This window comes from Anolis sagrei, chromosome 4 (genome assembly GCF_037176765.1).
Source record: "Anolis sagrei isolate rAnoSag1 chromosome 4, rAnoSag1.mat, whole genome shotgun sequence".
Taxonomy (NCBI): Eukaryota; Metazoa; Chordata; class Lepidosauria; order Squamata; family Dactyloidae; genus Anolis; species Anolis sagrei.
The window spans coordinates 183,682,160-183,799,424 of NC_090024.1; the positions used below are offsets into that span (position 1 = coordinate 183,682,160).

Genomic DNA, 117,265 nt, shown 5'->3' on the forward strand with positions numbered 1-117,265 from the left:
CAGAAAGCGTTACGGCTTTAAGATGCACCACGGACAATGATCATGACCAAATAGTCATCCTCTGACTTAGCCAGGGCCTTGGCTGTAGTATCCAGGAACTGCTGAGAAAAATCACAAGGTGGGAAAGCATGCAAGACCCCGCTGTTTTCTTTGTCTTTGTTGCCTCCTACTGGGAGGCTTATCACTCCAGCTGCCTGTTTTTGTTTGAGATAGGACACCAGGTTTCTGAGTGGTCGCTGTGTGGAGGTGGTGTTAGCATCACCAGCCCCAGATGAGGCACGGTTGTCTGTGGTTCCAGGCACAGCCAGAAGAATAGCATATCCATTAGGCCCTGCCACTTTGATGCGACGAGTAACTTCATCCAATTTAGGCTGGTCCAGACGGAGTCGCTGGGTGATTTTTAGCTGGGCCACTTTGCCACCAGTTGCTCCTTCTACCAGGAGACTGCTGGCCACACTCAGATCTCCTTGAAGTAGGTGCATGTTAGACGGGAAGTTGCTGTTCTTCAACAAAAGCATTCCTTGCCAAGCCAGGCAGAGTTTGGGGGATGACCCAGACTTTGAGCCTCCATCCTGCTGTTGCTGCTTTTGAGGGGGAGGTTTCAAGCGTGATCCTCCGCCACTGCTCCCTTCAGAGACATGTTCATCTTTTTTAGCTGGGCTCTTGCACTCTTGAGCCGCAGCTACTGCGAGGGTGCGATGTTTTCGTTCCCTTTCTACCGAACTCTTGTGCTCACGCTTCTCATTTTGGCCTCTCTCCAAGCTACCCCTACGTGACTCTCTGATGGGTGAATGGCGATCCAGCAGGAGCAAACGGGAAGATGACCGTTCTGCATCACTCCCATAGCGGTCTCTGCCTATGCCAGGCTCAGGACTACGATCTTGTGGAGAAGCTGCAGTAGGGCAATGCCGTTTGCGGGAAGAAGATGACCGTTCGCTATCAGGCGAACGGTCCAAATGCCGTCCCCCATCCTCCACCAGTCTTCGCTTCCTGGGTGGGTCCCTGCTGCCACCGCCTAACTCCCTTTCCCCGCGAGTTCTCTCTAGAGACCAACCGTCTCGCCTGCGTTCCAGGCTCTCAAGTGCATCATAGACAGTTGCTCTGTTGCCCCGGTCTCGAACTGGAGGTGGGGGAGGAACCCACTCTGTTTCAGGATATAAATCTCTGTCACGGTCATACAGCAGTGGTGGGGTCCTATCCCGTGCACCTCGGAGTGGATCAGGTGGTGCACCACGATGCGCCCCAAAGGCAGATGTCTCTGCTACCAACTCATAATGGCCAGGGGGCGGAAGCGGCAAGGGCTGCAAATAGGGCTGCTGATAGTGATGCTCTGTGTCAGCAAAGTCCACCCTCAAACGGCGGTCCGGTCCACCCAAGGGGAAGCCACGCATGTGAGTACAAGCAGCCTGGGCAGCATCCAAACTCTCATACTGGATGTAGGCCCAGGAATCCCCTTTCCGATAGTCAATGGTGCGGATAGTACCAAAACGGTCAAATTCCCTGGCAAGGGCGGCTAGCGGCACCCAAGGCCCCAGCCCACCGACCCAGAGCCGCGTGGTGGGGGTGGCCTTGCCATAGCCAATTTTGATAGGATTACACAGCAGCACTTTGCCTGACATGGCGAGCTTAGCCCGATGGGCCATATCCAAATTTTCAAACTTGAGAAAGCCATAAGTACTCGTCTGTCCTCGGGACGGCCGCTTGATATCCACCTCCGTGATCACCCCAAAGCGATCAAAAGCCCTCTGGAGGTCCGACTCGGTCACCGAGATGTCCAGGTTGCCCAGGAAGAGTGTGCGGTTGGCCCGCTGGTCGTCTTCGGGGCTGATCTCCTCCTCGCTGGCCGTCCCTGTGCCGCCCACTCCGCGGAAGGCAGCCGCCGCAGCCACTCCAGCCACACGCTCCAGGCTGTAGGCGGGTCGGACCCGGTCGTAGAAGCCCCCATAGTCCCGCTCCCTCTCCAGCTCACGGGGCAGTGGCGGGGGAGGCAGGCGGCCCAGGGCCAGCTGCTGCAGCCGGAAGTCCCTGTAGCCCAGGCCGGCCCCTCCGCCGGCGGGAGAGAGGGCCCTCTGAGCGGCAGCCGGAGGGTGCCTGAGGGCGGCGGGAGCGGCGCCCGCTACGCCCACGCCCGCGGCTCCGTAAGGGGAGTCCTTATCTAGGATGGCTGGGGAGCGGCTGCTCCTTCGCCGCCCGCTTGCCCCGCTGCCCACATAGACGGCCTCAATCTTCAGGGGCCTGTCATAGAGGACCAGGCGGCCTCGGGCGTGCTTGGCGGCGCGGGCGTCCTCCGGGCGGCGGAAGTTGACGAAGGCCACCCTCTCGTCGGCAGCGCCTGTCCCGGGCGGGAGGCGGCTGATCTTGACACTCACATCCCCGAAGCGCTTGAACTCGTGGAAGAGCCCGTCCTCGATGGCCTCGTCGCTCAGCGCGTTGCCCAGCTCACTGATCTTGAGCGTCTTGTACTCACTGCCGCCGCCGGAGTCTGAAGGGGGCGCCCGGGAATCCCCTCCTCCTCCTCCGCCTCCTCCTCCGCCTCGGCTGCTGCTGCCCCGCGAGGACGACGACGACTCCGCGTTCTTGCTGCTGCTGTTGCTGTAGCCATGTCGGCCGCCGCCGCTCCCCGTCACCGCCTCGTACTCGCGGCTGCTGGCCCGGCTGGCCTTCTCCAAGTGGAGGCCCCGGCGGCTGCTGCTGCTGCTGCTCCCGCCCTCTCCAGAGCCACCGCCCGCCGACTTCCCGCCGCCGTTGCTCGGCTTCTTACTGCTCCGCTCGCCTCGCACGGAGGAGGAGGAGTCGTCGCCGCCACCGCCGCCGCTGCTGCTCCCTCCGCCCCGGGAGCGCTTGGCCTTGGCCGGGGAACGCTCCTTGCCCTTCATGGCGGCGGGCGCCAGCGAGAGGGAAGCGCGCGCCCAGTACCGCGCCTCACGCAGCCCCCGCCGCCATCTTGGAATCTCCTGCAGGCTCGGAACCCCGCCCATGCGGGCGCCATTGGGCCCTCTCCGCTCGCCTCGGCATCCTCATTGCACGAAGCGCCTGTCAATCTAAAGCGAGGCGGTGGTGGTGGTGGGGGGAGGAAGCACCAGGCGGTGCGATGCTCCGGAAGCGGAAAGCCCGCCTTTTCCTGTATCGGCCTTCCTTTTGTCGCTCGGAAAAGTTGGGTTGAGAGGAACGCTAACTCCGCCATCCCATAGACCCATTGCCTGGGTAACTAAATCCGTTTCTCCATTTGGGTTGGACAAGAGTGCTGTCAATCTTTCCTTATTTCTCTCACAGCCGTATCCGTAGCGTTCATTGGCTATTGGGTTTTGGTTTTTTAAAATTCCAGGGAGGGGTGGGAGGCTGAGGAGCTCGCGCAAGCAGCTTTAATTTGATTGGATGGTGGCCATGCCTATCGCAACCGTCCCAACGGGTGACTGGGATTGGGGTGCCGTGAGCTGATTGGACGGTGAGGTAATCTGGCGGAGGCTGAGGCGAGGCCTGCTTCCTTGGCCTTCTCCGGGGCACGAGAGGAGCGCGGCCTCGATTGACGTCACGCTGCTCTTCCAGGGGAGTTGAGGAAAGGGCCTTGGCGCGGGCGGACTGGGCGGCTGGCGGGAAGGGCCACAGCAGGCATTTGCAAAGCTGGGCCCTCCAAGTGTTTTGGACTTCAACTCCCAGAATTCCTGACAGCCTCAGGCCCCTTCCTTTTCCCCCTTCCGCTTAAGCGGCTGAGGGGGAAAAGGAAAGGACCTGAGGCTGTCAGGAATTCTGGGAGTTGAAGTCCAAAACACCTGGAGGGCCCAGCTTTGCCCATGCCTATGTTCCAGCCTCAGCCACACACCAGCATGAATCTATGAACCATATAAGGGTTCCTGAAGCCAAACCTTGGTTGCTCTCATTTTATAGCTGAGACACCATTTTACTACACCATTACACGAAATGGAGCTTGCCCACCCACAGATTTTGTTACCCCCGAGGGTCCTCGGCCCACGTCCCAGCAGACGCCAATGGGTTCACTGTTCTGGGAACAAGATTGGGCCTCGTGGCACCCAACAGCACCATTGTTAATACAGGAACTCAACTTTCCAATGACACTATTGCATCAACCGCTTCCAAGCTGGTCCCAGGAGGCCTCTGGAAAAAATTCACCACTATGCAACAGCATTTTTGTTCCTCTGTTATCAATGTTGTTTCCTAATTGGTCCTATCATAAAAACATGGTAAAGGTTTATTAACCTGCAAAAACTTTGTTTTTGTGGGACTTCGTGCAGCACATGTTGCAACAGTTTTTCAATTAATACCCCATAGGGCCCTTCCACAAAGCTCTATATTCCAGAATATCAAAGCAGAAAATCCCACAATATCTGCTTTGAACTGGCTTATCTCAGAGCTCTTCCACACAGCCCTATATCCCAGAATATCAAGGCAGAAAAGCCCACAATATCTGCGTTGCACTGGCTTGTCTGAAGGCTCTTCCACACAGCCCTATATCCCAGAATATCAAGGCAGAAAATCCCACAATATCTGCTTTGAACTGGCTTATCTGAGGGCCCTTCCACACAACCCTATATCCCAGAATATCAAGGCAGAAAAGCCCTCAGTATCTGCCTTGATCGGGTTATCTGAGTCCACACTCACATAATGTGGGATTTTCTGCCTTGATATTCTGGGATATAGGGCTGTGTGGAAGGGTCCATAGAGACTCAACAAATTCAACATAGTTTGTGGCAGCCACAGAAATGGAGTTTCTGGAGTATAACAACTACTTTCAAAGGAAGCACCACACAATTATACAGGAAACAACACTTTCAAAACAGTAATGATTCTCCCCTTATCTTATTATTGCATAGTGAGACTTGGATCTCGACATTATCATACACACAAATCTTTATTATGGTCATAGGCCAGCATGAGGAGAGGGTTACAGTCTCATAAAAGCATTGTACATCAAAATCTAAAAGTCTAGAAAACAGGTATGTTGAAGGCTGCAGCACAAAATTATCTAGAATAATAATAATAATATGATGATGATGATGATGGTGATAATAATAATAAATCTTTATATCCTGCTTTTCTCCCTCATGGGACCCAAAGCAACTTACAACATATTAAAATCATGTAAACAACAATCCAAATACACCAATGATAAGTATAAAATATTATAAAATAAAGAGTTTAAAACAACAATAATATGCATTCACATTCTTGTGGCATGTCATTATATTGCAGTTTGTTCCTGTCCATAAACATGGTGTTTCTTATTATTCCAGCTTAGTTTCCTAAACAAAAGGGGAAGGGTCTAGCATGGGATGGAGAGAGAGGAAAATTGATGGGAGGGGCCTAGGAACATTCAGGGCACAAGTCTAGGGGAGGAGGGCACTAATTTATATTTTAGTTAGCAGATGGTTAGATTGCTAACTTTTGGAGCCAGTCATTATATAGCAGATTTTAATTGCTGCTGCACAGAACTTTGCAACATTATGGGTTATAACTGAATTGGTATCTGAAAGCAGCAGGGTGGTGTAGAATTGTCTCCACAAGTATTACGAACATGTTGTGGAGGTAGGTAAATCTGTTGATTTATGAACAATTATGGGAATAATTTTGTGGACCTTAACAGCAGCCTATGCCACGGTGCAACATAGAAATATGTTGCATAAAATCTACCATATTACCTGGAACTTTGATTTCACAAAAACGATCCAGATCCTTCTAGAAAACTGCAGCGTCTTTGTGGAATTTCAAGGCAGGAAAAGTAGATGGGGGAGGCAAAAGAATGGTTCACTCCAAGGCAGCATTCTTGCACCAACCTTGTTTAACATCTTTACTAACGATCAGCCATAGCCACCACTTTCAAAGAGCTTTATATATGCTGATGACCTTGGCATAACAACACAAGCAAAAAAACTGAAACAGTCAGAAACCAACTTACTAATGCCTTGAAAGATCTCTCCAGCTATTATAATGATAAACACCTGGAGCCTAACTTTGCCAAGACACAATTGTGTGCTTTCCACCTACAGAACCACGAAGCTAGCAGGAAATTGAAAGTTACGCGGGAAGACCAAGAGGTCAAACACCGTTTCCATCCTAAATATCTTGGCATCATCTTAGATTGAACACTAACATTTAGGAAACACTACATGAACACCAAGCACAAAGCAGCCCCACACAATAACATCGTGTGGAAACTTACTGGCAGTGCATGGGGAACAGACCCAAAATTAATAAGAACATCAGTTCCGGCCTTGTCTTACTCAACTGAGTATGCCTGCCCTGCTTGCATAAGTCTGTTTATGTGAAGCAGATGAACATAGCACAGAATGAAACATGCAGAATAATCACAGGATGTCTCAAACCTACACTTGTTGATAAACTCTACAAGCTAGCTGGCATTGCCCCCCCTCCCCACTCAATGTGCAACGGGAAGTTGCTGCTAACTGTGAGAGAAATAAGGTTGAACACTTAAAGCCACCCACTGCATGGCTATCAGCCTCCTCCCAGTAGACTCAAATCAAGGAAAAGCTTCATAGGAACCACAACTCCTCTGTCACCCGCTACTAAGGAGGCTGTACAGGTCCTGAACCGGTGCTTGGCTGCTGTGACGGTCTGAATGAGAGCAAACAAATTGAAATTGAATCCAGACAAGACAGAGGTATTCCTGGTCAGCCGCAAGGCCGAACAGGGCATAGGGTTACAGCCTGTGTTGGATGTGGTTACACTCCCCCTGAAGATGCAGGTTCGCAGCTTGGGTGTGATCCTGGATTTATTGCTGAGCCTGGAACCTCAGGTTTCGGCAGTGACCAAGGGAGCATTTGCACAGTTAAAACTTGTGCGCCAGCTGCGCCCGTGCCGTGGGCAGTCTGACTTGGCCACGGTAGTCCATGCTCTGGTTACATCCTGTATAGACTACTGCAATGCTGTCTACATGGGGTTGCCTTTGAAGACGGTCCAGAAGTTTCAATGAGTCCAACAAACAGCAGCCAGATTGCTTACAGGAGCGGCGCTCAGGGAGTGTGATGGCACACCAGGAAGATCTAATGAGAAACCTAAATGTGTCTGGCTATTTCCCCAGTGACCATCGGTATGCCCTAATTACTATAATTCCCCCAAAATAAAACTCTATAGACAAGATTAAGTTAACCAAATTGAGTTTACTGAATAATTAAGGTGAATAACAACAATGAACAAAGGTGAGAATTGATTATGATAATATAACTCTGAGGTAACAAATTACTATTTTGTGAGGTAAATATAACTATGGCAAGTATATTCTGATCTATAATCTATAAAGCAAATATAACTATTAACTATAGGGGAATGTATAACTATAGACTATAGCATGTACAACTATGAACTCTGGGTTTGTATAACTATAAACTATCTGTAATCTATAAACTTTGGCATATGTGTATTATCTATGAAATATATAAAATCTATAAACTATAAGGCAAATATGTGTTATTAACTTTAAGGCAAATACTATCTATTCTATGGCAAACTATCTATGAACTCTCTATCTATAGGGCAAGTACGTGATTAGGATGGCCTGTTCAAATTGCTAGGCCAGACCAGACACTATCTGGCAACTGTCTATTAGCTATGACCAACAAAGAATGGGAAACGAAGTTCTATAACCAGCCCATTTTGGCTCTGAGTCAGAATGGGCTGCACCAACCGAACTCGGCCTCTAGGGGGAACCTAAGCTCTCCCCTAAACTTGGTAAAATGGAACAGTCCAACTGAGAAATAAACAGGCCGAGACATCACAGGGAGCATACAACTCCCTTGTTGCGCCAGCTCCACTGGCTGCTGGTTTGCCACCGGGCCCAATTCAAAGTGCTGGTTTTGGCCTATAAAGCCATAAACGGTTCTGGTCCAACTTACCTGTCCAAACGTGTCTCCCCTTATGAATCATTGAGGACTCTTAAGATTGTCTGGAGATGCCCTGCTCCCGGTCCCAAGTACGTTTGGCGGGGATGAGAGACAGGGCCTTCTCAGTGGTGGCCCCTTGGCTATGGGACATCCTCCCTAGGGAGATTAGATCTGCTCCCTCCCTCAACATTTTGGAGGCAAGTTAAAACATGGCTGTTCGAGCTAGCGTTTACAAATGCAGAGTAGCTAATATAGGAAATCAAACGATTTGACAATAGAACTGGACAATGCTTGATAATAATGAGACGCTAATGATGTTGTTTTTATTGCTTTTGTGGTGTTTTATATTGTTCAATGTTTTAATCTGCATTATGTTTTTATATGTACTGATTTGTTGGAAACCGCCTTGAGTCGCCGATTGGCTGAGAAAGGTGGTATACAAATACAGTAAATAATAAATAAATAAATGTTCCCCTAGCAAGAGCATCCGTCTGGGCAACTAAACCAGGAAATCCCAACTGAAGGGTCCCCCATAAGGGTCTGCCTCCAGGACTAACCAAGAATGGACGACTTGGAAGTCCCTGAACAGACTGAGAAGGGGTTGGGTGGATCAAAAGACAACCTGGCAAAATGGAACTACCTAAAAGAATCCACTTTGTGCGACTGTGGAACAGAACAAACAACTTGGTATTTGTATGCTTGTCCACAGTGCCCTGCTTCATGTACAGAGGAATAATTGTTTAAAGCTACAGACAATGTGATTGCTATTGCCAGGTTTTGATCAAAAATTATTTAGCTGCTTGTGTTCCTTCTATTTTTATCAGTTTTATACTTATTTATGCAATGATTTTGACACAAAATAAACATGTCTGAAATTGTGAGTTCATTTCTTTGTGGGCATCACACCAAGAAAGTCCTTGATTTTTGGAGGATGGCAGCGATGTGTCGGAAGCAACTGAACGAATAAACACAGCAAAAAAGTGCTCTAAAGGATGGAGAAGGGAAGGGGGTTCTGTTCTTTTCTCAATTTCTGTGTGAGCCATCAGATATACCTTTACATCTCAGCAGTGTGTTTTCAACTCTCCCTGATTGAATAGGTGTTACACATTATGCCTTTGCTACCTATATCATCCCCTTCTCTCTTAGCTAGATTGTGAGACAGATCAGTGAAATTAGAGAGCATTTTACATGTTCATGTTGCCATTAACCAGCAGAGGGCAGAAATTGGATGGGAATTTCTCCATTGCCTCTCTAAATGTGCTATTCCATTTGCTGTCACTTCCAGGACAGTAGACGATGATGGCAATAACAACCCCTAGAATTTGAAAGGTAAAATCTATCTCACTTCTCTAGAGCAATTCACTCTAATGGTGCCAGGCGTTGCTATGCTCTTCAGTGAAATGGCAGTTGACAGTTTTCCTATTCCTTAGAGCACCTGGGATGTAGGTCACATATAATCCATGAGTTTAACAAACAATCAATTCATATTTATTTTAGATTATACTGGACTCTGATTCTCAGTGTCCTAACATTGTGGTAGTATACTGCTGGTGCTAAAACTGTATGCTGCTTGGAGCATTAAAAAATTGCCTTTGGTCCTCGCGTCCCCCAGGGCGGTTTTTGAGTTCCCTCCTTCCTACTGCCTCTCTGATTTTCTCTACATTATAATAGTAAAGTTTTGCAGTTACTTATATTTGAATTGAAAATGTTTTGACACTCTCACAGAGTTTTACTAGAGAAACATTCATTTTTTCCCAAAAATTCCTGAAAGATTTTTTTTCGTGTCAGGAGCAACTTGAGAAACTGCAAGTTGCTTCTGGTGTGAGAGAATTGGCCATCTGAATGGATGTTGCCCAGGAGATGCACAGATATTCTGATGTTTTACCATCTTTATGGGAGATTTCTCTCATGTCCCAGCATGGGGAGCTGGAACTGACAGAGGGAGCTCATCTGTGCTCTCCCTGGATTTGAACCTCCGACCTGTCGGTCTTCAGTCCCGCTTCAGTCTTCAGTTTAACCCATTGTGCCACAAGGGGGGGCTCCTGTTCCTGAAAGGTGACGTCAGAGTTAACAGTACCATTTGGCTGGGCTTAGGCAAGCAATGCCCCATTCTAGTCTTGTTAGCAAAGCTTTGGCAGCTTGCATAATATATTTTCATCTTTGAAGTTGTTCAGACAAAAGATATTGTTGCTTGTAAATTGTGGATTCTGTTGCATTTTGTTGCACGGCCAACACAGCTATCCCTATATAAACATGCTGAATGTATATAGCCTATATTGCTGGAAAGCAGAGTGATTTATTCCTCCTTATGCAAATTTTCCATGGTTGAGGATACTTTTTCTTCAGTGTGGTCCTATATTACTTTGGCTTTATGGCCATCCTTTTCTATTCAGAGCAATGCTGTGTTCCTGAACATTGACAGCATGGAAGTGTGCAAAGTGATAGTGTGAAAACTCTTATTAAAGGCTTCCTTTCTAGCATTGCACTGACTTTCTGTCCCAACAAAGGCAAAAAAAAAAAAAACAGCTTCGAAGACCTTCCAAGTTTCAGTAACATAAGTAAAACAGAAGATCTGCCCAACTCTTGAAGATCTGCCCAATTCTTTTTGACATAGGAGGGATGTACCCACATTCATTTTACCCAAACTAGTTGCTGTTCTCGGTTTTTTGAAATAATGAACATAGCAATTTCTTAACTATGATGAATCTGTGCTGAAAGTGGGAAGGGAATGTATTATCCACACAATAAACAGCAGGCAGCACAAGACTGTGCCATTTTTTTCTTGTTCTTTGGCAGTGTCAAATCTAGTGCCACAAGCAATAAGCCTCCATGTTATAGAGGCACATGCCACAGGCATTAAATTAATTGAGGTTGCTAGGAAACAGACTTGTAACTAGCTTTGAGAGTATCCCTTCATCTCTATCTAAGTGATGTCATTACTAACATGTTTTTGATCATCTTAACACAAGGGTTTTGGAAGCTTTGCAAAGCCAGGGGGAGGTATACACCATTTCTCTCTCTTAATTAGTCTGTGTCCGGTCTTGTTTTCATGCACCTCCTGGCTCTCCCAGGTTCCATGTCAGCTCTCCTGCTGCTAAATAATACTTACTTGAGACAACCTGCCTCTTTCAGCTACTGTCTTGAGCTGACAACAAATCAGGGGCAATAGTATAACTGTCTGTGCATTTCCAATCCAAATTTGGATTTCCCAAGTCAGTGTTGAGGAATAAAGACTGCATTATATAGTAGTGCCTTCATATGCACTTTCTTATGGAAGAAATGAGGAACATATTGTTCTGTGGTGCTCCAGACCTCCCTGAGACATTGTTTGGTGCCAAACACTGACACACGTTACTGTTATAAAATAAGCTTTAGCAATGATAAATGATACAGCAGATGGTATATGGCAGAGAAGCACTGTAGTCCAGCATCCCCTCAAAGCCAGTGACAGAATGGGGCCCCTAAACAGCTAAATCTACCCAGACTATATCTAGTTGCCAATCCAGTTCCTCCTGGGTGGGTTGTTGTTGTTCATTCGTTCAGTTGTCTCCGACTCTTCGTGACCTCATGGACCAGCCCACGCCAGAGCTCCCTGTCGGCCGTTACCACCCTCAGCTCCTTCAAGGTCAGTCCAGTCACTTCAAGGATGCCATCCATCCATCTTGCCCTTGGTCGGCCCCTCTTCCTTTTGCCTTCCACTTTCCCCAGCATAATTGTCTTCTCTAGGCTTTCCTGTCTCCTCATGATGTGGCCAAAGTACTTCAACTTTGTCTCTAGTATCTTTCCCTCCAGTGAGCAGCCGGGCTTTATTTCCTGGAGGATGGACTGGTTGGATCTTCTCGCAGTCCAAGGCACTCTCAGCACTTTCCTCCAACACCACAGCTCAAAAGCATCGATCTTCCTTCGCTCAGCCTTCCCTAAGGTCCAGCTCTCACATCCGTAGGTGACTACAGGGAATACCATGGCTTTGACTAGGCGGATCTTTGTTGCCAGTCTGATGTCTCTACTCTTTACTATTTTATCGAGACTGGACATTGCTCTCCTCCCAAGAAGTAAGCGTCTTCTGATTTCCTGGCTACAGTCTGCATCTGCAGTAATCTTTGCACCTAGAAATACAAAGTCTGTCACGGCCTCCACGGTTTCTCCCTCTATTTTCCAGTTGTCTATCATTCTTATTGCCATAATCTTGGTTTTTTTGACATTTAGCTGCAACCCGGCTTTTGCGCTTTCTTCTTTCACCTTGATTAGAAGGCTCCTCAGCTCCTCCTCGCTTTCGGCCATCAGAGTGGTGTCATCTGCATATCTGAGGTTGTTAATGTTTCTTCCAGCAATTTTCACCCCAGCTTTGCATTCATCCAGCCCCGCACATCGCATGATGTGTTCTGCATAGACGTTAAAAAGGTTGGGTGAGAGGATGCAGCCTTGCCGTATGCCTTTCCCAATCTTGAACCAGTCTGTTGTTCCATGGTCAGTTCTGACTGTTGCTACTTGGTCCTTATACAGATTCCTCAGGAGAGAGACAAGGTGGCTTGGGATGCCCATCCCACCAAGAACTTGCCACAATTTATTATGATCCACACAGTCAAAGGCTTTAGAATAGTCAATGAAGCAGAAGTAGATGTTTTTCTGAAACTCCCTGCCTTTCTCCATTATCCAACGGATATTGGCAATCTGGTCTCTTGTTCCTCTGCCTTTTCTAAACCCAGCTTGAACATCTGGCAACTCTCGCTCCATGTATTGCTGGAGTCTTCCTTGCAGGATCTTGAGCATTACCTTACTGGCATGAGAAATAAGGGCCACTGTACGGAAGTTTGAGCAGTCTTTCGCATTTCCCTTTTTTGGTATGGGGATATAAGTTGATTTTTTCCAGTCTGATGGCCATTCTTGTGTTTTCCATATTTGCTGGCAAATGGCATGCATCACCTTGACAGCATCATCTTTTAAGATTTTAAACAGTTCAGCTGGGATCCCGTCGTCTCCTGCTGCCTTGTTGTTAGCAATGCTTCTTAAGGCCCATTCAACCTCACTCCTCAGGATGTCTGGTTCTAATTCATTCACCACACCGTTAAAACTATCCTCAATATTATTATCCTTTCTATACAGATCTTCTGTATAGTCTCGCCACCTTCTCTTGATCTCTTCAGCTTCTGTTAGGTCCCTGCCATCTTTGTTTCTTATCATACCAATTTTTGCCTGGGTGGGTTAGGGTTACCAAATATCCCTTATTTGAGGGCCTGGAAGCTTGACCCTTATAGGGATGCAGATGTTTCTTATTATAAGCGATGCTTCCTATTTGGAGCCTGGAAAGCTTTTCTTTCTGTAGACTGAATGAGATGCCAAAAATGTCCTATATTTTTGGGTGTGGTCCCACCATAAAAACAGAAAGGTATGCATTATGTAAATTATGAATGTAGACAGTATTTTAATTTTACATAAAACGCATGTCTAAGTTAATCCAAATCAATACTTTCATTTGGAATTTAGGGAAAACAAACGTATTAATAGCTGTTTCTTGATTGTCAACCCAGTCTATCTTGAATTTAACTGTTTTGAAAAACTAGTAATACGAGCTGACGTATAACACACATATACACTTGTTGGGTTTATCGAAGATAGACTCAAAGAGATTGCAAAAGCAAACAAATCAATTGGAACAAGTTTGACCCATCATCTCCACACATAACTGTGAGAGTTGTGCAAGCAGGCTACTAATAGAGGAAAAGTCAGAAGGTAACTTTTGCTCAATTAAACCCCAATGCATATTGTCCATGTGATAATGTGGATGCTTCACCAGTGCTGCTGGAAGAGATTGACCAAATCCAAGGAGGAGAGTAAATGGAGAGAGATTAAGAATGGCTTCAATTCAGGGAGAAGGATTGGCCTTGCTTTTTAAAAACCACCAGAGTTTACCATCTGCCTAAGGCTGTATTCACACTGCAGAATTATAGCAATTTAACATCACATTAACTGCCATGGCACAATGCTATGGACTTTTTGGACTTGGGATGTTGTAAGATATATACCTTTCTCTGCCAGAGAGTTCTGGTGCCACAACAGTCTAGCTATCCCAGCATTCTATAGGAAAGAGCAATGGCACTTAACGTAGTATCAAAGTGTTATAACTATGCAGTGTTCCAGTAGTTTTGTATGAACACTTGTGTAAAATAAACGAGTAAGTTTCTACAATGTTACAGAAGATTCTCATATTTTTTATGCTACAATTTAACATGACTGGGTTTCTTAAAAATGTGTTTGTTGTATGCACACATGTCCTCCTCCAGAAGAGAAATAACACTATCTCCCACTTGGATATTTTAGCTTTCTGCTAAGAAAACAACTGCCAAGTTCCTGTTAGCATATACATTCAAGACTGATGGAGCTGAAATGCCACCAGCATCCCCAATCTGAGTTGCTAAAATGTGAAGAAGAAAACAGCAGGTATCCAAGAGTTGTTTGTCAGAATATATATGGTAACCAGTGTATGTTCTCTACAGGACTAGGAAAGCAAGCCCTGCTAAGTCCTGATTATGGTGTACAGAGAGGAAGCAGGGCAATATTTTAAGCAGCTGAGGGGAGGTAGTAAGGGTGGTAAACAGAGAGTGGGAAGATAGCAGGAAAGGAAAGGAAACTATTTTTGGAAGCAGGAAAAAGACTTACGTGTAAGGCTCCAGATCTGGTTTTGCATCTTCTCACCTCATCAGCAGAATGACTGTCATGACAAGATTTTGAAATATAGTGCTTAAGGGTCAGTTCACACATGCATGTTGATTATTTGGTCTCTCATCGCCTGCTCAGGATGACACTCAACTTGCAGCAGAAAGAGACTTATGTTGAAAAAGATTTTAGATGAAGCATGCTAAAAGTTCTGTTTTTGTTGTTTGGCTTGGCTCTTTCAACTTCCAGGTTATTACTTGATATTCCAGACCACAAGTGAAGAAAAGTCCAAGATGATCTCTATGGTGCAGATATGTCTCTACCAGATGTTTGTGCATAGATGTTCATGAATGCTTTCTGCTAAAAATGACCTTCAGTTTGGGACTGTTGGCAACTAACAGTTTGTCTTAACACGATTAGCCTTCTATTTCTACAAAGTTCCTTAACATCAGTAGTTTTAAGTTGCTTCTGGTCAGCGCAGAGCACTTTGACCTCCATCTTTGAAGCCAAGAAAGAACAGTGGGTAAAGCTGATAAAAGAAGTCAAAATGGGCAGGAGCAGCCAGAAGGCGTGGAGGCTGCCAAGACGGTCGAGCAATGATCCTTCACAAAGTAATAACCATGTCAACATAAAGGCAGATCAAATAGCGCATCAACTTCAAAAGAATGGGAAACCCAACCTTGCCACCAAAGTAGGAAGGAAACCAATAGTTGGACAACCAGATAATGAGAACAACCTTCATGAACCTTTTACATCTACTGAATTGGACATGGTTCTCACTAAATGTAAAAATGACAAAGCAGCTGGCCTGGATGATCTACAGATGAAACTAATTAAGAACTTTGGGCCAAAAGTATGATGTGGCTGCTGAAGCTGATGAACAACTGCATTGCATCCTGTCAGATCCCCAAAATCTTGAGGAAAGCAAGAGTCATAGCCATTTTGAAACCAGGCAAAGACCACAATGATCCAAAAACGTTTAGACCAATCTCCTTGGTGTGCCATCTTTACAAAGTTCCAGAGAGACTTATTTTGCAAAGAATTATGGAAAAAATAGACCCATGCATGATTCCACAGCAGGAAAGGCAGGAAAGGCAGGAAAGGCAAAAGCTGCACATCACAAGTGTTGAACTTGACTCAGCACATAAAAGATTATTTTGAAAGGCAGCAGATTACAGGAGCTGTCTTCATAGACCTGTCAGCAGCTTATGACACTAAATCATTGCCTTCTCCAGATTTTTTTTAAAAAATAATATTACAAAGGGCTACCACCTCACCTGCTTCATAGGCAATCTGCTACAAATCAGGAGTTTTTTTGTTGAATTCCAGGGCCAGAGAAACAGATGACTAAAAAAGAAAAACTATCTGCCTCAAGGGACCATGCTCTCTCCAACAATGTTGAACATTTACACAAATCATCAGCCACTGCCAGAAGGTATAGAGAGTTTCATATATACTGATGATCATGCCATCACTGCCCAAGCAAGGAGATTTGAAATAGTTGAACAGAAGCTCTCCGAAGCTTCTGCTAATAAGAGACATAAATGAATCCCAAAACAAATCTAGACTGAACCCGTCCTAGAAGCAAATATAAACAAATTGAGATGGTCACACTTTGGCCATATCATAAAAAGATGCTACTTACTAGAAAAGAGAATAATATTTGGTAAAATACAAAGCAGTAAGAAAAAAAAGGAAAGCTGCATCCCAGATGGATAGACTGAAACATGGATGCCACATCCCTGAGTCTGTAAGACTTGTTAATGACAGAGTGACTAGGGCTGGATCATTGTAGTTCAGCCAGCTGATGACGATGAGGGGTTTGAGGGTGCAGGGCCTGACGGTTCTGTGGGTGCCCAGACAGAGGGGGTTTTGGAGCAAGATAGTTCCCCAGTTGGGAGAATGGGAGAATGGATGGGGGTTTCGGAGTGAGATGTTGTTTCTGAGTGTGGGAATGAAACTGCTTTGAAAACCAACAGGCAGGGAGTGGAGGATAACGTTAGCTCATCCAAAGAAGCAGCTGGCTTACACAGAGATACCAGGCTGCTCCTGAGGGGGAGGAAATTCAGGTGCAAACAAAGCCATGGGAAGGAGAGGCAGAAGCAGGCCTCTCAAGGTCAAAGGAATACAAACATGTTTTGCAGCCCTTAAATGAGAGAGAAAGCTGTTAAGATTTTTAGACCAAGCAACGTTGGTACTGGAGTGAGAAACTCCTGCCTTGTTCCTGGTGCATGCTTTAAGCTCAAGGCCCAAGATTGAGTCAAGTTTTGCTTCCTGTTTTATGGATTTACCTATTGATTCATGCTCTTGTTTTGTTCTTGGTTTTCTGGATTAATGTTCATGTTTTAACTCTTGTTTTTGGATTTACATATTGCCTATGGGACTTGCTTTCTATATTAACACTGGGATAACATGAAAGGCACTGCAAAATACTTCAACCAGAGAAGTCTGTCGTAGCAGAGCAGTTGATGAACCAACCTGAACACAGTATATTATCTGAGAACACAGAAATGCTGGACCAATCTAACAACTACCATGTCCGACTACACAGATAAAGCCATTGAAATCCACAAGCATGTGGACAATTTCAACAGAAAGTAAGAAACCATGAAAACAAACAAAATCTTGCTACCAGTAGTTTAAAAAACCAGGACAGCAAATAAAGATGAACACTCAATAACAGGGGAATTCCAGGCAAGAAACAATCAGGGCCAGCTAATCGCCTCCTAACAAAGGATTCCCGCAGGCAGTAAGAATCCAGATCTTGAAATCTTGAAACTGCTAGGCCATTAAATGCTAATCAAGATGGCCAAATGCTACATCCACACCGGTTTCAAACAGACAGGAGTTCTTTCTCCCACCTTGGACATTCCACAGATATATAAACCCCATTTTCCTAGTTTCCAACAGACCTCACAACCTCTGAAGATGCCTGCCTTAGATGCAGGTGAAACATCAGAAGAGAATGCTTCTAGAACATGGCCATGCAGCCTGGAAAACTCACAACAACCCAGTGATTCCGGCCATGAAAGCCTTCGACAATACGTTCTAGATAACACTTTGTGCTTTGTGGATTGGGGTATGGTCTAAGAAAGCGCATGCCAAATGCAATGTGTTTTAAAGAAACAACAGCACTTGTTGCTGTTGTTTCTTTAAAACACATTGCATTTGGCATGCGCTTTCTTGTTGCTGTTGTTGTTGTTTTACTACAATGGACTAGTGTGGCTGCCCTCCTTGAAAACAAGTTATCCCTGCTGTTTTGTTTTTGTTTAGACTATAAAAAGAATCCTACTGGTATCTGTACCTGCAGCTATCTCTCTGGGAAATGGCTATTCATTCGAACTTGGTGTTTCTCCTTCACGCAGTACCCCTGAAAACAAATTTCCAAAAATCAGATAAATGCTATGGGGGGTTTATTCCCCGACCCACGCAAAAAAAAAAGGACTGTAGTCTGCCGTGTTATCAAGAAACAATTTTCATGCATGAGCTATTCATACTTGTGTCCTGCCACACAGGAATTATTTGCAGCAGCTGTCTTATGTCTGGCTGTATCCTGCTGTATGAATTAGCACTAACCTTGCCTCATTTGTGAGCTTTGTCAAGGTCACTGTGCCAAGATAGCTCTGGCTGCCACAGATTAAACCAGATCTAATGCAAGAAATGCAATCAAGAGCTTTGATCCAGATATGATTCCCCGTGCCCTTGAGACAGCAATTTCTGCATTCTTCTGTCCACCCAGTAACCTAGGTTATTAATAGATGCACATTTGCTAAATAACAACAAAAACTAAATATAGTTTCTATAAGGACAGAATTAACTCAGTTACCTTTCACTGCAAATGTTCTTTGGGTCTCATTACCTAATATTATAGTTATTACTTATGATATCCACCCAAAGAAAAGAATGTCTTTAATTGGGGTTTTAAAGTTGTTTGGGGAATGTTCTGCATCTTTTTCTTGTTCTTTTTTCTTTACCTTTATAACTTCATTCCCATACATGGTTTGATACTGCTCTCCTTTCCTCAAAAATGAAGCACAGAATGTATGAACAGGAGCAGCCATGGTTCCAAATGTGTCTTTAGAAGTTTTTCTTGTTCTCTTCTTGATTTTCACCCCCCTTTCTAATGGGAAATGTTTCAAAGCCATTTTGTTACTCAACATTTTTAATGATGTGTGCTTTGTCACCTCTGCTTAGAAGTAAAGGCTTTTAATGTCTCAGCTCCATTTTATTACACAGTGGGTATCTAAGGTAAGCGTTCCTCATTCTTCCAAAATAAAAAAAAAGCTAAATTTAGCTCACAGCAGAGATAGATTGAACAACAGGACAGGAAATGGCAAAGAGGAAATACAGAATAGTGTAACGATTTCACTGTCTGTAACCATCAGAAAATAGAACTTAACTCCACTCCTGCCAGTATCTTTTGTTCCAAGTGAAGTTATTTATTAATTTTCATATAATAGCCACTCTTGAAATATATTTCCATTATGCTCTAACCAAAATTCAGTTATGAACTTGGTTCTTCTGATTGAGTTGGATTATTTGTATCCATCCATTTTTTCTAAATGCATGCTGGAAAATACCTTGTTGTTGACCAATCGGACAATACACATATTCATAATATGATACTCTTTGCACTATGGTAGTACTGATTTTATTATGGCACTATAATCATTAAAGGTAAAGGTTTCCCCTGACATTAAATCTAGTCATGTCCAACGCTGGAGGGTGGCGCTCATCTCCATTTTTAAGCCGAAGAGCCAGCGTTGTCCATAGACACCTCCAAGGTCATGTGGCCGGCATGGTTGCATGGAGCACCATTAACTTCCTGCAGAAGCAGTACCTATTGATCTACTCACATTTGCATGTTTTCAAACTGCTAGGTTGGCAGAAGCTGGGGCTAATAGCGGGAGCTCACCCAGCTCTCCAGATTCGAATTGCCGACCTTTCGGTCAGCAAGTTCAGCAGCTCAGTGGTTTAAATCCACTGCGCCACCAGAGGGCCTCTCAGTAATCATTAGACAGATGTATATTTCTTTTTCATTGAAGGTATGTTAACTTCATCACCTCGTGAAAGCAACAGAAAAATACAGAATTTGATTGGCGGCAATAATTTCTGCATTTAATGATCCACAGTGAGTTTCTAGTCCATGTAGTTGCCAGCTTACTGTGAACATGTAGGCAAAGTGTAATTCGGAAGGCTTCCTGGTGCTCAAAAGTGAAGTTTTAGAAGTCTCTATATAAGCAAATGTATACAGTTTTGCATGATTATGCAGAGTACTGAATTGGTGCAGAATGAGAGTGACATGAATACTTCTAAAGAAAGTTTTTTTAGTAGATTGCTATATGGCCTTAATGCTTTTTTGTTTTTATTTTCAAGCTAAAGTCCTAAGAATGAAAGTAAGAAGGTACTGAGTCATTCAGTTCACCTGCAATTGCACCCATTGAAAGTGCGTCTAAACGAAAAGAATATTCAAGCAAGAGTTAAACAAGGGGTTATCTCTATATAATGGAGAAGGTATGCTTTTCACAACAGAAAAGAAAAGAAACCCTCAATGTCAATGCTGCTTTTTTTGTCACTAAACAGGAAAGCTAAATCCACAAATCAGCAGCATTTATATAACGTAAGAGTCAAGGACATGCATGGGAAATAATTTCAGAATTTTTGAATGTTTATTTTTCTAACAAACAGACATTATCTATATGAGAGCCATATAGGAATGGACATGGCTCCATTTATCTGAGTGGCAAAAAAGAAACAGAATATGAAAACCTGTTTATTATGTTACTAGTGTGCATTTGGCATTTGCAGATACTAGCTACAGCAAGAGGTCTTAACCTAGCATCCACGGATGCGTTCCAGGGCAATCTGTGAAGTGATCACAAAAATGTTTTTCTCCTTCAGAAAATTCTTGCAGTGAATTTTAATGTGAAAAAGATAGTCTTCCCCAGTGTTCGTTCTATTTTTTTTCCTTTCCAGAGTAACCTCTGAAGGAAAGCAATGTCTAATGCAATAAAATTAATTGTATGCAAAATATTGTACATGACTGTTGATGTGCATTTTTCTGGAGAAGGATCTGTAGATTTCATCAGATTTGCAAAGAGGTGTGTGACTCAAAAAGATTAAAAACAAGTATGGTATTTCATTTTGTAGGGGGGGGGGGGTTGGGTGTGTGTCAGGAGCGACTTGAGACTATAAGTCGCTTCTAGTGTGAGAGAATTGGCTATCTGCAAGGACATTGCCCAGTGGATGCCCGGATGTTTTGCCATCCTGTGGGAAGCTTCTCTCAATTTCCTGAATGAGAAGCATGAGTTGACATACGGGAGCTTACCCCGCTCCCTGGATTCGAACTGCTGACCTTTCGGTCAGAAGTCCGGCCGGGACAAGAGTTTAATCCATTGCACCATTGGGGGCTCCTATTTTATAGGTGATCAACATTGTGAACCTCAGCACCACAATCTACACTTCCAAAATAATAACCCCAGTCCTGTCAGATGTATTGCTAGAAAGGAACTGTCTTTGCTGCCTTAAAGAAGCAGAGAATGAATGCTGACGTCTCTCTCCTGATTATGTGATTCCTACTATATTTGTGTATCCACAAAAAGCAACTGAGAAATTCTGTCAAAACACTGAGGGGAATGTTAAAGCCCTCGGATGGCTTTTTGTGCAAAAGCTTTAATTAGTTTTTCTAAACACATTCTCACTTGTTATATGTGTCTTTCAAACCACCGTCTCATGGTCAATTCCAGATTACCTGTATCAAAGAGGTCACGCAATGAAAGATTTTCTTCAGAAGAAAGAACAAAAAAAAATTCCAGATATTAGTAGGGGAAACTTATTCGCTGCATGTGGGCATGAGGTGCAGAAAAAAATATTGAATAGTTTAGGGGCCAGGATATCTGCAGTATAATGTAATTTGACACTGCATTGTATATTTATCATATCAGAAGTAAAACGAGGGTACAGTTGTAAATGCTAACCCAGAACTAGGAACTGTGCAGACTACTAAGTGCTGTTGAAATGTCGTTCCTATCATCCCTTAATATCAGGTATGTTGGCGGGGGACATGAGAGAAGCATCCCCGCAGGATTGCAACACATCCGGGTATCCCCTGGGAAACGTCTTTGTAGAAGTGACCAGAAGTGACTTGCAGCATGCACTGCATTGTATGGTCTATGTAGACTCGTATAATGCAGTTCAATGCAATTAAATTCCATTATATGAGTCTACACTGACCATGTAATGCAGTTTCAAACTGTATTATACAATAGTGTAGCTAAGGCCTGGGAAAGAAATATACCTTATTTTTACTCCTAAATAATCTTTGACAAGCCACAAATTGATCTGGAAGTTTTCAGGTGATGATATTTCATCTAAAACAAATGTATAAATAATAAAAAAAGCATATGGACCATAGCAGTCAGGCACAATAGAATGTCTTTAGCATCTCTTCTGCAGATAAGGCTGCAAAAGAGCCCTGTTGTAAAATAGCTTTTAGTCAGTATGTACAATACTGAACTAGATGTGCCTGAGGTCTAACTTGATGCACAGTAGTTACAAGATGGTTTCTAAAAAGAACCAATGCAAGCACTTTGGGGATTTTTAACATCACAGAAATCAAAAGATCTATTGGAAATGGAACATATCACTACAGAAATGAATATATCTTGTATTGTTGAAGGCTTTCATGGCTGGAATCACTAGGTTCTTGTGGGTATTTTTGGTCTATATGGCCATGTTCTAGAGGCATTTCCTCCTGACATTTCACCTGCATCTATGGCAAGCATCCTCAGAGGTAGTGAGGTCTGTTGGAATTAGGAAAATGGGTTTATATATCTGTGCAATGACTGGGGTGGGGCAACAAACTCTTCTCTGCTGGAGCTGGGTGTGAATGTTTCAACTGACCACCTTCATTAGCATTTGAAGGCCTGGCTGAGCCTGGGGGAATCTTTTGTTGAGAGGTGTTAAGATGTGCCTGGTTGTTTCCTCTCTGTTGTTTTGCTGTTGTAATTTTAGAGTTTTTTTAATACTGCTAGCCAGATTTTGTTCATTTTCAAGGTCTCCTCCTTTCTGTTGAAATTGCCCACATGCTTGTGGATTTCAATGGCTTCTCTGTGTAGTCTGACATGGTGGTTGTTGGAGTGGTCCAGCATGTCTGTGTTCTCAAATAATATGCTGTGTCCAGGCTGGTTCATCAGGTGCTCTGCTATGGCTGACGTCTCTGGTTGAAGTAGTCTGCAGTGCCTTTCATGTTCCTTGATTCGTGTTTGGGTGCTGCGTTTGGTGGTCCCTATGCAAATTACAGGAAAGAAAATTCCACCTGAACATTAGCAAGAACTTCCTGACTATAAGAGCTGTGCAGCGGAATTATCTGCCTCAGAGTGTGGTGGAAGCTTCTTCCTTGGAAGCTTTTAAACACAATGGATGGCCATCTATTGGAAGTGCTTTGATTGTGCTTTTTCTGCATGGCAACAGGTTGGACTGGATAGCCTATGTAGTCTCTTCCAACTATGTGATTCTATGATTTGTGATTCTATGATTTCACTTACAAAGGAATGTAAGAGCATGAATTAGTGTGCTGAACTTAAAATCAATTAAAAACATTAAACATAAGACATACATAAAATTTAAACACTCAGACAAAGCACAAAATCATCCTAGTATAAATATTAAAATGATCCATACTTGCCTTGAACCTGCTGCAAGCTATGCAGTCTTTAATTCATCACAACTGTTAATCCATTGCAAGAACTGCAAGTTACTCCAGAGTCTCCAGGAAACTCCAGAATGACCCCTGGATTTTGTGGGCAGTGGGGTCAGACTGGATCTGGAGCAATCCACACATCAAAAGGACACCACTGTTTTGCTGTCCAGAAGCAGCTCCCTAACAATGTTGCTTCTGGTGATCACAAGGGTCACCAGATGCAACCACACCAAATGTGATGTTGCCAGAACGACTGGCGGGGAGCTGCTTCTGGACAGTGATGGTAGTAGCAGTAGCTCCCAGGAGAACATGGAACTGGGGCCAATGTGCTCTCAACTTGACTGTGTGATTGCTAAACAACTTCATGGTGCTTCCACAGTGGTACATGTGGACTTGCCATGGTGTATCCAAGGGCAGCTCTGAAGCAGACTACTCTATATTATTTCACCTGATATAGACACATCTTCTGTCTTTCCTTTTCTAGAGACCAGGAAGTGGGGGGGGGGGGGGGGGTCATGTCATCACAGAAGTCAACCAATCAATGTGACACCTAGCTGGTTTGATTGAACATCTTAAGATTCAATTTTTTCTTTGCTGAATTGGACAGAATGCATTGACAACAACATGCTGAGTGTACTTCCAGAAAGCAATTACTTCTTTTTAATGTACAATATGTAACCACAGTTAAAATGGCAAATTAATTCAAGAGGTAACTTCAAGATGATATAAGCACAAAGGACATATAATAGAGAGTTAAACAAGGGGTTATCTCTATATAACAGAGAAGGTATGCTGTTCACACAAAAAAGAAAAAGAAAATAAAACCTCAATGTCAATGTTGCTTTTTTGTCACTAAACAGAAAAGCTAATACCATAAATCAGCAGCATTTATATAAAGAAAGTGCGGGACATACAGTTCATGATAACAATCTAGCACAAAGAATATTTTTTTCATATTTAAATGACAACTTAGAGTCAAATCATTTGAAACATTTGGACTGAAGCTTAGAATCACTGGCAGTTACTTTAAAAATACCTTGCAGATAGGCTGGGAAAAGGTAAAGCTAATTCCTATGTGTTGAAATAGGGGGGGGGGGGGGGGAATTACAGCAGAAGAAATTATAGGCCACTCACTTCAGCTCCAACATTTAACCATATACCAAAATGCTACAATTTTGCTCAGAAGTAATCTAGATGTACCATAGCATTACTAATAGCAAAAACAGATTTCTTTAAATATTGAAAGTTATTTTCAGGTAGCATTAAAATAGATGGGATTTGATAAACGGTGACAATAATCTTGTTACTCTAGAACTGGGTTGGAAATGGGGTCCAAATGTGGTTTTGCATCTGACACCTAGAATTATCTCCCCCAAATTTTGATTTAAACAATAACTCCCAATGCTATTTTTGGCCAAAAAAAAAAAAGAGTATCCAAAAGAGTAATAATTCTGATCCTAAATAATATTTCAGTTTCAACCCATCCTAAAACAGCCAGAAAAAAACTGGCTGTGGCCCATGCAAAAGTAAAAAAGACAACAAAATAGCCCTTTAATCCTTCATACATGCCCATGCCTGCCTTAGTGAGCCAAAGGTGACTCTCCAGAATTGTGAATTCTTACATTTTGTCAATCTTGCAAAACACACACAATTGTTAGGCACAATGGCAGTTGTTGTTCTGAGGTAGTTGAATGGCCTTAACAGTCCCACTTTAAGAAAGATCTGAAAGCGACATGTAACAAATGTATGCGTTTATGTGTGTGCCTGAAATTATAACCAAACATACAGCAGATGACAAGTAGATGTAAATAGCCTTGGAGGGTTAGAGCTGTACAGAAAACTGAACATGGAATACAGCAAAGATAGATAGTGCTATTTTAGAAGGCAACAAGAGAAATGTTGTGTACATGACAAAGAAGGACTTTCTGGTTAAATACTGGCCACCAAATAAAACTAATGGTGATTGAGGAACAGGTCATTAGCTATTGTATTTTATGTTTGGCTTCAAACCAGAAAAGAACATTCACCATTGGTACCTATATACTTTTTTCTGTGAATCCTTTCCACTTTCCTTACTGGCCTTATTCTAGTCTTACTGGCTTCTTATACAGTACTAGCTGTACCCCGGCCACGCATTGCTGTGGCCCTCAGAAAACAGGGGAATTCCAGACATGAAACAATCTGAGCTAGGCAACACCTCTCTAAAAAGGTTTCCTGCAGGCAGGAAGAAGCCAGGCTTTTTTAAGCTGCAAGGTTTTTCAAAGATAATAAAGATGAGCAATTGCAACATTATACCTGGCTCAAGTTGAAAAGAGTTCTTTTTCCCACCCTGGACCTTTCACATATCTTTAAAGAGAAGCCTTTCACAGGATAGTAAAGTATATATGTGTATGTGTGTTTCCCTTCCTTCCTTCCTTCCTTCCTTCCTTCCTTCCTTCCTTCCTTCCCTCCCTCCCTCCCTCCCTCCCTCCTTCCTTTCTTCATTCATTCCTCCTTCTCTTTCTTTCCTTCCCTCCATCCCTTCCCTCCTTCCTTTAGTGCCATTAAAGGAAAGAAGGGAAGGAAGGATGGAAGGTTGGAGGGAATGTGGGAAAAAAGGAAAGGAAGGAGAAGGAAGGAAGCTTGGAAAGGAAGGATGGAAGGGAGGGAGGGAAGGAAGGAGGGAAAGGTAGGAAGGAAAGTAGGGAGGAAAGAAAGGAGGGAAGGAAAGGGAAGGAGGGAAAGGTGGAGGGGAGGGAGGTAAGGAAAGAAGTAATGGAAGGAGAAGGATGGGAAGAAAGGGAGGAAGGGAAGGGGGAAAGAGAGAAACGGAAAGGAAGGAGGGAACAATGCCTGTGTAACATCTTTCTGCTTCTCGCAGAGTTTTCTGGGAATTGTAGTCTGAAAAAATATATGCACAAACAATATCTATAGCTATCTTTATATGTCTACTATGTACATATCTAGATAAGTACACACTTACTTACTTAGGCGATCCCTCGTTGGATGAGTAAGATGGTCTTCCATTATGGATTTCCTTGTGGGTCCGTATGTGGCTGTGGAGCCCTATTCTTGATCTGCATCTTCTTCCGCAGTGAGGGCATTGGTTTCCAGGTGGAAGGCGGTCCCGGTCGGGGTTGGCTTGACGTGCTTTCCTCCTGGCACGTTTCTCTCTTTCACCCTCCACTCGTGCCTCCTCAAATTCTGCAGCACTGCTGGTCACAGCTGTCCTCCAGCTGGAGCGCTCAAGGGCCAGGGCTTCCCAGTTCTCAGTGTCTATGCCAGAGTTTTTAAGGTTGGCTTTGAGCCCATCTTTAAATCTCTTTTCCTGCCCACCAACATTCTGTTTTCCGTTCTTAAGTTCGGAGAAGAGCAACTGCTTTGGGAGACGGTGGTCAGGCATCCGGACAACGTGGCCGGCCCAGCGGAGTTGATGTTGGAGGACCATCGCTTCAATGCTGGTGGTCTTTGCTTCTTCCAGCACACTGACGTTTGTCCGCTTGTCTTCCCAGGAGATTTGCAGGATTTTCCGGAGGCAGCGCTGATGGAAACGTTCCAGGAGCTGCATGTGACGTCTGTAGACAGTCCATGTCTCACAGGCATATAGCAGGGTTGGGAGGACAATAGCTTTATAGACAAGCACCTTGGTCTCCCTACGGATGTCCCGATCCTCAAACACTCTCTGCTTCATTCTGGAAAATGCTGCACTTGCAGAGCTCAGGCGGTGTTGTATTTCAGCGTCGATGTTGACTTTGGTGGAGAGGTGGCTGCCAAGGTAGCGGAAATGGTCCACATTTTCTAATGTTACGCCATTAAGCTGTATTACTGGCATTGGAGAGGGATGGGCTGGTGACTGCTGGAACAGCACCTTGGTTTTCTCAATGTTCAGTGACAGGCCGAGCTTCTCGTATGCTTCTGCGAAGGTGTTTAGAGTGGCTTGTAGATCTTCTTCTGAATGCACACAGACGACATTGTCATCAGCATACTGGAGTTCTATAACAGCTGTTGTTGTAACCTTGGTTTTGGCTTTCAGTCTGCTGAGGTTGAATAGCTTGCCATCTGTCCGATAGATTATTTCCACTCCGGTGGGAAGCTTCCCATCAACAAGGTGAAGTATCATAGCGATGAAGATGGAGAATAAAGTTGGGGCAATAACACATCCCTGTTTGACACCGGATTCCACTTTAAATGGGTCACTTTGGGAGCCATTGCTGTCCAAGACTGTTGCCATCATGTCATCATGGAGGAGCCGCAGGATGTTCACAAATTTGTTTGGGCACCCGATTTTGTGGAGGATGGTCCAGAGAGCGCTGTGATTCACTGTGTTGAATGCCTTTGCAAGGTCGATGAATGCCATGTACAGAGGTTGGTTTTGTTCCCTGCATTTTTCTTGGAGCTGTCGTGCAGTGAAGATCATGTCCACTGTTCCTCTGGAGGGGCGGAAGCTATTCTGAGATTCTGGGAGGGTGTCTTCTGAGAGGGGCAAAAGGCGGTTTGCAAGGATTCTTGCGAGGATTTTCCCAGCGGAGGTTAGAAGGGAGATACCTCGATAGTTTCCGCAGTCTGTTCTTTCCCCTTTTTTGAAGAGGGTGATGATGGTGGCGTCCTTGAAATCTGCTGGGATTTTCTCGGTCACCCACACTTTTTCTATGAGCTGGTGGAGTTGGTGTGTCAGTTCAGGTCCTCCCTCTTTAAAGATTTCAGCAGGGATCCCATCTGGTCCACTGGCTTTGTTATTCTTCTGTTGGCTGATGGCATTGCTGACTTCTTCCAAACTAGGCAGTGCTGCAAGCTCATCCCTGGTTTGTTGTTGTGGGATTTGTGAGAGGACCTCTTCGGCCACATTGGAGCTGCGGTTCAGGAGGCTTTGGTAGTGTTCTTTCCAACGTAGTGCAATTGAGTTTTGGTCCTTCAGGAGTTTGGTTCCATCTGATGAGCGTAGAGGCTGTATGCCATGGTTTCTTGGTCCGTAGATGACCTTTGTGGCTTTGAAAAATCCCTGAGCATTATGGGTATCTGCCAGGTGTTGGATTTCTTCGGCCTTCTTTGTCCACCAGATGTTCTTGAGTTCTCTTGTCCTTCTTTGGACCTCAGCTTTTGCACTGGCATAGAGCTTTTTCTTAGCAGCACAGTTGATGTCTCTCTGCCATGCTTGGAAGGCTTTCCTTTTCTTGTCAATTAGCTGTTGGATCTCGATGTCATTTTCATCAAACCAGTCTTGATGTTTCTTGGCTTGGTATCCAATAGTTTCTTCGCAGGCTTGGATGATGGAGGTCTTCAGTTTGTTCCAATGTTCCTCAACATTTTCGGGGTGTACTGTGGGTAGATGGTCCTTGAGTGCTGTTTGGAGATGGGCTCGTCTGGAGGGCTCCTGAAGGGCTTGGGTGTTCATTTTGCGCCTTGCCTTCCTTCCTTGGAGTCTGCGCTTGGGAGCGATCTAGATAGCCATCGAGGATCGAATTAGCCTGTGGTCAGTCCAGCAGTCGTCAGCACCTGTCATGGCTCTTGTGAGGAGCACGTCACGGCGGTCTCTGGCGCGTGTGATTACATAGTCTAAGAGGTGCCAATGCTTTGACCGGGGGTGCTTCCATGATGTCTTGAACTTGTTTTTCTGGCGGAAGAGCGTGTTGGTGATGACAAGGTTGTGCTCCGCACATTTGGTGAGAAGCAGGATGCCATTTGAGTTGCTGTTTCCAACCCCGTCTTTTCCTATGGTACCTGGCCGCAGGTCGAAGTCTCGCCCGACTCTTGCATTGAAGTCCCCCAGGAGGATGATTTTGTCCTCCTTAGGTATCCCCGATAGGACGGTGTCCAGCTGACAGTAGAATTTCTCCTTGATGTCTTCGTCAGCATCTAGTGTTGGTGCATAGGCACTTATGATGGTTGCCCGTTGGTTTTTGGCAAGATCGATTCAGACGGTTGAGAGTCGTTCGTTGATGCCAGTGGGTGCTTCGGACAGATGTTTCATCAGATCATTTCTGATGGCGAAGCCAACTCCGTGCATTCTTTGGTCTTTTTCGGGCAGTCCCTTCCAGAAGAAGGTGTAGCCTCCTTTTTCTTCCTTCAGCTGTCCCTCTCCTGCTCTCCGGGTATCCTGAAGGGCTGCTATGTTGATGTTGAAGCGTCCCAGCTCCCTTGCAATGATGGCAGTTCTGCGTTCGGGGCATTCACTGCCACTGTTGTCCATCAGAGTCCGTACGTTCCACATACCGAAGTTCATTTTCCTTTTTTGGCCGCAGGTTGGTGACCCCACTGGACGCGGCAGTCCAGTCAGGGATAAGTGAGGCAGACTATGTTTAGGGCACCTTTTCTAGGCCCCTCCCCATGTGGGGTGAGCAGAGTGGGTCCTCAAAAGGGCTGCTCAGTCGCGGATACAGCTGCCGAACTACTCAAGTGCCTCGGACCTTGAGGTACAACGACTGAGTCCGTACCCACCGCCCATGTGCCAGTCTGTGACTAGGGGCTTCCAGATTTCACAGTCCTGCCCCTGTCGCCACTCGCTGGTCGCCATGGGGCTTTGGTTGGTTTGTTTTTATTTTCTTCTTTGGAAGACGCCTGTGCGTGGGTTTTTTTAATGTGTGGAGGTCAGTGCACAACTGATCAACACACAGACTTCACAGAGTAAGGTTCCACTGGTGATGTAGTTTAACACAATGACCGTGGCTCCTCAGTCTGTTGCAGCCTTCTTCCGCCTTCGCAGCCGTTGTAACATGTACCATGTTATCCTCCGCCTGCTCCACCGTTGAGGTCTTTGGTTCTTCGGACTGTGCTTGGTCTGGAACTTCCCCCGCAGCCACTCCTGGGAGTGCATAACTCCAGTTGTTGTGCCTACAGGTTCATCGGAATGTGCAAGCCCCCTCACCACGACAAGGTGACAGTCCATCGAGGGGGATAAGTACACAGAGACTATACTATCTGTATGGGCCCTCCTTTCATAGTTTCCTCACACATACAAAGGAGATACACTATATCTATCTATCTATTAGGCTTGAGCAAGTTCATTCGGAAGCTTCTAAAATCATAATTAATTCGGATTAAATTCACTTTTGAATCAATTTTGAGCCATGCAGGAATAGTGGGAGGAGCAATTCCGAATTGAAACCACTTACCCATTGTTCGGAATAATTTTCGGATGTCTCCCACAGTTATTTTGATTTTAAGACCATTAAGCAATTTTGGCAAAGCCTAACAAAAGGTTTTAAAATCTCGTGGTTTCCCTTCCTTCCCTGGCGGCGAGCTGTGATGCAGAGGGACGAGGTGGGCATGTATAAAGAAGTCAGAGTGTATTATTATAACTACAGAATACAAATCCCACCTGCTGTACCACTTTAAAGAATCATGGCCTGATATCTCAAAATAAATCTCTCTGCTGGACACCAATATGATTCTGGCATGGAGCGTTTAGATGATTGTTGAGGTAACGTGTATATTCTGATAGAGTTGCTGCCATCACCCAAGGTAATTTGGGAATAAATATGTTGTTCCTGAGGTAAATCCCTTCCTGCCCACCAGCTCTCTCTTTGGCTCCCTGAAAAGACTGAGATGTAAAGATGTTAAAAACCACTGGAATTATTCTCACAAAATGAGTCACTTCTGAGGCTGCTTAAAAGTTGAACTAGAGAAATGCTTATTAATATATTTGAACAAACAACTATCTTCTTAAACGAGGCACACAAGCTTGAGTGGTTACAGAGGCACACTATTCTTAATGGTTACTTAAATTAGGTTTCCTAACTTAGCTATGAGCAAGACTCCTCACTCTACCCTGACACAGTAGCAGTGAGTTCCCTAGACAAACCTAACCCGGTTGTCCCCAGAGCAAATAGCTTCACTCTAGACAGAGTTCTCTAACAGCTAAACTACTCTGACCCCAGAGAGCAAACCACTTGTGTAACAAATCTGACACAAGTACCCAGGTGTCTACTTTGACCCTCCTGGCCAAATAAATGTAGAATCGCCTGTCCCAAATGCCCTCTGACAGTAAAAAACTTTGCCCACCAAAAACTCGCCTCTCTACTCTGTTCCCAAAAATCCACCCTTTCCCTTCAAAGCCAAAAATCAATCTCCCCCTTTCTTACAAGCTGACAGTTTCCCCTCCTCAGGGCTAAACTCCTCCCATCTGCCTTAACCAATCCAGAGAGAGCTCCAGCTCCTCCCCTCTTCTACTCTTACACTCCCAAGATGTCTGCCTCCCTCGCTTACCTTCTCAAAATGGAGGCCTGCTTACTGACATCTCAGGCTCTTACTTCGACCTACGAGGTAAGAATCATCACAGCGTGGCTAAGCACAGCTCTTCTTGAAGGCCATGCCCCCAGTGGCCTTCAGGAAGAGCTGTGCTTAGCCACGCCCACCTCGTCCCTCTGCATTACAGCTCACCGCCAGGGAAGGAAGGGAAACCATGAGATTTTAAAACTGTCAGTTTTTAAATCTCGCAGTTTCCCTTTCTTCCCTAGCGGCAAGCTGCGATGCAGAGGGACGGGGTGGGCGTGGCTAAGCACAGCTCTTCTTGAAGGCCACGCCCCCAGTGGCCTTCAAGAAGAGCTGTACTTAGCCATACCCACCCTGTCCCTCTGCATCATAGCTCGCCACCAGGGAAGGAAGGAAAACCACGAGATTTTAAAACCGTTTGTTAGGCTTTGCCAAAATTGCTTAATGGTTCTGGAGGGAGGGAGGGGCACCTTCAATTAACGAAGCAAACAAAGTGATTTGGATTTCCTGATATTTCCGATCTTTTTTTCATTAAAATTTCGGAAATCATTTCAAAATCGAATCGCCAGCACCCCCTACATCCAAAACGAGTTTTGAACCTTTTTTTTTGGATCACCCAAGCCTACTATCTATCTAATCTATCTATCTACCTACCTACCTATCTACCTACCTATCTACCTATCTATCTCTCTATCTATACACACACACAAACACTTTGTCTATATCTATCTTTATGTCTCTCTCTGTGTGTGTCTCTCTCTATATATAAACATTCATTCTCTCCCTCCTCAAGACACTCCCTTACAGGAGCAGTACAGCCCACCTCCTTTCACCGCAGGCGGTCGGGCCCGACTGAGGAGAAACAACAACCACGCAGGCATGCTCTATCTCTCCGGTACGCCTGTGAGGTCCTCTGGGCAATGTAGTTGATTCCGATCCCGGTGGGTCTCTCTGTGATTATTCTTCACCAATGTGTTTTTCTTCCTGCATGCTGGCGGGGGGGGGGGGGGGGAGGCATTTACACATGTGCTGTAAGTGATTTTTGGTTTTGTGGGTTTAAGTTATTTCTGCTGAATTTTATAAAGATTTTTTTAATTGAAAGACATAGATTGGATTAGTATGTGTTTTGTGGCCAAATCTGGTGACATTTGGTCCAGTGGTTTTGTTGTTTACTTTGTCCTACAAATGAACAGAGCATTTATATATTTATATATATACTTCAATGAGAGGTCACATTCCTACCACATAGGGTTTTTTTTAAAAAAAATTATTTTACTGAAACTTTCTTTTGACTTTTTGAAAATAAAAAGAAAAAATTATTTATGTTAACTTTATTTGTACACACAATGGGGTTCCTAGATCTCAGGGCTTAGTGTCCAGTTTTCATGAGTTATCTCCAGGTGAAAGTCAAGACTGCAATTTCTCCCCTTTGTGGTGGCATAGGTCCAAGTGAGAGGAAAGGACTGTGTGCAAATCTCAATCTCAGCTAAGAGATAACAACTTTTTGTACAATTTCCAAAAATTAATTGATTTTATGTTGCAACTTGGAAATAACCATTAGCATGTATGTATATTTACTTCATTTCATCCTTATGTTCAACATCCAACTTTCTAGTTAGACACAGCTTGGTTGGATTGAATGTTCCTTGTCCTGTGTCTCCAAGTGACCCTTCAATTCACCTTGATCTGGAAACAGCATCTGTCGCAAAGATTTCTGTCTTAATTTTCATATAGAAAAATGTTTTCTGTGCATGTGTGTGTGTGTTTGAATGACAAGCTATGAGCAACTACATTTAGTACTTCATGCATGATGCTTAATGACATTACCACAGCAGCCCAGATCTCAGATCTTGGCCCAGAAACCTTAGGACTCGAGACAATCCTTAATTAGAAACGCTAACTAATGTTGTTTTTTAAAAACAAACAAAAAAAAACCAGTTTTCCCATTGGGATCCTCAATTCATGAATCCTAATTCTAGTTTTCCAAATGAAGTTTATTAAACATGTCTGCTTTGTGGAGATGAACAGATGACATTCTCTAAGCCGCTTCGGCTTCTGTTGGGCCATCTTTCTACCTGTGTAGCCGCTTTCTGACAGGAAGTTCTGTTGCCCTGGAGCTAGATCTCCATGGTAACACTTGCTTTTCAGGCACTCAATGGAAAATGCTGGTATGGAGAGACCAGAATACTGATTCAGTCCAAGTATCTGTAACACAGGGTGAATTTTAATACCCCTTTGCTACCCTATTGGCTAAAAATACACATCGATTTCTCCTTGAACTTTGGTAAGCACCTTAGTGTGTCTCCGCTTGTCCTGTAGCTTCAGCTGAGACTCAGAATTTCTATGAATGAATTGCAATTAAGCTGAAGAAATGTTCCATCCAAACCAACATGATTAAGTCCTTGCCATTGCTCATTTAGAAACAAGGTAGTCTCCTCCACCAGAAGCAAATGGAGCAGGAATATCCCTTCCCAGAGATTGGGAAAGATAGCTGTCATTATACATTTTTATTGGAAGGGCAAGGGAAGAGATATTTGTTAGATGGTTTGCCTCTGATCATGATGTTGAAACAACTTGGATGTCTTATCATGCGAAGCACATCACATGACACGGGATAGCAAAATGCCTTTGGTAACCTTAAAGTGATGTCCTGTACTCTCTCTCTCTGTGTGTGTTTCAGAGTTGCTATGTCTCCAGGCACCAGCTGAAGTCTCAGAGAATGGTGATGCTTTCCCACCTCTTCATCCATGGAGAAAAATCTTGAGGAGAGCAGTACTGAAGGAGGAGTATATTTGAGTTTAAAATATATTATTATTATTATTATATGTATTTATACCCCGCATTACCTCCACCAAAAGGGACTCAAAGCAGCTTAACATAAAAGCATCAGCATAGCCATTTAAAATATACAAATATACGAACATTAAAACAGGAATAAATATAAATAGTATTTTTAAATCCCAGTTAAAAATCATTAGAACAAATTCAAAGTTAAAGAGCACAGCATCTCCTGAATTGATCTTAAATACCAACAACCCTGAAGTGGCGTTAAAACGTTGGTAGTGGCACCCATTTCTACCCTTTCCCAACCAGTGCCAGAACTCTCTAGCTTAACATGAACATATTCATATGGGTGTTGCCATTGTGCAGTTTTAGTGTATCAGAAAGTCAGGAGAGAAAGGAATGAGGAGAGACATGCTTGGTATATGTACTTGGGCCTATCAACCCATTTGGAACAAAGAGTATCGCCACCCATGAGGCTTCGTGCTGCAGGGAGCTTAGCAGTAGCTTTGCAAGGCCTAGAAAAATAATACTCCCAAGAACTGTTGGAGAATCTTGCTGAAGTGTAGGGTCTGGAGAAAGAACCCATGGGTGTTGAAGCTAATGGCAATGTATGATATGAAACATACACAAAATACCAAATGCTGCAGTTGCTGAATATGTTTTGTAGCTTGCTTGGTAAAAAATGCTTTCTCCTTGCTTCAGTGTGCCATATTGCTTGGTTGACCAGGTTTTACCAAAGTTCTGTGACCACTTACCTGTATTGTCCTCATCCTCATCCTGTTTCTATAGACAGCTGGTCCAAAAGTGGTTGTGGTCTATTTCCCAAACTTTGCGAGCCCCATCTCTGTGGCATCACAAGGATCCACCCCTATGGCATCATAAGAATCTTCTCTCTCATCTCAAGTTTTAGCTCTAAAATCCTAGAGAATAAGATGTGATGAGCTAGCAACCCATGTGTGAATTTCATATATATTGCTTATATATAAATGGGCCAAGATTATCTTCTATGTTCCAATAGAGTGCAAGTGGAGTACAAGAGATGTCAAGTAGTTAACTCAATCCAGATCAGTCACAGGTTATCCAACATGATAAAGGTGAAACAAAAGGATGCTTGTCAGTGGGTCCAGATATTGGGATGCAAGTTGTTATAACAAGTCAGTAGTCCAGATATAAAAAACCAACAAGAAGGAAAGCAGAATCATTAACCATAGCCAGCCAAAGGTTGTGAAATTGGAGAGTACTGCCAGTCACCAGAAAAAGAAGGTTGAAATCAAGAACCAGGGAGTGGCTGGTTGATTTATAGATTGTGATCTCAAGGCAACAAGTGTCTAATTAGTACAGTGTTGCTTACTTAATAACCGTTTGGATCCACAAAATCTTTCTTTGTTTCTTGATTAATTATTCTAATAGGTCATCAGCATTGGCAACCTCTCTGCCTCAGCCACGATCTTTCAGACTCTGAAACCGGGCATTCTGCCTCTTCCTCTCCATCTGAATCTTCTGAATTTTGATTCCAGCTATGACAAGATGGATAAAATGTATCCCTAAGGGCTGCTGTTAGACCTAGAGCCATTTTTGTGATCCCCAACAGAATCCAGGGCACCAATGTTTTTGTCAAATTGCTCCCTATCCCCCATTAGCATTGAGAACAGAAATCAAGGGGGTACATTAGGCTTACAGTCCCCCAAGGTCAAAGGGAATTTTCCCCCAATTCCTGACAGTTGTCCATACTTGCTATTTACTTTTAGCATAATATAAATATGGTTACATTGAGTCCCACAGTTACACAACTGATTGTACAAGAACTTGAACTCATGTAAATAACTGTATAATAGTTAATTAATTTATCACCTACCAGATCACAGATCTGTGTTTGTGTGCTCATGTAATGACCAGCTGTACTAAAGATTGCACCCACAAAACCTCTACCGATGTTATCCCACCTTAACTTCCCATTTTCTTACTGTCTTTAGATGCTGGTGTCACGATGCCAGGGCTCTGCCTTATTCAGATAGAGATGAACCAAATAAATACCCAGTTCGTGTTAAACAATTTAATTAAAACAGCACTTAATTTCTGGCTGTTTTAATAGTCCAAAATATAAAACATAAAGAGCACTCAGCCACAGAATATAAAACTAAAACATCAAACACTGTTGCAGGTTCAAGATAACTCTTTAGTCAAAAGGTCCAGTCCAGTGGTCAAATGCCGAGTGTTCAACAAACAAAGTCCAGGGATCAAGAGTCTATACCGTAGTCAAAAGCCAGTCCAAAGATTCAAGGTTCCAGGATTCCAAAGGTTCAGGAGACAGGACAGGACACCGAAAATCCACAAACCTGGGGGAAAACCAGCAGCATCTACCACCAAAATAAGACAAATAATTTTCTCCCGAAGATCTGTTCCAAGGCTCGCTCCTTATATCCAGAAACACCCAGCTGCAACCTATCTCTTACTCAACCCTTTATAACTAATACTTACATTAACCCTTCCATCACTGACCACCATCAACTGCAGAACATAATACATGACAGCTGACAAAACAGAGTCCCACATAGGCCATCCCACGATGCACAGCCACTTTCAGTGGATGCCCATGAGAATCCATCTTGCCAGCATGCAAAGATGGTAAGAAAAGAATTTTCAGGAGTCGGGTGTTCCCCAACTCCTGATTGAAAAAGGTGGTGAGAAGTGGAGGAAAATGGGAAGGCTGGTCATCCCTGAAGATGGACCTTGCCAAAGTCAGACAGATCCCCACTCTTCAAGACACTTTCTCCCACTTTCTTCTGCTTCCCCCCCCCCCCCCCATTTCCCTCCCGCCTGTGGGAATATCATCCTAGGAAAGTGCAGCAAGTTGCTACAAGTATCTCTGTGAGAGTTGAGATTATTATGATTATGATGAACCTGCTTTTCTCTCAGGACTGAAACTCAAAGCAGCCATAGTTTTGAGGGAGAAATGGGAAGAATGTTAAACAATGCATTTCCCATTTTTGTAATATTTATATGAAACTAGCTGAGGTACCTGGCAATACCAGGTTAGCTATTTGATAATTTGTAACACTGTCTATTTGAAAAAGTGATTGTATTTGGATTTTATTAATGGCCCAATTAAGAAAATGCATAAGGATGTGGGTGGACTACAATTCAAATCATGCCCAGTTAATCCCTCTTAAACTTTACCGGTACTTAAAGTTGGTCATGTTGGGTAAGTGTGCCAAGTTTGCTTCAGATCTATCATCAGTGGGGTTTAGAGTGCTCTCTCTAGCTGCAGTCTACTCACCCCCCCCCCCCCCCGCCCCAGAATGTTGGTCATGGGGGGGGGGGGGGTGGAATAGATTTCTGTGCACCGCGTTTGGGCCAGATCTCTCTTCGGTGGAGTTGACAGTGCTCTAGATGCAGGGTGAACTACAATTCCCACATGCTAGGCCAGTCCCCCCAAACGGTATGTTCTGTTGTTTATGTTGGATTTGTGTGCCATGATTGGTCCAGATCTGGCATCGATGGGGATCACAGGGCTCTCTGGATACGGGGTGACCTACAACTTCCATCCTGTTGGGTCAGTATTCACACCAGTATTCAATGTTTGTCATGTTGGGTGTATGTGCCAAATTTGGTCAAGAACCATTGTCAGGTGGGTACACAGTGCTCTGTAGATATGGGAAAATAACTTCCAACCCCTACGGTCAATCCATTCCAAACGCAGGCCATATTCAAAGTTGGTGATATTGGCTCAGTGTGCTAAGTTTGGTCCAGATCCATTGTTGGTTGGGTTCACTGTGCTCTCTAGATGCGGATGAACTACAATTCCCAAACATCAAGGTTAATTTCCCCCAGCCCCCGAACCCAGCACATAGTCAAAGTTGGCTATATTGGGTCAGTGTGCCAAATTTGGTTGATATTCATCATCATTTCAATTTGCAGTGCTCTCTGGGTATAGGTGAACTACAACTCCCAAAATTCAAGGTCAGTACTCCCCCAAACCTCACCCATATTCAAAGTTTGTCATGTTGGGTATCAGTGCCAAGTTTGATCCAGATTCATCACCAGTTTGTGCACAATGCTCTCTGGATGTAGGTGAACTACAACCCCCAAGCTCTAAGGTCAATCCCCTCCAAACCCCACCAGTATTAAAAGTTGGGCATGTTGGGTATGCATGCCAAGTTTTGTCCAGATCAATCATTGGTTGAATTCAAAATACTCTCTGGATAGGGGTGAACTATTTATTTATTTATAACATTTATATGCTGCCCTTCTCACCCCAAAAGGGACTCAGAGCAGCTTGCAAGTTATATATACATACAATATATTATATTATTAGCATAGCAGAATATTCGTATTATATAGTACTATATTGTACTATAGCACTATACTATAATATTATTAGTTACATTACATGTAATATAAAATATATAATTATTATATTGCATAATATAAGTCCCAATATTGTATAACTATAAGTCCCAAATTTTAGGATCAATTCCCCCCATAACCCTCCAGTATTTTCGGTTGGTCACATGAGGTCTGTGTGCCAAATTTGGTCCATGTCCATTCTCGGTGGGAGTCACAGTGCTCTCTGGAAGTTGGAGCTGTCTTGGAAATCTATCATGGGGTGATCCTGGAAGCAGTACATTGAGTACAGAGTGAAAAGATTATGAAATGTCAAGACCTTCAAATTGTGGTTTCAGTAGTGATAGACACTCTAGAAGTAGTTCCAAATGGACTGTCAAAACATCACAATCAACCATAGATAGGATTTTAAAAGCCATTTTACAAAAAAGTGAAACTGCTTGAAATGTGCAACATTATCTGACAGCACCTCACCCCTTCCTAGATGCTTTTTTTCATGGAAGGCCCAGAACTCCATCATTAATGCCTAGTATACAGCAAAACTGATGATAATAAGCGGATGTTCCTGGTCACAGTTCCAGCCAACTCGTTCGTGCGCACCTTTGTGCACTTCCATTCAATTTCCCCTTCCATTCTTTTTTGTTCCCTTACTCCCAAAACAATCAGTGCTCTGTGGCATCTAGGGACATTCGGTTGTCACAGGGCTGTTTGGGGAGGGGGGAGGGAATATCAAGCTCTGGGATTTTGTTCAAAAGACAATTTTTGTCTGCTTTTGTATCCTTCTAATTTTGCAACCCCAAACCTATTGACTTCTCCCATTTCGTGCTTAAACATTAGAAGCAGAAGGAATGGTCATGGGGGACATATTCCTGAACTTATTTCAGTTAACCCTACTGAAATGAACAACTTCGACACAAAGTAACTAAAGAGTCACCTTACTCTGGTTTCTCTTTAGATCACATACATTTTCCACCTTTTGCTAAAGAGTCACCTTAGAGGACTTGGAAAATTCCCCAGAGATATCCTCTCTAGAAATTTGCTAGGTCCCCCAAGGTGTTTCTATCACAACTTTCAGAGGAATCATACCATATAATTGGCTGGAGGACTTCGAAAATCCATAGAGAGGGCATGTTTTGACAGAGATGGACAAATGAAACCATGAGTACTTGTCCCATTGATACAGGGGTCATCAATATATATATAAATGCTCTATTTGTTTTAAGTGACATCTTAACTCAAAATCCGCTGAACAAATTGCCGCCAAATTTGGCCACAAGACACATAGTAACCCAAGGAGTGGCCATCACTCAAATAATTGTTTTTGTCATTTGGGAGTTGTAATTGCTGGGATTTATAGTTAACTTACAATCAAAGAGCATTCTGCACTCCACCAATGATGGAATTGAACCAAACTTGGCACACAGGACTCCGATGACCAACAGAAAACATTAGCAGGGTTTGGTGAGCATTGACCTTGAGTTTTGTAGTTGCAGTTCACCTACATCCAGAGAGCAATGTGGACTCAAACAATGAAGGATCTAGATAAAACTCGGCATGAATACTCCATATGCCCAAATATGAACACAGATGGAGTTGCAGGGAAATAGACCTTGACATTTGGGATATATATAAAAATGCTCTATTCGTATTGAGTGACATCATAACTCAAAATCCGCTGAACAAATTGCCGCCAAATTTGGCCAGATGACACCAAGTAACCCAAGGAGTGACCATCACTCAAAAATTGTTTTTGTCATTTGGGAGTTGTAGTTACTGGGATTTATCGTTCACCCACAATCAGAGCATTCTGAACCCCACCAATTATAGAATTGGATCAAATTTCCCACACAGAACCCCCATGATCAACAGAAAATACTGTATTTTCTGAGGGTCTTTGGCAACTCTTCTGACACACCCCAGGAGTCCCAACCCCCAGTTTGAGAAATGCTGCTTTAAGGCCATCCAGTCCAACTCCCTTCACCAGGGCAAGAAAACATAATCAAAGGCCTTCTGACAAAGAGCCATATAGCCATAGATATAGATAGATATATCTGATTCACACAGACATATATGTATATGACAGATATAGCATCATAGATTTGAAAGGGACCCCTAAAGAAGGACAATTATACATTGCCTGTTCCAGAGTAGGCAAACCAGACAATCTCTAAATCAACACTGACAAAGAAACAAGAAATACTGTTTACCCTCAAGCATAAAGAAATTACATATATTAGAAACTAACATTTTCTAATTACTTTATTTTCCAGATCACCAGACTGGGCCACAGCAATGCGTGGCAGGGAATGGCTAGTACAATATATAAATTCCAAAGCATTTTCAGTGGTGTGTCATATTTGAGAAATGTTTTTCTTCACAAGGTAACTACTTGTGGGTGAGCTAAACAGAATGAACTGAAATGCCATTTTCAATAAGATTTAATTTGTTCCATTGAAGGCTTTGGGATTTTCTTTGCCCCAGCTGGCCCAGTTTCACTGGAGGGCAGCCAGTCATAATATCTCCAACCACATCACATTGCTTCAAGTTGCAATTGGTTCAGTCTCTGGCCTTGTTTCCCGTTTCCATCTTCATGTGCCAAGGCACAGCAGAGATGTACGGAACAAAGAAGTGTCTTTTTTACTTCTCCTTTTATGGATGCCTGAAAGGCAGGAGAGGCAGTGACCTTTGAAGAAGAAGCAGTGTTGAAACGTGAACAACAATTTTTTGCGGTCAGTTTCACATTTCTGAAAACAATGTCCTCATTTCACGAATGTCACCAGTGCTTGTTTGTGTCTTTTTAAAACATAAAATTGGTTTTGGCCTGTGATATCTTACATCATGTTGTGATGCAAGAGCATGACTTCTGACCCTTTCACATGACATTAGCATTATGATTGCATTTTAACTGCCCAGGTTTTATCCTATGGAATCTTGCAATTCACAGTCTAAATCTGGCCCGCGGGCAAACCCAGGCCTGTGGGCCAGATGCATCCCCTTGGGCTCTTTTCTCAAGCCCTCCTCTCTCACACTATCCTATCCTTCCTTCCTTCTCTCTTCCCTTCTTCCTTCCTTCCCTTCCCTCTCTCTTTCTCGCTCCCTCCTTCCTTCCCTTCCACCCTTTTCTCAGTCCTTCCCTCTTTCCTCCCTCCTTTCCTCTCTCTTTCTCCCTTCCTTCCTTCCTTCCGTCCATCTCTCTTTCCCTCCATCCTTCCTCTTTCCCTTCCGTTCCCTCCATCCATTCCCTTCCACACATTCTTCCATCCATTCTTCTCTTCCTTCTCTTTTGCCTTCCTCTTTTCCTCCTTGGGGATGTTTAGCTGGGAGAATACATGGTTGAGAGGGAACATGAGAACCAAGTTTCAAGATTTCAAAGGGTGTTCCATTGAGGAGGATGTGGAAAATTGACTTTCTGCTGTTCTAGAGACCAGGGCACAAGGTAGCAATAGTTTCAGATGGCAGGGAAAGAGATTCAACTGAAAAGATTAGGAAGACCTTCCTGGAGAGTGCCACAGGCTGCGCTGGAGTGTGGTGGAGTCTCCTTCTCTGGAGGCTTTTCCGCAGAGGCTGTCTATGAAGTCAATACGTACTTTAGGAGGGTCTCCCCAGTAAGAGAGACCCCTAGGACCGCACCAAAGAGGGTCCGCGACCTTGGTGAGCCATCAGAGAAGCCTGATTCCAGCAATTTCATTAATATTAAAAATTGAAATGAGACTCTTCCAAGGCGAAGACGTGGCACCGAGGTTTAATGAGCGATTCAGCTGAAGCGGATGCAATTGCAGTGATATCTCACATGCAAGCATACCAATACAAAGTTTGGAAGCATTTTTATAGCAAAAACATGTACAGAGATTTCAAAATTCCCGCCCTCCCTTCCCCGCCCGGCTTGATGGTGATTGGCTGGTGGCTGAGCAGCTGGGAGGAGGCTTGGCGGCCCGCCCCCGGCCGGGGCCAATCACAAGGCTTCCCCGCTTCGAGGGAACCTATCAGAATGCTTTCCCCGCTTAGGGGAATTGACGAATCAGGGAAGAGGAGGCAGGACGATCAGGGACAATGGAGAGAAATAGGATTATGACATTCTTGGAACCTACATGTCCCTGCGTACGGGAAATCGGCCAGCTGGGGGATTGAGCTATTGTCTTGGTAATGAGAAGTAGATTGATTTAAGAAGAGTTTTCCTGTCCCTGATCTGATAAGATGTGTTTGTGATGTGTCTTGGGTGAGGCAAAAACGGAGCTGGGCAGAAGACCCCCTGTGGGCAGTCTGGCCCGTATTGTTTCTATTAATCAAAACTTGACCGGAGGAGATGCCTATCAATCAGCCTAACTCTGAAAATCAGTAGGAACTTCCTTTGCTATTGTCCATGCAAGAGTTTGTGTAATGTTTGTTTTTGTGAGGGCAACAGCCCTCTCGGGCAGCTGGTTGCTTCTTGGTCATCGCTCTAAGGTTGGGTAAGGGGCCAAGAGTCGGGCAAAGAGTAAAGGATAATTCATAAAAAGATATACATACATTCAAATCATAAACATTTCATAGTAATAAACCCCATCCTTGTCCCACATTCCAAGTACAATTAATAAAAGATTTAATTTCTTTTGGAAGCTTTGAGTCCAGTGTTTTAAAAGGAGTCTTTGAAGGAGGTTCTTGGGGGAAATTGTATAGAGAGTCCATGATCTTTGGGAAGGCTGGCAGATGAGACCCCAGTAGTGCTGCAGTCGATTCAATCTTCGGTCCTTCGGGAACTAGAATCTCCTCCCAAGGTCCAGGGTCCCCTGACCAGGCTCTTCCCCGAGGTCCCATGGGGGAACCGCATCAAGTCCCCGGGTCCAGAGCTTGGCAGAGGCAAGGGGCAGCGAGGAGCAATGAAGCAGCAGCAATGGAACCGGCACATTTGACAATCAGCTGTTTTGTAATAAAATATATTCTCAAAACTTAAGAGGTTATTTCCCAAGCGTAGGGGTCCAAAATAAGAAAAGCGAGATGGCAAATAAGGTTAGAATTTAGTACAGAAAAATAAGACATTAAAATGGGGCCGATCTGCCATTTTGTTGATACGGAGATCTGAAAGGAAAAACTCCGTATCTGCGGTTTCAAGCGGCGCGGATCCGGCATCCCTGGACGTGGGGAAAACCACCTCCCTCCCGGCTCACCCACGCCGCTCCAGCCCTCTGTATGGTCCTCAATTTGGAAAGTTTGCCCATGACTGGTCTAAATACTTTTCTGCCAGAGAGTTCTCTTCCTAAGCTACAAGCTCCAGGAATCTATAGGACGTTGCCATGGCAGTTAAAGTGAAACCATAGTGTCATAATCATAGTGTGAAAGGATCCTTTGTGTCCATATAATGACTTTCCAGGCCTATGCATTCAAAAACTGTGTCATAAGAGTTATTTGTGTGACTTTCTAGAAGATTATCCTGCCAGCAAGTCTCTAGATGTTGGAAATGTTACTGTGTCAATTAGATGAGTGATCGTTTAGAGAGAAAGCTGGATTTTGGTCTAACTGATAAGCAGCTGGGGCAAATTGCACCTTTTAGGCAAATGCTATTATATTTTTCATTAAATGCATATAGTTTGCAATAGGTATGCAAAATTATTTTGAGGGGGAACTGGTAACCCAGGTTAAGTGTGGAGACAGTTTTGGAAAGGAATATGAAAGGCGTTGAATTTTGCCATAATTGTGGCAAACCATAACCACTTTGAGACCCCCACTGTGATGAGAAAAGCAGTATACAAGTGAAATAAATAAATAATAAATAAATAAGACGTGGGAGAAGTGTTGTCATAAGGGTTTCAATCTGTGAACAAAAGTGGGGTCTAAATAAAATACAGTAAATTAAAACAGACGCAAGCTCTGAAATACTTTAAAGGGGAAGGGAAAGCAAAGCACACCACAAAGTTCCTCATGCCTCTTGCTCATCTTTCCCCTGAGGGGTGGGGCAGGGTTTCATGGTGGGCAACATAGAAACCTGGGAGTCTAGCAGGGTAGATTCTGACAATTCTGACTATGTATTGTCGAAGGCTTTCATGGCTGGAATCACTAGATTCTTGTAGTTTTTTTCGGGCTATAGGGCCATGTTCTAGAGGCATTTCTCCTGACGTTTCGCCTACATCTATGGCAAGCATCCTCAGAGGTAGTGAGGTATTTGCATGTTAAGTGTACTCAAAGCATTACCAAGGCAGTTCCTTATTCTGATAACAGCTTGCTATATAAAACATAACTCAGACACTACCAAAATTTTATAATGTATTTAATTTTTTATTAAACAAAATAAAGAAACCAGACAGACAAACAACCTAAAAGTCATTGGTAAAAGGCAAGATATAGTCAGTGTGCTTTGAAGTTTTAGGTCAAGAGATCTGTTTGAACGATGTCAAAATGGGGCTGTCAGCACTAACCAGAGGTATTCCACAAGTTAGGTGCCACAACAGAGAACGCCCTTTCATTTATCTCTGAGTAATATTATTTTTAAAAGTGGAATGCCAGATAAATCCCTCTCTGGAATATTTCAGAGCTTGGGAAACAGTGAGACATTCTAGTTTTTAGAAAACTAGAAAACTTATAGTGTTTAGAAAACTAGAAAACTTATAGTGTTTAGAAAAAAGTTAAAATACATAGCATAGCACACAAGCATTCGAAGAATAAATGACTATGGACTTCAACACGGTTTGGATATGGATTTTGAACAAGGATCTTGGACAAACGGAACTATGCACTTTAGATGTTTTAATCTGTTTACTGTTCATTGACTAATTATTAATCGTTTCAATGGGGATAAGTTATTGTTTTTTATCGGTATTGAACTGTACCAGAGTTGTAAGCCACCTTGACTCCCCTGAGAGGGAGAAAGGCAGGTATAAATGAAGTAAACAAATACATAAATAAATAGGTATCTGCTGAGATTGGGTTCTATGTTCCCCTGTGAATATCAGTATCCATGGATGCTCAAGTCCCATTATATAATGGTATAATAAATGATGCCCCTTATATACAATGGTAAAATCAATGGTAAAATCATAGTACATAAAGGGCATTATTAAAACATATTTTCAAGTCATGGGTGGTTGAATTTGTGGACACAGAACCCATGGTTATGGAGGGCTGGTGAGCAGACAAATAAACCTACAGGAACTATTGCTTCAAGCTGCTCCAGGAGCCTTGAGATGACAGCTCCAGATGGCACTGCTGATGTGTGGGGTTTAAGAGGTGGGACTTAAACATATGGAATTGGAAGTCTTCACAGCTAGAACCAGTCCATTGACTAGATATTTATTGTTGTTATTCTAGTATTCCCACCCTGTACTCAATAAAGGAAACCCAGAGCAAGGATATCTTCAACAGAAATCTGTCCTCCTTCTGCTTGCAGTCTTCAATACTTCAGCTCTCTCCCCCACCCACAAGTAGTTGGTTCGACAGCAGGACTGCTCCTCCCATGAAAACATTCTTCTAATGTTCTGCCGAGATCTATCTTCCTAGAATTAAAAACCCATAGTTCTAGATTTTTTTTTATCTAAAACAGCAGAAGACAACTTATTGCCTTCTTTGTGACAGCCTTTCAGAAATTTACAGAGTTCTGCCATGGCCATGGTCTTCTTCAGACTAAAATACAGTCAACAGGACTCTATAGTTAACTTATGATGGAATACCTAGAGTTTTCTAGAAAGTACGTCTTAATTAAATCTGTGAATAATCAAATCTGCAAAAGTGAAATCCACAAATGTGGAGGGCTGACTGTAAATTGAAACTTCACTAAGTTCCCTCATGCCCCCCAATGAAATGCCTTAGTTGCTTAGATTTCGACTTACATTCTTCTGGGGTTTTTTTGCCACACTTTTGTGATTAGTCGAAAAAAATGTTTCTTCCATTTTGATTATAAAAAGATTTATTTCTGGGCTGGTTCTGAAAAGAAGTAAGAATGCAAACTTGACATCTGCTTGCTTTTGGCTGTTAGATGGCAATTCTGGCTTTTTCCATACATAAAAGAGTTTGTCTCATCAGCTTTGTTGAGTACCCCACCCCCTGAAACTTCACAGGACTTTTATTTACTAAAATGCTCTCATTATATTCAACAACTACTCAGAAGTTCAAACAACAACCACCCAGGCATCCTGTGATGGCAGATTCTATTTTGGAATCTGCGAATTCATTCTGTGCTTTATTCCTTCCCTCTCTGATTTTTTTTTTATCTGTTTGTTTCAATGCTTCTCTCACTACCTTTTATCTCCTCTCCTCTTCTGGGCCCTCTTTCCTTTTAGGTAGCTCCTTTCTCCTCCCAATCTCCTTCTCATCTGGAAGGTCTCTGTGAAATCAAAACACTCTAACTAGGGCATTTGTATCACTTGTGCCCTGTTCCCTCATCTCTCTTTCTTCTTTGTAAACGAATCAGGCCTTCTGTCTGCTTAGCAGGTCTCCGCTCTCTCCTTTCCACAATTATTTGGGAGAGATCTGTTCCAGAAAACAACGAGCTAAGCAATTTCAGGGAGGCATTTTTTTTCTTCCTAAGAGTTTATGGCACATGCTGGAGGGAAGATTCAACCATTTTCAGCTTTAAAAGAAAACATTCACTTGTAAACAGCCTTTCTCCCAATCTCCCTCTCCCTCACATTGGGGTCCATCCAGACAGTACCTTTATTGCAGTATCTACCATAATAAAGGAAGGGCTGTCCAGACAACGTTCACTACAAACCAGGAAAACCCTTCTGCTTTCTGGAAAACCCTGGTTTGTAACAAATTAATTAGCTAATGGGTTTATTCCGGACCTTCTTGGAAGGCACAGGATAAGCCCACCATTTCCAGTCTGGACTGCAGAATACTGCACTCTAGATAGTATTCCCACAGTTTACCGGGCTAAAAAAGCCCAGTAAACTGTGGGAATACCCATCCTCTCCCATGAAACCACCAGACCCCTTAGAAAAGTAATGAAAACTTACCTGGCCTCCATTACAGGCTTTGGCCAGCTCTCCTGGCATGTAGAAATGACATGCCAGGATGGGGCGGGGGAGGAGGGAGGAAAACTGCATACTCTATGTGCAACCTAGCCATAAATATTTTTAAGTTTTACACTCTCTGCAATAGTAGAAATTCAGGGGCTGGAGGAAATTTTAATTTGTGGGGCAAATTCTTATATGGAGGAGCATTGCTGTCATTTCCCCTGCACATCCCAAAGTTACACTCTTGCCAGCCTCACAAAGGAGGAATTTTTTTAATAAAAACCATTTAAATCCACAGCCAGCACAAGGCTTCCTAGCATTGGACTGAAACATTTATATGGAGGGAAATTTCACTTCAAAAAGAGACAGAGAGAGAGGTGAGCCCTTCCTGCCTCTGTCAATCACATCTGACAAAGAGAGAAGTATAAGGAGGATTCTGATGACAACTCCAAGGTAGTCTATATGGAAATATTGTTTAGTGCACAAAATGATACTGCTGAGTTGTGTAATCTTTACAGAGAATATTAAATGCCCTTCCCTGATAGCTTTTTCTTTGGTAATGATATTGCAAAAGTGTGTTTCCTTTGCAAAAATCTCATATTATTTATTTATTTATTTATCTATCTATTTAAAACATTTATATTCTGCCCTTCTCATCCCGAAGGGGATTCGGGGCAGAGCACAACATATAGACGGCAACTATTCAATGCCAGAACATAAAACAAACTATAAACATACATATACAGTAAAATCAGTTATCTTCACGTTGAAATCAACTGTTTAAAAACGTCTCAAATCATCCATATCAAATCTGGTCGGAAGGGTAAATTTTCCTATTGTTTCCTTATTACACTGTCCCAAAGATTTGGTCCCACAGTTAAGTTTTTACCTTTTCTGAAGGACAGGAGGAAGGGAGCAGATCTAATCTGACGCAACATGGGAGTTGTGTGCTTCCTGTATGCCACCCTAATTATTAACCTGGCTGCCTCTCGTTGGACTATTTGAAACCTCAGAACAAAGTCTTCAAAGGCAACCCCAAATAGAGCACGTTGTAATAGTCTATCCTAGATGTAATGTGAGCGTGGACCACCATGGCCAAGTCTGACTTCCCAAGATACTGGCGCACAAGTTTTAATTATGCAAAAGCCTCCCTAGCCACCACCAAAACCTGAGGTTCCAGGCTCAGCTATGAATCCAGGAGGACTCCCAAGCTGCAAACCTGTGCCTTCAAGGAGAGTGTAACCCCATCCAGGATATGCTCTAGCGCTATACCCTGTTCGGCCTTATGAATGACAAGCAGGACTTCTGTCTTGCTTGGATTCAACTTCAATGTGCTCGCCCTCATAGGTCATTTGGGCATTGTTATGGATTTTAAACTGTTTTATATGCTATAGTTTTTACTTTATTGTTTTATGCATTGTCTTGACATGTTGCGCCATACGTAAGCTGCCCTGATTTCCTTTGGGGAGATGGATGCGGCGTATAAAAATAAAGTTATTATTATTTGATTATAGAAAATGAATTTATACTAGCAGATGTGTTTTTATCAAAATTATTTATTAACTGTGGGGTCAAGCTCTGATAGAACCCTGAGAAACATTTTCCAAGCCATGAGCAAAAATAGTTAAAAGAAAACCCAAGGGGTAATGGGTAGAAAGGAAGGAGGAAGTCATGAGGAACCTAATATGTGTTTAATAATCTGAAACAGTAAAAAGAGTCTGCTAACAGCCTCAGGAGTTTTCTTACAAAAGTACTGTTATTTTTTTCCATATTAGGAGTGATTTGAGAAATTGCAAGTCACTTCTGGTGTGAGAGAATTGGCAGTCTGCAAGGACATTGCCCAGGGGATTCCGGGATGTTTTGATGTTTTACCATCCTTGCAGGAGGCTTCTCTCATGTCCCTGCATGGGGAACTGGAGCTGACAGAGGGAGCTCATCTGCACTCTCCCCAGATTTGAACCTCCGACCTGTTGGTCTTCAGTCCTGCTGGCACAAGGGTTTAACGCATTACGCCATTGGGGGCTCCTAGTACTGCTATTATGGAACAGAGTGTATTTTAAAATTCAGGTTAACAACCAGTTTCCCACTGCATGGGTAAAACAATACATAAACTTGATCTTCACTATGTTCTTTCAGTTGCTGTCTTGAGGTCACTGGTTCAAATCCTTGGGTGTCAAGATGTTCTTTTTCTTTTACTGTTGATAAACAACAGGCTGAATTCTTATTCACATCTGAATCAGCCATATAGATTAGATAAATCTTTCGGTTTGCCTGGCTAGAGAAGTGGCAAGAATGGTTACAATACTTTTATTGGCAGGTATACTTTACTGCCAGGTGTATTTACTGCCATGTAGGGAAAGGCTGTTTGTGGGATTTTCTGTTCTAGGAACTAATATTCGCCTCTGAGCACTATGCATCTGAATAATGTCACACACTGCTTTGACCCAGATCATCACAAGCAGCATTCTGGAAAACAAGTTCTGCAGTGCAATATTATTAGTGCCCAAGCTATGCAGTCAATGTCATTATGTGGACCCAGCGGTGCAGCTTTCAGGCGAATCCAACTTCCAAATGGCTTTCTCCCATCTCAGTGAGAATGATATAGTTTCTTTCTATGCCTCAGAGAGAGAGAGAGAGAGATTTTATCTGTAATTGATGCTTGGCCATCGGCCACAAAGCCTAGATTGCTCAGGATTTGATGTTGTTTTTCTTCAGAGTTTAATTGAGGACCTTGACTTCAGATGGGCAGTGCTGGTGTCAGCAGCCAAAGTAGGCAGCCATCCAAAGCCTATTTGGACTCTAGGGTGAGAGGTGGAGGAAGGAGAGGGGTGCAGCAAAGACGGGTTTTAGCTCACCACTGGTGTGGCTGAAGAGGGACCACAAGTTCAGTTCTGCTCTCTCGACAGCAGGGGTTCTAAACTTTGTTTGTTTGTTTGTTTGTTTGTTTGTTTGTTTGTTTGTTTGTTCCATAGCTCCCTTTGCCAGTCAGGTGAACACAATGGAATATAGCTGCAAATCATTTTATGTACTCAATGTTAGCATGTCTTTAATTTCAGAATATGCTTTTTTTTTTTTTTGAGATATGCAACAAATGCAACAACTGTAATATTCTATGCAATGAATACTATTGTAACTGATTGCATATCTACATAAGTGAAAGAAATGCTAGATTTTAGTTAGAGGTCAGAGAAAATAAAAACAAGTTGGTTTTTTTTTTTCAGTTCAAGCTCACAGACCCCCTGGAATCTTTCTGCGGACCCTTTGTTAAGAACTATTGCTCCACAGCAGTGGTTCTCAACCTGGGGTCACCAGATGTTTTTGGCCTTCAACTCCCAGAAATCCTAACAGCTGGTAAACCGGTTGGGATTTCTGGGAGTTGTAGGCCAAAAAGATCTGGGGACCCCAAGTTGAGAACCACTGCTCTACAGTGTTTCATCTTCCTGTTGAAACCAAGGGAAGCAAAGGCTGCTGAAGCAGGAAATCTGGAATGTCAGAATGAAATCCCACTCAAATTGACATTGGCATGAGATGAAAAATGGTATCTCACATTATATACTAAAGCTTATGTGTCTGGCAAGTCAATCTGTAACCTACCTGTGTTTTAGACAAGCCCCTACATTACAGCATGACAGGAAAGAGTTAAAAACTTGTTTTTTTCCGGCAGGCCTTTGATAATGTTTAGACAGTAACCAGAACTGATTGCCAATCACTTAGCAATCTACATTCTATGTGCATTAAGCTGGGCTTCTACATTGATTGCATGGCTCTTTTAACTCATTCTATTTTAATAGAGGTTTGTTATCCAATGTATGTGCCAAGTTTTTGTAATGAATTATTGTTTTCATATGTTGATGCATTTTATTTTATGTATTATGTATTTTATGTATGGGACCTTTGTGTGCGATTTTGTAAGCTGCCCCAAGTCCCTATGGGAGATGGTGGTGGGGTATAAAAAAAGTATTATTATTATTATTATTATTATTATTATTATTATTATTATTTTCTCTGGGTGCATAAGAGTCTAGAGGGATGAAATTTTCTGCATGGATCAGACCTCACCTGAAATACGGTGCCCACTTTAAGGCACCCACTATTCCTGTTGGTAAAGGTTGTTTGACTGGAATATGCAGCCCCAGAGTATCGTGGAGTCCTTCTCTGAGTGGCCATCTGTCAGAAGGACTTTCAATGTGTTCAGGGGGTTAGACTGCATGGTCCTTGGGGTGTCTTCCAACACAATTTATTATTATTTATTATTTATTATTTGCATTTATTTACCGCCACTCTCAGCCCGAAGGCGACTCGTGGCGGTGTACAAAACACAGAACATAAAGACAACAATTACAATAAATTCAGGGTCATAACACACATCTAACTAACACACAGCTAATTAAGCTAAAAATCCGCTTCGTCTTGTTTGGGTCACAGTCAGTCTCGTAGTCATAGTCCATTCCAGTGGTCGTTCCAAAGCATAGCACTTAATTGAAGGCCTTTTCAAAGAGCCAGGTTTTCAGGCCCTTGCGGAAGGCCAGGAGGGAAGGCGCCTGTCAATGATTCTATTGTTCTCTGTATATGCCTTAAAGCTGTCTGTTAACTCATCCATTTCACCGAGTTTTTCTTTGGCAAGAAATACTTTGACATACATATACCAAAGAGGGAGCAGCAGTAGCTTCTTTGGTCAGTGAGGCAGTGGGTTTCAGTCCAATCTTTAAAGGACCTGGCCATCATGCCAAACTTTATTCTCAAAATACATTTAGTATCTTTGATATTTCTTTTCAAAGTTCAGACTAACATCCAAAAAAAGATTTCTCAGTTCACTGATATGAAGATGGCCAGCCAGCACTGAACTGAATCAATACAGGAAACAGAAGAACTGCTGTGGAATTCGCTACCTGGAGTTTGTATTTAATTACTGCATAGTAAACAGTGAGGAAGCAGGAAGTTTAAGAAGCAGTGCTCTCTAGTGGTTGATTCCATTTGGTTGACTATACTCTGGCTGGCCTTACTGAAGTCAATCCACTGGGAAGCACTACTTTTAATGTATCTGTATGTGGCTGAAGTCACAAAGAAGTAATACACAAACACAAAGAAGTAATCATGTTACATTACAACCAAGGCACAGGATGCCATCTCAAATGGGCTACCAGTTTGGCATGCAGTCTGAACATGGTAACTTTGTGAGATATGGCTACAATTAGCCGTACCATTTAAACATACAGGTAGCAATGTATCTTGGTCAGTTTTGTTGTTTTTCTTTTCACTTCTAATGAAGAGGTATAATCTATCTTTTGCCTGAAATGATCAAACAGACGACTGCATTCCTTTATTATTATTCTCCTTTTTTACTTTGATGGGAAATTGTGCTTAATATTTAGGAAAGTTTAAAAACAAAACCTTTCACTGTCACAAAATAAAAGAAAATATTTTGTATATTATTATATATTTTTTGTTTTTGATTAAATTTCTATTATCATCTGCAAGGTTTTACTTCACATTCTTATTCTATGAGCATTTGCGGTATTTCATATTTTATAGTCTCCCAGATGCATAGAATAACAATAATGCTATAGTCGTGTTGTTGTTTGGGTATTGGAGTATGACTTTGGAGACCAAATTTCCATTCCTAATTCAGCCATGGAAACTTATTGAGTGACCTTGGGTGGGTTACACACTCTCAGCCTGAGAAAATCTGATTAGTTGGCCTATAATAAGACAATAACAAAAAAAGCCTTCCTTACCATGTTGCAATTTAGATATTTTAAGTTACAGCTCCCAATATAGAGAAGCAGAGGGTTTTTTTAAAAAGTCTACTAAACATGGGCACCATTGTTTATGTACCCAAAGGTCTCTGCCCAGTCATAAGAGGCAGATTTGAGCAAGCTTGGTGGTGTACAGATTTTTAAAAAATGGAGAAAAATCCTATGAGGACCAAAGAAGCTCAGAGGTCATGGGGTGCTGTCTGGTAGGAGCAGGGAAGAGGAGAAATGCGAAGAAAGAGGAAAGACAAAAGTGCATTGGAGCAGGAATAGAATGGAGCATTGTGGAGGAGGGCATGTTTAATTGACTGAAAACAGGAATAATCCAAAGAGCAAAAGTTTATTCCTGATCTTTTTACTTAATACTTACTTTTTCCCCAAATCCAAACTTTGTTTTTACAATTGTCTAATGTTTATGTCAAGTGGGACAGAGAGGACAGCTCCAGTAATGGCAGAACTTCTTAATACAGTACTTCTAATTTTTGCTGTATTTTACTCTGCTGTTCCCCAGTTGTTGTTGTAGATATGCAAGGGACTGACCCAGCTTCCAGTTTCACAATATTATAGCATGAGCAAAGCACAGAAGCATCACTGGGAGTAGCTCCCAAACATGAAAGCTACCCAACTGGCAGCTATATTCAGCCATCCTTGTGCCTTGCATATGTGTTGTACTACAACCCCTGAACCCATATACAGCATAACTTGCGCTCCTGGAGATAGTGGGGCTTAGTTCATTATATCTGCAAGATGCTGGGCTGAGGGGAGTTTAGAGCTGACCTAACCCACAGCCCTTGTTGGGCTTGTATTGTGGGCTCAGCTTGACTGTTGTGTTTATACGAGGAAAACCCAGGTTCAGATTCTTGTGTGAAAAATAGATTTATTATATCATTCAGCAAAACATAGTCTCATTTATTTCACCAAGTTGTCATGAGGTTACAATACCCACTTGCAGTTTGACAAATCCCATGCTGGATGTTATTTCGGAAAGAGCCAGTATGAGGTGATGTTCATGTGTGCCCATCAGACTGTCAGGAAGTTAAGATGGGAAGCATGTGAAAATAACTTAATGGATGCCTAGACATCTGCAGGATAAGACCAAGGGAGATTTACCTGCACAATGTAAAGGGCTATATCATAAAGCCAAAGTATATATCATGTCACGGCAATCCAATGGAATATGAATCTAGCTGTTTGATTACTTGAAGCATCCCATTGACCAAAACAAAAAAGCAATATCAGGAATATCAAGAAACTGGATCTCAGTTCCTAAAATCTCTTTATTAAGAGTAGAGTTTGACAAGAGAAAGCATGTGTACAGCGTAGAGGTTAACAGCACCCAATACTTTCTGTATTAACAGCACTGAGTGGGCAGTGGAGTGAAACAAAATTACTTCTTCAGTCTAATGTTTCATTCAATATACCTCCAAGCTACTTCACCAGGAAGCAAAGACCTTTCCTCTCGATATCTCATGAGTTCAAATTTCCACACAATCCCATGAATCTCATTTCTAAAAAGAGAATGTTATGCTGAAAAGGCTTGAAGTAGACAGAGGGGGCTTTTAAATACTGAAGCATTGAAGTATCTAAAATTAGCAATGTCCATCTATAACAAAGTCCAGGAACTAGAGTGGAGCAGCAGCTATGTTAGCCAATAAGCCAGTTAACACAGTAAAAGAGGAGAGGCTGTTGATGGGACAGTTCTGGTGTTGTACAAGATAAGAGCTGATGACACTGGCAATGTGAAGTCACCTTGTGTTGTCTCAGACCTGTTTTTATACACTGAATACATAGCAAGCAGGATTACAGCAAGTAGACAGGTCCTCCCACATTACATTCTCCCCTGTTTACATTTCTAACAGGAAAACTGCTTGAGGCAATCCCAGCTTCTTGGGAAATCAATGCGAATTCAACAGTCCTGCAAAAATAAGGATTTTCATAGTCTTTCCTAATTAAAAAAAATCCAAAAAAGGCAAAAAGGCAAAAAATATAAATAAAACCCCAAACAAATAAAATGACAGAAAACCAGTTTTCCAACAATTCATCTTTTACATTTGTCTTTCTTGTGTTGAAAATTGGCCCCAAATTTGGTAAGTCAGAAAAACAATTTCTTCCTGCTTTTCGGAGTTAAGAGACCTGGCACTGAAAGACAATCAAATACTTTTTTTGGTTTCCCATTGATTCCTAGACATGAATGGCTTTTAAAAAAATACAAGAAAGAAGAAAAATGAGAGCTGTGTGCTGCATAATCCAGAAGTGCTTCAAAGGGAAGAACGGTGATGATTCATTCGGCCTTCTAAAGGCTGGAGGAACTGGCCAGACAGCACATATGGCAGCTTGGCTGAGTCAGAGGGAGAAGACAAAGTCACAGTAGATATGGACAGCACCATGCCTGACCCACCACAAAGTGGATTAGAGTCACCCACCCCACACATGCCCCATATATCAGAAACCCCCACCACCCCACAGTATCATCTTTTAGGTTGGAGCAGAACCATCAGCCTCAAGAAAATCCTTGTTATACAGTAGCATCTGTGCATAAAATCACAGCCTGTTCTCCTTCCTACTTTTCAAACCACATGTGAGTGTTTCTCTAGAGCATGTCTATTTCTGGCAAACTCGCTAATTCTGTACTGAATGACTACTTTTTTAAACACTGTTTCAGGAAAGATTTAACAGACTGGCAGTTAAATCAGACTATTTACTGCTTGTGCATTTTATACATACGAAACCTTTGCTTAATAAAATCTGGAAGAAGGGGTTGACTGTCTTTACTAACATCGCTAGTGCTGTAGGCCTTAGGAAGTAATAACAATCAATAACAATACTTTTATTACACCTTGCTTTTTGCAGTTAGGTGAGCGCACTGAGAATCTTGCACTTAGTCTGTACAGAAATATATACACACCTGAAGTAATACATCCCTAGTGTCAGCCATCTCGAATCTAATTGAAACTAATCATATGGGCATCTCCAGCAAGCAATAATCTCTGGGTTGAGTGTCATTAAGAACAGAGAAACATCACCCTGGTAGACCACTGCTGAAAGTAGATTTCTTTACCTATTTTCTTTTGCCTGAATATTACTTTCCTACCGGATCCACAGCTCTAGTTTGATTTATCCCTTCCACTAACAGTATCCATAGTTAGACTGGCTAACCAGTTGTTATTGGACAGCAAATCTTGACACCTATTGATTTTGCTGACTAAGGATGATGGGAGTTGCAGTCCAATAACATCTATATGCTCATTGCTCACTCACTCATCAATGCTGATTTAGGATGAGGAATCTAGACTATAGCCCAGAGCATGAATGGCATGGAAAGACACCCACCAGTTACAATCACTTATCTGTCAATAGCCACAGTCTTCATAATTCTCATAGTACTGATTTAACAGGCTTCAGGTGGTATATATATGTATGTGTATGTGCACAAACATGCATGCAAATACCACCCACATGAAATTAAAATTACTACCCATATTAACTCATGACCTGGCTGGTTAACAGAGATAGATTATGAAGCAAAAGAACACCAACAGAAGGCGGTGATCATATTCTCTTATAGTCATGCTTTGGCAGGAATTTCAGCTTATTATTATGTTTGGATTCTTTCCCATAACTGTGTTTTGAAATGTAAATTTTAAAGCAATTTTGATATTTAAAAATCATCTGAATAAGCCATATGGGAATGTTTTACTTTTGAAGGATAAACGACATGCAGTTGAATCTTGTCCAGACCACTTTTTCTTTTGAGACAAACATTTTCCATAACATTTTTTCTTGTCACAAGCTAGGAACTGGATCTTTAAAGCATTTGAATCACACAGCTCTTACAGGTCGTTTAAAACATTGGGATCACTCTGAGTAAATGTGGCCCATTCAGTGACTGAAATATTATTCCAACTAATGAGAATGTAATTTGGGCAAAGGGAAATTACTGTCAGATTTTTCTCAATTTACAGATGAAGGTACTTAAGTGCGGAGATGGGGCAACACAGCTTTTATTGCATCCGGTCAATAATTAAACACCAATATTTTGATTTTTCATCCACAGTTTTAATTGCCAGAACAGTCTTTAGATGGAAGCAGAAGGAATCCACTAATGGCTATTCCCTTGACCTTGCTAATGAATTAAGAAGAGACACTGCTTTTGGTGCAATTATGACCCCTTTTCCCATGGAAGGATGCATCTTTAACTGCTAGCTAACAAAAAATCCAGCAAGTGCTGCTCCCCCTAATACTGCAACATCATACTGGGCAAAGATAGATTTGTGGAATTTCTGCCTGTCACCCCTTTGCTGGAAGTCATGATGATTTAGTCAGGAGAAAAATGGCAAGCGCAGTGTGTCAGGACTGAATGCTAATGATGTGCTTTCAACATTCATTGCATAGTATCCCCTCTGCTTTGCAATATGGCCAAGTGCTAATCAGGGCTGATTCACACACGTATATGTCAACGCTGCATCACCTGATGACTAGTTACTCTGATTTGTTTCTGCCGTTGTGAACTGCCTTAGCTGGAAACCACTGAGATTAATATGACAGTAAGTAATACATATGCCATTGTTTGGTCTGCAGTGGCTGATTCATACTTCTGGACACCACATGTTGCATAGTCATCAAGAGACCAACAGGTATTCCATGTCTGTGAACTTATCTTAAACTTGGGTCTCTCCTGGAAAAGAAGCATCTTAAGCAACCCCAATATCTTTTATTTATTTATTTTTTTACAAAACTCATGCTGACACTAAAAGGTGAATTCTCCTTCTCTACAGGAATCCTGGAAGCTAGCAAAACTCTCTCTCAGTATGATTATAAATCCTTCAGCTCTCATGATATGAAATTCTTAATTGGCACTGGATCCACACAAAGGCTATATCCCTTTTCCTGCTCCAGTTTGACCCTCTTAATGTCATACCCATTTTAATCTGAACTCAAATTGGTCTAGGAAGCCCCCCCCCCCATGAGAATATCACCCCAATACAAAAACAGTTCTACAAAAACAGTCCACATGTTCACTGTATCAGATTATTTTAGGTCACACTACTGCAGTAGCAATGCGATTTCTCTGTGCCTGCATGCATGCAAATATAAATGGACCTTTGCTATCTAGTGGGCTATGGTTCCAAGAATCCCCGTGGATACCAAAATCTGTGGATGCTCAAATTCCATCATATATAATGGCATAGTAAAATGGCATTCCTTATATAAAATGGCAAAATCAAGGTTTGCTCTTTGGAAATATTTTTGGGTGAATGTCTATACATGGGTGATTGAATGTGTGTATACAAAATATGTACATACATACTATTATCAGCCAATATCAACCACCCACGTGCATTCCCATTGGATGAAATGTAACACACTGTTTCCTTCACTTTTCTCTCTCTCCATGTCAAAAGAATTAAATGCCTCCTCATTTACTTAGGACTACATTTAGAGTTTTCTTACTGACTCACTCACTTGGTTGGGAGAGGAAAAGGCATTGCATGAGGGAAAATGAAGAGAGAGGGTGGAGGAGATGGTGGTGACAGTTGTATAAACCAGACATGGGCAAACTTTGGGCCTCCAAGTGTTTTGGACTTAAACTCCCACAATTCCTAACAGCCTACTGGCTGTCAGGAATTGTGGGAGTTGCAGTCCAAAAACACCTGGAGGGACAAAGTTTGCCCATGCCTGGTATAAGCCCAGTCCCTACACAGAGGCCATGACATTTCCCAATCCCTACATACTGGACAGCAGCCACTTTGATTGTGGAGAGGTCAATTCCCCTGACAATTGGGAAGTGGCTGGCTGATGATCCCACCCCTCAATGTGAGAGCTCTCCAGCATGAGGGAGGATTGTAACAGTGTGTTGCACCAGAAATCACTCATGGGAAACATAGGGGCATCGGCCGGTTCCTTCCCAAGCAATAGGGAAACAAACACCAGTTGATTGCAGCAGTTGATTCCCAGTATGTGAGGACTGAGGCAGGGGATTGGACAACAGTGCATCCCCATCTGTAAATTTCTTACAGGATTCTAGCCAATATTACTTGTAACCATTTTTCCAATCTTCAAGACATCACAACAGTAAACACTTAGCATCTGGCATACAGGTGCTCCAAAATAAATTAGAAGAGTGCTGAAGGGAACATATAGAACAGTGGTTCCCAACCTTTTTTTGACCAGGGACCAGGAACTACTTTGACCAGGGACCCCTTGACCAGGGACCTCTTTGACCAGGGATCACACTCCAACATTAATACCAAAAGGTTTACGAATCAGTTTTTGGTCAACTTAGATTTGGGTTGGTTATTTTGGGTGCTGATTCAGAGAATTGCATTGGATAGACCACATCAACTCTAGTTTCTGATACAGAAGATATGCCATCCAATAGTCACCATCTGCTTGCCCACAGAAAACCATATTGAATAAACCTCGGCGCTATAAGAGGGCGTTGTGAGACCAATCACTCTCATTGCCACGGTATGGTAACGGTGAGGTCGCGGACTATATTTTAGTTCTTGCGGACCACTAGTGGTCCACGGATAACAGGTTAGGAACCACTGATAAAGAACAACCATGTATTTGGAAACCAATGAAATTTTCAAACACATGCACATGTGGCAAAATAGATCCTCATGCAATTTTTACATGTACTAGTATCCTTATGACATCTTTAGTCCATTTCATTATATCCTTTTTTTCAAAAGACAACAACAGTGAAACTGGGGCAATATGGAATGAGAATGGCAGGCAATAGAAACATATTGAAATCAGACTGGATTTAAAAGCTTCACAGAAAATATTAGCAGAGAGAGCTACTATAGCCGCTTCTATTCAAAACAGGATAAAGTAAACATGGAAGGTGCCTTTATATTGGCTGTTATTCAATGGAGTCTGCTATTACTTGACTCTTGGTATATCTTGTATTATGACATTGGCAGAGTTAAACTCTAGGATTTCCCACATCACTGAACTATAGCCCTTACCAGAAGGAAGGAAGTTGGGTGGGGTGGGGGGATTAAATGACATAGGGCCTAAACGCAGGAGTTAATTCCAGTACTACGGGACAATTCCAAACAAGTGTACAAAGTAATGCAGCCTTAAAAGGTCATGTAGTTCAGCTTTGTGGCAAGCCTGACTTCTGTTGCAGTTTCCATCATGGTGTCTATTAATTTCTTGCATTTCTAAGAGGGTTAACACTAGACCATGAAGTGTGTGTATATATTTGACTTCCACAGACTAATCTTTTTGACATCTTTTGGGAGTCGTAATTCTTGCTTAAAGAGAGTGGGCTGTATGAATATTTGAGATTTACCGTTCTTTGCCTCTGTAAAAGCACCCAGGAGGTCAATGTTTGGTAGAGAAAGTCTTTTTCTTTATGCTAAGGCTGTAACTAATCCAACTGTTCTCTCGCTTCATTACAATAAGCAAAATGTTACTGGTGTTTTTAGTCTGACAAAAGGTACAAAGAAGGCTTGCTGGCAAGGCAGAAAAACCATGAGCACAAATGATTTCTGAGAAGTTCAATTATTGCTATGACATTTAAACATCTTGGCTTACTAAGACTTTTGGTCTCTCCATTTTCTCCAATCTCCTTGGACTCCACTGAGAAAATAAAGATGTTCTCAAAAATGGAATAATAGTAATGTATGTTGCTTATGCCTTGCTTCCTTTGACCAAAAATCTCATCATAGCCTTAAATCTGAAGGCCACATTTCACATGTAAAATGGGCAATATTTTGTTTCTATGTTGCATCTTTTGGCCAAGGATCTCTGTACAAATTTAAATAAAAAGGCTGCATTGCACATTTAGTATAAAAATTACTTTATTTGTGCACTGTTTCTTTTGGCAAAGAATCCCATCACAATCCTAACTAGAAAGGCTGTACTTCACATTTGCAAAAACATTAGACTAATTCATGAAATATTAATTTACCAGTGGATGTCTATCATGTCAGGGGAAATGAAGCTTCCACAATTAGAAACAATGCACCTCTGATTTCTAAGTGTTGGTAGAGAAATGGCAGTGTGCTTTTGATGAGCTAGAAATACTGTTGGAAATGAAACGGTGTACTGGAACAAGTGAGTTTCTGTACTTTCATTCTGTTTTGCTGTGGGTCATTAGTAGAAAGGATGTAAGTATGCAAGGCAACAGACACAGATGCAGTGCTGATCCTCCACTTAAGGACTAGGGAGCTTCGGGCATTGTTTAACTTCAATTTCCATCAATCCTATGCAATGGGCAGGGATTGTGGGGATCAACACCAAGAGAGCTACAGGCTCAATTCTCCAGGTTTAGGGGGGAAATCCCTGGATCTTCTCTAGATATGGTAAAATATAAGGGTCTTTTAAAAAACAAAACAAAAACAAACCACAATTGTTATCTTTCAGCAGTCTCTTAAATACCGATGTATTTCCAGTCAGAATCTCTCTACTATCATAATTAATGTCACCAGGGGCAAGACTACATTTCATATTCTTAAAAAAATAACAATGGGTGCATCTACATTGTAGAATTCAAGCAGTTTGACACCAATAGGAGTTGTGGCTTGATGAGGCACCAACACTCTTTTGCAGAGAAGACTAAAGACTCTGCAAAAATACAACTCCTGTGATTCCAAAACATTGGGACATGGCAGTTAAAGTGGTGTTAAATCGCATTAATTCTAGTGTTGAAGGCACTCTGTGTTGCAAAAAGATGACATTATTCTACATTTTAGGAAGGGAGCAAAAGCTGTCATTAATCTGTTGCCAAGTAGACGCGAAAAGGAACACCTTTGACCTGCAGTCCATATATTTGTTTCCACTTCTGTAAATGAAGAACCTAGAATTATGCAGTGTGTCATGTTCTGTGTATGCTGCTTCTTGATTTTTCTGCAAAGGACATTTTGGGTTGGCAAACATGGAAAGCAACAGATCCGCTCCAGGTGTATGGAAAGGTATTGCACTATTACCCTACACATGAAGGCAATATACGGTAAATCAAAAAGGATAATAATTCATTTCATAGGAAAGGTCACTGTCCATTCTCTTATAGGGAAAGATAATGTTTTAGTCTTTTCCCCACTCTGAATCCATACATGTCACATACTAAATTTCTCCTCTGCTTAGCCCTGCTTTTGATTTGTTTGGAAGTTTTCTGTTTTATGTAAGAATAATTCTGAAGCAAAAGCAACACAGATACATATTAGCTGCTACAGATGGAATGCCTTGCTTGTTAAGGGCTGACATGGTTCTCTCAGGTCTGCTCCTCTGGGAATCAAACTTGCCGTCTGACACATTTACAGTTTATTGGTTGCAGGCCGATGCAACTTGTTCCCAAGGTTGGGCCAGGTGAAGATCAGCAGTTGCACAGAGAAGGATATGACAGTTCCCCTGAGACCAGATCCAATCCAGCTAAATTGAGGGAGCAAAATGTCATGCCCACCCAACAGCCTCCATGAGGCTTTGAAGTAGCGGATTCTGTGTCGTATGCTAAAGTAATACTCTTTGCCAGCCTTCCTGGCAATTTTAGGACACTTTTTCAAATGAAAAAAGCTCCTGTGTCTTTATTCTGTTCCTTTTTTACATAATTGTTCTCTTTTTTTAATTGGGCAACCCTGCAACTAAGAGAACACAATGGTCAATTTCGCTTCCACAATGGCAAGAGAATGATCAAGGGAACTATACTTGCACGTACCACTCTCTCTGTGGCTAACTTATATGTTGCTACAACTAAGCTTCTCAAATCAACCTGCTTATTCAAGCAAGTAATTTTTCCCATGCCAGAAAAACCCTTCCAGACTACATCTGACAAAAGCATGGGAGATCTATCTGAAAAACACAGAAGCAATCTATGGTGAAGTCACAGAAAACTGAGACACGTGAAAAGGTGTAACACAGTGAAGTGTCATGTAAACATTAAGTCTAGGGTACACCTGTATATGTCTTTTTTATTGTTTCTCCTGCCACAACAATCAAGGAATTGCCATTTCACTGTGATATTTCCCCTACAGCTGTTCAGTGGCTTGAGAAGATCAGAAAGGCATTTGGTTGTATCCCTAAACCCAGTTGAAAACTATTACTTCATCTTTTTGTGTGTGTATGTAAGGAGCGACTTGATAAACTGCAAGTCGCTTCTGGTTTAAGAGGATTGGCTGTCTGAAAGGACATTGCCCAGGGGATGCCCCGATATTTTGATGTGTTACCATCCTTGTGGGAGGCTTCTCTCATGTCCCCGCATGGGGAACTGGAGCTGACAGAGCTCGCTCAACCTGCTCTCCTTGGATTCGAACCGCTGACCTATCAGTCAGCAGTCCTGATGGCACAAGGGTTTAGCCCACTGTGCCACCAGAAGCTCTTACTTCATCTGCTGAAACTTCTGGAAGAACCTAGCAAATATTGGCAGATTAGGTTTCTACTTTGTATCAGATGGCATTTTTTAAATACCTCCTCCTTCATCAGCCATGACATCGACTGGATCTACACTGCCAAATAATGCAATTTTAATGGCATTATATGATCAGTGTGTAGAACCTATATAATGCAGTACAGTTCAAACTGCATTATATGCCAGTGTAGATCCAACCTGAGTGAGGAGTAGAGACCATATAGCAGTCCATAGTGAGTTCTGGGGGAAGCATGAGTAAGAAGCCAAAGCCACGTAGAAGACATGGTATTTGTAGTGACTCTTGCATGTTCCTTTTTTGGTTTTTTGCTGGTCCTCCTACTTCACTGTAGACCAGCCATGTAGCCTTACTGCTTATGGCACTACTGCAGTCTAGAAACAGCATACGCAAAGAAGCAAAGAGAAGGCAGAAGCTATAGCTGCTTCCTACTTAATCCGCAGATTCAATGGCAAGCACTAATTGGATCATTTTCTGGCAGTGACAACCCGACAAACCCAATTCTTGATCATGTACAGTGCCTTCTGCATTGATATCATGAGTATATTTATTTGGGCATAGATTTCTGTGGAAATTACTTCAAATAAACAAGCCAAAGATTACAGTCTTGACCTACAGGTAAAAGCAGGGAATAGGAGATGGAGGCTTTAACTCTGAGGTTCTGCCCCTTTTCATTTATTCTCCTAACATTGAAAATGTCCTCACAATAGATAACTTTGGAAAGGTACAGCAAATGTATGGACATAACTGATGTACCCTACATTTGACATGCTTTGGAAGAAAAGGGGAGGCAGTGAGCCCACTGATTCCTCAATGGTATGGGGACCTTCTGCTAAGCATCCGGTGTCTTTTCCCCGAATTGTGATTTTGTTCTCGCAGCAGCAGGACTATTAGTCATGCTTTATATACCCAGTTGCGTAATGTCAAGTCTAAAAATTGCATAGCAGAGCTACATGTCAGTTGTAATAAGAACTGCCTCAAACAATATTATCCTTGCTGATTAGCAATACTCAGTCCACTGAGGATTTTCCATGTCAAATAGCAACAGGCTTGTCCATGGCTTAAGCCTGAATCAGATCCAGTTCCTTATTGCCTTAATGCCTCAGTGTAAACACACAGCAGAGTCCATTCAGGTCTGTTTAGTCCAATCATTGCTTCCAACCCTACTTCAGTATTCCACCTGGTCATCCAGGGCCAAAGTCTTGTTTAGTAAGAGAAATAATTGTTTAGTAAGAGAAATATTTTATACAACAATCCTGTTGTATAAAATCAGAGGCATCTATTTATAAAGTATGGTAGTTACAGTGATGAAGCAGAGAGCTCATAGGAGTAATTTGATTTAACTTCCTGCTATCCAAAGAGCACAGCTGTCTAATCTCGTAGTAATGAATAAACTGGTTGCAGCCAAGTTAAACTCATGTACTACAGATAGTTATAGACACTATATTTTACTCTTGGCCACCTGTGAGAAACTAGAAGCCTGACTTCAAATAGGAAAAAAACAAACAGTAGCTCTACAAGAGCCTTAAGAGCTATCACGGAATAGCTTCTTCCCAGGTCTAAACAACAATTGGCCACCAAACTAGACAGAGATAACAATTAAACTGTTTGCCTTCATAAATTTCTTTTCTTTTCTTTTCTTTTTTTTTGCTGTCCTGCTTGCTTAGGATTGCAACTGCTACCAGTTTGATTTATTTCATATCAAAAGCATTGCATAAATTAGTATAAAACTGATAAAAATAGAAGGCACGCAGGCGGCTAAATATCTTTTGACCAAAAATGGGCAACAGCAATGGCATTGTCTGTAGCCTCCAACAATTCCTCCTCTGTACATGAGGCAGGGCACAATGGACAAGCATACAGATGTGGAATTGTCTGTTCTGCTCCACAGTCACACAAGGTTTGGGATTCTTTTAGGTAGTGCCATTTTGCCAGGTTGTCTTTTGATCTGCCCACTCCACTTCTGAGTCTATTCAGAGACTTCCAAATTGCCCATTCTTGGTTAGCCCCTGGAGGAAGACCCTTGCAGGGGGCCATCCAGTTGGGATTTCCTGGTTTAGCTGCCCAGAGGGATACCCTTGCTGTTGCTGGGGGGATGCCAAGAGGAGTGGTAGTTCTCATAAAGTTTTCTTTGATTTGAGTCTGCTAGGAGGAGGCTTGTAGCCATGTAGTGGATGGCTTTCACAGTGTTCAACCTTATTTCTCTCACACTTAGCAGCAACTTCCCCTCGCACATCAGGGGGGCAATGCCAGCTAGCTTGTAGAGTTTATCAACAGGTGTAGGTTTAAGCAACTGGTAGCCATGGAAGCTGAGATCATCAACACCAATACAATGATGGATTTGTTCTGAGTTTTAGTTTGAACTCTGAAGAAACTACACAAGAACCCATTTTTGGGAATAGGATCAAGCGACCAAGATAGCTTCTTTAACATTCACGATGCATCCACACTGCAGAATTATAGCAATTTGACACCATGTTAATTGCCATTAGTCAGTGGTATAGAATTCAGAGAACTCTGATGCAACAACAAATGACTAATCCTAGGTTTACATAGGATTCAGGTGTGGCAATTAAAGTGGCATCAGACTGCAATAATTCAACAGTGTTGATGGGAGATCAGAGTAAAATACAAAGCAGAATGACCTCACATCTAATTCCAGACATCAGTCTCCAGTACTTGTAAGGCCATAATACATGGGTGAAGATAGGGCTTAGTTGTACTACAGCTCCTAAAATTCCTACTGGCTGGAGGATTCTCAGAGTGATGGTCCAAATATTTTTTCCAGGCTTGGGTGGGAGTTGTCAGCAGGAGTACTTTAGCATAATTTAGCTGGAAATTCCGTTTCTTACCTCTATTGAAATTTAGAATGGGAAGTCCTCAGGGAGAGGGGCCTGTTTTATTGTTCATGCTGTGTTACAATATTCTACATACACAGGTAGCATTGTATAAAAACAAAAAGTTCCTCCACCATGAACACCTCAAAGATATGAAATAAACAAGCCCTTATATAAAAATCTATCTCCTCAGTTTGCTTAAAACTTGTTTTTCAAACTACAGGAAAGCTAGGTAGGAAAGTGGGTGCATATATGAACAGGAAAGAGGTTGAAAGAATGTGTGTGTGCATGTACATACTAATGCCTGGCTCCTTTCTGATTACTATCATTGCAAATAAGAGCTTCAAAATCTCTCATTAAATAGTATTAATGACCTGCTGGCTTTTAATATCCTACTCTACAGTATAATATCGTATAATATCTTCATACTGTATAGTAGCTTCTATGCAGCAGCTTTCTGAGCTATAACCCAAAGCTGATATCCAAGCAACCACTTCTTGGTTTTAATGCCCCCTTGCTTCCAATAACAGCTAAGAGGTAACAGCAAAAGAAGCTTGTAGGAGAGATCAGAAGCCAACAGAGACCACATTAGTTTACAAGACGAAGCTATCCATATCTGGACCATACCATGATTTAAGGTATTGCTTCATCTCCTGGCAGCAGCTTGCTTTTCCATACTGTCACACTGGCACAGGTCTATATTTTTGAAGTGCTATACAAATAGCTTTCAAAAAAAGCCAAGTTTCCATTTCTTTCGGGAACTGTCTTCTTTAACAGGCAGGGAAGAGAAGATCTAGGACACTCCAACCCTTGTTTTATTTCTTCTTACAGGGTTTTTTTTTTTTTGGATAAAGGTCCACTGGGCCTTCATGCAAGGGTATCTACTTTCCATATACAGTAGAGTCTCGTTTATCCAACATAAATGGGCTGGCAGAATGTTGGATAAGCAAAAATGTTGGCTAATGAGGAGGGATTAAGGAAAAGCCTATTAAATGTCACATTACAATATGATTTTACAAATTAAGCACCAAAACATCATGCTTTACAACAAATCCACAGAAAAAGCAGTTCAATACATAGTAAAGTTATGTAGTAATTACTGTATTTATGAATTTAGCACCAAAACATTGCAATATATTGAAACAGTTGTGGACCCGGGTGGGAGGCTGACTGTATTGGATAATGCAGAACGTTGGATGAGCGAAGGTTGGATAAGCGAGACTCTACTGTATTGAGTAATGCCCAAACCCACAACAAGTTCTAAAATTACACCCATCAATTGCACCAATTAACCCACAGCAGAGAGGATTATATAATAATAATAATAATAATAATAATAATAATAATAATAATAATGACATGATATGAGGATTTAAAGATCGAACTGCAAAGACTCTGGCACAAGCCAGTCAAGGTGGTCCCAGTGGTGATCGGCACACTGAGTGCATTGCATAAAGACCTTGGCCTGCACTTAAACACAATAGGCGCTGATAAAATTACCATCTGCCAGCTGCAAAAGGCCACCTTACTGGGATCTGCATGCATTATTTGGCGATACATCACAAAGTCCTAAACACTTGGGAAGTGTCTGACATGTGATCCAATGCAACAGCCAGCAGAGTGATCTTGTCTGCTGTGGACTCATGTTGTTGTGTTTCTAATAATAATAATAATAATAATAATGATAATAATAATAATAATAATAATAATAATTCCAACATACCATGGCAAACATTCAATGCCTCCTTAAAGCAAACAAGTGGCAACATCATAACCCCAGAAAAGTCCCACATATTAAAACAACATTAGAACCTAACAATCAATTCCAGATTGCTGCATACAAGTGAAAGTTCAAGCAGTATGCTTTTTTAAAAAATCAGCCTAAATAGATCTCTTTAACAACACCAAAGCTAGGAAGGCTGCCTGACACAGCAGGAAGTTACATTTTTGATTACCTCTCCCAGAATCCCCAAGCAGTCTAGTCACTAGAAAGGCACAGAAGGATCAATGAAGTAGAGAGCTTATATAAATATAATCAGGTGATGCAGAATGCAAAACAACTAAAGTCATGTAAACATCAAATCAAGCAATGATGCAACTTCAGCTTTTTTCCTTCATTGTTTTGCAAGCTTATATACAGAGGTGATGACCCCTTTTTGGTCCACTGGATCAACGGGCCATTCCTTATACTGTCAACAGATGGACGTTTGGCAAGAGACCCTTGACCTGCAAGGCTGACAATAGTTTTAAGTGCTTACATTCCCTTTCCTGCACAATTATTTAGCTTGCAAAAGTCTAGTCCTCCTTTGTAGCTAATCACCCTTTTAGATTGTATGTAAGTTCTACTAAATTAAATGGGGGTTGCTGTTGAATAGATATGCATAGGATTTCACCGTTAGTCCTTGAAATATTTGCTATATGGCTCCCAACTTGCAAAATTGGCATTATTCCACACTTGGGTACTGTGCAGCTGAATCAATTACAGATGGCGATATTCTTCTCAGCTACTAAACTGATGATGATGACAGCCAAGTCTCGAGGCCTTAACATTACTCTGATGAGCCGAAGCCTGTTTTGTATCTTCTGACTGAATAGAGCGTACAGTTTGAGGCGTATTTATTGCATGACTCACTAAGTATTGAGGATGGCAAGCTTTAATAGGTAAATGAATACACTTAATTAGGCAAATTACACAAGTGCAAAGTGTGTCTCTATGGAACAAACGCATGACAAACCTGCTGGATGTAAACAGCACTTTATTCGCTGGAACAGGGCAGAGAGTTCATTTACAGCTGCTAAAGCACAAGGATTACAAACTGATGAAAGACTGAGTATTTTACCTTTCTCCTTGTTCAAATTTTATGAACAGTAATCTGTACCATAACTGAGAATGATTTTCACTTGATGTTCACAGGCAGACTGCAAAACCCAAGGGATCACCCAGCTCAGGGCTTCTAGCCATCTGATATGGTTCTCTGGATGGAGCATCATTAACCACTTATCGTAATAGGATGCTAACATTTTCTAGCTTACAGCCCTAAGAACACTATTATTTAGTAGTAAATAAGTCCTATTCAGGACTGCCAGGTCCCTGTCAAAAATGGTTGTAGTCCTGAGAACATCTAAATGTGTTCATTTGAAGTCACATACCAGCTGAGCACAGTGGGACTTACTATCAAATAAACCTACACTGGATCAAGTTGCATATGCTCCAAGGCAAGGTTGGGCAACTTGTCCTCCAACTGTTACTGAACTGTGACTCCCATCAACCCTATCCAGTACAGCCAATGATTCACAGTGATGAGAAATGCAGTCCATCATTATTTCAAGGGCCACCAGTTGCCCAGCATTTTGCTTCCAAGCCTTTTGTCCTTCACAAGTGGGTGAAAAGCTCCACATAAACTACATCATATGGTAAATTGGGTTACACAAGGATGAACATTTACCACTACCAATGCAATCTTCTTTCTGCCTGTCTTTCTTGAAAGAATGGAAAATGTAGAATATAGCAGGTGAAGGGCAGGGCAGAACTAGGGGGTCAAAGGGAGAGAGACATAGGCAGGAATCGGCAGTCCCTTAATTACAAATATCTGACTTACAAATGACTCATAGTTAAGAATGGGGTGAGACAACAGGAAGTGAGAGAAATCTATCCCTAGAAAGGACAATCTACTCCTGAAAGAGTTATCATGGGGAAAGGAGATCTCCACTGAAGCTTTCTCACCAATCCTTGTTTCTACAACAAACCATTTTTTTCAAAATTCAAATTATCATAGGGACAGAAAGTGAGGTGAAATCTTCTGAACAGGACAGAGACAGCAAAACAAACACCACAGGGGTGTTAACCCTTCCGTGTGCTATCCAGAACTCTCATTCATATATATATATATATATATATATATATATATATATATAATCTGTTTGTTTGTGTGTGTGTGTGTGTATTCCAACTTACATACAAATTCAACTTAAGAACAAACCTACAGAAGCTATCTTGTTCATAACTTGGGGACTGCCTATATATGAAGTTAAGAATTAAATCTGGGTCCCATATCTACCCAATGCTCTAGATCTCAGTTTATGTATTGGAGCAGGTGTAGACTTTTTGCTAGTGATAACAGGTAGACAAGTGGCAGACTTGGAAGAGTTACATTTTGAACTATATCTTCCAGAATCCCTCAGCCAGCATAGCCATTAGCCATGCTAGTTAAGGAATCTAGGAGTCATAAAACAAAAAAGTTAACTTTTGAACATCCGGAGACCCTACGGTGCAGAATAAGATGATCTAACATGAGGGAGGATGGGGTATTTTTGGCATTTAAAGCTCAAGATACTATAAATGGAAAGTAATAACCAGTAATAATTTTCTGCCAAAGGCTGGGAGCAAGTCAGTTCTAGTAAGCTAAACAGATAATATGGAAAGCAGATGGAACATGTATTTTGAAAATTTAGTTCATTGTGAAATAGTTTATGCAGACATTGTACCATTTGAAGACATCTTTGCAGCTGTACAAGCTCTTTGGCACAATCACAGCATTTTAACACCACAGTTACTTATTTAAAGGAGGACATACAACACTGAGGAGAAAATGGGTACAATACTTTGCCAAATCTGCCCACATATCTACTGAGGAAATGTCATCAGAAGACCTAATTATATCATCCACAATATTAGATGTCCTTTCACTTGCTTATCCTCTAATGTTATATACAGTATCCTCTCACAATAATGTCCTTCAGCACTCTACATTGGGCAAATAGGACAGTATCTGCACATATCAGACAGTAGGAATTGGGATTTTTTAAAAACCAGTAGCAAAACACCACAATCTTCCTAGGTATTCCATCTCTGGTCTCAGAACAGGTGTCCTTCAACACACACAAACTTATTGGCAAACAAAACAATGGAGTCCAATATATTCACAAACTCCAGTCCATCAAAAGTGGTTTGAACAGAGATAATGGTTTCTTATCACTATACATATTAAACTACTGTTGACACTCCAGTCTCATGAGGCCCTTCTTTGACAGTTTATCACATCTCCCAGCCAGGATCACACTACATTCCAATAACTCCCTCCATCATCATATGGGATCTACTCCTCTTGGCTTTAGGCAATATCTCCCCCTTCTGTCTTGTTAAAACTGAACCTGCCACCATACTCACAAGTTTTGTATTTCTATGCTTAGTGACACATATAGTCTGCCCATAAACACCTGCCCCATATGAACTTCATTCTATGCATTTGAGGAGATAGACTCGGTCTATGAAGGTTTATACTTCAAGTTTGTTCTATCTAAAGTAGTGGTTCTCAACCTGTGGGTCCCCAGGTGTTTTGGCCTACAACTCCCAGAAATCCCAGTCAGTTTACTCTAAAGGGCTACAAGCTCCCTTTGCATACAGAAAATTAAATGAGTATCAAATTACTATAGTTATGTCATGCAGATGCACTTTTTGTCTGTTATTTCATGGCGATATGTTATTTGTGCCCACATATCTACATATCTAATAGCCCCAAAGTAACCTTGCATTCTCCTGAAAATGCCAGCATAAAATAGGAATGGGGGTTATGCTGCTATGTATGTGTACACGTGACTCCTAGTTTCCTGTTGACCTATGATGACCCCATGAATTTCATGGGGTTTCCATAATCAAGGAATACTCAGGGTGGTCTTGCCAGTTCCTTCCTCCAAAATATAGCCTACAGTACCTGGTATTCTTTGGTGATCTCTAAGTAGTCACCAGGGCTGATCTTGTTTACTTCCCATTATCAAACAGGATCTGGTGCCATTAGCAGGTATTTAGGACTGCTATACTGTCTTGGGAGGAGAGCAATGTCCAATCTCGATAAAATAGTAAAGAGTAGAGACATCAGACTGGCAACAAAGATCCGCCTAGTCAAAGCCATGGTATTCCCTGTAGTCACCTACGGATGTGAGAGCTGGACCTTAGGGAAGGCTGAGCGAAGGAAGATAGATGCTTTTGAACTATGGTGCTGGAGGAAAGTTCTGAGAGTGCCTTGGACTGCGAGAAGATCCAACCAGTCCATCCTCCAGGAAATAAAGCCCGGCTGCTCACTGGAGGGAAGGATACTAGAGACAAAGTTGAAGTACTTTGGCCACATCATGAGGAGACAGGAAAGCCTAGAAAAGACAATTATGCTGGGGAAAGTGGAAGGCAAAAGGAAGAGGGGCCGACCAAGGGCAAGATGGATGGATGGCATCCTTGAAGTGACTGGACTGACCTTGAAGGAGCTGGGGGTGGTGACGGCCGACAGGGAGCTCTGGCGTGGGCTGGTCCATGAGGTCACGAAGAGTCGGAGACGACTGAACGAATGAACAACAATACTGTCTTACAGTTATACCTTTATATTTTTCCTATTATTTTCTACACCAGAAAAAGAGTAAATGAAACTCAAAGAAAAGATACAGAAGAAGGAAACACATGCCCCCAAGTTAATATTGGGGAAAAAACTATAATTAGAAATTGATAATTGATAAATAATTATGTGACTGTTGTATGTCATTGTTTTTTGTATTGTTGTGCTAATTGCTATTAGTGCAGCTCAGCTAGGTGGGCAACTTTTCCAGCAACACACTGATGCCAACTGAGGTCACCAAAAGTAATTCCAAACAGATTGAGGGTGTTGGAAAGGAACTATTTGGAGGCATTTTATAGACATCAGTGCCACCGAAAGGCAGCTGTTGTCTTTCTTTGGTATTGTGATACATAAGAGATGCAGTATTCTTTATGTGCAAGGAATCACACTCCACATTTACACAGACATAAAAGCAAGTGTTAGATACCAGAAAACATGCACATGAAACAATTTGCAATTCACCCTACATTCTGTTCTCCACAGTGATATAAACAGATCATTAAGCTTAAGTTTCAGAATGCTGGAACCAATAAGGTTCTGATACTGTGAATAGTTATACATGAGATAAATAGACAAAGCTCAATTTAATAAAATTCCCAGTTCTGCACAACTATTAGAAGCACAGGAGTCCTATTATGGATTGATGCCCAGATTCATCTATTTGCTTTTAACTTATATTTAATTGTACCAGATGTCTGCTATACTCGCAAGCATGGATTTATGCATTATGCTGTAGAATGAGTTGCATAAACTGGCACATTTAATATACACTTGTCCATATATGACTCAGACACAAGTTTGCTCATCTACACTTTAAATATTGATAATATATAAATCTACTGAAGTCCATATTAATATTCTTCAAATGATCAGCAGTGGGAAGGCTGTCACAAAGAAGTAACAGAATCATGGCAGAATGTGAACAGTCTGCTCCAAATATTCTTCTTAGTCCCCATCTTGACCTCACAGTCCAAAAATAGAATATCACTGCATGTATGTTTTCACCAAAACATTTGATTTTCTTAATGCATAACCTGTACTCAGATCACAATATGGAGAAACAGAATGGTTTCCAATCGGTAAGGAGGTCAGACAAAGCTGCATTTGATTACAGTATCAGTTTAATTAATATGCAGCACGTATCAGATGGAAAGCTGGATTAGACTCAGAGGAAAAAGTTGTATAAAATGATGGGAGAAACACTTAAGATATGTAGGTGACATCATATTATTTACAAAAATAGAAAAAAATAGAAAAGATTTGGAACCAATATTAAAGACAGGCAAGAAGGAATGTACAAAAGCAGAGTGACAGTTGAACATAAAGAAAAGGAAATAATTATCAGGGATGATGTATAGAACTTTAAAGTAGACAAAAAGGATATCAAAATACTCAATATTTTCTATAACTATAAGCCATAAATCAAAATTAAGACTTTAGTCAAGAAATCGGAAGAAGAGGGAAGTAGTGAGAAAAGACAAATAAGGCATTACAAGTGGCTAGGCTAAATTAAGAAAAACAAAGTCCTGAGCTTGCATGATCTGAGCAGGGTATCTTGGAGGTCTCTCATTCATAGGGTCCCCATAAGTCAAAGCAAACTTGACAGGGGTTGACAACAATATTTGCAACCATGGAAGTGTTCTTTATTTTTGACACAACCAAGGCAGTAATCTACCAGATACATTCCCCACGTGTATTGTGTGTTCCGCAAGCCCAAGTATATGGTGTCATATAGCCAGTGAAGAGTGCATCCGGCATGAGCAAGCAAGATCCAATGGAAACTGAACTGCAGATCTGATACAAAACTCTGCAAGAGTTTATACCTCATGAACTACATTTCTGGGTAAGCAGAGTCTGTCAATTTTTTGGCTTGACCAGATGACCAACAGTATGAGTTCAAGTGGAAACAAAGTTGGACAAAGCTCTGAAAAGTTACTTTTTGCTTTTTCGCATGCTCACTGGTGGATTCTGAGAGCTGTACTCCAAAATATAACATTTCTAATCTCTGAGAATGAGCCTGCTTAATCCACATATTGTCGCACTATCTTTTGCCATCTCACCAGTCAAAACTAGGTCACTTGAGAAATAGCAACTGAGAACAGTTAGCAGCATTATGGGATGACTTCCTGTTCTAGACTCTTACTCACCGTTTCTTGTAAGGCCAACTGTCACTCTACCTTTTCCATCTCAGTTGTTTACATAACACTTTGGCCTTGAAGATCTCTACTTGAAGAAGTTCTTGAATACTTTAAATACTTCTTCTTGAATGCTTTAAATACTTTTAAAAACAAACTCAATTCACTATGCACGTACATTCTTTTAGATGGTTCTCAAGCTGTGGATCCCCGGATGTTTTGGATTTCAACTCCCAGAAATCCTAACAGCTGGTAAAATGGCTGGGATTTCTGGGAGTTGTAGGCCAAAACACCTGGGGAACCACAGATTGAGAACCACTGTTTTAGATCCTGCCCTTATGGAGCAAATAGGTCTAACAATGCTAGGGACTTTGCTCCCTATGCCTGCCCAGGCAAAATACCAATGGTTATGCCAGCTGGAAAATCTTGAGCATAGCAGTACTAAATAGTAACTCAATCAAGCTCACCATCAGATCTAGGCAGCTACAGCTTAATTTTCAACTCTCAACAGAAAGGGGCAGCAAGCCAGAAAATGTGTTCATGATAATGACTCAATCCTACTTGGTCATGTTTTCTCAACCATCTATCTAAAAGTGCCCCCTCATAGATGCTGAGTGACAGCTACTGTGATGGAAACTACTAAACTTACCCAATCTAGTTACTATGAAAAACCAGCTGTTCACTATCCTTCTTCTATGCATGCTGATCTACGTCAGAACTTTATTACGATGAACTCAAAGGATACTAGCAGGAATAAGATATAAACTGGGAAATATGCTTCTATTGCTGAGAGGGAATGTGGAGGAAAGGAAGTTCAATAAAAGTTGGCAGTCAAAGTAACAACACAGCTTGAATGGCATAACTCAAAGATAAATCCTGGTCTCGGGGAGAGATAGGCCTACCAAATGTCATTGGACTCTGCACTAAATTATTTTTCCTATTATTTTGTATCTGAATGTGCTTCTAATAACTCATAAAGATCACTCCTTATTCTTTGTAATCCTTAGATTTATTGTTTTCTTCCAGGGATTTTTTAAAGGGGTGAATGTTCTTAGAGGTTTGGTATCCTTATCCAAAGTGCTTGGGACCTGAAATGTTCTTCTGTACCTTGGAGTGCTTTGGATTTTGGATTCCTTGTATATACATAATGACTTATCTTGGAGATAACATGTAGATTTAAAGGTTAATTTATGTTTCATATAAATATAGACTAAGGATGATTTTATACACAATTTTAAAATGATTTTTGCAAGAAACAAAGTTTGTGTACACTGAATCATCCAAAACCAAAGATGTCACAATCTTAGCAACCCATGAGGACAATTTTGAATTATTTTGAAAGTCTGGATAAGGGATACACAACCTGTATTTTAATGACCCAGGCATTGACTTTTCTTTAACATGTTCTGTGCTTGTTTATGTCAAAATCCTTTGTGTGAACACTTTTTCTTTCATCTGTGCTTGGGGTTTTGCTCCATATAAATGTAGCATTATCACTTCTCTATGCGTTGTATAGCATGAAAGGGAAAAGACACAGAAATGTTCCCTGGGTCCCAACCTGGTCATCTTACCACAGTCAGCAAAAGAGCAGGGACAGCCACAGTGTTAAAATAAAAATATTTCCTCCCTGTTTCCATTTGTTTCACCACTAAGACTTCTGCCTCATAAATATATCCTGTTTGCTCCCTGTACAACCTTCCCCTCCATCCACTGTCCCACGGCCTCCATCATACCTTTTTGGATGCCACCATCAGCAGTGCAAGAGAAATCTCCAGCGCTCAGGAGAAAGCAGGTGGCAGCTTTTTTGGTTTTGTCTCTAGTACTCGAGCGCCTCATGGGCCGCTTCTCCTCGCACGGAGACGAAAGGGGCTGCTCTTCATCAGACAGCACCACATTGGCATCACCATTCTGCTTGGTATCTTGGGAAAGAGCAAAGGGGGGGAGGGGGATAAACATCTGAGACAAGATAAAACCAGTCCTCCTGTTCTTGCTTTCCTAGAACATTCCAGAACATGTAATGAAGACCCATATGACAAATCCTAATCCCAATTTGTGTAGGCACTATATAACTGTGCCCACTCAAAGTGTGTGAGTGGGCCATCTCTGAGCTCTTTTTCTACCTGACATCTCCTTCTATGTTGGCTGAGAAACTCTGCACAGAAGAGAAATGAAGCCACAGTGAACTTGAAGGAGATGTCTCCTTTAGTAGAAGACCTTAACTGTGTTTATTTAATAGTACAGTTAGCCCTCCACATTTGTGGGTTTGAATTTTGCAGATTTGCTTATTCATGGATTGGACTAAAATGTTATCTGTAGGAATCTCCAGGTCCTCTACTACAACTTTAGGATAAACTTCTGACAGAGGTTGATAGAGTCATGCTGGAGGACAGTGCAATTTTATGTTCAACCTCCAGCAGAACTTCACCACTGAGTTGTACTGGAGAATCTAGACATTCCTAAGAGAAATGTTATTTTAGGTAAAAAAACAAAAACTAGCATTTTTAATTTGCATTCTTTCACTGTGTTGTCAAAGACTTTCTTGGCTAGAATTACTGTGTTGCTGTGAGTCTTCCAGGCTGTATGGCCATGTTCCAGAAGCATTATGGAGAAGAGAAAATACTACTGAAACATGGCCATACAGCTCAGAAGACTCACAGCTACACATTATTTCATTTTTGCCCTTAACCCAGAGAATGTGGAGGGCGGAAGATGGCCTTTTGTGGGATTAACTTTTGCAGATTTGATTATTCATGGATTTGATTAATATGTTCTCTCAAGAAATCTCTAGGTTCTCCAGCACAATCCTCTGTTCAATATCTAGTGGAAGCTGACCATAGAGCTGCAATAGAGGACCTAGTGATTCCTAGAGAGTTGTTCTATCAGGTAAAAAAAGCAGTGGTTAATTTGTGGGTTTTCCACTTTTGCAGAGATCTCACACTCTTAATCCTATGAAAGTGGAGGGCCTATTGTATGTATTGATCACTATTAATATTAGACAATACATCCTGTGCCCATAAAAGGATTTCCCCAGATAGTCACTACTGGTTTGCTTTCTTCACTGCCTTAGGAATCTCAAGAATTACAATAGGTAGCATTTGGCTTCAGGGAGCAGTTTAGCGGCTTGCCCCTGGGATTTAATTGGCTGTCTGTGGAAGGATATGTGAAGTCACAAATACAGGAAGCTTCTTTTGTATCAACAAGCACTCGGAGAGATAGCTGTTGAAATCCCAGGGAAAGGACACTGAAGAGCTTCCTGAGAGAATATGCTGCCTAACTTTAAACAAAAGTTGTAAGTGGTAGCAATGTAGAGGGGGAAAGATATCTTATTGATGCTGGAGTGGCAGTCATAGAATCATAGAATCATAGAATCAAAGAGTTGGAAGAGGCCATCCAGTCCAACCCCCTGCCAAGAAGCAGGAATATTGCATTCAAATCACCCCTGACAGATGGCCATCCAGCCTCTGCTTAAAAGCCTCCAAAGAAGGATGCATGATGATTGCACGGGCATTGCAGAAAGAAAATCCAAGTTGCAAATCATGCATATACATTTAGAGCCTAGGAAAGTTACCTTTTGGGGCTATAGTCCCCAAAATCTGGCAACCATACCATGCTGGCTAGGGAATTCTGGGAACTGGAGTCCAAAACTGTGCATTCTTCCAAGCTCTGTAGCTTTAAACTGCTCGTTGCGGTGGGAGGAAAGGCAGCTGCTCTTCTGTTGAGTTCCAGCAGTTTATGCCATCTGGGAATTTGGCCACAATCCTGGGACATTCTAGTCTGGGGATTTGCACTCAGTTCTTTCACCATTATGCACAAGTGAACTTACTGCATACTGAATTATTACAGAAAAGAGTGTGTTCCATATGTCTCAGCCCTATGACCCACAAACATAGGGCTTCTGCACAAACACGTGTTTTCTGTACCAGCTATTTGATATTTGAGCATCTAAGGCCACAAATCATTGTATATACCTATCAGTAAAATATGCCTGGTAATATGCCAGTCATGATATTCCAATATGGACATTGCTGTGTTTGTCTAATCTTACACACAATCTACCCCCCAAAAGAATTAATTATCTCATAGCATTGCCTTGACCTATGTCTGAAGAAATCCAGTGAACTGCTCAATTGTGTGTGTGTGTGTGGCTTAGGTCACCTGTCAGCTTATGGTGAGCTCATTACTTTCCTAGGATTTTGTGTGGCAAGGAATCTTCACAGGAGGTTTTGCTAGTTCCTTTCTCTAAAAGTTTCCCAACCTTTGGTCCCCCAGGAGTTTTGGACTTCAGCTGCTACAATTCCTAACAACTAGTAAGCTGGGAGTTAAAGCCCAAAACTCCTGGAAGACCAAAGGTTTGGAAACAGTTCTAAAATATAGGCTACAGCATCAGGGTTCCTTGGAAACAGGTGAAGTATTATTAGATTGGAAAGGTTGTCTGAATCTCCAAAAACTTGGGGGTGGAGTGGAATTATTGTTCCAATCAGCTTGACATCAATACCAGGAAAGATTCTAGAGCAGATAATTAAACAGTTAGTCTGTAAGCACTTGGAAAGGAATGTCATGATCAATAAAAGTCAAAATTAGTTCTCAAAAAGAAGTCATGCCAGACTAATCTTACTTCTTTTTCTGACAGAGTTGGAATCTTGTTAGATGTGGAGAATGCTAAGTATTTAGCATACTTTGGTTTTCATAAGACTTTTGATAAGGTTCCCCATAATATTCTTGCAAATTGGCTAGCAAAAGGTGGACTAGACAATGCTACTGTTAATTGGATTTCTGATTGGTTTACCGACTAAACCCAAAGTGTGCTCACTAATGGCACCTCTTCATCCCGAAGAAAAACTACTACTGGGATGCCACAGTATTATGTCCTGGGTCCTGTACTGTTGTGTCTTCCTCTTCTGCCTCTGAGTAGGAATTGGAAGAGGAGAAGGCTGAAGAGGAAGGGGCTGCAGATTCTGGGCAGATGGTCAACCATGCTCAGAAGAAGAAGAGGGGGGAGGCACACAGGTTGTTCCTAAGTTTCAAGAACACCGAAGGGAGCAACAAGCAAGGCGTAGCAATCAGACTACTCCCCTAGAGGCTCTTGTACAGTGGGCTGAGGGCTATAAATCAAAAGCAGGGGAAACAACCGTCGCTGGCAGCAACCGATCCAATTACCTCCCCTTGGATCCTGTATTTGTTTCTGCAAGAAGCCTCATCTTTCGAACTGTTTTGCCTTGAGAAGAAATTACCAAATACTTTACTTTGTTCACCCAAAAGACTTTTGCCTTGTTTTGTGATCTTGCCTCTTGTGAACTTGCTTTTGTGAATTTGATTTTGCTATTTTAAACTTTGCTGAAGTAAAGCTTTTTGAGTTCCTTTAAAGCTGGTTTTAGTAGTAGTAGTAATAGTAGTAATAATAATTATTATTTATTTATTTTTAGACTGCCCTATCCCAAGGGGAAGGGGTGGTTTCCAACATGTATGGCAAACATTCAATGCCCAAAGGGGGGGGGGGACATTCAGACAAATTACGTTAGGACAAACCATATTCAACAATATAAAAACAACCTAACTCTAAACTGAACTTTAAGGATATTTCTGGGCAAAACTGGACATGTACTATTTTATAAATGGCATGATGACAGAAAAGAGGGCGTATTACCAGATTTTCAGATGCCACCAAATTAGGACGAATATCAAATATCCAGAGGACAGAATCATAATTCAAAATGATTTTTGCAGATTGGAGCACAGTGCCAAAAGTAACAAAATGAATTTTGACAAAGAGAAATATAAGATACTACACTTAGGGGGGGGGGGGGGGATGAAAAGCACAACGATAGGATGGATGACACCTGGCTTGAAACAATAGATGTCAAAAGGATCTGGAAGTTTTAGTAAACAACTAACTGAACAAGTCAACTGTTAATAGCATCTGAGGAAGTTGAATCAGTCTATGAGTGATCACGCTGCCAATTTCATCCTCAGTCTCTAAGGTGCTACAAGATACTTTTGAATGATGCATAACTAGTGTCATGTAGCTGCTAAAAACCCAATGCAATTCTAAGGTAGGAGTAGTGGCTAGATCGAAGGAAGGAATAGCACAAATCTATCCTACTTTGGTCAGACCTCATCTGGAATACTGTGTCCAGTTCTGAGCACCACAATTCAAGAAGGATATTGACAAGCTAGAACATGTCCAGAGAATGGCAACAAAATGGTAAAAGGTGTGAAAGTCAAGTGGCTTAGGGAGCTGGGTATGTTTAGCCTGGTGAAGAGAAGGTTAAGCGGGGACAAAATGACCAGGTTTAAATATTTGAAAGGATGTCCTATTAAAGACAGAGCAAGCTTGTTTTCTCCTACTCCAGAGACTAGAAAAAGGAGCAATACATTTTAAAGAGATCTCAGCTAAATATTAAGATCTTGTGTGTTCCTGCATGTCAAAATGGAGTTTGACTGAATGGCTCTTGAGATCTCTCAACTCTGTTTGTTATACTGGTTGCACCCTACCTAGTCTGCATCAAATCTGTAGCCTATTTCCCTCTTTTGGGTGCAAGGTTGCCATTTCACAGTGGCTGCACATAACCTGGTATTGAGTCTCTCTGATTTTCTCACCTGAAAAATTCATTGACCTAGTAATGAGGAAACAACAACAACAACAACCTATTAGCATATCTACACTTGGAGCAAGCTAAGTATTTCTTCAGCTTACATATTTCATATTGTCTGTTTCATTTGTTATGAGCCAAATTAGGAGAGAAACCACTGAAGTTAAATCCTCAGCTAATGCATACTGTGTTTTCCACACTCCCTGTCTTACATATGCACACACACCCATTCAAACAAAGACCAGCCCCCACATCTGTTTCTTCAGGAGTCATTTACCAGAAAGCACTTCAATAAAAATTCTTGCCTGTCTTCCGGATAAAAAAGAGGGCGCACACTCTCGCTTCCTCTTTAAAGCCTGCTGTACACTTAGGCTTCCCATGCAAGTCCCAAAGCAGTTCCCACTGTTAGCCAGAAGTCTGCAACAAGAAACCCAAGAGAAGCACAGACCTAAGCTGCAATGATAGAGCTAGCTTAACAATGGCCAGCTGAAACAAACAAAGGCACAGCAACAAGAATAAATCACCTGCATCAATTAATTTCTGCCTTTTCATGCTCCACACATATGCCATATTGTGGCATATATCATTTGCACAACTTGGAATCACTTTTCTTATAATTTGGATCTACTCATTTATGTTCTAATCTCTGAAGCTGTGGGATGATAGTAATAAACACTTACTCAAATCAACATTGGAGTACAACTCCAAATCCTCTAGTCAATCATTATTATGCTGGCTGCAAGAATCTGGGAGGTGTAGTCAAATACCCTTTTCCATGTTCTAACCATATGAGTGATGATCTTCTTGTGCATTGGTTTACCATTTGACCTTTTTTTTTGCGCCAGAAAGTATCTGAGGGTGTTATTTGGCTTCTCAAACTAAGTCCCTAATGATCACAATCTGGAAAGTGACTTTCAAACCAATTGATTACAGTTACATCCCAAAACCATTCACGGTAATTAGTTAATTACAATGATTACAATTTTTAAAATGATACTTTATTTTCCTGTTTCACATACATAATTATTGTTTATGTTTTCCATTCAGTAGTACCAGATATCACATGAGCTAGCACTTCAATCAAAAGGTACTCCTCCACTCCTATTTAGTGTGGCCATACCACTGTAATTATAAAAACAACTAAATGTTAAAGTTGCACTACAAAAGGAGTGAGATTATAACTCTTGTTGAGTTATATCTGCAATGTGGTGTATTTTTTAACTTTTATTTTTAGGAAAATAATTAAATACATGTAGCAAATGACTGTAAACGGTTGTTTCCACCTAAACATTAGGAAGAATCTCTTGACTCAAAGTTGTATTAGACAGAGGAACACTGCCTTGGAGGATGGTGGACTCTCCTTTGAAGATCTACAGAAGTTACATGGCCATCTTTCTGGAGTATTGTAGTTATGATTTTCTACATGTCAGAAGTTGGACTAGATGTTCCTTGTGGCCCTTCCCACTCTAGGATCATAACAGGAGTGATTCAAAGCTAGCATCAGAGCTTGAAAACATTGTCTTGGAATACAGCTCTCAGAATCCTTCACTCAGCTTTTGATACACAAGATAGAGAACCTGTCTTTGATCCTCCACAAGGTGTAATTTAGCTGCACGCAGATACCTACCACCATTCCCCCACTCCACAGGTTTCATCAAGCCCAGTATCTTAACATCTCACCTGATCTTTTGTTTGCCATCATTCCTGCTGCTGTTGCTGCTGCTAGGGGGCTGTTACAACTTTGCACACTGTTGTGGGGGGAGTTGTCATCTGATCTGCCATAAGTTGGAGAGTCAAGTGGTGCTGGGCGAGGTATATGCTTTTTTTTCTTCTTTGGCAGCTTCTGCTTAGCCATAGCCAAGGAGTAATACATTCCAAAATTGTTGACAATTACTGGAACAGGCATAGCGATGGTAAGGACTCCAGCCAGAGCACAAAGTGCTCCCACCAGCATTCCTGACCAGGTCTTAGGGTACATGTCACCATATCCCAGAGTGGTCATGGTCACTACAGCCCACCAGAATCCAATGGGAATATTCTTGAAATGGGTGTGCTCACTACCACTAGGGTCAGATGGCTCAGCACCAATCCTTTCAGCATAATAGATCATGGTGGCAAAGATCAAAACTCCCAGAGCAAGGAAGATGATGAGAAGAAGAAACTCATTGGTACTGGCCCGGAGCGTGTGGCCCAGCACCCGAAGACCCACAAAATGACGTGTCAACTTGAAGATGCGGAGGATCCGGACAAAGCGGACTACCCTCAGGAAGCCCAGTACATCTCGTGCAGCCTTGGATGACAGGCCACTGAGACCCACCTCCACATAGAAGGGCAAGATGGCTACAAAGTCAATGATATTAAGAAGGTTCTTAACGAAGACCAATTTATCTGGACAGCACATAATGCGTACTAGAAACTCCAGAGTGAACCACAGAACACAAACTCCCTCAATGTAAGTGAGAATGGGCTCCGTCTCCATCTCATGCACCACAATGAACTGTGTCGTGTTTCCATCCACCACTGTCTCAGTTGTATTCGAATGCTTAATAAAGGCTTCATGTGTCTCCAAGCAAAATGTGGTGATGGACACCAGAATGAAAAAAAGGGAGGCAAAGGCAATTACCTGCAGAGGAAGGGGAAAACAATCTCAGTGGTTAAAATGAACATGCCATGAGAGACGAAAAACAATCTAAAGAGAGATGTGACAAGCTTTGAAATACATTTTCTTCCTCTCTCTCATCTGCTTTTATTAATCACTACAAAGATGACAGAATGAAAATACTGTATACACTTGATTTGAACTAGGATGAGAAATAGCTCTGATCAAAATATATGTTTGGTGTTGTGATTTGCACATTTCATATGAGACTCTTTGTCTCTTCTTGGTATAATGTGGGCCATCAGTGTGTAATACAAATGACTTCCTTGGAAGGTTTTCTACTTTTCATGACTACATCACATTACAAGTTTTTTTATCACACAAAATGTGTTAATTGACTTCCCAAGTGCCACTGTGTTCATGTTATTGCAACAGTTTGATGAATGGCCAGTGGTAATACATTTGTCACTGTCAATATTTATGACTTTTAACGTTCTTCTTACCTTGCTACATATAATAATAATAATAATAATAATAATAATAATAATAATAATAATAATAATAATATAATTTTCTTACCCGCCTCTCCTCACAGCTTGAGGCGGGTTACAACATTGCTAAAACACATAAACAAAACACACAGTTATTCCTGATCATGTATACTCTGTGGGTGGATGTGTAGAGCATTTCATGTATCTGATGCTACTATCCATAAATGCTTGTGCTGCAATAAATTAATTCTTCTGTAAAGTGTCAGGGTTACTGCAATAAATATGATTACCCCTTGGAGACTTGTTATTATTCAAGAATGAATCATAATTTTGAATTCCGATCCATGCCTCAAGGCAGAATGATATCCTGAACCAATACATGCAAGTGAAAGGGTGGCCATATTGCGTAGAAGACAAATTTGAAGTCATAATTGTGGTGAGATCTTTACTAAACCAACTAGAAAGGAATATTACCTAGCATTTGAAATTAACACACATCTTTATCAGGAAAGTGTTGGAGATAGAAGCTGAATCTACACTGCCAGTTAGAAACTGCATTATATGGTCAGTGTAGACCCATATAATGAAGTTCAAGGCAATTTAAATGGCATTATATGGGTCTACACTGACCACATAATGTAGTTCCAAGCTGTATTATGTAATAGTGCAAATCCAGAGTCATGAAGTCTTTGAGCTAGTATCAAAGAAAGGTTTGATTAGAGCAGATGTTGAAAAGGTGCAGCCTATTGGGAGTGTATTGGTCTCCAGGGCTATTTTGAGGCACCAAATATCCCAGTAATCTCACTCCCATTGGGGGGGGGGGGGGCAGGTAATGAATTCTAGCTTATGTTTTGTTATGCCTCTCCAGGGCCTAAAGTACTGTAGTAAATGGTTCCTCTACACTCCCAGAACGTGTGGAGAGACAATTATGCATATGGCGTGGGTCTGGTGGTAGGAGGTTCTCTCAAGTCCCTTAAACGGCCCACAAGGTCCCCTCAATGTTAGAAACTTTTCCACCTCTAGAGTAGACTATAATAGCTGGTGATAACCCAATTGCTCTATCATCTCAATGCAAAATGTAGGCTTTGGGAGTCTAAACACCATCACACACACTCTGCATGTTTTCGCCTCTTCTCTGCCTGATAAAGAAGCTTGTGAGTTTGAAAGCAAATACAAGAAATCTTAATAGTTTTTCCAGAAAAGCATCACCACAATATGTTCCTATATACGTTAACCTAAAAGTAACTCTCACTGAAATTAGTGGGATTTCCCCCCAAGTAAATGTGCATAAGCCAATCTATTTTGAATTGCTCATCTTCAAGGTCTACTGCTATTGGCTTCTATGATGGGGATGATGGCCCTTATTTCCAAATCAGACAAAATTTAGACAAGCTGGAGTCCCATCTCTCTTTATTGTGTCCCTTTCTGAAGCAGTTATGAGCATCATAGAACTTGCCATGGCATAGACTGCAATGGACTTGTTGTGGCTTTTGTGCTCTCTTGCATCCCAAAGGTCATATTTAACACCTCCACTGATACTAAGAATAAGCAGGAGGATTTCAATGACCCAATTGGGACTGCTCTCATTTGCTTGTATTCCAGTCACATTCATGTTCATCTTCCTTTGTGCTTTGGTTTAGCAACAAAATAGTAATTAAAGAGTTTTCAAAGTTTGTTTTAATAAACAAAGCAGGAATGAAACCCATCAAATGCACAATAGGATTTTTAATTTTATCAATAAGACAACTAATGCTCTAATTCACGTTTTCCATTGGTAATTCATCTATTCTCAGAATACTATGTTAATGAAAACATTGATTTTTCAGTTGAACAGTGTTCATATTACCCACAAAATAATTCAAAATTCCTTTTCCACTTCAGGGTTTACATCTGCTTGAGGAGAAGAAGAAGATCCATTGAGAACCTGTTAGAATTCTTTGTCCACAAAAAGTGATGTGCAAAATAAACTACTCAAAAGACTTACCAAGGAAAGTGAGTGGGCTCTCCCGATGTTGTTAGACTTCAACTTCCCAAGCTTCAGTATTGGCCATACTGGCCAGGACCGATGGGAAATGCAGCCCAAAGCAACTGGAAGACAATGCATTCTTCACCTTGGTTTACTCCCACAGAAATGAACATGGGATTGCAATCTGAGGTCAGGAGGATGTATGGTAAAATCTGTTCAATAAATCCAAGGATGTTTTAAATTTGGCTCCATCTACCCTGCCACATAAAATCCAGATAATCTGCTTTGAACTGGATTAAATGGCAGTGTAGATTCATATAATCCCATTCAAATCAGTATCTGATTTGATAATTGGATTATATGGTAATGTAGAAGGGGTCTTTGTTCTTCCTGCACAAGTTTCCCATGTCACAAAGAAAGCAGCATTTGAAATCTGAGACCCCCTTCTACATTGCTAGATTATCTGCACTGAACTGGATTATATGGCAATGTGGATTCATATAATCCAATGCAAAGCAGGTAAGGTAAATGTAAAGGTTTTCCCCTGACATGAAGTCCAGTCATGTCTGAGGGCCTGAAGTACACGCCAGGGGGCCGCATCCACCTCCCCCCCACCCTTCCCCATGATGCTATATATACTGTCCTGAAAGAAACATTCTACTTCTAAACCTGTCTACTGGAGCCTCTGGTGATGCAGGGCTGATGACTGACAGGCCGCAGGTTCGAATCAGGGAGAGCGCGGATGAAGTCTGTCTGCCAGCTCCAGCTCCTCAGGTGGGGACATGAGAGAAGCCTCCCACAAGGATAGTAAAACATCAAAAAACATCCAGGCATCCCCTGGGCAACGTCCTCGCAGACAGCCAATTCTCTCACACCAGAAGCAACTTGCAGTTTCTCAAGTTGCTCCTAACACAAGATAAAACCATGTCTACTCAGGAGTATGGGCACTGATGCTTAGTATTCAGAGCTGCATATCTACTACATATATGTACAGGAATGAGCTGCTAATGCAAGATATTGAAAATAAAAATTGCATTTAAATCTGAAAAATTGCAGGGGCCAAATGCAGTTACTGATCCCAAACAAAATGAACCTAATTAATGAATTGGACTTTATAAGTGAACACTTAGAGTGGATTTATTTTAAGTTAGACTAAAAATTGGATTTATCCCCAGATTTTTCAAAATCATCATAATAAAAGAAATCACCTTAGTTACAGTGCTCCCTGGCATTCCATCTCATTATATTAATGGAATTTTGGTACATTTCCATTTCAAAATAGTCTTGTTCTTGGCTATATTTCCATAAAATTCAGGATATTTCAGGAATAGGATACATATATACATAAGACACAATGGTATACCATGTCCCTCAGAAATGCTACATGCTTTATTTTGAAAATCAGAGGAGGTGATTGGCATACTGCAAAATGCAATGGTTTCATAAAGCTTCATGTGTAGTCCCAGTCAAAATCTAGCCATTGTACTAGCTCTACATTTCAAAAGGAGGTGCATACACCCAGGGCTATGGAAGACAAATGCTGGTTCAACATTGCTTCATGGTTTAATTGGCCCAGTTCCTTCATACAATTATGTTAATTCAATTTATTTGTTTCAAATACGTCTGTGCTGCTTTTTATGGCAAAGCTTTCACAAGATGGCTCACATTTAAACTAAGCATAAAACAACAATGTTCCACTACAGTTATGATAATATAAAACAATGGTTTAATTAGTTTGCAAGCCAGCAGCACTGTCCTGCATAATTATATTATAATTCAACCATTTAAATCCAGAACCACTACCAACCAATACAAAGTTAAAAATTCAGCCCAGAATCTCAGCTAAAAGAAGCTTGACACTGAATGTTTTTCAGGGCTCATTTTAAAACTTTGGGAAGGAATTCTGCTCACATCTCTGGATAATGGTACACCACTGGTAAAATGTATATCATTATTGCAAGTAGTTTGTAGCTGCATATTATTACAGCTGAATATTTTGTGTGTCTCCCTTCAAGTTGCCTGTCGACATATGCCGACTTCATGAATTTCATGTTTTTGTTTTTAAAGCAAGAGATACTCAGTGGTGGTTTGCCAGCTCATTCCTCATAGCCAGATATTAGGAAGATAAAAATAGTGACCACAGAGATTCTGAAGCAAAATAAATGCTTTTAAATCGCATGTTGACTTTAGACAATCCAATGACTTTCAGAGGAGATCTGGTGCATTCAGGGTAAGAGCGACACAACTTTAAACCTTCTTATGAAGACATGGTTTATGATTTCATGTGGTGATGACAGTTAAGAAATCAGATAAAGGGCAATATCTGGAAGAAGAGCTATGAAACAACTAGATTTTTGGTTGTAAAAATATATAACTGAACACAAAAATGTAGATAATTAATGGTATTTCCCATTTCTCTAAACTTGCGTGAAAGCTAGGCAAAAATGAATGCTGGAAAGAAAGAAAAATCAACACATTTGAAATGAGGCAATGGAGGAGAAATTTACAAATATCGTGATCCACCAAAAATGGATACTAGAACAAGTCATGAGAAGTCAAATGATTAAACTGAAGATTATTGTATTTTCATTCATTAGAAAAGATGATAATACTAAGTAAAGTTGAAGACAATAGGAAAAGAGGAATACTACATCATAGTATTCTCACTAAAAACAGTTATGGCCCTCAGTTTGCAAAACCTGATTATGTCTGTTAACAATAGGGCTTCTTGAGAACCTCTCAAGAATATATGGTGACTCTATGATTATAGGCTCACCATAAATTGAATCTAACAAATGCATGTTAACAACAAAAAACCTGAACAGTAGCAATCTGCAGAAGCTTCTTTCAGTGGACACCAAGCTTTAATGGTGATAATCCTTCCTTCCCTATGATGCTGATAGCACTATGAAGATCATTATGCAATGAGCAGGTTCATCGGTAGCCAGAGATACTTCAAATAACTGGCCAAAATCTGCATCTTAAAGGTTATCTTAAAACAAATAACTGGTGGAGACAACCATCTAATTCAAATCTAGATGTTAAATTGGTTTTTAACTGTTTTAGGGGTAGCTTCACATACAGTACATTATGGTAGTTCACCTGGATGCTACTGCTTAACTTATCTTAGCAAAAAGGCTGAGAAGCAATGATGCAGTAAGGTGCAATAAGGGTCTTTGGACCATAATAAAATGTTGATGTGTTACTACCTAACTGATAAGTGAAATGAGGCTATCTCTGTCCAAAGTGTCCACAGCTGACAAGCAAACCTTGGCAGGTGAAAGGTGGTTCAGGATATGAATGACAATTTGGCCTGCAAGGTAAACATCAGAGGTAATTGCACCCTCCCATGCTGTGAACATGATGCTTGAAAGAATGTTAAGAAGAGTCAGCGATCACTGAAACATGAGTTCATAGTGCCCCCACTGGAGCATTGCAGCACACCCAAATACCTGGGAGTTATCCTGGACTCTCAACCTAGACTCTAACCTACAAGAAGCATGCCTGAATATCAAGCAAAAAGTGGGCGCTAGAAACAATATCATACGAAAGCTGACTGGCATAACCTGGGGATCACAACCAGATACAGTGAAGACATCTGCCCTTGCGCTATGCTACTCTGCTGCTGAGTATGCATGCCCAGTGTGGAATACATCTCACCATGCTAAAACAGTGGATGTGGCTCTTAATAAGACATGCCGCATTATCATGGGATGTCTGCACATTACACCACTGGAGAAATTACACTGTTTAGCTGGTATTGCACCACCTGACATCCGATGGGGAGTAGCAGTCAATAGTGAAAGGACCAAGGCAGTGACATCTCTGGCCCACCACCTGTTTGGGTATCAGCCAGCATGCCAATGGCTTAAATCAAGAAATAGTTTTCTAAGCTCTACAGAGACACTCACTGGAACACCTCAGCAAGAAAGAGTCCAAAAGTGGCAGACTCAAACCCAGAACCTCAATCAATGGCTGATACCAAATGAGAGGCTCCCTCCTGGGCACAAACAAAACTGGGCGACTTGGAAGGTGCTGAACAGACTGCACTCTGGCACCACGAGATGCAGAGCCAATCTTAAGAAATGGGGCTACAAAGTGAAATCCACGACATGCGAGTGTGGAGAAGAGTAAACTACAGACCACCTACTGTAATGCAACCTGAACCCTGCCACATGTACAATGGAGGACCTTCTTGCAGCAACACCAGAGGCACTTCAAGTGGCCAGCTACTGGTCAAAGGACATTTAATAGAATACCAAGTCTGCAAACTTTGTGTTTTGTTTCTTTTTAATGCAATACAACTGTTTTGGTTCACTCCTGACACAATAAATAAATATGTGGCCTTGACAGGAATTTATTCCTCTTGCTTCATTTTATCTTCCTAAACATCCTTAGATATAGGTTAGACTATGAAAGGATTACTCAGCCAAGGTCAACCTCCAGCTTCATGAGTGAGTGGGGATTTGAATGAAAGTCTCCTTGACCTGCCACCCTCAAACATTTAATCACACCAGCTTCCTATACAAGATAATTGTGTCTCTGCTACTATCAGCTCAATTGCCATCTGATTGCAGAAAGCACGATAGATTCCTCTTAGGTCTAAAGAACCTCTGGATGAATTTCTGATGTCCTCTGTCCATAATAAAGCTCTGCCTTTACCTTTTACACAATCTGTAATCGATTGCTGCTCTTGGCTGCAAAATTAATGCCTGCCTGTGTGATTGACAGAAAGTGTGGCGGAAGGTCTGCTTTCATTTGAGGCTTTTAAACTCTGCCCTCCTCTGTTAAGCAGGCTGCTGCAGCATTTCATGTTCGTGATTACAGCTGTTTCGGTGAGACTCTGGCATGCCTTTTCTTTGTTCAGCACTGCAGGGGTGCAATGCTTCTTCCCAGCATAAAGCATGGTTTCCTACGGTTGCTTCTAAGCCAGACCCTCCCCGCAGCCAAAGTCAAGCCATGTAGGTTTCTCTGCACTTAATATGGAGCCAATGAAGCCTTTAAGCAGCTTTCTAACCTGATTTAGCGTAATTTAAGAGCAAACCCATGCTGCCACGCTGTCATTAATGCACCTCATTTTCCACTTTGTCTTCTGGAAATAGCTTCTGCATGGGTGTGAAGAAAGAAACGCAACATTCTGATCAGATGTATGAATGAGGCTGACTCAAGACAATTTGCTGCCAGAGGTAAAGAACAAGATGGAGCCTCAATGTTATTCATCACACCAAACAGTGGCCAACTGGATGGATGGATAGAATTGTTCTTCAGCTCTAGAAACAAGAGTATTACCTAGCTTTGAGGATTCAAGGCAGGCTATTTAGTGTGCATAGTTTTGTCCTCCAACACTCGGCAGACACTTTGCAATATTTGTTGCCTGAGGCAACCAACTCACTCAAGTGCTAGGCAGGGCTGGCCCAGTTTCTGAACTCCTACACTGAAACTGATGTCATACCAAGAATTTATCCTGATCCATTCAAAATCCTGGCACAACCATAGGTTTTGGTGTTGCTGACCTAAAATCTTTCCTTTTGTGACACCATATTTTAGAGGAGGGTGTATAAATCTGTAAGATGGGACTAGACAGTTAACTAAGTAGCACAGCTAGAAAACTGGCTAGACAGGAGATTCTGACTACAAATAAGAAAATAAAGGTTTCCCCTTGACATTACGTCTTGTCATGTCTGACTCTTGGGGGTGGTGGTGCTCCATTTCTAAGCTGAAGAGCTGGTGTTGTCCATAGACACCACCAAGGACATGTGGCCAGCATGACTGCATGGAGTGCTGTTACCTTACCACAGAAGTGGTACCTATTGATCTATTCACATTTGCATGTTTGAACCGCTAGGTTGGCAGAAACTGTGGCTAACAGTAGAACTTCACCCCACTCTACGGATTCAAACCGCCACTCTTTCGGTCAGGAAGTTTAGCAGCTCAGTGGTTTAAACTGCTGCACCACCAATGGCCCCTCTAATTGCAACTAGGCTATGCAAAACAGAGGCCCACCTGGAAGCAGAGACAGGGCACCAATGACCTAAATTAGGATGGGGAAACTACATCCCATGTAGCCCCAAGTCCTTTTCTGGGGTCTCTAAAGTCCCTTGAGACCTCTTTCAAAGAAGCCAGCCCTACCAAACTTTTTTTTAAAAAAATCACTCCAAAACACCAAGAAAATATCTCTACATGCACCAGCTTGGGCTTAATAATGCCCAATGACACCTGTCTCATTGCATAAAACCTCCAAGCCAAAATTTGCCCAATAGTACAAGAGTGACTTCAGCAGTGTATTCCGCTGCAGGGATGGTCAGGGATAAAAAATGGCCCCCTGTCAGAGTTGAGTACAGCTGACCTAGATAATAAATTCAGTCTTAGGGATTGCATTCCAGAGTGAAAGATTGAAACAAAAAATGCCAGCACATTTTTGTTTGAAGTATCTACTGTCAATAGTGGGAGAAGCATTTTGACCTTTTAGAATGGGGTAGGGGATCTGAGGATCCAACAAATGTTGATGTCATGGGAAAGACAATGCATTATCATCTGGGAAAGCCCAGATTTGGAACTGGAATACCCAAGACCACAGGATTTAACCTCAGAGGTTGAGATTCCCTACCCCTGTCCTTGATGCCATAAATGATATCATAGTAAGGGGGTAATAGGTCATGTGCAATAGAGTAGAGCAGGGCATCTCTGACTTACTATAATGAGTTAATATGCCATGTTTTAGCTTTAATCATGTCAACTGAAGCCAATTTTGTACCAGGTTAACTAACAGTCAACAGGTTGGGCTTTATCTGATGGATAAACCAGAGAACCAACATGGTATAATGATTTGAGCACTGGACAACTACTCTGAAGACTCCCCACTTGGTCAGGGTTTTTTCCCATGTCAGGTCACTTCTGGTGTGAGAAAACTGGCTGTCTGCAAGGACGTTGCCCAGGGGACGCCTGGACGTTTGATGTTTTACTATCCTTGTGGGAGGCTTCTCTCATGTCCCCGAATGGGGAGCTGGAGCTGACAGAGGGAGCTCAACCCGCTCTTCCCGGATTTGAACCGCTGACCTGTCAATCAGCAGTCCTGCGCCACCAGGGTTTAATCCATTGCCCAGGTGATCTTGTGCACATCATACACTCTCAGCCATAGAAAACACTGGGATAAGTTCATCTTAGTTCGTAAGTCAGAAATGACTTGAGAGCACAGAACAACACAGAATTTAAACCAGGGTTGTGGAATATTTTGTCCTCCAGATGTTTTGGACTACAATTCCCACCATAAACTTCCAGGTTGGATGGGCCTGATGAGAGCTATTTAAAAATAAAATTCAGGTGCTTGGTTCGCCAGTGAGCATACACAATACCAGTTACAGGCAGTCCCCAAGTTATGAACAAGATAGGTTCTGTAGGTTGGTTTTTAAGTTGAATGTGTATGTCAGTCAGAACAGGTATGTTTTTTAAGTGTAACTCCAGTCAAAAATCTGTGTTTTAGATTTGGAGAGCACAGAGAAGGGTTAACAACCCTGTGGTGTTTGTGTTGCTGCCTGTGCTCCCTGTTCAAAAGATGTTACCTCACTTTCTGTCCCTGTGAAAATTGGATTTTGGAAAAAAAAATGGCTTGTTGTGGGAGCAAGGATTGGTGATAAAGCTTCAGTTGAGACACCTTTCCCCATGATAACTCTTTCTGGAGTAAATTTCCTTTTCTAGGAGTAGATTTCTCTCACTTCCTGATGTCTCAGCCTCATTCTTAACTGTGAGGTCCCTTCCACACAGCTGTATAAAACCTCACATTATCTGCTTTGAACTGGGATATATGGCAGTGTGGACTCAGATAACCCAGGGCCCTTCCACACAGCTCTATATCCCAGAATATCAAGGCGAAAAATCCCACAATATCTGCTTTGAACTGGGTTATCTGGGTCCACACTGAGATAATGTGGGATTTTCCGCCTTGACCTTCTGGGATATAGGTCTGTGTGGAAGGGCCCTCAGTTCAAAGCAGATATTGTGAGATTTTCTGCCTTGATATTCTGGGTTATATGGCTGTGTGGAAAGGCCCTGAGTCCTTTGTAAGTCACTCGGAGACTGCCTGTACAGTCAAAAACTTGGCTGTCTTTTGCTCCCCATATGTCGATTCAAATACAAGCTGAGGTCCACATCTCCACAGCAAAAACACTGCAAGAATGAGATAGAATGACATCATTTAGAATATTTTTCCTAAACCTGGTGATTCAGAACATGTCCAAAATTATTTACAAAACATTATCTGGCCTGATAAAGGAAGACAAAACTTCATAGGGCCAATGATGCTACCTCTCGTATACAAAGGCTAATAAGAAAATAATTTGGGTTCTGCAACAATTTATTCCCATCATGGTGAAGAAGGAATCTAATGGCAGTCTTTGGTTCAAAGCCTAGCAAGTAGCAAAGATCAGAGAGATCTTTGCAGAAGCACTGATTTCATGTGCGTAGGTGTGGGAATGGAGGAGTTGTAACTGTTTCATTCACATTTCTTTCTTTCATAGTAGGAACCCACTTTATAAAGAATAATTATTTCTGTGCCATCTAATGAAGCACAGGGCCATTTTCTAAAACAACCCATTTATATTTAATGAACCATTTACATATCTTGCTCAACTCCAGCCTGTAATGTTGGAAGGACAGATACAGGATATTTAGATGATACCAATTAAGATAACCTTTCTAAACTTCTCTGGAGTTTGAGATCAGTTGAATTGCATTCATTAACAGAATGGAGGATCTGTATTCAGTATTTGGGTTTAAAGGAATTTTAAGATGGAGAAGGACCAAATCTCTGTGCCAAATTGCTGTCAGCAGAAGCTGCCAGGTCGCATCAGCTAGATAATGCTAAGTGGATCATCATACATATTCTGTCTCCTTTGGGAGCTACTGTGTATCATCCTAAACCTAGGTCACTGGAGTATTCGAGCCACATTTCCTGCCACTTTATCTAACATTGCTATTGGGCTGCCTCATCCAGATTTCTCCAACAAACTGAAAACTGCCATCAAATAATAAGTCTTTACCTATGGGGGAGAAGGAGCTGAGATTGCTGTCATTTGAGAAAGATTTGTGAGGAGAAGACAAGGAAAGCTGTCTTCCACATACTGTTTCCTAGATGTTGCTGTTTATTCATTCAGTTGCTTCTGATTCTTCGTGACTTCATGGACCAGCCCATGCCAGAGCTCCCTGTCGGCTGTCACCACCCCCAGCTCCTTCAAGGTCAAGCCAGTCACTTCAAGGATGCCATCCATCCATCTTGTCCTTGGTCAGACCCTCTTCCTTTTTCCTTCCTTTTCCCCCTGCATCATTGTCTTCTCTAAGCTTTCCTCTCTTCTCATTATGTGGCCAAAGTGCTTCATCTATGCCTCTAATATCCTTCCCTCCAATGAGCACTCGGACTTTATTGCCTGAAGTATGGACTGGTTGGATTTTCTCGCAGTCCAAGGCACTCTCAGAACTTTCCTCCAACACCACAGTCCAAAAGCATCTATCTTCCTTTGCTCAGCCTTCCCGATAGTCCAGCTCTCACATCCGTACGTATTTATTTGTCGTGTCAGAGCAACCAGTCCATTATATTACATTTCTAACAGAACAAAGCAAACAAACAGAAAAATACACAACTTGTGAGTTTGGTAGCTGGTTAAATGTCCTTTGACCAGTATCTGGCCACTTGGAGTGCTTCCGGTGTTGCTGCAAGAAGGTCCTCCATTGTGCATGTAGCAGGGCTCAGGTTGCATTGCAGCAGGGGTACGTGACTATGGGGAATATCATTTCTTTAACTATGCGTATCTTTCTAGATAGGTAAAGATAGAGGTTTCCCATGACATTAAGTCTAGTTGTGTCTGACTCTGGGGGGTGGTGCTCATCTCCATTTCTAAGCTGAAGACCTGGCGCTGACTGTAGACACTTCTAAGGGCATGTGTCCAGCATGTCTGCATGGAGCACCATTACCTTCCTGAAGAAGTGGTACCTATTGATCTACTCACATTGACATGTTTTTGGACTGCTGGGTTTGCAGAAGCTGGGGCTAACGGTGGGAGCTCACACCATTCCCCAATTTCGAACCACCAACTTTTCGGTCAGCAAATCCAGCAGCTCTGTGGTTTAATCCACTGCGCCACCAGGGGGCTCGGTTTACTAGATACAGTAGAGTCTAGCTTATCTGTCCTTTGCTTATCCGACCTTCTGTGTTATCTGATGCTCTTATCTATTTCCCCTTTAGTGGCCATGTTTTTAGTTTCTTTCTTTCTTCCCCATTTTGGCTGGTACCACTGTGCGGATTCCGAAGGAGGAGCCGGTGCATAATGCTTCTGCCTCTCCTCCTCCCCTCTGCACGCAGCAATGGTTCAGTCCGAGTTGGAAGGAGGGGGCATTGTTATGCGGGAGTTTGTAGGAAATATGGGAAAAGAATAAGGGTGGCAGTTGTCTTGAGGATTTGTGAAAGTGTACTATCTACCTTTTCATTACAATTCCTTGTTTGTTGCTCTTTTTCCCATCAGTGGTAAGTGAGTTCTCTCCTTGTGTCCGGAAAACCAAACAAAAGGAGAACTCACTCACCATTGATCTCTTGCCAGGATAGGATATGGACTTCAACTCCCAGAAGCCTCCATATTATCCAACATTTTCATTTATCCGACGTCCTGTCGGCCTGTTTATGTTGGATAAGCAAGACTCTACTATAATAATTTGCATTGGAACAGCTTTTTAGTTTCTGAACTACAGTTATCACGATATTACCACCGGGTTTCATTGAAGTCAATAGCCCAGAAAAGCATTTTCCAAGAGAACCTGAGAGACAGGAGACAGGGGAAAATCCCTGGAGGCTGTTTTCAGTGAGTCTATTTTGGACCTTCTCATAACCTGTAATCTAAAACCTTGGAGACAACAGAAGGGTCTGCAGTTCCATTTCCAGGACTGATCTTTTTGGCATTTGGCTGCCGACATCTTCTGTTTGGCTGGAAGAAAACATGCTGGATGAAGTACTCCAACTTTAGCCTGCAGCACCTACATTTTGATGTGAGAAAGCAGGACAAATGCACTTTACACCTTCAAATGTCAACACTTCTTTTGCATCCCAAGTGGATGCTTGTGAGATAGAAAGCTAAGAGGATGGATCTGTCAGCACATCTGTGCTTCAGGTGACTAAGCAAAGAGATATAGGAGATGGCTGTTTCTTGGGGACAGAAACAGCTGTGTATGACTACATGGTCAAGGCAAGTTTACAGATAATATCTGTATGCAACAGCAGATGAAGATGGAGATTGTCAGTGTTTTTTTATGTGTCGTAATGAGAATGGAGTAGAGTAAGGTTATAATTTTTGTCTTAAAATCTACAAACAAGCAGTTGTCACACATGGGTCTGCAAGCTACTATCCCAAAAATATGGAGCAAGTTGCTCCAGTAATGGAATGGGCTTATAACCACCTTAAAGTATAAGCTTGTGTTCTACTGGTGAGGTTTAGGAAGGATGATGAAAATAAGTAGGCACTGCTACCTTCTTCCAGTATGTAACATTGGAAGTGATGGGCCTATTCTAAGGTTTCTTCCACACAGCTGAATAAAATCCCACATTATCTGCTTTGAACTGGAATATATGGCAATGTGGACTCAGATAACCCAGTTTGAAGCAGATGTTGTGGGATTTTCCGCCTTGATATTCTGGGATACAGGGCCATGTGGAAGGGCCCTGAGTCTCAGTGGCATGTTAAGTCTTCTCTCCACTTATTCCCAAGTATATGCATTTAGCTGCACTGATGTGTGCATGCATATATGTGGGGGTAAAGAAAAGGGGTCACCTGTGGAACAATATATCAATGTATTCTGCTGCTCTGGAGACTAGGACACAGAACAGTGGCTTCAAACTACAGGAAAAAAAGGAGATTCCACCTGAACATTAGGAAGAACTTCCTAACTGTGAGAGCTGTTCAGCAGTGGAACTCTCTGCCCCGGAGTGTGGTGGGGACTCTTTCTTTGGAGGCTTTTAAGCAGAGGCTAGATGGCCATCTGTCAGGGTTGCTTTGAATGTGATATTCCTATTTCTTGGCAGGGGGTTGGACTGGATGGCCCACGAGATCTCTTCCAACTCAAGGATTCTAAGGTTCAACCCAGAAATGTGCATTCTTTTATTTTTCATAATCATGTTTTTAACAGCCTTAAATTCTATTGATATCTTAATTATATTTCCAACTTTTGTATGATATGATTTTTTTTTCAAAAGGCTATATCATTTCAAGTTCTGCAAGACAGGGAAAAGGGCAGGATATAAATATTATAATGCTAGCAATGATAAAAAAACAACAACCCAGGGACTAAATTGGTTAGTCTCAATCAAGGTAGATCAGTGGAAACAATTTTGAAAGGTGATCACGCATGGATATATCTCATCAATTCCATGGGTTTAGCCAAATTCATATCAACAGTAGGATTCAAATTTTGAGGCTTTTCATATAGATGAGCTCACGCAGGAAGGTAAAAATAGCCAATTCTGTTTGGGCTCTCCTAAAACTGTGTTGGATCTTGAAGTGAGTGGGTAGAAGAGGAAAATAAATGACTGTGGCATCCAATGGTGTCCTCAGAAGGCCACCATGCTGGGCCAGACTGTTCTAGAGGACTGTCAGAGAGACCTCTCTGTCAATCACATGCCTACAGACAGCTGTATAGCCTGGGGACCAGAGACTGGGGCAGGACTGGGAACACATTGTCAGCATGTTGTGTATGTGAAGCCAAGAAGCACTCATGTGCATGCTGAAAGACACGCAAGAAGACATATCCCATCACCTGTCTCCATCAGGGAAAGTCAGGAGAGAGGGTCATATGAGGAGAAGGCACAAAAGACATCAAGGAAGGGCAGTAAGCACGGTGGTCAGAGCAAGGAGATGTCAAAACTCCTTCCAACAGCCTCTATAGAACAGCAAAGTGCCTTCTATAGCTCAAGAAAACCATACGATGCAAGAAAAGTCTGGGAAGGGAAGAAGGAGAAGAGAAGACTGAAAACCTTTCCACCTCCAAAGTCCAGGCTGGGCAATCCTATCCCTGTTGTGTCAGTTTGAGCTGTTCTAACTCTTGTAAGCTGCCCTCAGTGAGGACAAGGCGGAATCGTAGGACTTGTAGTAGCAACAGATAATGACTGTCAAAGGCTTTGACGGCTAGAATCACTTGGGTGTTGTGTTGTCTGTATGGTTTCCAGGCTGTATGGCCTTGTTCTAGCAGCATTTTCTCCTGAAGTTTCGCCTGCCTACATCTGTGGCTGGCATCTTGACGATGCCAGCTACCGATGCAGGTGAAACGTCTGGAGGAAATGCTGCTAGAACAAGGCCATACAGCCCAGAAGCAACACAACTTGTATGCTACTGCATAACTTGTATGCTCCAGTGTAATAAGGGTCTTTGGACCATAATAAAAATGTTGCTGCTGTTGTTGTAATACAACACCCCAGTAGATAATAACAATGATAATGATATATTCAGTAGTAGCACCCTTGCTGCCCAACTCACCCTGGCTGCCTTGGAAGAATAGGGGTCTTCGAAGAGGGCCCACATGCGGGGCTGCCAGTTGCGGCAACAGCCTCCTCCTCCGGCTGCTCCTGCTCCAGTAGCTCCTGTGGCCCCTGTGGCCGGCCTGTCGTCCAGGCCCAACTGCTGGAGGGTGGCCTCCCTGGCCCCATCCTCCTCCTCGGCCTCCTCCCCGGTGGCCCCACTGCCAGCTTCGGGGTTCTCAAAGATGTCAAGGGCCTCCTCAGCGTCACGGTGCTGGCGGTAAGTCATCCAGCAGCAGGGCTCCACGTCGGTCTCATCGATGCCCCAGTAGGTGAGCTCCTCCTCAAAGAGGGGCCCGCAGATGTCTGCCGGGCAGTGCAGCTTGCCCGTCCGGTAGTAGTTGAGCACGTAGGCGAAGATGCCCGGGTGGCGGTCGAAGAAGAACTCATGGGCCTGGCCCTGGGTGCCCTCGGTGAGCTCGGAGGCCTCGGGGTCGGCCAGCCAGGCCAGGCGGGTGCCCGGCAGGGTTCGGAGGGTGCTCTTGTAGGTCTCGTGGCGGGTGCCACCCACGTTGATGGTGATCTTCTCCGTGTCCTCGCCTTTGGCCATCTCCTCTTTCAGGCATGATTTGGAGGGAGGCTTGTTCCCCGACTTGCGCCCCCGGTAAGAGGAGACACACACCGAGCTGAGCATAGAGCCACCGGAGGCTGGAGGCCCCGCAGGAGGCGCCCTCGGAGGGAGAAGCCTTCCCGTCGGGGAAGTCAGAGGGAGAGGGAAGGCTTCTCGCTTCTCCAAGGGGCTCCAGACCTCCGACCACGCCGGCCTGGGGGCTGTGCCGTGCCGTCCGGTTGCACAGGAGCCAGGCGGGGGGAGGAAAGCTAAGGAGCGGCCGCAACAAGTGCAGGGATCCCTTGCGAAGCCGGGAAGGGCGCTGAGAGGGGGGTCTCCTCCTCCTCCTCCTGTTCTCCTCTTCTCCCAACCCCGCAGCCGGAGGGTCCACTCTCCCTTGGCGCAGATGCCGAGCAGATGGCCACTCCACCCGGAGCGGCGAATCCGGCGCCAGGAAAACACGCCTCGGGGAGGCGAGAGGAGGCTGGACCCGCCGCCCTTCCCTCTTCGCCCCTTCTCGAGCCGGACCTGACTCGATGGCGAGGGATTGTAAACTTTGGAAGAGCTCCCGTTTCATCCACACCACACGCCCCTTCTCCTCTCCCGCCCACGAAGACAGAGAGGCAGAGAAGCAGGCGAGGCTCGCCTTTCTCTCCCCCCCCCCTTCCCTCCCTCCCTCCCTCCCCACTGACGATTTCCTCTTAAGGCCACGGGGGAAAAAGGCACACCAAACCCACCCAAATCGCGGACGGGTTTCTCCTCGACGGGAAGCGGCGGGGAAAGCAGCCCTGGCGAGGTCGCGGGGTGCCTGTTGCCGGCCTCCAAGGTGCAAGACGGCGCCCCGGCTCTCGCCCAAGGGACTCCGCCTCAGTCCCAAACCCCGACGGGCGCCTGAGAAGGATCAGCGCGGACTCGGATCCCGCGGGGAGAGACGCCGAAGGGAAAGCGAGGCAGGGCCATAGTTCAGGCGAGTTGGCGCCCCTGCCCCTCCTCCTCCTCCTCCTCCTCCGCCCAGTCCTGGCTCAAGGGGAGCGCCTTGGCTGGCCTGGGAAGGGGGCGCGCCGCCGGTGCCCCGCCGCCCTGTTGCGCATCCTCTGCCCCGGCGGACAAGGCGTCCCTCCTCCTTCGGCCCAGAGGGGGCGCTCTCCGCAGGGCGGCTCCAAAGGCTTCCCCGCTCGCCGCTCCGGAGGCTTCGCGGCGCCTGTTGCCCGGATACTCGGCTCTCGCTCGCTCCCTCGCTCGCTCGGAGGTCGGCCCAGGCTTCCCGGCTTCGGAGGAGCGGCGGAGGCATTAACCCCTTCGGCGCCGAGACCCGGGAGGGAAGGATGAGGAGGGAAGGAAGAAACTCTGCCCTCCTCCTCCTCCTCTCGTGGCGGAGGGCTCTTGGCTGTATCTGCCCTGGAGAAGGGATGCGCTTTGACACCTGTGAACTGCTAGGGCTCCATGCCTTGGCATCCTGGGAGTTGTCGCTTGGAGGGAGGATTAGGAGGATACTTTGTGTGTGTGTGTCCCTGGTTAGGCAGGTTCAGGGGTTAGAGCAGCCATGGGCAAACTTGGGCCCTTCCTCCAGGTGTTTTGGACTTCACCTCCCACCATTCTTAACAGCCTCAGGCCCCTTCCTTTCCCCCCTCAGCCCGTAAGCGGCTGAGGGGAAAAAGAAAACGGCCTGAGGCTGTTAGGAATGGTGGGAGTTGGAGTCCAAAAGGGCCTAAGTGGAAAAGGAAAGGGCCTGAGGCGGTTGAAGTCCAAAAGTGGATGGGGGGGGGGGGGGGGGGGAAGGAAAGGGCCTGAGGCTGTTAGGAATGGTGGGGGTTGGAGTCCAAAAGGGCCTGAATGGAAAAGGAAAGGGCCTGAGGCTGTTAGGAATGGTGAGAGTTGAAGTCCAAAGGAGCCTGAAGCAGAAAAGGAAAGAGCCTGAGGCTGTTGAAGTCCAGAAGTGGCTGAGAGGGAAAGGGAAAGGGCCTGAGGCTGTTAGGAGTGGTGGGAGTTGAAGTCCAAAGGGGTCCAAGGCAGAAAAAGAAAGGGTCTGAGGCTGTTGAAGTCCAAAAGCGGCTGAGAGGGAAAAGGAAAGGTCCTGAGGCTGTTAGGAATGGTGGGAGTTGGAGTCCAAAACACCTGGAGAGAGGGCCCAAGTTTGCCCAAGCCTGAACACTGTAGAATGATTTCCCTTTGACACCACTTAAACTGGCATGGCTCAATGCTATGGGATCCTAGGAGTTGTAGTTCAATGAGGCACCAGCTATCGTGGACAGAGAACATCTACTACTTCCATGAATATCATATCATTGGGTTCACTTGATGTCACACTGCTAACCCTATAATGTAGACCAGTGGTTCTCAGCCTGTGTTTGGCCTTCAACTCCCAGAAAGCCTAACAGCTGGGATTTCTGGGAATTGTAGGTCAAACACCTGGGTACCCACAGGTTGAGGAGCATTGGTGTAGACACAACCTTAGTGGTCCAAGCGAGGAGGAACTGGCTGTGAAGATGTCCCCAAAGGGTGCAGGTTTGGCCCCAAGCCCCAACACTCATTTTCAGTCTCAGGAGAAGAAGCAACCAACCAGAGAAACCATTCAGCACTTCCAAAATCCATCTTCAGCAGCCGCTTTGGTATCATTTGGAGTCTCCAAGACCTTTCTGACCTATAATGGGGTTTTCTTGGTTCAGAAGAGCATTGCCTTTGCCTTCCTCTGAAACTGAAAGCCTGTGATTGGCCCAAAGTCACCAGTGGTTTTCCATGACTGAGAAAACCTTGAGCCCTGGTCTCCAAAGCCATAGCCCAATGCTCAAACCAGCTTTACTTATGAGGATTAGAGTTGGGAGAAGGTAACTTCATCAGACGGATTGTTTCACTGGCCCCCACACTGTCCTCCTTTTGCAGGGACTTGAAGACGTGGCTCTTCAATCAAGCCTTTGAGAATATTTAGCTCCTAGTTGTCATACGCCAGGCAACCTCAAACTGTGGCCCTCCAGCTGTTTGGGCCTTCAACTCCCAGAATTCCTGACAATCGAACAAGCTTGTTAGAGCTTATGGGAGTTGGAGGCCCAAACAGCTGGAGGACCACAGTTTGAGGATGCAGGCGTAGTAGTAGAGTAGTAGTCACACAACCTGCACTTTATCCCATGCCCGCTCTCCATTACTGCAGCTGGCACTTATTTTATGCCTAATATTTACAGCCCAGCCATGGTTACAGTAATTTACCACCATGGTTGATTGAGTCCGAATTGATGTTTTTATATGTTCATGTGTTTTATTTTGTTGCATTTTATACTGTGTTCACTTTTATGTTTGTTTTTAGGCACTTTTGCAGTTTGTAAGCCACCTCGACTCCCTTCGGGGAGATGATGGTTGGATATAAGAAAAAATATGTTGTTGTTGTTGTTGTTGTTGTTATGATGCACAAAGCAAGGATGGAAGAGGCTGACTTGGCAGCAGAGTCCTGTTAACAAGAGACAGAATGTTGCCCCAAAGAAACTTACTAGCATCTTGGAATGACTTCACTCCTGAAGTTAGCACACCTCTGTGTACTTGTGAATGTCAACTAGAAAATGTTTTCTGCTTTAAAATGTATTGGACATTTTTCATAATGCAAGCTGTATGTTTGGTAGGTTGGGCTGGATGGCCCTTGTAGTCTCTTCCAACACTATGATTCCATATTCATATAGCTGTGTGGAAAAAGCACAATTTTAATAGGGCAACCCTAGGTTACACATATCCCCAACCTGATGCTCTCCAGATGATTTGGACCAAGTTCTATCAGCCCCCACCAGCAAAGCTAATGGACAGGACTAACAAGAATAATATCTACAGTACGCCAGATTGGAGACACTCTTATGCAATAGTTTTAGTCAGAGAAGAGTGGTGAGGGAAGACTATCTCTACCCCAATTACAGCAGCTTGTATATATAACTAGCTGCTGTAATCTATAGCACAGGGTGAGAATTCCTTGTTTCCCCTCCTTCAGGGCCATATTCCCATGGTGGATCACGTTGCTGTGGTATGCAGGCAGAGCAAAAGAATAGTTGTGGATAAGGTCAGAGTCAAAAGTGCATAGGGCTACCTCTTCTTTTTCTGCTAGTCCTTTCCCACTTTCCTTCTCAGCAAACGAATGGGACAGAATGGTCCCACTTAAAAAGATAGCATTTGCTTAGGTGAGTGTACCTATAAGCCATGGGGAATGACAATGGAGAAGCCAAGGCACATCACATCGAGTGTCATCAAATATAAAAAAGTGATCAAGGCAGCTCGGGATCTAAGTCTGAAAAATTAGTCTTGAGCAGGGTCCAGTGCCAGCCAGGGAGTCACTAAGAGCGAGAGATCTAAGGTGCGCACCAAAGTACAGAAATCTACAAAGTGAGAAATTCTTTCAGACAAGGGAGAACTGGAGTGGTTTGAAGTGAAGGAATGTTTTTGGCTATGATAATACACTGCTGGCCTAATTAGATCAATGTTTTTGTTTTTAAGGCAGATCAGGATCTTTCTTTCTCTTGTGGGTGACATTTCAGTCTATAATTTCCCACCAGATAAAATAGCTCTGTATTTACTTTGTGATCTTCAGAAGCTGAATGGGAGGAATCCAGGTTCCACTTCTGCCAATGCCAGGGCAGGACTGGCAGCCTCCTCTGCCTCCAACTGGAGCTTTTTATCCTGACTATCCCTCATTTTGGGAGGCATCTGTCTCTTGGTAAAATGTCATACTGATGGCTTCCATGCCAGTAGGCTGATGAATCCAGGTATAGGTGGGAACTTTAAGGGAACTACTCAAGGTGCTGATCACTATTCCTATTTTGGAACATGTTAAGACAAGGAAAGGAGGCCTATCTAAACCTACACCCAAGAGGCTTCTTGTATCAGATACTGTACATCAATATAGAAAACACAGTGAACCTCTTAGGGCCCCCCTCGGGGTGAGAAAGGCAAGGTATCAATAATACAGTAAATAAATAATAAATAAATTAAGTTTGCTGGCACTGAGAGGGAAAGACTTCTAGCAGAGAGGGGGAACAATGTAGACATCCTGCAGGAGGAAGTATTATGTGGATACTTATGTTATGTAGCCTTTCTTTGTCAGAATTTCGGGATTACAGTTCAAAAAAGCAACCTTTTCAAACTCTCTCTTAGTATGCATTTACATTATAGGATTTTTGCATTTGATACCACATTAACTGTCATGGCTCAGTACTATGGAATTCTGGGATTTGTAGCTTGATAGGCCAACAGCGTTCTTTGGCAGAGAAGACCTTGTAAAACTACAACTCCCATAATTTCATAGCATTGAGCCCTGACAGTTAAAACGTTGTCAGAATTCACCATTTTAGTGTAGATGCAACCTTAGCCAAGATCCCCTCATAGCCTGGATCAATTTCCACTCAGGTAGGTTTTCTTTAAGTTTGTCATTTACTCAAGTCAATCCAGAGCATGCCCACGAATTTATAAGTAATCTAAAAGGCTTGTGCCGGATTTCCTTGAGCTGAAGAAGGAGCCAGGCAAATGGAATGAATTAAATTATCCCCGTGTTGGACTAATGATCCAGCCAGGCGTGGTCCCTGCATTTAGAAATGCAGTGATGCTGTTTAGTGCTCTTTGTTAGCACACAAATCTCTGCTGTTAAAGGCATAATGCATGGATCTTGAGATTAAAGAAACCACTGTCCTAATTGGTTGCCATAATTAGGGAGGTATGATACATTGATTAGCCACAAACTTGATGGTGAAAATTGTTGCTTTTGACTAATTGGATAAAACATCCACAAAACTCTGAAACATTTGCAAGGGAACTTACATCTTCAAAATAGCTTCAGAGGAAAGATTGTATTGAATTATTTTCCATTTTTATTGAAAATAGCACTGTCCAGTTCTTATATGGGATGACAGATTATTGTCCTCAAAGCACAATGTGTACTGTATTTTCAACTGGAGATAAAAGGCAAAGATCAGAACTAGGAAAATTGACTTTTTGGACTACAGCAGATGCTGGGAGTTATAGCCCAAAAACTCTGTCTTGGTAAATCTCCTATTATGAGATCACAGGATTGGCAGGGAGAGAGAAGACCTGCTTTGGTCAGAATTCAACTGGAACTAGGTCCAGATCTAGGCACCACAGTTCAGGAAAGATATTGATAAGGTGGAGCATGCCCAGAGGTAGCCAACCAACATTATCAAAGGTCTGGGAATCAAGCCACATGAGGAGTATCTTAGGGAGGAGGGTATGTTTAATTTGGAGAAGAGAAGGTCGAGAGGGGACAGGATAGTCATGTTTACATATTTGAAGGGATGCCATGTTGAAGATGGAGCAGTGGAGTCAAATGGCGGATAATGAGGTTCTCTTGAATATTGGGAAGACCTTCCTGACAATAAGAGCTCATTGAAATTAGGACAGTGGTTCTCAACCTGTGGGTCCCCAGATGTTTTGGCCGTCAACTTCCAGAAATCCTAAATGCTGGTAAACTGGCTGGGATTTCTGAGAGTTGTAGGCCAAAACAACTGGGGACTCACAGGTTGAGAGCCACTGCAGTTGGATATGCTGCCTTGGCGTGTGATGAAGTCTCTTTCTTTGGAAGTTTTAAAACTTGGATGATCATTTGTGAGGAGAGCATTGATTTTATATTTCTGTGTGGGAGGGGTTGAACTATAAGGACCTATAGCAGGCATGGGCAAACTTCGCCCCTCCAGGTGTTTTCGACTTTAACTTCCATAATTCCTAACAGTGAGCAGGCTGTTGGGAATTATGGTAGTTGAAGTCCAAAATACCTGGAGGGGCAAAGTTTACCTATGGCTGACCTATAGTCTCTTCCAGGTTTTGATCCAGGATGAAGAAGATGGACAGTTTGGTTTTATATCCACAGATTCTCTAAAGGTCGAGAGTAGCCACTAAAGGTCCAGATTAGGATTGCTGGTCTCAGTTACTTCTGGAGCTTCAGTCAAATTTGGGAGTGGGTATGTTCACTGCCCCTTTCCCCAAAGTGACCCTTTAAAAAAGGCATAGTATAGGATGCACCGACACAAGGGGGATGAAGGGCTATACTTGTCTTACTTTGATTCTGTCTCCTCTTTTCCTCCATTCCTGTCATACAGAATGATTTTATCTGGGGCGGGGATTGTCCAAGGACCTTGTGGCCTCTCCTTCAAGGTCCTGGCTATACCCAAAAATTAAACTACAAAATGGCATCTTTCTGCTTAAAAATCACATCATACTAATTTATAAACCTTTTCTGGTGCTGTGTAATGTTATTTACAAGGGCAGGGAGAGAAATTGCTCTTTCATAACAGCCTAAGGGTGACATCCAGACACTTTTGGTCAAACAAAATGGCTGTCATAAGAATGTTTTTGGCCCTATATAATTTCAGAGAAGGCAAAAGTAAGACAGAATAAGGCTACAAAACATGTCTATTCTTGGATTACAAGCAGAAAATATCATGTTTCAATCACATCTCTGAGTTATCCAGAGCTAAACGAAATACTGTATTTTCACAGAAATGCTTGCCACCGTTAGAAGATGGGAGGCCATCAAAGCCAGATTCTGTGTCATTAGGAGATAGCTATGAGGACATATCCTGAGCCCCAAACAGCAGTGCCATAAGAAGCTGCCTAACTAGAAACAGAGTAGTGGTTATATCCAAACTAAGATAATATTTTAAAACTAGAGCTTGGGCAATCTTTTTGTTTTTGGCTAGCAGCCCTGCTGCCTGAGGCATTTTTAATCCACCCCCCCCCCCCCAAACAAATAAATATTTTTTCCAAACCCTGTTTAAAAACCACCACTGGTGTTACCTATGGCTGCTCACTGTGTATAGTCAATTCACTGTCCCATTTAGCCAAATGTGGTCTGCTCTGACTCTCACCAAGCAGATGTCTTCTCCTTGAGATCTTTTTTTAATTGAAGACACCAGGAGTTGATTGTAAGATCATCTGTATGTCAGGTACATGCTCTGCCACTGAGCTATGACCATGCTACCCAAAGTACTTGCCTTTGGGGAGATGATGTGATATCCTTTGAGATTTTGTGGAAACAATATCATGATACCCTCTTTTCCTGATTCAGGTTGTCTTGTGGTAATGAAACTTGGTTGATTGTAGGGGGATCTTTGTCTGAGAGGTAAAATGGGCAAGGTGTGGCAATCCTCTATGGTGATCCTCTGTGCTTTGCAGTTCTTGTTAGCATCAAGGTCAAACTACAAGAGCTTCCCAGTAATTTTGCAAGGGTTACCTAGTATTAGTAGCCTTGTTAGATGCCTTTTTGGCATTTTGCAGCTCAGAAAAGATTCTAAGGTTGAGAATGAACTGGAGAAGTATTTTTCCCTCCATTACTAACTTGCTTACACAGTTATTATAACTATAGGGTATATAGAAAGATAAGTCATTCTGGCCCATTTGATTTTCTTTGTTTGCTTCTATTCCATTGGCCTCACTAGTGGGATTGTAATCCATCTCAGGGGCTCCCCATTTAGCCAGCCATTGGTAACTGAATCGCCAGTCAGGGATAGCCTGGATAGAATTAGTTTTTTAGGTTCTACTGTTGTCTGTGGTAGGATGTTCATGAAACATCTGTAATACTCTTCTGCTGTTTACCATCTGCTACATCTCTTAATATCTCTTATTCTATAGTGGTAATCAAACAAAATCTTGAAGAGGTCTAAAACTAAAGCCAGTTCCAAAACAGAACAAGTGGCTGGAAAGGGAAGAAGAAGGAAGAGATGCATCAGCATGAAAACAATATAAGAACTCTTTCTCCCTTGCTTCATAGATCATTTCTTGGATTCTACTGAGAAACTGTTTTAAAATATCCCTAAGATGGAATAACGGAATTTTGTGCAATTGAATACTGGAATGGCTCAGACAATGACTTTGGATAATGAGGCTAACAGTGAAGGTATTTGTTTTATATGTTTTTAAAGGTCTTCATGCATATACCGTATTATCTGGCATATGACTACTTTTTAACCCAAGAAAATCTTCTCAAAGTCAGGGGTTGTCTTATATACGGGAGTTCTCTTATACATGGGAGTCGTCTTATACACGGGAGTAGTCTTATATGCCAGGAGTTGTCTTATAGAGTGGGTGCTGAAACTTCCAATCCAGATTGGAGAATCTGTGGTTGCCGCATATGGTGGGGGAGCTCAAAAATGGCAGTGGCCGCATCCCTGCCGTATGCAGCGACTGTATGAAAGCATTAAGGATGACGCTGTACAAGTACGGTAGAAGAAAATCCATTCATCAGGATATGTGGATTTAATGTGGTCCTGATGGTGAGGTGAAGGGGTGCCTCACCAGGAAGGTGTAAGCAAAGGGCAGAGCAAGCTGCAGGCTCCGAAGCACCCAGGGTATGGAAAAAAGAGATAGAGTGGCAGTGGACCCAGAAAAACACACCTCTTTTACCTGTCTGGCCCGCCCTTGTATCCTATTATTGTACCTCCTCCTCTGCCTCTCAGATCTCCCCCTCTGATGACTGCAGTAAAGCGGTGCAGGTGTGCATGTATGAGATCTGAGAGGCAGAGAAGGAGGTCCAGTAACAGGAAAATTACCATATTGAAATAAAAACTGATGCTTAAAAAAAATGTATTTGGTGTGCATTGGGTGTAGTCTTATATGGCGAGTATATCCCAGAATCTATATTTTAACTGGAAAAGTTAGGGGTCTTCTCAGGGCCGTAGCCAGAAAAAAATTTCGGGAGGGGTTGAAATTTTCGGGGGGAGGGTTGAAAATTTCACGGGGGTGGGGTTGAAACCTGCCTCCTAGCTCATTCTGAAGCAAAGAGCAGAGCAGAGGGCAGAGCAGCCTTCCATAGCCTGCAGCTCCGCCCCTGTCAACCACCTCCACCAAGTCTGGCCTTCTTAATGAGAACATTCAACACACACACACCCAACTTGGTTGCTTCACTACATCGGCTATTGCTCCAAGTAATGACAGTGTGAATAAATTGTCAATATTTGCCTGAGATAGTGCTTACAGTTCTGGAGGGACTCCTAATTTTTTGCATCTCATAGACTTAGCACGGGGATTTGGTTAACCAGTTAAAATTCAGGAGTAAACCAGGTTTTTTAAAAAAATCTGAAACATTTCGGGGGGGGGGGTTGAACCACTAACCCCCCCCCCCCTCGCTACAGGTCTGGGTCTTCATATACGACCAGTTGTCTTACATGCTGGAAAATATGGTATTTTAGAATTCTGCTTTAAATGTTGTTTTAGTTACATTTTGTTGAAGGCATCGAATGGCTGCCAGACTGTAAAGCTGCCTTGAGTCACCTCCAGGTTGGAGAAAGGTGGGGTAGAAATGTCGTAAATAAACAGTGCAAGGAAGGAATAACTAATCATCAATTTCAGTAGAGAAATTGAATGTTTTAATGTAGCTAGGGCTTGATAGGAAACCAGCATGAGCTACTTTCCTGAGCGCCGAGCTTGAGCTCAGGGAGATCAAAGTTCAAATTCCACTGAGTCAGGGAAACCAACTGTGTGACCTTGAGCAAGTCACAGTCCTTCAGCCCAAGATGAAAGTACTGACAAATCTCCCCTGGATAAATGTTGCCAAGAAAATGCTATGACAGAGTTGCCATACATTGGGGTTGACTTGAAGGCATTTAACAACAAGAAGGGAGTGAAGGTTTTTACATCTCCACCATCACAATAATGGTGACTGATCGACATGTGAGTGTGGAGAAGAGCAAACCACAGACCACCTATTATAATGCAGTATGAGCCTTGCCACATGCATAATGGAGGGCCTTCTCACAGCAATACCAGAGGCATGCCAAGTGGCCAGAAACTGGTCAAAGGACATTTAGTATGATGTCAAGTTTTTAAACTTTGTGTTTATTAAAATTAAATTACAACTATACATTCGATTTGCTTCTGATATGATAGATACTGTACATAAATATCACAACAATAAAATATGTTTAAGAAATACAAATACTAAAATGGAGAAAGAAAAAAAGACCCACCGAGGCATGTCTAACTGGAACACAATGCAGTATTTTATTGTAGAGCCACTTGTTCCAAACCAAACTCCATAGGAATGTATTTCATTCTATTTCACGTCCCTTTCCCTTTCTTATGAATGACCCTTTCATTCTATGCACATCACACCACACGGCATTAATTTGCTTTTGATCCCAGTTGTTCTAGTCCACTTTCCTTTCTAATGCACTACATTTTTCTCCTGTGATGTACTTTTATAGCCTTAAGAATAATCGGTCTTTACAACTTGGTAAATTATTAAATAGTCGTGATATCTTCATGTACCAGCCTTGCCCTTGATGGATATGGCAACTATGCTGGTTCCAAATGGGCCAGTAAAAGTGCTTAGTTCCAAATGCATCTGAAGACGTGCTTAGTTCCAAATGGGCTAGCAAAAGTGCTTGTTTTCAAATGGGCCAGTAAAACTCAAGCTATTCTATCACCATTTTAGACATCTATGAATATATTATCCTATGTCTAGAGTCAAGTAGAAATTGTGCTCTGAAAATCTGCAAACAGAACATTCGACCATCCCTGTGGAAAACACTGAGTCTTTTTCTGTTACACACTGTACCTTCTTTCTCAGAATCTGTTTTACCTATCAGAGCACCCAAAATTATCTCCATGTGCGAGAGTATGGAAGCTACTTGAGAAGTTCACTCTTTACTGACTATAAAGTGTCTGGCAGATTTGCACAGGACTGAGTTAACTCTGAGTTTTAAGAAAGTTACTTTGTGGCTGTTAATGGAACTGAAATCATATTATCTGCCTTTTACTGCCGCTTGTCCTTCATCTTCTTATGGACAATCCGGGGGGTGGGGTGGGGTGGGGGGGGGGTTGACCTCTTCCTGCATCTGCTCTCCTTTGAGACTACTTTAAGCACCAGATGAAGCAAGTATCTCAAACAAGACGCAGGCTTGTCACTCTGGCATCAACACTTTTCTTCTGTGATTTTTAACAGTCTTGCCTGGTGAACACACCAGCTGGCTCCAAAAGCTAGTGTGATGTATTTTACACCTTTTGGTTGGTATTAATAAAGGTATTTTCTTGATGTGTATTTTTGGCGTTTGTTACAGCTACCCCTACATATGCTCTGTGTCAGAAGCAACCAAGCTGCAAGCAGAGTGGAAAGGAAAGAAATCAACACTTGAAGGTGCTTCACTCAACACTCAGGGCGAAGGGAGACATCTTGTGGTTGTACAGGCACAGTCGTGGTGTCCCTTGCTTAATGGATTTATACTGGAGTGAGTGACTTTGGACCATACAAGGACCAGTTATCTGCCACCAAAACACTCCAGAAGGTTCATAAACAACATCTGGGGATGCAGGAGGTCTTTAAAAAGCTGGAACGATACCTTCCAACCATCCTAATTTGGCATGGTCAACCTGAATAATCCTATGTTATCCTACCAATTCTGATATTTTTATAATGTCTCAGTTCCTTTCTTCTCTCATTTTAGCTTTTGGTCCTCATCTTAATTCCATTGCTGCAAAATGAATTCAAATTGCAAAAGTAGTTTGTATTAGAAGATCAATTCACCAGGGGAGAGAAAGGAAAGCAAAGTATAGGATCTTGTCCTTTCCATGAGGCTTAGACAAAAGCAAGCTGCTGCATCCTCTCCTTTTAAATTCTTTTTTGTTAACTTCTGTCGCCTTAACTACACTGTAATGTTCCTTGGCCACAAATGTCCCATTTTCATCTGTGAAATGTTGAAGAGGATCTCTGGCTTTGAAAAAAAATGTAGTTTTTGATATTAAATAGTACAACTTTCATGCTCCTAAATAGATGACCTATTTAAAAGGTCAATTTTTTCAGAAGGCTTCTAGGAGAGGCAATTCATCTTTTTTTGCTAGAAAATGGGAATCTATCTGTTAGATCAGTTACCGTGCTTTGTCCATTTTGATCTACAGCAGTGGTTCCCAATCTGTGGTCTGTGGACCACCAGTGGTCTGGAAGAACTAAAATATGGTCCAAGGACTCACCGTTACTACACCATTGCAAGAAGAGTGACTGGCCTCACAAAACCTTCTTATAGTGCCAAATCTTATTAAATATGGTTTTCTGTGGGCGAGCAGATGGCGATTACTGGATGGCATATATTCTGTATCAGAAACTAGAGCTGATGTGGTCTATCCAATGCAATTTTCTGAATCAGTACCCCAAATAACTAAACCAAATCTAAAGTTGACCACAAACTGTAATCTTTTTGGTACTAATGTTGGAGAGTGGTCCCTAATTAAAGAAAGGTTGGGAACCACTCATCTACAGGGTGAACAGGGAACATGCATGTGAGATTCAGGCAGGCATCTGGAATGTATGGTGCAGTTTGAGCACATGCATGTTTACTTAGGTGTAAGCTTTCTTATTTCCTTTCCCTTTGGGCTTCACACAAATCTACCATTTGTCAAAATATGTGCTATTCTTTTCCATTTCTGGCCAAATAGCTTAAATTTGGATAATATTTTGACTTTAGGATTTTAGCAATTAAATTTTGTGGCAGAGTCATTTGGGTTGCTAGCTCTTGTGCCCCTATTGTCCTTCCATCAGTTCCAGGGCTCAATGGTGGATGAGATACGATGGAGCTCTGTCTTCCTGGCTCACCCTCTTCACTCTGTGGCTCCAGAGTGGGAGTTAGGGTTGGGTGGGAGTGGGGGGCTCTCAACTGATGGTGGACAATTTCTAATTTCACTAGGGATTAATCCCAGGTGGCTATGCACAGCATTGCAATCTTAGCTGAAATTTTAAAAAACCTGGTCCATCTTTAATCAAGTATGTTTTTTATTAGCCAGAGAACAAAACAAATCTCTCTGGCTATGATATGAAGTCTCCAACATTCTTTACTATGTGTATTGAATAGGCATCTGGGTCAGAAGGAGGTTGGGTCGGTATTGGGCATGTACATACTTACCACGCATATGTGCAGCAGTGTCTTGTGTGGCTCACCAGTATCAGTGCACTAATCCTACAGAGAGTGCTGATGGAATAGAGTGCGTACGATGTCATCTGTACACAGATGATGTCCAACTCTGTCACTCCTTTCCACCTACTACTAAGGAGGCTGTTCAGGTCCTGAACCGGTGCTTGGCCGCTGTGACGGTCTGGATGAGGGCGAACAAATTGAAATTGAATCCAGACAAGACAGAGGTACTCCTGGTCAGTCGCAAGACCGAACAGGGTATAGGGTTACAACCTGTGTTGGATGGGGTCGCACTCCTCCTGAAGACACAGGTTCGCAGCTTGAGTGTGATCTTGGATTTGTCACTGAGCCTGGAACCCCAGGTCTCAGCGGTGACCAGGGGAGCATTCGCACAATTAAAACTTGTGCGCCAGCTGCGCCCGTACCTTGGGAAGCCTGACCTGGCCACGGTAGTCCATGCTCTAGTCACATCCCATTTAGACTACTGCAACGCTCTCTACATGGGGTTGCCTCTGAAGACTGCTCGGAAGCTTCAAATGGTCCAATGATCGGCAGCCAGGTTGCTAACAGGAGCGGCATTCAGGGAGCATACCACTCGTCTGCTGTGCCAGCTCCACTGGCTGCCAATTTGCTACCGGGCACAATTCAAAGTGCTGGCTTTAGCCTTTAAAGCCCTAAACGGTTCTGGCCCGACCTACTTGTCCAAACGCATCTCCTCCTATGAACCAGTTAGGACATTAAGATCGTCCGGGGAGGCCCTGCTCTCGATCCCGCTGGCCTCACAAGCACGCCTGGCGGGGATGAGAGATAGGGCCTTCTCAGTGGTGGCCCCTTGGCTGTGGAATGCCCTTCATGCAGATATTAGATCAGCCCCTTCCTTGCTAGCATTCCGGAGGAAAGTAAAGACCTGGATGTTTGAACAGGCATTCAACTAAGCAATGTGATTGATTAACTGATTATTGGAACATGGAATAATGGACGAGTTTTGGATTCTGATTTCATTGACTAGCCCGGATGGATTTGTTATATTGATGTATTGATGTTTTGATGCTTATGTTAATGATGTTAATGACTTGTGATGCTTCTGTATTTTGAATGCATAATGATTTTGTATCCTGTGTACCTAAACTGTTGTAAACCGCTCTGAGTTGCCCAAGGGCTGAGAAGAGCAGTATACAAATAAAGTAAATAAATAAATAAATAAATTGCCCAGCTCATATCATGGCATTTTATTGTGGTGAAGCTCTTAGATGACCTTCTGCATGGCCACTCAGTAGAGACAACTAGGTATCAACTCCTAGCCCTGTTCAGTAAGATGATGAAGCTTCTCCAGGTTTCACTCTGAATTTTAAAGGACACAACCAAAGCACTGGACCCTATCCCAATGTTAAATTCAATACTTGGAATAGCTTTTTTAAAGTTTGAACTAAGACCAAAGGTAAATTCGCTGTTTAGCTGATATCAGAGCCAACAGCTAAAACTGGCTCCAACCCCATCTTAAATCAGCTGTGTCTTTTGATTTAAAACTAATATTTTTCTCCAGATTGCCTAAATCTGGCAACTGTAGCCAGGAAACTGCTGGTAGTTCCAACTACCGAGACTTATTCAGTCAGCTGTTGAATAGTGAGTCAACACACACCGTAAGTAAATTCAGTTTGAATCAATGTCTGTTCTAGCTCAGATGAATAGGATTTACTTCCTTATCTCACAGCCTGAGGGCATCTCAATGGGATGTCAGGCTTATACAATGCATTAATACAAGGCTTATGGCTACAAACAGATTCTGTTTCCCAGCCATTCCAGTGCCTTTGGATTTATTAGTCAGAACATGGACTACCGAAGCATGTTTTCTTCTTCTTGAGTAACTGGATAGATCAGCAGCCATAGATTTTCTACAGAAATGAAGGGTAAAAGTCTGGATTGATGGGGGTTGTGATCAGCTGGGGTTGTGATCATAGGGGTTGTGTAAGCCAACAGACCTGAAGAATAATGACTTAAGGAAGCTGTTCTGGGATATTCCAGAGTTAGCCAAGAATAGCCATAAGTGGTCTCAATGTTTATTGTTAGTTGCAACTAGACCCACTTTAATAATAATAATAATAATAATAATAATAATAATAATACACTTTATTTATATTCTACTTTATCTCCCGAAGGGACTCAGAATGGATTACAAAATACACATATGAGGCAAACATTCAATGCCTTTTACACACAGTGAACAACAACATACAACACAGAAAGGTAAAAGCCTTCCCCCTTTTCCCATCTCCAGCATCTGGAGGCAATGCTCAACTCCAGCCATGGGGAGATGCTCTTGTTCCATTTTTCTATGCTGAGGAGCCTGTTGTCCATAGACATCTCCAACTGTGTTGCTGGCATGTCTGCATGGGGCTTCCTTTTACCTTTCTGCCAAGGCAGTGCCTTTTTATCTACTTGCATTGCATGCTTTCAAACTGCTAGGTTGGCAGAAGCTGGGCTGACAGTCAGGAGCTCATCCCAAGCTTGTGGCTTCAAACTGCCAAGCTTCTGGTCAGCAGATTTCTGCAGCTAGCAGTTTAACCTGCTGTGCTACCATGGCCCTATGTGTTGATTGACCATTATCTATGTACATTCAACAATTGATTTATTGGGTCTTTTCTTAGTCAGAGTTAAAATAAATTAAATGACTCAATTGTCAACTGGTTAGTCAACACACCAGTAAATCATGTTGATTTAATGGATCTACTC

The 117,265-nt window shown here is 42.4% G+C and overlaps 2 protein-coding genes and 1 long non-coding RNA gene across 3 annotated transcripts in view; 1 reads left to right on the top strand and 2 right to left on the bottom strand.

Annotated features, from left to right (window-relative positions):
* Positions 1–3,144, bottom strand: part of RBM15 (RNA binding motif protein 15) — a 7,098-nt gene extending 3,954 nt beyond the window's left edge. Inside the window, exon 1 of the mRNA XM_060773267.2 lies at positions 1–3,144. This exon is cut by the window's left edge and continues 3,954 nt beyond it. Coding sequence (XP_060629250.2) covers positions 18–2,978 — 2,961 coding nt within the window. The 5' untranslated portion in view covers positions 2,979–3,144 and the 3' untranslated portion in view covers positions 1–17.
* A 51,312-nt stretch (positions 3,145–54,456) lies between these two features.
* On the bottom strand, positions 54,457–101,184 carry KCNC4 (potassium voltage-gated channel subfamily C member 4). Its single transcript, XM_060773266.2, has 4 exons — positions 100,074–101,184; positions 83,193–84,135; positions 76,656–76,841; positions 54,457–55,535 (listed from the first exon to the last, which is right to left on the bottom strand). The coding sequence occupies exons 1-4, from the start codon at positions 100,746–100,748 to the stop codon at positions 55,456–55,458; spliced, it is 1,884 nt and encodes a 627-aa protein (XP_060629249.2). The 5' UTR covers positions 100,749–101,184; the 3' UTR covers positions 54,457–55,455.
* A 126-nt stretch (positions 101,185–101,310) lies between these two features.
* On the top strand, positions 101,311–115,752 carry LOC137096991 (uncharacterized). Its single transcript, XR_010909877.1, has 3 exons — positions 101,311–101,631; positions 109,408–109,533; positions 112,694–115,752. It is a non-coding gene; the product is annotated as an uncharacterized lncRNA (long non-coding RNA).
* Positions 115,753–117,265: the final 1,513 nt, after the last annotated feature.

Excerpts from the sequence above, each read along its gene's own strand:
- KCNC4 (XM_060773266.2), bottom strand. The coding sequence starts at position 100,748 with ATGCTCAGCTCGGTGTGTGTCTCCTCTTACCGGGGGCGCAAGTCGGGG. Across the intron at positions 84,136-100,073 it reads ATTCTTCCAAGGCAGCCAGG|GTAATTGCCTTTGCCTCCCT; the intron begins GTGAGTTGGGCA and ends CTTCCTCTGCAG. Across the intron at positions 55,536-76,655 it reads TGATGGTGGCATCCAAAAAG|CCAAGCTGCCATATGTGCTG; the intron begins GTATGATGGAGG and ends CCTCTGACTCAG.